Source organism: Perissodus microlepis, chromosome 22, assembly GCF_051167445.1.
Source record: "Perissodus microlepis isolate ML-2025 ecotype Zambia chromosome 22, ASM5116744v1, whole genome shotgun sequence".
NCBI lineage: Eukaryota > Metazoa > Chordata > Actinopteri > Cichliformes > Cichlidae > Perissodus > Perissodus microlepis.
The window spans coordinates 32,396,848-32,539,324 of NC_140481.1; the positions used below are offsets into that span (position 1 = coordinate 32,396,848).

General features: G+C 44.3%; 8 protein-coding genes and 1 long non-coding RNA gene across 9 annotated transcripts in view; 2 read left to right on the forward strand and 7 right to left on the reverse strand.

Moving 5' to 3' along the window:
• Nucleotides 1–221: 221 nt before the first annotated feature.
• On the reverse strand, nt 222–11,693 carry LOC146363585 (zinc fingers and homeoboxes protein 1-like). Its single transcript, XM_084919557.1, has 8 exons — nt 11,355–11,693; nt 7,958–8,449; nt 6,803–7,426; nt 6,331–6,457; nt 4,267–5,499; nt 4,046–4,177; nt 3,373–3,776; nt 222–2,417 (listed from the first exon to the last, which is right to left on the reverse strand). Exons 2-7 carry the CDS (start codon nt 8,323–8,325, stop codon nt 3,381–3,383), a joined length of 2,880 nt encoding a protein of 959 aa, XP_084775683.1. The 5' UTR covers nt 8,326–8,449; nt 11,355–11,693; the 3' UTR covers nt 222–2,417; nt 3,373–3,380.
• Nucleotides 11,694–12,894: 1,201 nt separating this feature from the next.
• Nucleotides 12,895–28,588, reverse strand: LOC146363586 (ATPase family AAA domain-containing protein 2-like). Its single transcript, XM_084920138.1, has 28 exons — nt 28,213–28,588; nt 27,409–27,497; nt 27,144–27,172; nt 26,594–26,678; nt 26,163–26,235; nt 24,285–24,363; nt 24,078–24,203; nt 23,839–23,905; nt 23,263–23,334; nt 23,005–23,113; nt 22,755–22,870; nt 22,083–22,257; nt 20,696–20,784; nt 20,347–20,506; nt 19,989–20,079; nt 19,582–19,896; nt 19,405–19,507; nt 18,898–19,084; nt 18,502–18,687; nt 18,269–18,404; nt 17,989–18,185; nt 17,078–17,237; nt 16,625–16,747; nt 16,463–16,534; nt 15,053–15,511; nt 14,225–14,346; nt 13,436–13,564; nt 12,895–13,281 (listed from the first exon to the last, which is right to left on the reverse strand). Exons 1-28 carry the CDS (start codon nt 28,348–28,350, stop codon nt 13,249–13,251), a joined length of 3,720 nt encoding a protein of 1,239 aa, XP_084776264.1. The 5' UTR covers nt 28,351–28,588; the 3' UTR covers nt 12,895–13,248.
• Nucleotides 28,589–28,635: 47 nt separating this feature from the next.
• On the reverse strand, nt 28,636–42,850 carry LOC146363587 (zinc-alpha-2-glycoprotein-like). The gene is made up of 9 exons (XM_084920139.1): nt 42,693–42,850; nt 40,755–41,000; nt 40,213–40,503; nt 35,922–36,206; nt 34,816–34,947; nt 33,336–33,356; nt 30,906–31,172; nt 30,636–30,722; nt 28,636–29,970 (listed from the first exon to the last, which is right to left on the reverse strand). Exons 1-9 carry the CDS (start codon nt 42,754–42,756, stop codon nt 29,954–29,956), a joined length of 1,410 nt encoding a protein of 469 aa, XP_084776265.1. The 5' UTR covers nt 42,757–42,850; the 3' UTR covers nt 28,636–29,953.
• Nucleotides 42,851–49,730: 6,880 nt separating this feature from the next.
• On the reverse strand, nt 49,731–81,229 carry LOC146363588 (uncharacterized). Its single transcript, XM_084918990.1, has 27 exons — nt 81,040–81,229; nt 75,490–75,765; nt 75,112–75,402; nt 74,251–74,535; nt 73,702–73,830; nt 73,035–73,064; nt 72,501–72,533; nt 72,272–72,307; nt 72,151–72,180; nt 71,477–71,560; nt 71,292–71,349; nt 66,987–67,201; nt 64,773–65,045; nt 64,290–64,580; nt 63,364–63,648; nt 62,773–62,802; nt 62,362–62,397; nt 61,781–61,813; nt 59,422–59,694; nt 58,939–59,229; nt 57,481–57,765; nt 56,932–57,060; nt 55,343–55,366; nt 54,440–54,472; nt 53,692–53,730; nt 53,522–53,567; nt 49,731–50,845 (listed from the first exon to the last, which is right to left on the reverse strand). Exons 1-26 carry the CDS (start codon nt 81,092–81,094, stop codon nt 53,539–53,541), a joined length of 3,573 nt encoding a protein of 1,190 aa, XP_084775116.1. The 5' UTR covers nt 81,095–81,229; the 3' UTR covers nt 49,731–50,845; nt 53,522–53,538.
• Nucleotides 81,230–99,094: 17,865 nt separating this feature from the next.
• Nucleotides 99,095–101,124, forward strand: LOC146363589 (class I histocompatibility antigen, F10 alpha chain-like; the record flags this gene model as incomplete). Its single annotated transcript, XM_084918991.1, has 5 exons — nt 99,095–99,377; nt 99,490–99,780; nt 100,112–100,396; nt 100,744–100,869; nt 101,064–101,124. Coding segments are annotated over 5 exons (1,044 nt in total), but the record flags the coding sequence as incomplete, so codon positions are not given.
• A 5,064-nt stretch (nt 101,125–106,188) lies between these two features.
• Nucleotides 106,189–108,710, reverse strand: qrfp (pyroglutamylated RFamide peptide). Its single transcript, XM_084918992.1, has 2 exons — nt 108,609–108,710; nt 106,189–107,108 (listed from the first exon to the last, which is right to left on the reverse strand). The coding sequence occupies exons 1-2, from the start codon at nt 108,708–108,710 to the stop codon at nt 106,527–106,529; spliced, it is 684 nt and encodes a 227-aa protein (XP_084775118.1). The 3' UTR covers nt 106,189–106,526.
• A 756-nt stretch (nt 108,711–109,466) lies between these two features.
• Nucleotides 109,467–113,883, reverse strand: LOC146363591 (LIM/homeobox protein Awh-like). Its single transcript, XM_084918431.1, has 7 exons — nt 113,783–113,883; nt 113,355–113,473; nt 112,594–112,802; nt 112,409–112,517; nt 112,195–112,327; nt 110,590–110,816; nt 109,467–109,911 (listed from the first exon to the last, which is right to left on the reverse strand). Exons 2-7 carry the CDS (start codon nt 113,469–113,471, stop codon nt 109,531–109,533), a joined length of 1,176 nt encoding a protein of 391 aa, XP_084774557.1. The 5' UTR covers nt 113,472–113,473; nt 113,783–113,883; the 3' UTR covers nt 109,467–109,530.
• Nucleotides 113,884–116,694: 2,811 nt separating this feature from the next.
• On the forward strand, nt 116,695–124,472 carry LOC146363592 (uncharacterized). Its single transcript, XR_014799244.1, has 4 exons — nt 116,695–116,798; nt 122,090–122,248; nt 124,135–124,201; nt 124,386–124,472. It is a non-coding gene; the product is annotated as an uncharacterized LOC146363592 (long non-coding RNA).
• The window catches only part of LOC146363593 (uncharacterized), a 45,474-nt gene continuing 20,606 nt past the window's right edge, over nt 117,610–142,477 (reverse strand). The window contains exons 7-20 of the mRNA XM_084919462.1: nt 132,587–132,740; nt 131,523–131,792; nt 127,106–130,105; nt 125,170–125,292; nt 124,424–124,567; nt 122,112–122,231; nt 121,792–121,941; nt 121,576–121,718; nt 120,513–120,645; nt 120,281–120,432; nt 119,915–120,011; nt 119,505–119,660; nt 118,763–118,926; nt 117,610–118,598 (exon numbers count right to left, since the gene is read on the reverse strand). Of these exons, the coding sequence (XP_084775588.1) occupies nt 118,500–118,598; nt 118,763–118,926; nt 119,505–119,660; nt 119,915–120,011; nt 120,281–120,432; nt 120,513–120,645; nt 121,576–121,718; nt 121,792–121,941; nt 122,112–122,231; nt 124,424–124,567; nt 125,170–125,292; nt 127,106–130,105; nt 131,523–131,792; nt 132,587–132,740 (4,905 nt within the window). The 3' untranslated portion in view covers nt 117,610–118,499. The remainder of the gene's footprint in view (nt 118,599–118,762; nt 118,927–119,504; nt 119,661–119,914; nt 120,012–120,280; nt 120,433–120,512; nt 120,646–121,575; nt 121,719–121,791; nt 121,942–122,111; nt 122,232–124,423; nt 124,568–125,169; nt 125,293–127,105; nt 130,106–131,522; nt 131,793–132,586; nt 132,741–142,477) is intronic.

The window sequence follows — 142,477 nt, forward strand, 5'->3', positions numbered from 1 at the left end:
TTTTTCCTTTTTTATTCCTCGTTTCCGCTAAATTTGCCGGTTTTTTAACCTTCAGTAACACCAACACGCTGTCAGTTTTATTTACTCGAGACATTTTTTTGATCGTTTACATCTTTATAAGTTTGTTCAGAGGCACAAAATCCTGATTTTACAAAGACTCGACTGTATTTGGAACATGAAGATAAAACGCGTTCACACAAACATGAAACAGGAAAACAAACTCGTTTTTTCACTTTTTATTTTTTGCTTGCAGACAAAAAAAGATCCATGAAAGTCCAGATATAATAAATAAATTAACTACTAAAAACCGTCGACTATTAAAGCGATTTAAAGAAGAAGAGGACGAGTGGTTGAAAGGTTACAGAGAAGATTTTACTGCCCACCTCCACCTGCTGATTGTTCCTTGATGGTTGCATATCCTATCAGAGACCTACGAGGTTCCCTCACCACAGGAAGAGCACAGAAAAGCAAAATAAAAGCTTTTTTCCCCCCATATGAAAAGTTAAAAAGCTCCCGTAAGAACTGAGCCTGGTGGTTTATTGTCCCTAAAATATCATCTTTAATTCGAGGAAACCTGAAAGATCTCGTTTAACTAGTTCACCCGTATTTGAGCTAATAAACGCAGTAATAACTATGTCTTCTTCTGCTGTTCCTCTTTGAAGCGACTCGCTGCCTTTGGTGGCGAACGCCGTCTGAAAGACATAATTATTTTCATGCATACAATAAAGGAGAAACCTGTCGTCGAGTGTAAATGTCACAATCTTGCCGAGTTTGTAGCTTAACCGACTGAGGTAAAGTTGCCTGTTTCCTGAAGTAGAGCGCACCTGCCTGTGTGTGTTTGCTTTTTGGACGAGGAGACGAGGAGGAGGCGCTCGGGTTCAAACGTCTCTCAACTTCATCGGTTTTTAAAGTTCAGATTATTTTTTCAAAAAACCCAGAAAAAATAATCCGAGCAGCGAGTCGGTGTCCGCACAGCGTTAAAGGAAAAATCCACTTCCATCTGAACTTTTAGTTTTTGCTCTGTGACACGTCCGGTGATGTCCCTGTTCTGTCCGAGCGCTGAGCTGGATCACAGCTGTTTACCTGTTACCTCTCCAGTGTGTCCTGGCCAGCCCCGGGATCTCCTCCTGGTTGGACACACCTCTGATAGGTGTTCGGGAGTCCGAGCCACCTCGGCTGCCTCCTTTCAGGGCGGTCAGGAGGCGACCGACCTGCGGTCACCACTCGCAGCCCGTCAGCAGGGGTCAGGGAACGCAGAGCATCTGGAAAACTGACAGACAAGCCGTCCCGTTCCTGCAGACAAACTTGGAGCGGCTTCTCACTCCCAGCCCGGAGTGTCAGGAATATTTGAGAACCACAGGAGGACCAGCTGGCGCAGCGCTCTGTAACCAGGATCAAACGGGATCGCTTCTCCAGCATCCTGGGATCTATGAGCGAGACCCACCTGAGGCTGAAACCCTCTGGACCTGCATCCGTCGAACACCATCCGTGGATGCTGGTGGTGTGAGCGGTGCAGTCGCGATGCAGGTAGTTTGATTAGAAGCTTCAAACCAGCGGTTAAACGTTTCCATCGGCACAGACAAGTAAACAACAGCGAGAATCAAAAATCTGTTTATGTCGAGGCGTGCTCGTTACCCTGCAGAGGGTAAAACTGACCACGCTCTGAGTTTTAAAGTGGATTTTCCCGTTAACGGTGCGTCACGTGTTCTCTGGTTGTTTTGGTTCAAACTGAAATGATGTTGAAACTGAACCCGAACGCCTGAAAACAAAAACAGATTCAGCTTCCATTATGTTTTATGTTGTTCAGACTTTAAGAAATCACCTGGAAAAATACAAAAGGTCTGCTGTGGGTCTCTTTCCAGCGCTGCGTTTGTCTTTATTTAAACAATCGTAGAAACAGAATGGCACTGATCCGACTTATCGGAGCGGTTTTAAAAACCTCGTCTTCAGAGGAGCCGAGTGTTTCCGGGCCGGAGGACGATCCCTCCGGAAAAAACGTCCGGCGGTTCCTCCGTTATTCTGAAAAAAGTCCTTTTAATAAAGAGAAAACCATGCGAGGTCTGACCTCTGAGAAATGTCCTGGACTTCTGTCTTTATACAAACGCTGATTTCTTTTTAGTTCTGTATGAAAATCTGAGTAAAAGCCGAGTCGCTGTCAGAGTAAAAGCTTGTCGTTTGTACAGGAGCAGAGTTGAATCGCAGCGCCGTTCAGTCCCCGGCAGACTAAATCCACACGCTCCGTCCTCCATCGCGGCGATTCTCAGCTGCACCGCGACCCAAAGCCTCCGAGGCTCCAACCCACCGCTCGACAAGCGAATGTCCATCTGACCTTACCGCGGCCATCTTTGGGTCCCGAACCACCAACTGAGAAACACCACATCCTCTGTCATCTCTGCGCGGGGGGAGCAACGATAAACCTGAGGAAGGACAGGTGGGGAGAAGAGAGGCAGGTAACTACGGAGAAACACGCCGGTTCATTCAGGATTCAGCTTGTTATCCCAACAGCGTCACATGGAGGTGACTCAGGAAGTCAGCCCCGTGTTTGGTGAGATGGTTAACAGCACCTTCACCCGAGGCCAAGTTTGCAGCATCTGACCAATCAGAATCATGGACGTGCCTACGGCGCACTGACTACAGGGACCCACAGGAGGGTCGGCGCTGTACACACTGACTGTGCACTGACTACAGGGACCCACAGGAGGGTCGGCGCTGTACACACTGACTGTGCACTGACTACAGGGACCCACAGGAGGGTCGGCGCTGTACACACTGACTGTGCACTGACTACAGGGACCCACAGGAGGGTCGGCGCTGTACACACTGACTGTGCACTGACTACAGGGACCCACAGGAGGGTCGGCGCTGTACACACTGACTGTGCACTGGATTCAGTTCAAAGCTCAGAAATCAAACTTCACTAAATCACAGAAACATGGAAATCTCCTGAACAACCACTGCAAAGTGGAGCAAACATCAAATCTGTGGCACAGCTGCAGTGTTAAAGACCGGGCCATGTAGTCTGTCTCCTGTTAACGACTATTATATGAATAAAGTTCAGTCTATTTGAAGTCAGGAGGCAAAGCTGGTAGAAGCAGTACTGCAGCACATGTCCCTGCAGAGAGCAAATTCGACCAATCAGGAGCTGTAATATCAGGCAGCTCCTCCTGTGCTGACAGGCTGTGGTTCTTATCTGTTTCTTATCTGTAGTTGGGTCGACTGAGTGTGAGTGAAGAACAAAAGGTTTCATGAAACAGAAACTGCTTCTACCTGCTCGTCGACTCACGCGTCTGCAAACTGCGGTAATTTTCCTGGTTTTAGTTTCTGCTGAATCTCTGGAAATAAAAAAGGAATAAAACTGAAAACATTGCTCACCTGTCTGCTCACGTCTGCTCTTCTGCCTGAGGCTGTGATTGGCTGACACCTTCAGATCCCTCCTGGATCTCTTCATCCTCCTCCTCCTCTTCTGCGTCCTTCTTGTCTTCCTCCACGCAGTCGTCGTCCGATGCCTCCTCTCCTTGTTCTTTCACCTCCATCTCTCCCTCGCTGTCTGCGTGCTCTGCCGTCGCCTCCTCCTCCTCTTCCTCGTCCTCTTCCTCCCCCTCCTCATCGCTGAAGAGCTCCGTGCCCTCCTCCGCCCTCCTGGCGGTCTTGGAGAACCAGTCTCTGACCTGCTCGTAGCTCATGCTGGACTTTGCCACCAGCTCGTCCAGGTCCTTCTCGCTCAGGGCTCGGTGCTTGAGGTAGTACTCCTTCAGAAAAGCCTTACCGGACTTCACCTGCAGGAGGAACAAAGATCACCTTCAGTCAGTCACTTATAATCCTCACATTTGCTACACAATGAGTCCAGGAGAGGCTGGACTGTGAAATGTGGAGGATCCGGGGATCGAACCAGCGACCTGGTTGGCAGACGACCTGCTAAAATCCAGCTGAATACTCGAGTTCTCCAGCTGCTCTCCAGCAGTTCAGAGACAGGCTGTTGTACCGCCTCTCGCCCAACGATGGCCAGCCGAGTAGGAATTTCTTGCTTTTATTTCTAAAAACGCACCTTGATGGCACCGTCGCCGCCCTGTGGAGAGCGCTTGCAGGGATACGGCCGGCGCGTCCTCCTGGACCAACCACGGAAACGCTTCCTTGACTTCTTCTGGCTCTTTGCGCCGCCGTTCAACGCCTCGTCCACCTGGAACAAGAAAAAAAACGTCAGATGTTACCAGGAGATGAAGCGTGGCGTTTGTGTTACATCACAAAAAAGGTTTCCTGCGTGCGCACCTTCCCGCTCTGGTAGAGGTAGTACCACTTCAGGTTGCTGTTCTTGCAGGCGTAGCGCGTGTCTCCGAACCAGTTTACGATGTACGTCCTCGGCAGCCCGCTCTCCTTCGCCATCTGGTCGTACTCCTCGGGCGTCGGCCACTGCGAGTGGACGAAGGCCTTCTTCAGGATGTGTAGCTGCTCCGGCGTCTTCTTCACCAACTTCCTGCTGATGGGCGGCGTGCCCTGTCGTTCCTGAGCCGAGGGCGAAGGCGCGGTGGCCGGTTTCGCCTTCTCGTCGTCTCCCTCTGCGTCGCTGTCCTTCGACTGACCCGCCGACGGCATTTTCCTCCTCTCCGTGAACCAGGCGTCTACCTCGCGCCTCGTCAGCTTCGTCTCTGCCCGCAGCCGGCTCAGCTCCTCGTCTGAGGGCGTGTCCAACTTCTGGAAGCTGGCCTCCAGCACGAGCAGCTGCTCCGGAGTCTTTTCCTTGAACTTCTGCGGCGTGAAGTCGGGGAAGGCGTGGCGGAATTTAATGCGGAGGTCGCTGGAGGACCCGGCTGAGCCCGGAGCGCCGGCCGAGGTCGGCGAGGAGTCGCTGGCGTCGTCGCTGGAGTCGATGACGATGGTGGAGGTGTTGTCGCTGTTGTTGCTATCGTTGATGCTGATGCTACCGCCGCTGCTCCTTCCTCCTCGGCCGCCGCCGCCGGCCGCGGCTCTGCCAGGCGTGGCCTGCGTCAGCAGCAGGCTGTGGTGGTCCTTGGAGTTCCTCTGGTTGTAGCGCGTGTCGCTGAACCACTTCTTTATCGCTCGCTTGGAGAGTTTGGTGACCTGCATGAGGCGCGAGATCTCCGCCTCGGTGGCGAACTGCCGCCGGCCGTAGCTCGCCTTCAGCTCTGCCAGCTGCTCTTTGGACTTCTTCGGCTTGCTTGTGGTCGAGTCCAGACCGAGCGACACGCCGGCCGACGAAGACGACATCTCGGCGTTCGATTCGGACGTGGACGGCTCGGCGGCTTTGGGCTGGCTGCCGGGGACGCCCGCGACCGTCAGCGTGATGGGAGAGGCGACGGGGACCGCGCCGCTGTTCCCGGCCACCTGAGTGAGGACGAGGCCCGGCTGACCGACGATCTGACACGTCTGGAAGATGTTCTGCAGGCCGTTCGCAGTGGCGGCGATGTTAGCGGGGATGACGGTGATGGTCTGAGGGATGGTCTGCACTGTGCCGTTAAACTTCTTCCTCCGCGCCTCCTCCACCTGCAGAGAGGAGCAGTAGGAGGTCAAAGGTAAGGTGTGACATCACCGACTTTCAAAAGTTATTAAAGTTGTGGGAGTTATTGTTTAGATGCTGCAGTGAAGATGTTTCTCAGAACTGCTCAAGTTCCTGCCTCAGGCTTCCTCAGAGCCACAGACTTATTCTACATCTACGAAACAACCAAAACGACTTCCTGTCAGGAAACTGAACCACAATCATCATCATCAGCCACAACAAAATCTGACCGGGAGTCACGTGATCGGTGAGGCGGTGACGGCCTATAAAAACCTGTTTTATAAAGCGACCTGACGAGTCTGGCAGCAGTTAATAAACACTCATAACTGCAGTTCTTAACTGGACCACGTTTGTGCTCAAGCACTTTTTTTAATGACCCAGGAAGAAGTTTTTCAAAACAAAAGTTAATTAACTAGTTTCTACTCGCACAGTGTGACACTCAACAGCACAATAATGTTTCCTGATGTTTTTCTCTGAGAGTAAATCTGACATAGGAGCAGATTCTTCCTTTTACCAGGAGTCATCTGTAAACTGTGAAGGAAACGTGTCGCTGACGCTGACTGCAGATGGACCCGGAGACGCAGCATCAGCGACACGTTGAAACAAACTGCTGAACAGCCTCTGCTGCAAAATCCACTTTCAGTTTGAAGCTTCTGGTGGCCTTTCAGAGCTGTGGGACCTGCTGCTGCTCACACACAAACTCAGGATATTTGATCAAATTAGACTCTCGCGTGGTAACCGGAACAACATCAGACGTGACGGGAAGTTTAACTGCAGCCGGTCAGTCTGCGTGTGTGAGTGTCTGCTGAAGAACCCACCTCCTCCGGCGTCCAGCTGACTCCGTGTTTGAGCCTCTGAGCAGAAAACCAGACTTTGATCTGCTCCTCGCTGAACTTGGTCTGTGACGAAAGGCCCACGATCTCCGACACCGAGGGATACGGAAACCTGCGACACAAAAAGCACACACACTGAAACGGCAGCGGGATTACACACCGAGAAACACGTCTGTGTGCTCGTGGAGCAAAGCAGTAACCTCCACCCGTCTGTGCTACCACCCAGCCTCCATCCAGCTGTGACTGATGCAGTAAATGCGGGTGCAGGAACCGGGCGGGTCGGCTGCTTTTTCATATCATCAGGTGCACAGAAAAGTGCAGTAAAATAAGATAAAGCATGAGCGACAGCTGGCCTTTCAAAATAAGAGCAAGCCAACTGTCTGACAGTGATTAAATATACCAAAAGCTAAAATCAGTGGGCGGTTACACGTGTGCGGCGCCCCTCAGGTGTGCTTACCTGTTGTAGGCGCTGACCAGCAGGACGTTGTTGTCCATGGCTGCGTTGTAGGTGGGGATGCTGCTGATGGGGATGAGGAGCTGCGTCTGCGTGCTGTTCTGCTGGCTCTGCAGGGCTGACAGAACCTGCGCCAGCGTCCCCGGAGGCAGCACGCCGCCACCAGCGGGGGAGGCCCCGCCTTTGATCTGCAGCACGTTGGGGCTGTTCACCACGATGCTCTGCGGCACGGCCTGGACCTGCAGCGGCGCGGTGACGGGGATGAGGCGAGGGCCGACGGCAGCGGGGGCCGTCGGCGCGGGCGACAGCGCAGGCGGCTCCTTGTCGTCATCCTCGTCGTCGCTTTCCACTTTGATGACATCGTCGACGGCCATCTTGTGCGCGGCGGTGAACTTCTTGGGCTCAGCTCGGCTCTTGTTCCTCATGATGGGCGTCTTGCTGAAGGCGATGCCTCTGCGCGCCGTCTCCTCCGCCTCGTCCTCCTCCACTTTGACGAAGCTGCCGTCGAAGGTCAGGTCGTTCACCGTCTGCTGGAAGATGGTCTCGTTGTTGCGCTTCACCATCGTCCGCGTGAAGTTGTCCTCGCCCGGGTGCAGCCGAGCGTTGTGGGCCAGCAGCGTGTCGTAGCTGGAAGCAGAGGATCATGGGTAAATAACGCAAAAAAAGGAGATTTAGAACTCAAACTATGGTAAAGTCCACAGTGCTGATGCTCAGTTACAGATCATTTTTACATCCTGACACTTGCCGTAAAAGTCACTGAGTAGCAGTTTTCAGCCCTGAAATTAGGGATTAAAACAGTGATTTTTAAAATCGTCTCTTTGTTGAGATTAAAAATCGCTCTTTCTGCTGTGTTTGTGTGTTTTTTTAAGTAAGTGAATGAAAGTTTTGTTTCCTTCTGCTTGCTGGGACAAGGACTGCTGCTGTGCATTTACAGGAGGTTTAAAAATGAAACATTAAAAATGGACGAGTGGAGCCAGAATCGCTCTGTTGGTGTTTTTCTGTCTGAAGATGATGAACTTTGACACGTGTTGGTGTGTTGGGTGTTATCAGTTACTCTAACCTGCCTTCAGGGCCTGGATCTGGACCGTTTTGGCTCTTAATCTTTCATATTTCTTTTTAAATAAACGCACTTCCTGTCAGGTGGTGTGAGCGTGGTACCTCTTGGTGTGGTAGTCACACTCCATGCAGACATAGGAGGTGTTGAGGACGACGTCAGGATGCTCCGTGTCCACGTGCATGGTGAACAGGTTGAGCTCCGACGTTTGGAAGCTGCAGTATTTGCACTCGTAGCCTCCCTCCGCTGCATTCAAGTCCAGGTAGGGGTCCGACACCGCGACGTCACGCCTGCCGTTGGCCTCCTCTCCTCGCTCCTCCAGCAGGCCGGAAGCCTCCGAGGAGACGGTTGCCGCGCCGTTGCTGTCCTCTGGATCCGCCGCGCCTGTTACATCCTCCATCTCCTGGTCCGAGTCCCCAGTTTCTCGGGGAGGAACCATGCAGGGGATGGTGGACTTCCTCCTGCTCGCCATCCTGAGTTTGGGTGAGCGCCGCGTTCAGCCGAGTGTTGGAGCCGACTCAGTTCAAGCCGTCCTGTCGTGGCTCCATAAAGGAGGAGGTCACCAGTCGAAATGTTCCCTTCGCTGTCTTTAAACCCTGTGGCACAGAAATGCATCATTACTCAGAGCACATCCCCACGATCACGCCACCTGTTCTTTAAGATCACACATCAGCAGTTAACCCTTTAAAGCCGGTCGGAGCGGGCACGCTCCGTTTTGCGTAACTATTTTTAAATCCCTGTAGAACCGGAACCACGTAAGCTAGCGCAGTCATTTTTTTTGCATATGAAACCGGAGGAGTTGTACTTTCATCTTATGCCATCAGCTTGTCCGAGGTCACGGTTTCCTTCCACATAAAGCTTTGCAAAAACTGCATAAAAAGCACTATCGCATGTCCGCCATTACTTCCCCGAAACCGGAAGTGACGTCATTTTCGCGGAAAATGTAGTTTTTTTTACTTGTAGGCCTTAAAAACCTGTACTGGTGTTTTTATAAGTCATGTTTGACTTTATGCTTTTCTGAATAGCTGCTGGGATGCTTAGAACTCAAATTGCACTGCTGGAAATAGTTTATTTTGATGCTGTTTTCTTTGCAAATTTGCATCATAGGATTGTTTTTCGTTTTTCCTGCAGTATATAAAAATTGGTGTATCTCAAAAATAAAACTATGAAGACACTCAAAATAAATTTCCTGTTGTTGTAAACTATTTTTTGCAACTTTTTTGTATTTAAAGTTTTGAGGGATAAGCCTCTTAAATTTCTCCAAGTAGAAATATATGTAAAAAAAACAAAAACGATTTCCAATTTTTTTGTAGTTTATTGCACTTTTTTGCAATTTATGTAGTTACTATGGACTTAATGCATACATATTATTAGAATTTGGGCTATAACAGTTGTATTGATGTATAGCAACTTGAAATGCTCCCAAAAATGGCACCACAGCATGTAAAAATATAAAGTAAGCTCTGGCGGACTTGGTTCTATGGTAGGTCTTAAAGGGTTAAATTATCACGTACGGGTCGCTCCACCTTCATCGCTCTTGTCTTTCAGAGGCTTTGTATACAGTGAAGTCACATGTTTTAGATGAACTGTGCAGTTATTATGCTGTAAATGCTGAAACAAGTTCATGCTGATCAAATCACAGTTATTAAACTCTTCCAGCACCATCAGTGAATCCTTCCTATGATTGCTTGATCACGACCACGCTCAGTATCGTAAACTCAACGATCCATTTGTTAACACATCATACAAAAATATGTCCTTTTACAGCAAAGGTGGAGGGCGACAGCTCGTTATTCCGCAGCTCTGACTAGTTAACTAGCCTGTCTCAGAAGAGCAGCTGCTCATGGTAGCCACAGGGCAACGAGGGCAACACAAACAGTGTCACGCCGCAGAAATCAGTCTGATTCTCAGAGGATACAAAAAAAAAAACAGACACACACACAAAAAACAACAACAAATAATCTTTCTGTTGCTCCGAGTTGCAGGTCAGGAAGACGCCACCAGAGGGCAGCACATTGTCCTGTAAGCTATGGTGAAAAGTACGGCCAGCCTATGCTGACATGGTCTGTCCCACTTTGCAAACTGCTGGATTATATAATCCAACGAGGCTTTGGCTTACACTGATGACAGCAATAATTACTTAAACGGATATTTTGGCCATAAACAGCAAATGTATGAGAGTTAAATAGTTTAGTCGCATAAACCTTCATAACTACAGCTACAAACAGCTTTGGTGTATGACAGCAGGATCCCTTAGATGATCAATTTAACTCCTAAAGTCTTTATCATTATTCTGTCATATTACATATCAGGTGTTACTGACCACGTGACTGTGTTTCTATTACCACTTAATTAACCCGCCGTCCCCGTACACAAACAAACTCAGAGGTGTTGAAGCAGTCTTGGTTGGGTCTGTCTCCTCAGCTGCTTTCTACAGTTTTGTTTATTAACTGTTAATAAAATCAGAAGTTGCCAATAGTCCCAGTTTTGGTTTAATTCGTTTTTTACTAACATCGGTGAAAGGGGAGGAGCCTGAGTCAGTGTCAGCTGATGGCTTCTTCTTCTGTTTGTTTATGTCAGGCTCCTAGCTGCCTGACTTTGTTTGGGCAGAAACATGGTGCCCCTAAAGATTTCATTTTCCTTTGAGCCGTGGATTTAGGGGCAATAACGCAGAGTATGCAGAAAACCACACATGATTTTAAATACTGTAAACAAAACAACAACAACATAATTAAAACAGTGCCAGTGTGGGGGATGATCACAGGATCCTTTCCACGAGTAACAACTCTGACCACTAACCCTACAGCTCACTGTGAGACATCAGGGAGATATAAAAGAATGAAAGCAGTTTTCCACCAAAGCCAGTGTAACTTTGCTACTGTGCACCCTGGCAGACCTAAATAAACTTTTACTGCAGTATATCCTAATCTTATACTGCTGCTGTACTGCATTTCTGAGGTAAATATTTGCACTTGTTGCTGCCCTACTTTGACCGTAGCCTCTACTTAATTAAGTCTGTGCTTTATTCCTTTGAAACAGCTGTAAACAGCTGATAGCTTCAGATCGGGATCATTGATTAGTCCAGAGTCCTCCTTTGTTTTCTTATTAATCATCGTATGATCCCTGGTGACCCTTCAGAGGGGCCCAGGCCTTAGTTTGGGGACCGGTTTACAAACCGTTACCAGTACTACTTCAGTCAGAGATACATTTCCTGCAGGGAAGGTACTTCTGATACTTCTGCTCAGCACTGATTGCAGTACTCAGTACCTTGCCTCGGCGGTGTGGGGGCTCGGTTCGTACTCGGTGTACTTCCTGCCCAGCACACACGTAAACATGTTAGAGCTCCACGAATATCTCCCCTGTCCTCACTGAACATCCTCCCGCTAACGTTAGCTAGCCCCGCCGCTCCGCGCTGTGCTAGCCGACGCTCCGCTCCTTGCAGCGGGCAGCAGGCTCCAGCTGACGCCGCTAGCAGCCCGCTAAAAGCCCGGGCGTGTTTACCTGCACTGTCGGTTTCCGTTTTCCTGCATGTCGGAGCGAACAGTTAGCTGTAGCCGTGTCTGTTGATACGCAGTCTTCCGCCTTTTGCTCGATTTCACCGCGGCTCCCATCTGCTTCAGCCGGACACAGAGCCGCTCCAGCGGCCGGGGAACATGCTAACTACCGCCGGCTAGCTCCGGTTTGGGCCGGTCGCCGCTCCGATTCGCATTGCTCGCTGTCGCGCTTTGTTAATGAGACGGACCGTTTAAGTGAAAAGGGTCCGATAGTTCACCGAATCTGACGATGGCCATTTTTCATACCGCCACTACAAGCGAGCAACGGCCGAGAAATGTATCCGGTTTGAGCTTTTCACAATAAGACCACCAACGCAAACACGAGAAACGCCAATAACATGAACTGTGTGGGTAACTGTAACTGTAGTTGAAGTCAACAACCACAGCAACGAAACCCATTTAAATACGTTAAATTACATCTCACAAAACCTACAACCTGCGGTGCTGTTCTTACAAATTACTAATAGTATTAGAAATATTTCATTTAAAAATGATCCTTTGTTATTTTTTATTTTAAATTTCAGTTAGTGTAATAATGTTTAGGATGTGGGTTTGAATCCTCAGGGCTTTTCTGTGTGGAGGTTATCTCCAGGTACTCCGGCTTCCTCTCACAGTCCAAAGCGTTTAGGATACCTGGTGATTCTACGTGGACTGTGTGGGTGAATGGTCGTCTGTGTTAGCCCCCTGACAGCCTGGTTACCCGTCCAGGTGCACCCCGCCTCTCGCCCTGCGGTAGCCGGGACAGGCTCCAGCCCTGGATGGTGTTTTCTTCCAAGTAAAAACAATAAGTTTGTTTTACAGCGTTTCATATTCTGGGATGTGTTCAGTCAAAATAAAAGTACGTGTAAGCGCAATGTAGATGAAAGGAAACTAAGAAAATATATTTAAATGAAAGCTAATGATGATCACTTATCAGCACACTCCGCTCATCGTGGCATCGACAAACCACCACTAACAATGTATAAAAAGACTTTATTTTGAAGAAACCTCCGTAAAGCGGAAGCGTCTGTCAGCGTGCTGAGGTCAGTGTGTGACATTAATTAATTATTTTTTATTTTTTAAATATACACACACATATATGAGCATGGAGGGCACGAGCAGAGCCTTTGTGGTTACGTCGCATGGCTGCGCTCCGACTTTCAGAGTAAAAGTACCATCACACACACAGGAGAGAAAAATCCACCATCATAAACTGAACTCACACACTGAACTCTAGCCTTACTTACAAATCACTAATATCATTTATTTTATTTAATACTAACGGATTCATGTGAGAAACTGAAAGAAGCTCTTTGAGTCTGAAATCCTTGAAACTGTTTCCAGCTCTCTGTAAACACTCAGATACTAACGTTTCCCAGCATCTGCATTTCTGTCAACTCTTCTGTTTCTGGAGCTCGAACCTTCACATCTGACTGACTCTGTGTTCGGGCACAAACACCCCTCGGCCGGCCCGATCGGCGGCTGTTTCAGGGCCGCGGGCCTCGTGTTTGACACCCTGGTCTACAGCTTTGTTTCAGAGTGAAACATGCAGCTGAGGCAGCTGAGGCCTGTGACCCCAGCTGCATGTTTTCACGGTTTTATTCTGTGGTTTCGTGCTGGAGTCACATGTGCAGGCTTTCAGCGGTCAGCTGAACAGGAAACAGAGACGGCGGCTTCATTCACGCTCACAGAGACTTTATTAAAGCGACATCAGATAAACAGCATGGAGATAAACATGGTATTACTGTTTGAAAAGCACTGCGCGATAAAGCACACCTGAGAGGAGAAACTGAACGATTCCTGACGAATGAACGACGCGATTGTTTGAACACTGAGGTTTATTGAAGTCGAGCTGCTGGCGGTCAGGAGAATCGATCGATTTCTGTCTTCATTTCCTGGAAAACAAAAGTGAGAAAACTGAAAATGTGCTGATGGTGTCTGTGCGCTGCAGGCTGGAGGCTCGTACCTGATAAAGTAGCTACTGTAATCAGTTATTTATACTGAGGTCACATGAGCACAGCGCCCTCTGGGTCTCTGTGGGCGTCGTACCTGCAGCAGCTCTGACTTGTTGCAGTTGTCTCTGTGTCGGTAGATGCACTGAGCGAGCCGGGCGTAAAGCTTCTCCAGTGGCTCCACCTCGGCGCCATCCGTCTTTGCCACGGCTCTCCTCAGGAGCTCCTGGAAAACAGAAACCGGTTTGAGGTGGTGCCCGCAGAGGCCCGTGGGGCCCACGGCCACTGCTTTCAGACCTGTGAGCAGCTTTTATTCATTACTGGCTGCTGGGGTGGGGGAGGGGATGCTGTGCGACTTCCTGTTTGTTTCCGGTCTGAAAGCAGCTCTTCAACCGTTGGTGCTGCAGACTGAAGATGTGAGCAGACGGCTTCCTCCAGTCAGACGTGAGCAGATTCCTTCATGTTCAGCTTCCTGACGACTCGCTGAGAGCAGACGGAGACGATGAAGAGCTTCCTCCTCATCGTAAAAGGACAAACTCAAGGCGTCTGACCGGTAAAGCAGGACAGCCGCAGCTTCTTGTTCCTCATGTTTGTCAAGTATACTTCACTCTGTATGTAAACTCAGACGGACCATCCAGGTATGAAGAGTGAAACGAAGCTGGAGATGTAAATCTGCAGTTATATCTGCAGCCAGCAGGGGGCTCCAGCTGTGTCTGTGACCTTGTTAACTCTGCGTTGATGGGTTTACGGTCACACTGAGTACAGTGTGAAGGTTATTCTCTTCACGCTGATCCAGGATGTGCTCACTGATGAACGCTGACTCTAATGAACACAGCGTCACGTTTTATTCACTCTGAGCCCCTTAAAGAGGCGAGCTGAGACTCACCTTCAGTTTGCTGCGATCGACGATCAGCGGTGGAGTTTCTTCCTGCTGCTCCGGCCTGTCCCGACTCAACATCTGCTCCAAAGCCGCCTTGTTGGCCCTCGACTCAGACTGTTTGCTCTTCTCTGAGGAGGAAGACAAGCAGAGGAAGAGGGCATTACCCTGCAGTGCCTCCCACAAACAGCCAACTCTATGCCTTCACAGCTGAAATCAACCAGGTTATGGCAAAAAGAAATGACTGGAGTTTTCAGCTAACGGTAGACATCATTTCCTTTGGGATTAATATTCTGATTTGTTAGAAAGCTGCAACACACACACACACACACACACACACACACACACACACACACAGCAGCCGTGTTATTGGTCAGATAATTTTAAAAACACCACTCAGAGCAGCGAGCAGCTCCGTCACTAACTCTGAAACTCTGCACCATCGATCGACGTCAGAGGAACTGCAGTGTTCTCACACCTGGAGGCGGAAGCTAACAGGTCAGGTCTGATTGGCGTGATGCAGCCATCAGATTTACAGATGCAAAGCTCCGCTGTGTGTGTGTGTGTGTGTGGTATTTACAGTGTGTGCTGAACCACAGAGCCACACTGTGGAAGCTTCGCGTTAGCGCTCCTGCAGCGCGTTTCATTCAGACTAAAGCAGCCGGCTCTGACACCTCAGACGCTCCTCCTGCTCGATGCCCGGAGCGCTGCGGAGCCTCGTAGCGTGAAGCGGCGGCCTGTAGAAGCTCGATCGGCAGCGGCTGCGCTCTGAAGCGGTCCAGTGAGTCGGGTTAGTACAGCGAGGCGCTCGCACTGCTCGTGCTCACGCGCACAGACCTAAGCTGTCCGCGGTCTGCCCGTTCAGCACGGTCTCCGGGCCTGGGGGGGTCTTTGATGAGCGGGTTCGACACACTCCTACAGGTACGCCATCAGCCAGCTGGCGATGAACCGGCTCGGTGTGGCGGTGATACCCGTTCGTGAGGACTCCGTTGTGGGCTCTCGTGATGCGGTTTGGGGTGCGATGGAACCCACTCAGGCCGCCGTCACTGCTCTCTGATGGGCTGGACGAGCCAGCACCAGCAGACCCGTTCACTGCTCGCCGTCCAGCAGCTCTGACCTCCTCCGCACTCGACTCAGAGCTGAACTTACTGGACATGGAGGAGAGGGAGGTGAAGGAGGAAGAGGAGGAGGAGGATGGGACTGGTGGCTCCTCCTTCTTCTTCTTCTTAGGTTTCTTAATGACGCCGGTGCTCCACTTAGACTTTCGGGGCCGTCTGTAACGTTTCTTCTTATGAGCTGGAAAACAGAAGTGGGGGTGGAGTGGGGAGGAGGAAGAGTAAAGGTCATTAGAGAGAAAGGTCACTTCTCGTCCTCTCTGCCGCTTCCTGTCCTCGCCTGCCCTGCGGCTCTCACGTTAGAGCAAACACTGTGGCTTCCTGCTCTCGCTGCTTTCGTTTTCACCGAGACGTTTTCAAAAGCAGCTTTTTGTTGCAGCAGCCGAAAGAAGCGCCAAGCTTTCTGTTCATCAGACGTTTCACAGCGTGAGACGAACCCGGAGCCTCAGTCCTGCTGCGAGTCTGTGAATCCATCGTTAACATGACGACTTGTGTTTTACTCTCATTTGATCTAAAAGCTGCTCTGAGGAGGCGATCCCAAAGAAAAATCACATTTCTGTAGATCCACAGACGAGGAGAATCAGCTCGCTGGCTGACAGACGACTTTAAAACTGATTCATTACTTAAGGTTTTTATAAAGTTTGATGGTTACAATCTTATAAAATCGACTGTTTTTGTGATTTAAATGTCATCTTTTTGGCATTTTGTGAAAGCAGCTGAGTTTTGAGAACTTCTGAAGAATATTTTTGGAGCAGCCTGATGTCCTAATGTTTGGTACGCGAGTCCAGACTCTGAAACAGGAAGTGAAACTGGTGCACTCATCAACTGTCACTTCTCTCACGGACCAATTAAAAGTAGGGGCGGGGCTTATCAGCACTGCTAACAGTGGCAGAGGAGAACCTGACGGGTGGTTGACGGCTCACTGGTGAACACGCTGACCCTGACGGTGATCAGACCTGATGTGATGTCTGCTGGTTTGCTCTCACGTCACTCATATTTCTAACAGTTTTGTCAAGCAGCTGCTGACGTCTGTGACTAACAGTGCGCAGAGAGTCTGAGCCGCCCCCGTGATCCTCTTTAAAAACACCAGATAAAACAAATTTGTGCTGTTTCAGTTCAGGGGTGAACTTACGTTGGAGAGTGTTTCTGGTGAACGCCGAGCTGCAGACGCCATCGGCCTCCTGCGGGTTGGCCGCTATCAGAGCTGTCACCAAAATAAAAGTCTTAATATAAAGTTTGACCGTACACTGTTAGCAGCAGCTGGATGAGGTGTGAACATCTGGCTGAGTTTCACCTCTGTGGATGCGCGACTCTCTGATCTCCTCGCAGACTCTCTCGAAGTCTTCGTCCAGCTCGTCTCTGATGATGGCGCGGACCGTGTCCTTCAGGGCGCACGCTCGGTGACGGATGTTGCGATCTGACACACACACACACACACACACACACACACACACACAGTAAAACAAACAGGTTTTTTTATCACCTCTCCGCAGGTGAGTCCAGCTGAGAAAACTGCTTCTGTTTAGTTCGTCTCTCCTCAAACAGACGCAGACAAACAGAAAAGGATTTTTTTTTTCACCCAACAGCTGAACTTATAGCCCCGCCCATTGTGGAAATGTTTCCACCTGGAGACGCCTGCTCCGTCTGTCTCATACAGACAGCAGAAGAAGAAGAAACTTAAGAAAAGGATGGAGACTGTGGGGCAGAGGACAAACTAAGAGAACGGTCACGGGTGACATCGTCTCACCCATGGGGTCGCTGTCCGGGTTGTACTCCAGAGCGTTCTTCCAGATGAAGTCAGCGTCCGCCATGAACTCGCCGACGGTGACGTACTTGTGCTCGTCGATGTTGGTGAGCAGGGTGGAGAGGTCCATGGGCTTCTTAATCACCATCAGATAGTCGGGGACCTGGAGGAGAGGAAGGAGGAGAGTTTCTGCTGATGGTGTTTGGTTTGGCCACTCGGGGGCAGCAGAGATAAATACTCTGGGCTGATTCACAGATCGAACAGGCGAGAGCGGCAGCGTTGTTTCCGTTTTATAAACCCCTGGTTGGCCTTCCCCTGACACCAATGAGCCAATCAACAGTCAGAACAGGAAACAGGGGAATCATGATGTCATGCACGGTGTCGGCGTGTGGCTGCGGTCTGACCCACTCATGATTGTAGTAAACATTTCTGACGTTTGCTCCGCGTGCTGATGGGAAACTAAAATCTGATTTAGTGAATGCTGAGTGTGTGGATTTGTTCCAGCATTCTATTTAGTTTTATCTATATATCACTAAATCACAACAGCAGTTGCCTCAAGGTGCTTTATCTGGTAAGATACAAACCCTACAATAATATAAAGAAAACAGAACAGCCCACAGTCAGACGACCTCCTATGAACAAGCACTGTGGCGACAGCGGGAAGGAAAAACTCCCTTTTAACAGGAAGAAACCTCCGACAGAACCAGGCTCAGCTAAGATGACTGCTGACCCGTGAGTCTGGTCTTGCCATCTGACCTCATCAACCTGCACTGAATCTGCTGCACGCTTTTTTAATAACATGTATGGCGTGGAGCTGGGAGGAAGGCGTGAACTGATCCGATTCCGTTTGTTTAATTATTCACGACCTTAAACTGAGCGGCAGATGTCGGCGTGTCTTTCTCTCAAACTCTCACCTCCTCGATGTCGACCGGTTTGGTGAAGGCTTTGAAGCGGCGGTCCAGAGACAGGCGCTCGGTGATGTTTCGCAGGAAGAGACGGAGCTCTCGCAGCACGTCCTCCTCCTGCTCCTCCAGGCGGAGGTGCTCTGGCGCCGACATTTTGCGAGGAGGCGGCGGTGGAGCTAGGGGGAGGACCTCCATTGCCTGAGATACTGAGAGAGGAGGAGGAGGAAAGAGTGAGCAATCTATTACACTCTGGGCTTAACAACCGCAGCATGAAGGCGGAGTCACACACATGTTTTTCTCTTAGAGGGAGGGGCCTCAGCCGCCTGGTTCAGAATGAGATCCTGGAAGAAGCTGGTCCTCTCCTGCTGGGTGGGAACTCTGAGGACGTAGACCTCCCCGTAGTCCTCCCGAAACAGGCTCTGAATCTGGGAGCAGCACAGCATCGAAGATAAAAACCTGTAAAACCTCCACGCACAGGGACACAGCTGAGGGACAAAGGAAAGATAAAGCTTCAGTCCTCACCTCTGGGTCCAGCTGCTGAAAGGACACGCTGCAGGTGGCGAGGAGGAGGATGGGAGAGAAGGACGGGATGCTGCCCAGCAGGCTGAGGAAGGATGCCCTCAGTGCCGGCCCCGCAGTGTCCCACCACTGCTGGATGTGCGGTATGTAGAGGATGCTGGGAGACGTCCGCTTGGCCTCACAGAACACCTGATCAGGGGAAAGGTCAAAGTTCACATCCTGAGACTGTCCGGCATAGACAGGCTGCTTTAAATAATTAAAAACATTACAGAGTCAGAAAGCACCACAGAGCCGCCTGTTAACACTTCTACAATTATTAAATGAAGTTTTTATGAAGTGTGTTTATGTTCGTGTGCACATGCGTGTCGACCTGTAGATGCACATGTCTGGAGGAGTCACCTGTGCACAGGCTTCCTCTGGCGAGGTGCTGCTGACACCAAACAGCACCGCTGAGTCCAGGCTGTGGACGGTGAAACGCTCCAAAGCGTGCAGGATGGCGGGGGCCAGGTGGGAGGTTTGACCAGCGCCAGGACGACCTGCCAGCAAGATCCTGGGGCGGTGAGACGTCGGCTGTTTGACGGCACTCCTACAGGAGGTCGGGGGAGAGGATCAGAGAATGCAGCGTGGGGGAGATAATCGATGAGAGCATGCAGTGTTTATAGAGACCATCCCTGCTTTCTACATGACCAGCTGAACACATAAATCACGTACACGTATAAATCATACCTGCGATACTGCAACGCAGTGTTTGCCGCGGCACCTTTACTGCACTTTAACACACAGAATCTAACCTCGGATCACAGGAATCAGTGAAAATGTGGCGCTTTGACACAGCTTTAGACTCGGCTTCTGTTACCATGGTGATTCACTTCATAGTCACGCCCTCAGGTGTGGATAAAGGCTCACCTGAAGAAGTGCAGGAAGGTTTTGTTCTTGGAGGGTTTGGAGATGCTGGGGCCCTCGTCTTCGTCAAACATCAGAGTGTCATCGACGATACCCGAGGTCAGGTCTGACACAGGAAACAGGAAGTTTGTAAACAGGAAGTGATGTGTAGACACAGCAGAACTTTGGCCTCTGGCTCACCTGGCTCCCTCTTCCTCTTCATGCCCTCCTCAGCGTGTGGAAACATCCTCTGCAGGGCATTGAGGATTTCTTGCAGGGCGCCGCCTAGAAGCAGGTGGACCACAGGGGACAGCGGTTTGGCCGGGGAGGCGGCAGAGCGGTGCGAGGCGGGCGACATCTTCTTCAGGGCTGCTGCAAAGTCACAGCTGCTGACGGCGATGGAGGAGACGTCCAGCAGGAGCTTCTGGGACGTGCCGTAGATCTGCGGGTAGCGTCGGCGCAGAGCGCACAATGCCGCCTCGGTGCACACCGCCCTGATATCAGCGCCGCAGTAACCTGAGAGCGACGGAGGCTCAGGAAGTCAGGTTACCAATGAAAAAATAACTACATTTTCCTGAGACAAAAAAAGCTGCTGCCATTTTTCTCACCGACACATTTTTCTGACAGTTCATCGAGAAAGTCTTCAGACGGAGGAGGTTTCCACTGCCGAGTGTGGATCTTCAGAATGTCTTTACGAGCCTGAAACACGCACACACACACACGCACACACACACACCTAAATTAAGGTCCCTGCTGCAGTTCCTCTGATGTCCAGCAGAGGCGGCCTCAGACTCCCACGGTAAAACTTTACAGCAGAAACAAACACGTTTACATCCTGATCCTGAAACAATCACTTCCCTTCATCACAACCGTGCTGTTAGATTTTTTAACACCAGCCCACATTGATGCTGCACAGATTATGGATGCAGCTTAAAATATATATAATCTAATAAAGTAAAGAGTCACCTCTCTGTCGGGAAGGCCGAACAGGAACTCGCGGTCAAAGCGCCCGGGCCGCCGCAGCGCAGGGTCGATGGAGTCGAGCCGGTTTGTGGCTCCGATCACGACGACCTCCCCTCGACTGTCGAGCCCGTCCATCAGAGCGAGGAGCGTCGACACGATGGAGCTGCGAGGATTTCCGTTTATTTAGTCTGGCACACGTTTCCTTTGTGTCAGGAATAATTTTACAAACGTTTACAAACAGATTATTACTAATCTACAGCGGTGTCAGCGGCGTCGGCGCCTCTGACCCGTTACACTGGATCTCAAACTCTGACACCACTGAGGTGACACGTGTGGAGAAGCTGAAACTGACCTGTGGATCTGGTCCTGCCTGCTGGATCGGACCGGAGCCAGACCGTCGATCTCATCGAAGAAGATGATGGACGGACGCATCCGATACGCCTGAGGACCACACACACACACACACACACACACACACACACAGAAACACGCACACACACACACAGAAACACACGCACACACACACACACACACACACACACACACACACACAGAAACACGCGCGCACAGAGAAACACACACACACAGAGAAACACACACGCACACACAGAAACACACCGAAACAGAGAAACACACGCACACACACAGAAACACGCGCACACACACACACACAGAAACAGAGAAACACACGCACACACACAGAAACACGCACACACACAGAAACACGCGCACACACAGAAACACGCGCACACACACACACACAGAAACAGAGAAACACACGCACACACACAGAAACACGCACACACACAGAAACACGCACACACACAGAAACACGCACACACACACACACACAGAAACAGAGAAACACACGCACACACACAGAAACACGCACACACACAGAAACACGCGCACACACACACACACAGAAACAGAGAAACACACGCACACACACAGAAACACGCACACACACAGAAACACGCACACACACAGAAACACGCGCACACACACACACACAGAAACAGAGAAACACGCGCACACACACACACACAGAAACAGAGAAACACACGCACACACACAGAAACACGCACACACACAGAAACACGCGCACACACAGAAACACGCGCACACACAGAAACACGCGCACACACACACACACACAGAAACACGCACGCACACAGAAACACGCACGCACACAAACACACGCGCACACACAGAAACACGCACGCACACAGAAACACGCACGCACACAGAAACACGCACGCACACAAACACACGCGCACACACGCGCACACACACACACACACACACACAGAAACACGCACGCACACAGAAACACGCACGCACACAGAAACACGCACGCACACAGAAACACGCACGCACACACACACGCACGCACACACGCACGCACACAGAAACACGCGCGCGCGCGCACACACACACACACACAGAAACACGCACGCACACAGAAACACGCACGCACTCGTTTTAAACCTGTTCACGATGAATTAAATGAATTTAAATTCACAGGGTTTGTTCAATGAGTTTGATTTCAAAGTTTCTAACACAGCAGACACAATAAGTACTGTCAGAGTATTAAAGTGTTGCTGACACAAACACATGTATGTGCAGATCTAGGTCACAGTGTCTGTGCTCAGAGAAGCAGCTTTCTCTCTGCTCAGACTCATTAAACTCACTCAAATCATATTTCATGCTTCAGTATGACTCAGGTGAACGTTTACCTGCTCAAACAGCAGCCGCAGCTGCCGCTCTGACTCGCCCACCCACTTGCTGAGGACGTCGGCTCCCTTCCTCATGAAGAAGGACACCTTCCTGTTGCCGTGGCTACACTCGTTGGCCAACGCCCGTGCAACCAGCGTCTTCCCCGTCCCGGGAGGGCCGTAAAACAGACACCCTCTGCAGAGAGACGCAGGTGGAGCGTGTTCACTGTGTAATCCTGTGTAATCCGTCTTAAAAACATGAAGTCCAACCTTTGACCTCTGCCCACTCACATCATTCAGTCTCATGTTTCCTCTGAGCTGCAGCCTCAGCAGGACTCAGTAACTACTACAGCACACATTTACCTTTGTGAGAAGGTAAACTCATCATGTCCCTGCATCAACCATCACTCACCTCTGAAGGTTTCTTTATATATTTATAATCTGGGGTACACACGCATGTATTCATATCTTTGTGGGGACCAAATATAGAAAGTTTACTATACCTTTGGTGACCAAAATTCTGGTACCAAAGAGTTTGAAGGCATTTTTGAGACTCAAAATGTGAGTTTAGTCTCAGGGTTACAGTTAGGTTAAGGTTAGGGTAAGAGGCTAGGGAACGCATGACGTCTATTAGATGTCCCCACAAGACATGAATACCTGACGTGTGTGTGCGTGTGTGTGTGTGTGTGTCACCTGGGAGGCTGAATCTTGAAGTTGTCAAAGACCTCAGGGTAGAGAAGGGGGAAGACGACCATCTCCTTCAGAGCTGAGATGTGACCTGACAGACCCCCAATACTGTCAAAACCCACCTGAGGAAGGAAGGAAGGAAGGAAGGATATAACAGGATCAGGTGGAGAACAAAACAACACAATGAGAAGATTTTTCTGTGAATCATGTGTAAAACACGTGGTCACAGGAGAACATATCTAAGGTTTAATCTCACAGATTGGTCGATGGCCATGGGATCGATGTCCGCCAGGCCCGCTCCTGCAGCCATCTTGTCGTTGCGGGTTCCCAAAAGGTTGCCGGTACGCAGGCTGAGTGGGAGACAGCTGAGAGCGGGAGACAAGTCTCAGTAATACAGGCAGCAATCCACATCTAATCTACTCCATACGCCTCGTGCTTCACAGTTAAAAGCATTGATGATGGACGATGTATCAGGAAGTGGTTTGATGATCCAATCAGATTGGCTGTCTCTGACCTGTCAGGGGCCTCCTCCTCTTCATTATCAGAGTCTTCATCAGATTGTTTGGACCAGGCGCTCTTAGTGGGTCTGCAGGAAGAAACAGAGAGTGTGATGTGTGATGGATGAAGGTGAAGCATCCAACAGGTGAAGTTTTGGTGATGATGATAAGATCTCTGTTATTCCTGTAGTGAAGGCGGTGATTTTACATCACCCACCTCGGCACTGTGTTTGTGCTGCTGGAGCATTTTTAATGACATCAGCTGACCAACAGCATGGCTGCTGAGGTTACAGCACTAACAGGGCTGAGCTCCAGTTTGGTGAAATCGTAGGACTTTAAAAGCAAGTTTGTAAAGGTTTTAAAAGCCAGTGATGTCACAGTTTATACATCAGTCTATGGTGGCCCCTCAGGATCAAACGGATACAGGAACATTTGTGAGGGAAAATAAAAACAAGAATGCAGAAAAAGTGTAACCTGAGTTTTTGAGGGTTTAGCCTGTGCAGCTAACCTGCTTCAGACTACATCATACTTCAGCGTTCAGCTGTGTCCTGCTTTATTTGAAGGAGAGAGGAAAGGCGTGTCCACGCTCTGACCTGAAGGCTGCTCTGCGGGTCGTGTTCGCTCCGGAGGCGCTGACCGGGAAGGTTCCTCTCAGGAAGTCTAATCGATACCAGAGAAAACAAAATCATCAGAGCTGGAGCTTCAGTAAGTTTCAAGTGTGTGGTTTTATTTTTCTCCTGAAGAACACGTTGTTCACCGATTTGTAGTCTTTTAGGGTTTTTATTGTATTACTCAGCATGTACAGACGGCGTGTTTGGAGCGGCGTACTGACCGCTGGTCGGGCCTTGGTACAGCGACGAGGCTCGGCTCAGTTTGGCATCAACGTTGTGGCCGACGCTGCAGTTGCTGTCGTCATCTGCTGTTACGGCCTTCCTGCTGTCCTCGTCAAAGCCCGCCCCTGGAGACACCAGAGAAGACGTTTTTACCACCACGTCTCCCTCTCGTCATCATTCCTCTGCTCCTAACCATCTGCACTGACCTCGGCTGTCCTCGCTGTCGCTGAGCTCTCCTCGTAGTGGGACTGGTGTTTTACTCCTCTGGGCTTTAGAGTAGATCTTCTGCAAATGTATCAGTTATTAGGTGTGTAAAGATCAGTTAATCATCCCTGTGTTTATCTAAGTAATGCATTTTTTCATCTGATTAAAGTGACCAACGTGACAACGAGGGATGGGACTGTTTTTGGACATTTCACAGATCAGTTAACTCGTTACTGAGGAACATTTCAGAACCGCTAATATAAACACAAACTCCCACTCTGGACACAGAGCTGTGGGCCTGTGTGATGTCACAGCTCTGACACTTTTCAAAGTCGACCTGTTCTGCTCGTTTCCAGCTCCATGTTTGTGTTGTAACCGTGACCCCTAATGAGGATGCAGGTTATCACTGATTGATATGTGGCAGTGTGGTAAATATGTTAAATGGTCACCTCGGCAACCAGAGCCTGGAATGTCCGCTAGCGGCCAACCACGAGCTACAAAGTGATGATAGGTGGACTGACATTAGACTGGACCACAGTGCCTTAGAATAACACGCAGTTTAAAGTAATCCTTATTATTCTGGGCCTTGCAGCCCCTCAGGTCATCCTCTGTCAAGGTGTTGTAGCTCCTCCCCCTTTAAGGTGCACCTTAGGATTACACAGACATTACACAGATCCATGAGTAGAAGAAAACTTGACCAAACTGAGAGTTTCAAGCAAGCTTTTGGTTCACTGGGATTACTGCACATACAACAAACTCATTATTAGAAACCTGACTGATGTGATCATCCACGGCTGGGACAGGAGATCTGTGAGCCCGCTGTTGTTCTCTGACAGGATGTAAAGCACACGCCACACTTCACACACTCCGATTACAAACGTCTCAACGACTCTCACTGTTTTACTCATTCAGAGCAGGAGAAACTCCGTGTGAGGAGGAAATATGAACATGTGAACACAAAAATAAGGGCTGGTGCTTGTCGGCTGCTTTCCAATATGGTGCCAGCTGATATAGACGTTGCCCCCTCCCCACAAGCCGCGAGCAGAGGGAGGGGGGCTGGGTGCAGCCGGGTCCACCGCCCTCATAAAGACCTGATAAGAGAGGCAGCGCCCACCGAGACGGCGGCCTCAGCTGAGGGTTTACAGCTGACTCGGGATGTAAACAAACTCTCGGTGTTGATTATCAGCGTAAAAACATAAACACAGCTCCTAACAACAAAACACGACACAGCTCCACGGCAACAGTGACGCCACAAAGCGCACACACGCGTGTGCCTTTATAAACACTGCAGCTGCCTTAGATGTTTGTGTTGCAGTGCAGTCTGGGTAATGATGCCAAAAGGTTACGGTGAGGGAAACATGTCCTCTGTTCAGTGTTTTCTATTTGATCCTTAAAGAAAAAAAAAAGACTCAGACTGTTTGTGATTATGGAGACGATCACAGACGATCACACTGACCCCAGAACAGCTGGTGACCAGCGCACAGCTGTCTGCATCTGAGCAGACTGTTTGAGCCGATGTCACTCCTGGTCAACGGGGTCGTGACCTTTGATGACCTCTGACTTGTGGCAGAAAATACCTGACACAGCGTCTGGTTTGAGTCCTCGCTTATACAGATCAGCATCTGTGAGCTCTTTAATTACAGTACTGTGTTGACCCTCCCCTCGTTTCTTTATATTTTCCTTCCAATGAGCCAAAAGTCTGAAAAAGGTTTTCTTTTTCACTCATTTTCAGTCCAGTCCTTCTACCTGAGCGTGTTCAGAGGAATGATTTTGCCTGTAATAACTGAGAACTGAACAGAGAGACATTTCTTTGTGCAAACAGGCAGGATAAATACTTATAAATACTTATAATCACTGATCCACTCTAACGGCTCACTCACTCCTTCCTTGTTGTTACTGAGCCGCCTCTTCTTCTTCATGCTGTCCATCCTGTTCAGGACCGACCTGGCGGCGCTGCAGAGAGAACAGCGTGGACGTCACCACGATTCAATCTACCGTATTATCACAATCGTACAGGTTTGTGGCATAAAGATCAGTGCAAACATGGCGGACGGCCACATGTGGCCTCATTCATCACATCACTCTGAGCTCCTCAGGTTAAACTTCAGACTTTTAATGTATCAAAGATCCGTGAATCCCAGCAGGGACGATAAAACACAGAGCTGTTGTTCTGTGTGCTTCTTTCTTTGGCTGTCTCAGGGTTAACAATCAAAGTGTCATTGATGGCATCATAACCTGAACTCATCTCAGTTTCTATGTCACTGCTTTTACTGCACGTCCATCACCTCACATGTCAGGAGGATTTTCTTACTTGGTGCTGATGCCGTCGAACATGTTGGAGGCCTCGTACCTGCTCGTCACTTTGGTCAGCCTCGCGCTTCTCCTCAGCCGGCCACCTGACACACACACACACACACACACACACACACACGGGGGAGAAACTACAACCTTTAATTCCTGAGCTCGTGTTTCCGACTGATGCTGGACTGTTTTACATTAAGAGGTGTTTCTAATGTTGTGTCCAATGCATCTTCAATATGAAGTCATAATATTAGAGACATGTGCAGGTACACAGCACTGATGAGTAAAACCACCACTGAAGCTCAGCATATTTTAAATACATATTAAAACAATTTCCCCTCATAAACATATAAAATATCAGGACTTCAAATGATGCTCTTACATAAATAAATATTCAGAGAAATGTTTTGTTCTGCAGCTGGAAAAATAATGGACCATTTTGTGGTCTTGCGCTGTTCCTGTGTGAGATGTTTTCCTGTCTTTGTGTGTAAAGTTTAATAAAGCGCACAGTGTAAACTCTGAGACCTTTCACGTCTTCCTGTTAGCGTTGTTTTTCTCACCTGAACGCTTCTGGAGCCGCTGAGATTTCCTGCCAACACAAAACAAACGTCAGTGACAGTAAAATGAACGATTCACATCACACACTGACTCGTGAACCACAGTTAGAGCCGGTTTAAAAGCACCGTTCACATCTGTGTCCTGTGGCCTGCAGTTGGATTGTTTCTGAGCGCAGTTCCTCCTGCACACCGACACAGGTGCCATGATGAATTGTAATCGCCCAGCTAATCATTTTAGCTCTGAGCATGCTTTTGACTTTTGTCTGACCTGATGACGCTTCCTGCTGCTTTCTCATCTTCATCCTCGGGTGTTTCGGAATCGGTGAGGTTCTGCTCCTCATCCTCAGATTTACATACCTGAGGAAGATTTGAGAGGTCGGGTCACTCGCACTCATTTGGAGGCGCATACAGTGATACACGCATCACAGACAGTTTTACACTCAGTGAGCTTCACACGACTGCAGCTATAAGACCAGAGGGGTATTTTACACCTGTCATATGACCAGGAAACCTGCTGCACCATGTGACCTTACAGTGGTTTACATGAGGCTGATTTAAAGTTAAGAAAAACAAAACAAGCGGCTGATCTCAAAATAAACTAGTAAAATATCTGCAGCGTAATTAAAAAACGTTTAGTTTCCGATTTAAACCCCAACACTAATGAAAATATCTGGAAGGTTTTTTTTTTTTTTAAATATTTATAATAATAATGATAAAAATACGGTTACTTTTCTTTGAGATGTAATTTTTTACATTTAATTTGTTTTTTAAACGTATTTCTTTCCATTTCGTTCTCAGAAACTAAACTAAGCTTCGCTCTCACTCGGCGGCCATCTTTAAACACAGGGTTTTTATTTATTACCCGGACTTTTACTAAAGCTCGTTAAAGCAGAGCGAGTGAGACCAGGAGGAAACACTCCACCTGTTTACTGATTTTTACCAAAATAAGTTTAAAAAGCTGCCCCCGGTCCTCTCCCGGTCAGTTTAACGTTTTCCTCCCTCCGGTTAAACTGACGGTCATTTAAACGTCGCCGTGAGTTGAACCTTACACACCGAACACGGACACACTCACATCGGACCGTCCGGACTCTTGAATCCGGGGAGCGTTCTTCCTCCTCCGGGTCTTTATCTCAGATCGTGCCGGGGTCCCGGTGCTCGTGCTCGGCCTGTTTCTCCGGTCCGCGTCCCCTCTGCCTCGGAGCGTCACCATGGTAACGACGCAGGCATAAGCTAACGAGATTAGCCTTAACGACAAAAATAAAGAAGAAACTCCGAAGAAACTCAGACCTCCGAGTGTCCGCCGGCTGTTCGTTCCCGAAGCGTCTCCGACTGTGGAGGCTCAGCTGAAGCTGCAACACACCCAAACACGAGCTCGATAAGCCGACAGACCGCACAGCTACACGGCTGTGGTTCAAACGCGAGCGTTCTGCCGCCACCTGCTGACGTCATGCCGTAATGCGCGTGGTGCGTAAACTGATGATGATGATGATAATAATAGTACAGATGTTTTCAAAGCTCTGTCCTGTCGGCAGCTGTTTAACTGTGTGCTGACTCTCAGAAGGATCGATCTGCGGCTGTTTGCTTTATCAGTGAAGATAATTAATTATTTTAGTGAATAGAAATCCAGTTTCTCTCCCCCCTCTGTTCTCAAACAACCAGTAATAATGGTTAAATTAAGAAATCTACTTGGAACCTGAAGTTTTCAATTAAAATAAATCACATCGAGTACCTCAAAGTACAGAACTGTGCAGCTAAAGTGATGCCACTTTATCAGCCACATAAATGATCCTTTAATTCAAAAGATGGACTCATGTCATTTTTCATGCTTCATACTGTCTTTCATTTTTCTACTTAAACACTCAGTACAGATGCTCACTAAAATCTATTTTCTCTTTGCTTTCCTGAAAACTTCCCTCCAATGGGACTGCAGTGGTGATTCCTTTGTTTGTTCAACCAAACATCCAACAATTTAAAATCTACAAGCCACTGCTGCACTGTGGTAGTATTTTGTATGCAGGCAAAAGAAGTCAAATGTCCAAAACCTGAAAGTTGCGTTTTATGGTTTATCCAGTTTGGCAAACAATAACAAAGATCCATTTCTGATGCTTCTCCTGTTTTGGTAAAAAAAAAAAAAAAAACCCCATAGGCCCTCCCCAGTGCATGCTGGTCCTATACCAGTCTCTTAATTTATAGAAAAAAATGGCCCCACAGTTCTTCCTGACTGACTTAATAAGATAAACAACAAAACAAAAAAATGATGCAAGTATTAACCTACAAATAAAACGTGTAAATAACAAACGATAAGTAAACCAACAACAAACTTTAACAAATTTCAAAATAATAAAAATAAAGAACAAATCGCTCCAACAGGGACTGCATGAAATTCTCCATCCATCCTTTTCTGGACACACGCTGCTCATGTGGTCAGTTTGCAGGGCTCACTTGAAATTATACCAGGAAATACAATAATAATGAAAAAAAGACTTATTAACAAACTGAGATAGTTTTATTAAAATACATAAAATCCTGAATTCACCCCTGACCTCATGTGACGTTCACTGTGACTGAGGTTCAGCTTAAAGAGGAACGTTTTAAAAACTCATTTCAAAGAACCTCATTTTAATGCTGACTCATCAGTTTCTTGATCTGTAAAATGTATTAAAAGGAAAATATTCCACTTTTAAAAAAGCAGAAACAAAACATACTTAATGCTCTGCATTAAGTATGTTTTGGTAAATCTGGTGTGTGTAGATCTGATGGAGACTTCAGGGCTTCACAGGACTCAGCGTCTCCAGCATACAGCTGTCAGCGACTCAGGTGTCAGTATAGTCTGCAGGGACAAACAACTGTTTTATTTCATATTTCTTATGTTCAGCAAAACTAAAAATGTCTCCAATAAAACAAATATTTTGCTAAAATATATGTTGTACAGTTTTTCTTAATTTTCTAACATATCTCTTATTCCCTGTTCTTGCTGACCCCTGTGCTGCAGTAACGTGAATTTCCCCAGTGTGGCTTTAATAAAGTCTGTGTCTAAATAATGAAGCTTTAAAAAAAAAAAAAAATAACTGTTTAGAGTGACGCTGTATAAAACACATTTCATGTGCTCTGTGTTTGTCCTTCGATGTGCGCTGCAATACTGGTCCAGCATGTAACATTTGGCATTTTCCCCATAAGAAAAACAACAAATTGTTTATTTATTTGTATTACATGTGCGTGTGAAACACGTTTAACCTCTAACACATTGGCACCAGCTACATACAGAGGAGTGTTACAAGATGAAGTAAGTTTGGTAAGACATTCATCCGGATCATTTTGGACACAACTGTAAATGTAAATATCTCAATGTTTCGACCACATTAAACTTTAATGCTTCCAAAATGAGATTGCTTGTTTCATTTTCACTTCCTGCCGACTTAGTTTCATTCTCTGCATATCCGACCTGCTCCAGTTTTGTTGATACTTCAGTGTTGCTATAACAGGAGCGTTACAGACCTGGGTCGGTGGTGTAGTACTCCAGATTATGGATCTCTGTCCACCTCCGCTGGACTTCTGATGGTCCTCTCCAGGGCAATGCACAGTCTGAGTAGAACAATATTAGATGAATTTCCAGCTTTATAAATAATAGATAAATTATGCAAAACACCAAAATTTCACAGTGAAACTCAAGCCCTCAATACATTAACTGGCACAGCTCTAAGCAACAACAGGTCTGAAAACACAGAAAACTTTGACAAATGACAAAAACAGTGTAAAATTTCTTACCGAAGTCATGCTTAATGTTCTGGTTCTCATAAATGACTTCATAGCTGTACTTAGACTTGTCATCCTTTGAAATCTCCACATGGGCTCTTATCTCCAAGGTGCCGTCTTTATTTGTCTCAGTGCCTGAGCTCATCAGACCCTTCTCTTCAGTTACAGTCTCCCCGTTACGCTTGATCTCCACGTCGGTGACTCCCTGGCCTCTGGCGATGCATGTCAAGAGGAGTTTTTCACCATCCTTCGAATTCTGTGCATACACCTCAACTTGAGCTGGAAGGAGAAAATGTAAAATGATGTACTCAGGGTGGATCGACACATGAGAACTGTACCTCTGATACCCCCAACTAACTACTGAAAACAGGAACTCTGCTGGAATGAGCAGGAAATGAATCCAGATGAATGTCTTGAGCATCTGAATCAAAAATACTTTCCAACACTCACAATGTGACTGCTCCTTGAAGATGAGCCGAAACGATACAGCTGTGGCACACCTGTCACGTACCAGCTACACTTTGTGCTCCATCAGTTTTTTGCTTATTGCACGTTTCTCCTGTTTCTGCAGCAGCACCTAATCTGACCGCATCACCCACGTGTGACCACAGGCACCGACTCCAGGCCTGCTGTTAGTAGCATGTCCGTCTGTTTGTTAGCTAGCAAGCAGCTTCCTGTGTGAGCGTGTTACATCCTGTTAGGCAGGTCTGAGCTGAACACATCTTATTGTTTTTAAGAGTTGTAGATTAAATTTCACATGTTTGTGTTGCTCATCAAACGCTCAGCACGTTAGTCCAAACAGTGTGATTAAGATGATCGATTATCACCATGATTCTGTTCTGACCAATGAACCGAGTCATGTTTTAGTGTTTTGGGGCTTTTCTGTTCCCCAGACTGTCTCTTTGAGTTCTCACGCTTCACTTCATCATTTTATCCGTTTCCTTTGTGACTCGGCAGAGGTCAGGATCACAGTGAGGAACAGACTGCTGCTAACAGAAATGTTTCAGCGTGTGTCAGAAGCTTCAGCTCCTCAGTGGTGCAAAGGTTATTTCATTATAACTGGAAGGCTTAATGAACATATTCACAGAATTCTAACCTTTTAAACTTCTGTGAGGGGGCTGCAGATGAAAAATTAGGTATACACTGACTCTCACATGGCAACGACTTCAGGATATGATCTATAAATTCATAAACCTGCAGACACATCTGCTGAAACTGCTTTTAATTTTACATCCTTATAGAGTAAAGTTCAAATTTCATTAATTAAATAAAATTTGAGTATTTCTTTGAAATTGAAAGCTTAAATAAGTAATTGTTGATAAACCTAGAGTGCAAAATTAAAAAGTAACAGCTTACAGAGCTCCACATGTGAGGAAACATTTAAAGCTGATGTCTTTCTGTCACTTCTGTTTATTCTTTTATTTATGAACTGCAGGTTAAAATCAGCTTTCAGGTTTTCACCACTGCTGCTGTATAAATACTTTTACTCGGGATGGGCCGATCTGGTATTACGTATCAGTCAGATCCTGACCTAAATTACTGGATCGCATATTGGGAAGAAATAAAACATGTAATCCGATCCATTAAATATCACAAAAGCACCTCACAAATCTTGCGACATGGCGTAACCCAGGCAGTGACCGGAGCACGTCGGAGCATAACGTATGACGTGATGTTGCGTGTGAGACCTGTCGGCGGTCTGGAGTTCACACTGAAAACATCTGGAGCCTCACTATGTGCTGCCAAACCAGGTGTTGTGCCAAGGTCAGCATCCCAGACAAAATTAGTTCCCACCGCGTTAAATATCTCAAGTTATATGTGATAGAAACAGCTTACACTGACGTCCATGTATCACGGCGTGTTTGCATTTATTTGCACCGCTTTCCACTCTGGATATCTGTTTATGTTCAGCTTTAAGCATAAAAGGGTCCATTTTTTAAAAGTTGTTAAATATAAACATTATTTTGTGCTGATGTCGCGCTTCTTTTTTTCAGAACCAAAGAGTTTTTGAAATCTGCATAAAATTGCATTTTAAAATACTTTTTGAATATTACCTGAAATAGTTAGAGTTCAAGTAACGTTAAAAGTTCTGATAAAGTTTAAATATAAAGATCAGTATTGTTGAACTGTGAACTAGTTTGGCTGCAGTGTATTTTTTGCATACAAGCATAATAGAATAGTTTCAGTGTTTTGTTTTTTATTATTAAATTTTAGTATGAACTTAGTACAAAATGCAGGAAGACATAAAAACTGTTTTATTGATTATAAAATAGACTATATTAGCTTCATATCAGTATCGGCAGATATCTAAATTTATGATATCGGTATCGGGCATAAAAAGTGATATTGTGCCATCTCGAATAATAATTACCACATAAACACTTCAAATATCAGAAAAATCAACATTTAACTAAATCCAGAGCAGAGACATAAAGTACTTACCTGACCTGACCTGAGGTCTATCTGTTAACACACAAAAGACAAAACAACATTTTTATTCAGGCAGTGCTTCATGTTTGATTCTTTTACCTGTATTCATATTTAAAAAAGACATTTTAACACAAATGTTAAAGAGCAGTGACTACTTTTGACACTGAAAGTCAAAAGTAGGGCCTTTTTTTGCAGCCCGCTTACACATCACAGCAGACTACTGTCAGGATGATATTTTTTGGGCCAAACAGACTCTGAACAGACTGTCCCGAACTAGATGAATAGAATCAGTATCAGGATAATACTAAATAATCATGACTAGGCAGGGAGGTGTTTTGGAGAAGGAGGAGATACAAGGTCAGACGTGAGCGGAGAAGGGGCCTTGAAGGGAGACAACAAGACTGTCACGTCGGTTCTGGAAGAAGATAGTGATAATAATGACGTGTTATTGTTTGGGCATAAAACTTTACAGCCTGAGTGAGCTTCACACCAACTCTGATATCGTCATCAGACCTCAGTCAGCAGCATGTTCATTAACATGCAGTGTGAATGAATCACATGCTGAAGTGTAATCCTACAGTTTACTGTGATCCAGACTAACTGTTGTTGAAAAGTTTCAGTTCTACATGCAGATGTGTCTGCGTGGAGACGGTGGAGGAAACGAGCTGCACACTGTCAGCAAACATCAATCATTTCTGTTCTGCACAGAAAAACGACATTTATGTCCCAGAGGGGTCAAAGTTATTGGCTCAGAAGCTGCAGACAGGAAAGTCTGACATCATGTCACATGACTGTGACCTTTGACCCCCTCATGGAGTCCTAATAAAATAATAACTGAAGGAAACAGTCTAAATTCCCTCAAATATGATACCTACATATATGTACCTCTGAATATAAATATTATTTATTAATCAGTTACAAATCAATCATCATCAAGTGATCCAAATTTGTTATTCTTGGACTCTAACTTTGCATGATACACACAAAATATTACGTCTTTCTCTTATGCTGAGCCTCAGTGCCCCCAATACACAACATAACTTAATGTGAGGATTTTGTACTGTTACTCAAGCCAAACAAGAAGATCTGCTCATTGTCTGTGGGAGATTCTAACAGATATTCCACTAAAATCACATCTTTGTTTAACAACAGGTTGAGCTACAATCTGCCCCACACCCCCTTTGCTTCTGGGCCCCACCTGCCCTCCACCTTGTCCCTGTTTGTCAGCTGTTCTCAGAGGTATCAGGGGGGATTTGTCAGGCTTGGAACCATTGCCAGTTTTCAGTAAGGCGTTCCCCAGACTGCAACCTGTGGCATAGCTCATTGTTATGTATTTATAATTTGTATTTGCAAGATACTTCCTCTAGAAATTGTTTTTTTATCTTAGAGGAAGAGGACATTTTTAACAAAAACTTCTATGTATTAATTATTGCAGGATTTAAAAAATAATTCAGTCCACCTGTGTTGAGAACAACCAACATATTGTACGTACCAGGATTGACAACTTTAGATAAGAGCAACAGAACAGCTGGAACTGCAAAAATCGCAGCCACCAGTACCGGTAGGACTGTAACTGTGGGTCTCAGAGCTCTGCTCCTAACAGTGTCACTCGGCTGAGTTCTCTCTGAAACACAGCAAACATTCACATTGGAACAATTTAAAGACACAACAACATGAAATAAGTCATTATTGCAGGCGAGAAACATGAAGAGCAATGTGTTGAATATTAAGCAGGAAAGGAAACCAATAAAATATAGGAATGTAGCGATATGCACGAGGCTGAAACTACAAAGTGGCAGGCACAGAGAAGGCATCGACACCTCCAGCCCTCTGCATGTCCTCCTTCACCACATCCATGAACCTCATCTGAGGTCCTCCTCCTGCCTGGCAGCTCCATCATATCCACCCTCCCTCCTCTGCACATGCTCAGACCACCTCAGCCTCTCTGACTCATAGCTGTCCTTCTGATGGACTCGTCTCCATCCTTCTCACTCTCAGTGAACATCTGAACATCTTCAGCTCAGCCTCCACCTTTTCCAAACCACCACAGCAGGTCTCACCACCATCTTTCACTTTTGCTGATTACCTTCTGCCACAAATCACCTGAACATCAGCACCAGTACACAGGCCTCTCTCACTTTCCACAATTCTCTTAAACAGGCTGGTTAAAGAGTCCACCGCCGAGCTCCAGTGCTCCTGGTCTTGCTTCCCTTCCACCTGCTCTCCTGCATGCACCGTCCTTCTCTCCATCACATCAGCAGCTCTCTCCTCCCTAAACGCATCCAAACAGATCAGGGCACAAATTTTATGTCTAAAATTGACAGAGCTCGGTGTCAACCATCACACTTCCAGCGCGTATCACCCGGAGAGTCAGGGTGCATTAGAAAGGTTCCACCAAACTCTGAAAAACATGCTTCGCAAAGTTTGCACTGAGTCGAGCCGTGAGAGGGATGAGGGGTTGCCACTACTGTTGTTGGGGTGTAACACTCATATATGACTAAAATGTCTGTAACGCAGGATCTAGTTGACCAACAGAAAACCTCACTATTTAATCTAAAGAAAGAAAACTGACAAATGAAAAACAACAAAGTTTCTTACTCCAAAGTTTCGTATCACTTATGTTTGTTGCTTCGTGAGTGACGTCACAGATGAACGTTGACAAGTCAGACTTTAGTATCTCCACGTGGTCTCTCCTCTGGAAGGTATCGTCTCCATTGGGAAGACCTCCTGAGCTCATCAGGCCGTCCTCTTTAGCGAGAACACGTCTGTTCCTTTTGATCCTCACAATGATGTCTTTTGTGTAGAAGCCTGTGGCGAGGCAGGTCAGGATGAGGTTTGTCTCCACTCTGGCCTTCTTTGCAAACACGTACACGACAGGCGGAGCTGGAGAGAGAAAAACAATGTGCACGAGGTAACTAAAAGATAACTGTACTTCTGTAATCAATAACTTAATAATAAATGTAATCACTCATTATAGCAGCTACTGCAATTTCAAACAGGCATGCTGCCGATACTAAAATTAGAAACCTGTTCACTTTCACAGATTTTAGATCTTTTTTAGTTATTGTTTCTGCCTTGGCTTAGCTCTCGCCACAGAGAATACATAATATGCAAAAGTGAAAAGGTGAAATAAAACTACATGTTAAAAACAATGAAAACTCATTATGCATGCATTTTTAATCTTTCTCCATCAAAAAAAAAAAAAAAAAAAAGCAGGATGAACTTCAGCTGCTTTCCTGCTCCTCCACATTTCAGCAAATCAGCATTCACATCCTGAACATCACCGCTGCACTACAAACTGCTGTTTTTCTGTTAGCACTGCCAGCATGTTTGCTTAGGCTGCAGCCAAATCTTTCTCTCTGTGCAGCCTGAGGATATAAATGTGATTTCAGTGATTTCACTTGGAAAAGTTCCACAGCTGCTTTGGGGTCTCCACACAGAAACAGCTCACCTGCACTGTAAACACTCAAAGTAATGAAATAAATGGTTAATGTCAACTGAAGTTTTTAAAAACACTCCTACTGTTACGGCTGGGGCAGCAGTCATGTGGTGGAGTGAATGAGGACCCAAGTTGCAGACAGCTGTGGAGGTTTATTTGTAGTGCTCAATAAGAAAAGGCGAGGGCAGAACTAAGCATAACCCTAAACTGGGAAAAACTAATAATAACAAAACACGAAACCATAACTCACAAAGTCACACGCAGGGAAAACAAGAGGAGGTACACAGGGGATGAAGAGCTGGGAATGGCGATCAGAGTGTGGCGCAGAGAGACGTAGAGACGCCCAAAAGATGCAGGATAACACAGATTAACACAGACGAACCAACGAGGAACACAGGCAGGCACACACTATAAATACACACAAGGTAACGACGGAACGACACACAGGAGGGGAACACAGCTGAACCTAAGTAGACACAACGAGACACGAACTTTCAAAGTAAAACAGGAAACAGACTGTTTTACAACACAAACTCGGGGACATGAACAGAACAGAGGAAAGACACAGGTAGGGATGATAAAACACTAGACACCTAAGAACTAATACAAAATCAGAATTAACAACACAAGGTGAAAATGAAACAAAACGCTGGGTCGAACGGACCATGACACCTACTCACTCAAACAGCTTAGGTTCATCTAATATTTTCTTCCATTTGAGCGATTTTGTCACCTGTAATCTAAAAAAATATAATTTATTTAAATTATTTGGCTGACATGTTTGGAAGATTTTGATTCCTGGGGTCAATGTGACCACAAGCATAAAAGATATTAGTCTTTACTGCAGCGGTCGTCAACTTTACACATTAAGATGAAGGTCAGGATCTACCATTTCAAATTCTAAGGCATAAAATTCTACAAATGCTGAAAAATATTGATTCTCCTCTGAACAAATGGTCAGTTTTAACAAGTTTAATTTAGAATAATATATGCTGAACTGAAAAATGACACAACAGTCTCAAATCTGCAGAGAAGGTAGAATATATCAAAAATATATAAAAGAAAAGCTGCGCTGCATTACACTGAGTTCTAGGGGAAAAGGGAGATGTTTAGATTTCACACTGAATAACAGGACAAATAACAAAGTTAAAAAAGAAGCACCAGCATTTCAAACCCAAACTATGCTAAACTGTCACAAAGGCTACATCCACGCTAGCCCAGATAAATTTGAAAACAGCGTTTTCGTCTAAAAACACTCCGCGTCCACACTATCGTTTTCAGTCGTTTTCACAGAGCTGTGCGTCCACATTGAAACGGCCAAAAAACGCTTACGTTCCAGTCCTGCGCATGCGTGAAATGCAAGACGATTCGTCCCGCCTCATTTCTGTCTGCTGTTTATTTACTTTCTGGCTTGTTGAAACATCGCGGCAGAATGTCGAGGAAAAGCACCGAGTCTTTTAAAATGACTAACAATGAGGTGGAGTTGTTGCCGTGAGTAACACAAAAGTACAAAGTTGCAAAAGCGAGTGAGAATTAAAGAATTTGAAGAAAAGCTCTCTGGAGCATCTACAGGCTGATATTAATCTTTAATAGTGCTGTCAAACAAAACAACTGCTGTATAATGTCTGTGAAGGTTCTCAGTCATCCAGGTCATCGTAGTCAAAGGAGCTTGCAAAGAAAAGCGTCTGGACTTCTTTAAGTTACTTGAAGACGTTTCACCTCTCATCCGAGAAGCTTCTTCAGTTCTAAGGTCAAATGGTGGAGAGTCCCAGATATAAACCTAGTGGGAGTTTCCCCCCACAGAGGGACAAAAGGACCCCCTGATGATCCTCTAATCGCTGTATAATTGCTGTATAATGCCCTCCGCCATCTTGGTTTAATTGGTCACATGACTGCATCACATGACTAAAATGTGTCATAGTTTTCAAAAAGTCTCCGTTTTTGCTGTCCACACTGCGACGCGAATGCACCGTTTTAAAATGTATGCTTTTTCTAAAGCGTTTTCAATCAGCGAAAAACGCAGTCTCAGTGTGGACGGGAGGCCAAAACAGAGAGAAAATAATGCGTTTTCAAAGAAAAACGCATTATTGTGGACATAGCCAAAGTCAGTGTGATAGCTTCTCAAGGGGATCAACCACTGTAAGAGGTGTGAGGGAGTGTGAACTCTTTCTTTGGGGAAAACCAAAGGTGTAAACCAGCTGTGTACTGCCTTTTGATTTGTAGAAGGTATTTAAACCCTGGGCTGTGTTGGAGGGAGAGACTCTGCTGGTCAGTGTCCTGATAGCCGCTCTCTCTCTCACCAAGCTTGGGTTTTTACTAAAGGATGTCAGCTCCCACTCACCGTCGTCTGCAGGCTTCATTAAATGAAAACTTCCATAACACCTGTAACCAGATATAATGCACAGTATTTCAGCTAACACTGTATAAAATCTACCAAAAGCTCATGTGATGACCGTGACTGCACAGCGTCAGTTAGTGCTCTGTAGTCGGGCTCATAGTTGGACACACCCAGTCTCAAACAGTCAGGAAGGTGTCTGTCAGTCGTGTCTTTCACTGCACAACAGGAGAGGACATTTTTCTCTGCTCACAAGTTCCCAGACGTTGCTCTCCTTTGCCCTCGACTTCAGTTTGGGCTTTTCTTCATCTACAGGTTGCTTGGGCACAAAGCAGGCAGACTGTTCTGTCATCGACCAAAGTGAATAAAAACTCACGCTCCCATTCTGAATGAAAGGGGTAGGTTTTCGGCTTCTTACGGACGCCATCTGCCATCTTACCCTGCTACACGGTCTGCAGTTTCAGCCAAATGACTCTGCAGCTTTGCACGTGACCCAATCAAACATCATGAGACATTTAGAGAAGTGACTGAACTTCTGATAGGTTAAGGTAATATATTAATAGCCTAAAATGCTTTGCGACCTACTTTCATTGACACAGAGATTGACAGGTTGAACAACTGGTTAGCGAACCCTGCTTTAGTGTGATGTAACAGCTGGGCAGATTTAGATTCTGAGAAAATACAATGGAGTACAAGTAACCCCCCCTCAAAAAAAAAAAGAAAAAAAAGAAATTGTTTTTTGAAACTCTCATTCAGTGAGAAAAGATTTAAGAGAGCTACTGTTTTGGCTGAAATGTAAGACTTTCACAGCAGAACCACAGTTACCATGAAGCTCAAACTGGGATTTTGACTGGCCTCAGAACTGATTACTGTCTGACGCTGATCACCTGTTTTTCCCTACAGTTTGTTCAAAATTCATTTTAGTTGTAACTGAAATGATACCTGCCTTTCAAACAGAACTCCTACACACCAGGTGATACTTAAAGACATAAAGGTATAAGACCAAACTTCTGGGTCACAACTAACTTAAAAGACAAACAAACAGTGTGGTCATGCATTTATTACTAAATCTACTAATGAAGATTATAACAACAGAAAGATTATTAAATACATACGGGCTTCTTGTAGTTGCTTTTTCCCCCTAACCAAGAACATCTTCAGCCATTCGATGCACACATTCTCCAGGTATCCCTTGATGCGCTCTTTCATGGCCTGATCACTGTCCCACTCTCTCATGGTGAGTTGGGCCTCTGGAATCGCGGCGATCCAGGATTTGTGTTTAGAATCGAAGGAAAGGAGGTCGTTTCCATCATAGGCGTACGTGTGCATAGCGCGATGAAACTTGAGCGTGCCATCAGGCTGCATTTTGCCCTCACAGCCACGCATCCCCTGAAGAACGTGGACAACTGAAAGACGGGCGAAATAAATAAAGGCCAGGTTACAGATTAAAAAATAATCACTACGAGGAAACAATGTAATAAAGTGGGTACAACCTGAACACGAATAAAGTAATTAAAACCCTTCTGATTTAAACAAATGAGCAGGAATAACTTTGTCCTGACTTGAAAAACGTAAAAGACATTTTTATAGAGAAACGCTTCAGTTGGAGATCAACTTGGTGCTCTTGTTAATGGTATTGACATTTCGTGGAGCTTACCCAAGTCATTCTGTCTCATTTGATTCATTAGGCTTTCTAACCACTGTTCCTCTGTGCCTTTTCCGCAGTAATCAGCAGATAAACACTCTCTCATCCACTCCTGTTTGGGAACTTTCCTCTCACTCTCACTGTCGTAGTACTCGGTCATCCTGCCGTCCAGCAAACCCATGGCTGTGAACTTGTGGATGCCCGGAGTGCCGTCGGGTTTGGAGAGCGCCGTGTAGATGCAAGTGAGGGAGTGAATCTCTGAAAGTCACAAAGGGAAGAAAAACATAGAAAGATATTTATTTACTCTGCACAGCTGAGAAGCTCCAGCTGACTGCGCTCTCTTCTCCTCTCTTATTCACTGTCTGTTGCTTGTTTAATAAATCTGCCTTCACTACCTCTGCTCCTCACATGTTCACCTTTCCACCTGTCTCCCTCTCGTTCACACACATCTATTCTGTCTTGCATCTACTGACTTTCATTCCTCTTCTGTCCAGAGCATACCTTCACCTCTCCAGGCTCTCCTCCACCTGCTCCCTATTACCTCAACTCCATTTCTCCTCATATCTACACCAGTGTCATAAAAGGTTTTCTGCAAAGAGCTCAGTCTGCCCAGCAGACGGCGCTAACTCTCACAGTGCTTCCAGTACTCTTCAGGTGTGACAGTGATCTGTGTAGGAGTTAGATGACTGCATCATTCACCCCAGTACCAGGACGGTGAGCGAACTGCAGGGGTCCAGCAGTGTGCTCACCAGAGGTGGGAGGTAAATGACCTGATACCATCCAGGCCTGTTGCTTTTCTGGACTTAATCTTCTTTAGCTCCTTCCTCACGTGATCAGCACTCAAGAAGGGAGGGGTTTGTCAGGTGAGGGGGCGAGAGACAAGGAAGTGAAGTGGTGACACACTAAATGTGGGAGTGATATTTGGATTGGAGGGTGGTGGTGGAGGGGTGAGACAGGGGGAGGAAGGATGCATGGGGCAGTCTCAGGTGGTGTGAAGTAGGATAGCAGATGTGGGTGGGGTCTGACAGTGCCATGATGCCTGCCGCGTCGCTGTGTCGTGAGCCAATTTTGTCGGCCGTGCACGTCTCAATTTTGGTAACGTGGTGTGTTGTGCCGCAGCCATCGCAGCTGGGTTGAAGGGAGGAGAGTATGATGGTGTTGGGTTTCCCTGCCACTTTAACGACGTCCCACAGAAGCTCAGAGACATACACAGAGATGCTGGAAGAGGCTGGAAACTTGAGTTAGTGGAAAAATCTTTGCAAAAAGCACTCAACAAAGTCTTGGCTTCTGGTTTTGACTTCTCCTCCTACTCACTGGAGCTGGTGATACTGTCTGAGTGACAACATCTGTTGCTCAAGCCAAGACTTTATGCTAGATTAGGCCGCTTCCTGAGGCAACCCAAGGAGTACTAGGAGTACACTGGCTTGTGCCCCCCTTGGCTTGGTTATGCACATGGACAGGCCTCTGATGATTTAAATTGAATGGTCTTTATTGGCATTAAAGTTATACAGTTACACGTTATACACAGTATTGGCAGTATGCTGAATTGTGTATTTGTTAGTGACTAAAAGCCTGAATGAAAACACGTTGTACGATGTATTTTTTTCATAAGATGCTGAAGATTAATAAAATAGAATCTACCATAATTCTACTAACTAATGAGCAGTTTTATAAACAACACAGGGGGAGGTTTGGGCAGGTCCCTACTAACGAATTACACACACACACACACACACACACACACACACACACACACACACACACACACACAACTTCTGATTTCTAAAAGTTCATAATCATGAGTAAACCGACCTCTGCGTGTCTGCTGTACCCGTGCGCTCATGTTACATCACTGACATGAAGTAAATAAAAACGCATTATATGTTCCGTGAAGTAACGGTCCTTCTTTACTTTCACTTTCATTAAAATATCCTGAAAAAGTAAACTCACCGCTGTTGGCAGCCAGTCCTGCCCCCAGAAGGACGAGAACTGTGACGAAGAACATCTGACACATACAGAAGACCTTCTTCTCATTTCTAAACTCTCTTTTATTTGATTTTTCGACCGTGTTTTTTCTTCATCTTCTGAGATACCTATTTCCTGCCTGCGGCGCGTTCACGGCCTGCTCTGAATTTAGACACTATATAAATGTCGCGTTCAATGCACGTGTATTTTTTCGCGTGTTTTGTGTCTACCAGTGAGTATTAGGACCATATTAAGAAAAAAATTATTATCAATCATGTCATCAGCTATGTGAGCAACATTTCACACACACAGGAAAAGATCTCAGCAGGTACTTAAACGCATGTTAACAAATACTGCAGCAGTAAGTTGCAGTATATGGACAGAAATCAAGTTATTAAAAAAACAACAACTAAGGAGTGACAAGATTCAGATATTCAACAAAAAGGAAAGATAATTTCTATGAGAACATATATTTAAATATACTACAGCTGGAAACAGCTGGAAGAACACAAATGGTCAAAGAATACTGAAAAATAAATAACTGTTTGCCGCCCCGGGCGAACACTCCCTCTGCCCCCCCCCCCCCCCCCCCCCCCCACACACACACACACACACACACACACACAAAACTTATTAAGGATTAAGGATTGTACATTCACATAAAAAACTGTTGTCGGAACCATACTGAATTTCACCAGAGAAACACACACACACATGAAGAGAGAGAGAGAGTATGCATAGTATGCAAACGGCTACCAAACAGCCATCATAATTCGTCATACAACGAGAACAGGACAAATCAACAACTGACACTGACTCATTAATGTTAAAATCTGTAACCTAATGTACTGTTTGGAGTTTAGTCTGTAACTGTTGCTATTTTTACCATTTCTTCTTGGAGCAACTGTGACCCACATAATTTCCTTAGGGATTAATAAAGTATTCTGACTCTGATTGTTTCAGGATGACCTGCCATCATCCAATCACACATCTGCTTACCTGCATCTTTTGCTCGTTTCTCCTCCTCTTCTTTTCTCTTTTTTCTAAACTGAGCACCTGATGGCTTTGAACTTCTCTTGTCCATCTTCCATTGGTTTTAATTTTGCACTCCAGTATGAACACAAATCCCCCACCCCGAGGATCACCACAACATAACCTAACAGACCTGCACCTTAGTTCACAGATTCACTTTGTCTAAGGTTTATTTCTGGGATTTCACACAACCCAGTATTCAAATCATGAATCCATAATGGGCTTGGATTTACAACATTATGAATGAAATGTGCTCTATTTGAAAGCAGCAGCCCCCCCCCTCCCCTTTCGATGGGTTGTGAGACTTTAAATCATCAAACTGTAAATTATAAATTTAAATTGTCATTGATCCCTTTACCCCGAGTCCTAAAGTGTATATTTATTTTCTTACTCTTCTTATATTTATTGTTTTCTTGCACTGCTGTAACTGGAGCCTCGTCGTCTCGTCTCTATATACTGGACTGTATGTAGCGGAGATGACAATAAAGTTTACTTTGACTTCAGCAGCGAGCAGGCGCACCGAGAAAATTATAAGTCTGTATCATGATGTCTGGTGTTTTCGTGTTTGCTGGTTTGTTTTTATTTTGTTTACTTTGCGAGTTGGTTATTAGATGCTGCTCCAGCCGGTCAGAGAATCCCCCGCCGCCCCGCCCTCTCCTCCCTGTGCTGCAGGCGCACCTCGCTAACGGAGGGCGCCCTTACTCCCAGCAAATGGGCGATAGAAAACCGATCGGTGCCTGTACCATTCCCAATATGCGCTGGCTGACGTCGGGGCAGCACGAGTACGAGCATTTTTTTTTTTTTTTTTTTTTTTTTTGCCGATGCCCGTGATGCCGCCCGCCACCACGATGCCGCTCCGGGCAACCGCCCGTGTCGCCCGTATCAAAAACCGCTACTGCTCATGATGAATAAATGCTTAAGTTATTTTCCCATTTATCAGCACTGGTTCCTTGCGGCTTTACATTTCACTGAGGGAGGTTCAATTTAAGGGAAAATCAATGAATTCTCTTAGACTAAACTTAAGAAAGAGAGTAAAAAAAAAGTTGTCCCTCAGTCGTTCTTGTCTCTGCCTGCTGTAAATACACATAAACAGACACAGACGAAATCTGAAGCAGCTGAACTTTAAAGTTCACAGTTTGAGTACAGACTTGTTCTCAGGCAGCCGAGTGTCTTTAAAATGAGTCGTTTTAACACTGATGGTCTAATGCGGTGACACCTGGAGACATTAAAGGGATCAATAAATTTGAATTTCACGCTAATTATAACATCAGAAGGACCAACATGAATTTCTTGTCCTCTGATTCGCTCCAGTCTTGACATGTGGATTCTGATTACCCAATAATTTCAACAGGCAGCCTGTACAGTTATTTTTCTGTCTTTGCTTTAAGGGATTTCTTTTTCTTTATGTGTACAATAAAAATACCCGCTACACTTTCTATCACATAGATAAAAAAAAAAACCTTCAGGTTCTGCAGAGATTTTATTTTGCACAAAGTAAATCTGATGGAAAAGAAACTTTTTATAAAATGTTTGACACAAGTGCCGTGCTCTGTCATCACAGCTCTAAAACCCTTTGGCTGTGGTGTTACCGCTGCTGTGTTTAGCTTTGTGTTCATGTTGACAGATCTGAGCTCATAAACACTGAACAAAAATGACTTTTAATGAAGTTACAGCCACACAAAAGAAGACTTCTGAGTTTAAACAAAGACCGGCACATGTGAGAAGTTCACCGCCCCACAGAGACCCCAACAGTTTTTCCATAGCATGTTCATTTCTGCAGTAAAGTTTGAAATTATTATTATTATTATTATTATTATTATTATTATGGGGACTGACTCTCTGTGGAGCCTCAAGTGGACATTAGCGGAACTGCAGTTTTAAAAAGCGCTTATTTATCTCATAATGTTGCACAAAATGTCACATTTTCAGCTTTTCAGTCAATACTTTTTTCTATTAACTTTTCTAAACATATTTTGGTTGTTAAGAGTGTAAAGGCTGAGAAAGTAAGATGAGGAGAAGCGTGTAAGAACCGATGAAGACGACTTAATGTCCTTAAATATCAGTGGCTGTGATCTAAATCTAAACACGTACATTCCTCTGTAACATTCTTTTAGCCTGAAATGTGACGACTTCTCATAACGTGATCCAACAAACACACACACAAAAATATGCATAACCAGTCAAAAGTACCACCTTTTCATTCAATGTTCTTGAATGAACATTGAGGGGTGTGCGTGACCCCTCACATGGACTCTTCTTCCTCCTCCCATCCAGCAGACGCTATCGCAGCATCGGGGCACGATCCTCCAGCCTGCGAGACAGCTTTTTCCTGCAAGCCATCAGACTCCTGAACTCAGCTCCCCCACTCCCCCTCACCACACAAACCACTAACGAACTCTATTGGACTCCGCACACCGCTGCCTTTGTAAATACAGATGCTGCTCTATGGACAATTCTACTCTCAGCAAACCTGCTCATGTTGATCACTTTATTTCACATTATAAACTGTAAAGCTGCTACGTTGGTCATTTTAAACCACTTCAAAGTCACTTTAAATCTCAATTGTAAATTTTAGATTGTTATTAACTCTTTTACCTCAAAGTGTAAAGTTACTCCCCTTACCTCAGTCTCAAAATGTATATATGTATTTATTCTTCCTATTCTTACTGTTCCTATATTTATTGTTCTTTTGCACTGTGTGTAACTGGAGCCTCGTCGTCTCATCTCTCTATATGCTGAACTGTATATAGCAGAGATGACAATAAAGTTGACTTTGACTTTATTTTTACTACTTTTTACATTGTAGATGCAAACTGAAGACACCAAATATATGAAGCAATATATATGGAATTATGTAGCAAAGAAAAAAATGGATAAATAACTCTAAATATGTTTTAGATTCCTGAAGTAGCCGCCCTTTGCTTTGTTGACAGCGCTGCAAACCCTCGGCCTTCTCTCAGTGAGCTTCATGATGTCGTCACCTGAAATGGTTTCACCTCACAGGTGAGCCTGTCAGCGTTCATTTGTGGAATTTCTTGCCTTCTTTATGGAGTTGGGACCATCAGTTGTGTTGTGCAGAGGTCCGGTTGGTACACAGCTGACAGACCTATTTGACAACTGTTAAAATTCATATTATGGCAACAACCAATCAGCTAAGAGAAACAATAGTCCATCATTACTTTAAGAACTGAAGGTCAGTCAGTACAGAAAACTGCTAAAACTTTAAATTTGTCCCCAAGCACAGTTGCAAAAACCATCAAGCTCTACGATGAAACTGTCTCACATGAGGACGCCCCAGGACAGGAAGACCAGGAGTCCCCTCTGCTGCTGAGGATACAATCATCCGAGTCACCAGCCTCAGAAATCACAAATTAACAGCTCCTCAGATTAGAGCCCAGATAGATGTCACACAGAGCTCCAGTAGCAGACACATCTCTACATGTTCAGAGGAGACTGTGTGAATCAGGCCTTTATGGTCAAATAGCTGCTAAGAAACTGTGACTAAGGAAAAGCAACAAGCAGAGATTTGTTTGAGCCAAGAAACAGACATTAGACCGGTGGACATCTGTGCTTTGGTTTCATGAGTCCAAATTTGAGATATTTGGTTCCACGAATGGTCAATACATGTCTCTGTCCTTCCTATCGTGAAGGACAGAGGAGGAAGTGTAATGGTGTGGGGGGGCTTTGCTGGTGACGCTGTTGGGGATCTACTCCAAAGTGAAGGCACACTGAACCAGCATGGCTACCACAGCATCCTGCAGTGAGATGCATCCCATCATTTATTTTTCAACAAGACAATGACCCCAAACACACCTCCAGGCTGTGCCAGGGTTATTTGACCAAGAAGGAGAGTGATGGAGTGCTGCACCTGATGGCCTGGCCTCCACAGTCACCTGACCTAAACCCAGTGGAGATGGTTTGGCACTAGATGGACTGCAGAGGGAAGGCATAAGGACCAACAAGTGCTCAGCATGAGTCATGAAGCTCAATGAGAGAATGCCAATAGTGTGCAAAGCAGTAATCAGAGCAAAGGGTGGCTACTTTGAAGAATCTAAAATATAAAACATGTTTTGAGATATTTTACACTTTTTTGTTTACTACATGATTCCATATGTGTTCATTCATAGGTTTGATGCCTTCAGTGAGAATCTACAATGTAAATATTCATGAAAATAAAGATCTGATGACTTGGCAGAATAGGATGGCGTTAGATATGTTACTGTCAGAGAAGGACGGTGTCACGTCCGGGTGGCAGACGTGTGGAGTTGTAGAAAGGACCCAAAAGGTGGCAGCTCTGGTGCAGGTGAGTATTTATTTACAGGAGTGGGTACAAACAGCAAAGGTGGGTGAACATGAAACTGGAAAACCTAAACTGGATAAAACTAACAAAACAAACCAGAAACGAAGATGCAGGGAGGTCCGGGAAAATGCATACGGAGAGACGCAGGGAGACCGAGGGGAAACAACGCAGACGAACCAGCAACGACTAAGACAGAAGACGAGACTTAAAAACACTCAGAGAACACAGGGAGATCACACACAGGTGGGGGACACAGCTGGGAGTGATAAACGTGATGAGACTAGGGAGGCAAATTGAAAACACTCACATAAGACGCAGACCTTCAAAATAAAACAGGAAACACATACACGCAATGACACAACACACAAACTTCACACAGACTGGGGAACACATAGGAACATGAAAACAAAACCCAGAATAATAATAACTACTAAAACATAAACACGGAGTCACAAACGGATCATGACAGACGGGCTCATTCAAAGCTTTCATGCAGCAGTGGTTTGGTAGGTGGGGTGTTTTTGTGTCTTCTTTTTTAGTCTCTGTTGCAGTTGCAGTGGTCTTGCTGGCTGTCTGTGGATGCTGCTTCATTCCCTGCTGATCGACACTGCACTAACCATCTACATGCATCACCAGATAGGGCAGAAAGAGAAGACGTAAGAAGACGACCTACAGCTGTATCATGACACTACAGACAGTACAGAGGTGTAAGGCAGTAATGAGAGTTATGTTAAAACTCAGACAGGAGAAAGATGAACCTGAGGTATTAGCAGAAAGTGGTGCGACACAAACAACCTGCTGCTTAACACCGAGAAGACCAAGGAGCTCATCGTGGACTACAGGAGGAGTGCTGACCCACATCCACCCATCCACATTAAGGGGACGGCTGTGGAGCGTGTGAGCAGCTTCAAGTTCCTGGGAGTCCACATCTCCGAGGATCTCACCTGGACGACCAACTGCTCCAAGCTGGTCAAGAAGGCTCACCAGCGCCTCTTCTTCTTGAGGACTCTGAGGAAGAACCACCTGTCCTCAGACATCCTGGTGAACTTCTATCGCTGCACCATCGAGAGCATCCTGACCAACTGTATAACAGTCTGGTTCGGGAACTGCTCTGCCTCGGACCGGAAGGCGTTGCAGAGGGTCGTGAAAACTGCCCAGCGCATCACTGGAGCTCCACTTCCTGCCATAAAGGACATCTACAGGAAGCGGTGTCTGAAAAGGGCTGGGAAAATCATCAGAGACCCCAGTCACCCATCACATGGACTCTTCACCCTCCTGCCCTCTGGGAGGCGCTACAGGAGCCTCCGGACTAAGACCACCAGGTACCGGAACAGCTTCTTCCCCACAGCTGTCAGACTCCTGAACTCTGCCTCCTGACATCTGACCCACTTTAACACATGGACTGGACATACACACACCACAACCACCTACACACACACACAATGGACAACCATACCCTCAAACACACAATAATAACATGGACTGAACCACCACTCACACCACTAGCACTTTATATAGATACTGTAGAAATTATCCACATATCTCACTAATCTTAACTGCACTACTGTATAGCTCTGTGTAAATAATCATTCTGTACATACGATAATTTTTAATCCTACAACTGTTTATAACTTGCATAGTTCCCATTTCTGTATAACTGTATATCTCAGATTTCTGTATAGTTTTTTATTTCATATTTATATCCTGTTCATAGCTTGTACTCACTACAGCCTGTACATACTTATAGTTATAGCACATTCATAACATACTTCATACCGTGTACATTATAACATACCATAATAGACCCATTTCTGTAATATGCTTACATATCTATATTATTGCTAATATATATTGTAATATATCTATATCATGGCTAAAGTACTTCTGGATGGATGCAAACTGCATTTCGTTGCCCTGTACCTGTGCATGTGCAATGACAATAAAGTTGAATTCTATTCTATTCTAAAACCACAGCATTGCATTTGGGTAAATGTTATATAGGAGTAAAGAATGAACTGGAGGGATATGATAGAGCAATTAAATAACGCCTGAAATTAAAGCTATGCAACACTCTTTACAACAAGCAGATTTTTTTCTATAGCTATAAAATCAATTAGGAGATCCTTCGATTGCTTTGTGTAAATCCTGGCTTTTCATTTAAAGTTTAAAAAAATTACATGCTTTTCTTCCTCCTTATCTCTTCATGCCGGTTTGACCGGAGGGCAGAAGGCGGTTGCCATGGTAATCGGATTGTTGCCTGCAAAAGGTTCATCTCTCTATATCAGACGTCCAGAGAGGTGCACAAGAATAAGCTTAACAACAACAACCTTTGATTCTCACCCAGTAACAAATAGACTTGCGACTCCCGCTCCAAAGGTGTGTAGTCTTACCACTACACTATCCAGCTGCGTAAAGTGTTCGGTATAAGGCAGGTTATGATAATACCTTGATCAAATTCAGTGTTAAATCTGTTCTTAACGTAAGGTATATCACTGTGTTTGCCTAAAAAGTTGATTCTGTTCATCTGGATGTTTTCAGTGGGAGAAACGTTTCATCATCATCAGGTGACTTCTTCAGTCTCAGCTGACTGCAGGTTTCCAATCTTATAAACAGGACATTTGCATAATGACTGAAACCAGCCCACTGAAGGAACAATGGGCTGGGAGGTCAGTTCCTTGATCATTAATGCAAATTATTCTGTTGTTCCTGCAAGTCTTTAAGTCCTCTCTGATGGAAGTTCTTGTTGCTGGTCTGTAGAAGAAGAGTCAGGATGGCTCCTGGGCTTGAGCTTGTTTGGCAGAATCAGCTGCAGGGATGAACAACAGCATTATTTTACATGTAACACAGACGCTGATCTGCTCTGGCTTATTCTCATATTTTCTTTGGCAAAGCTGTTTTCTGCCCTCGCTCTAACTGTGGTTCAGATTCTGAAAACATACAGCAGGCCGGAGTCGTCTCTATTTTCTGAGGTGGCTGAGGTTTTTAAACATCTGTAGAACAATGCTCAGGATTTTTTACAAGTCACTTGTGGCCACTGCCATCATCTATCCCATTGCACGTTCTGCATTACTATATACACATGAACAGTATTAACGGAAACATTTTTTTAGTCTGTGGATCTGTTTGCATGGTATGCAAACTGGTGGGGGTCAAATTCTGGGGGGGAGGTAATCCGTGATGTGCTGAAGGACTAGTCTCTCGAAGCATTTCATGATTACCGTCGTGAGGGCCACAGGGCGGTAATCGTCAGGCTGTGATGGGAGACTTCTGCGGCACTGGGATGATTGTGGCTGATTTTAGAAAGGATGGGATGGCTGCCTGATCCAGTGAGAGGCTGAAGAGTCTGGTGAAGATGAGGGTGAACTGGTGGGCACACGCTCTCAGCACCTTGCCAGGTACTCTGTCTGGACCGGCAGCCTTCCTGGGGTTCACTGCTAGGAGCACACATCTGACATCGTGTTACAGTGAATGGAGCAGTGCAGGAACGAGGTGAGGATGAGGATGGGAGCAGGGCTGGAGGAGATGAGGATGGGAGCAGGGCTGGAGGAGATGAGGATGGGAGCAGGGCTGGAGGAGATGAGGATGGGAGCAGGGCTGGAGGAGATGAGGATGGGAGCAGGGCTGGAGGAGATGAGGATGGGAGCAGGGCTGGAGGAGATGAGGGCTGCTGTTGTGGTGTTTCAAAGCGGGCGAAGAAGCTGTTTATCTCCTCTGCCGGCTGCACACTCAGGTTTTCTGCTCTCACAGCCTCTGTGGTTTATGATGTCTTGTGTTCCTGCCACACCGCCCGTGTGCTGTGGCTGGACAGGTGGGACTCGGTGTTTCTTTTGTGGTCTGTCTTGGCTTTTTTAATCCCCCTTTTCAGATCGGTTTGTCCACAGTCACATTTCCAGTATAGAACTTGATACAGTCCAGTACTGATCCTGTGAAAGTTTCCAGGCCCTCGTGTTCAAATATGTCCCAGTCTGTGTGAAGCAGTCCTGTAGTTTGTAGTCCTGTAGTCCTCCAGTTCTATAGAGTCTTGTTAATGACCTACTCCTTTTATTCAGGTGAGCTGCAACAGGGACACGTGTAAAAGTTTCAGGACACTGGCCCTCAAGGCCTCGAGTTTGACACCTGTGCTTCTGTAGGGGGGCAGCAGGTTGAGGATCGCAGATGTCAACAGACTCAATAAACTGATCACAAGCCCAGTAATGCTGTGGGCTCCTTTAGGGTGGTGTCTAAGATATGGGCAATGCTGGACAACACCTCCCACCCACTCCATGATGTGCTGGTCAGTTACAGGAGCACGCTCAGTGAGAGACTGAGACTACCCATAATGCACCACTGAATGGCACAGGAAATCATTCCTGCCTGTGGCCGTCTCCCTGTACAACTCCTTCATCTAACACAGTAAACACTGCAATAGTTTCACCCTTTTTGCACATCATCTACAATGAAAATAATAAAGTTTTACAAGTTAGAGTAAAAATGTCAATAATATATATTTCACCTTTGTAATACAGTGGTCCCTCGCTATAACGCAGCTTACTTTTCACGACCTCGCTGTTTCGCTGATTTGTTTGGGTGGAATTTTGCATGATTTTTTTTTTCAGCACATTGTTTTCTGCATCCAATCTCGTGCCGTGTCTCCTGTACATAAACCTTCGATTGCTAGCAGTGTGACTCTGAAGTTCTGCACTGCATGTTTGTAAAGTGCATTAAGCAAAATGAAACAGTCAGATGAGTAAAACTTTACTCAACTCATTCTTCTTGCTTCCTCTACTTCTGTACCATTGATTCATTAATGATTCATTAGTGTTGAACTCTCTTGCAGCTGCTCTATTTCCATGTTCTGGACCTAAAAACAGGGTTTGATCTTTGGTTTCATCCTATAATACTGGACTTATTTTTCTACGTAGGTTTGAACTTTGAGAGTTTAAACAAGAGAGAAAAGTGTGAAAATGTTCATGTCTGTCTGAGAGAAGTGTGTAGTGAGGGGTTTTACAGCCTTAAAACATCTATAATAATTAAAACATCTATAATAATTAAAACATCTATAATAATTAAAACATCTATAATAATTAAAACATTTAAGCTGGCTACTTCGCGGATTTCACCTATCACAGGTTTTTTTTAGAACATAACTCCTGCAATAAATGATGGACCACTGTATTCTGGATATTTATAATTGAATTTTTATATATCAGAGCTACTTCTTATATTTTGTAAACTTTGTAATATGTTGTATTATTTAATTTAGTTCAGTTAATTTAGTTTAGCTCAAAACCTACAGGTTTGATATTTATTAGTAAAATAAATGAAATCAAATTTAAAAACATGTCATATCAGTCACATTTATTAATGTGTAACAGCTAGCATCGATCGTCTAGGTGTGGGTCCAGCGTTGTGACACCGATCCCACACTGGTGCATCCCCCTCTGTATGTCCACTTTTTACTATCCTATGTTAACAAACTGTGAAGTGCATCAGAGATACTTACAAGAGACGCCAGAGCCGCTAAAATTCTGGTCGTATATCCATGGACTCTGTGAAGGGAAAAAAACAAAGTATTCAGCTGCAACATGAGTTTAAAATCAGTCAAACCAGAGTACAAAATTATGTGACTTATAATTACACATTGATACAACACGTTAGCTGAGACAGACTTACTGTTGCTGCCTCTGAAAAGTTCGTCGTCAGCATCACGTCCTACAAACAGACACAAAATGTTAAAGCTCGTCCTTTGCTGTATGTGCTGCTACACTTCCTGTAAAGACGACAAACATTTTGAGCTGAATGAAGCAAAACAGCAAACTTCAGTCACAAACTCATGTGATGTAGTGATCGTTCTGATGTGAGGTCATTCCTTTCATTGCTTATTGATCTGTTTCCAAATGGTTATGGTGATAAGTGGTGCTGTCATGTAGTTAAGAGTGGAAGAGTATACACTGGGTTATATTTGTAGTCATAAATAGAAACATGGTAATTCCCCAGTGTTCCTGAACATCTCACATCAAAGGGTCCTGGAGAAAACTGGAAAAAGGACCAAAGACTGAAAATGAGTCGATGTTCCTAAAAACATTTTTTGTTCCCCACAAAAAAGGTAATCTCTCTCTCTCTCTCACACACACACACACACACACACACACACACACACACACACACACACACACACACACACACACACACACTCAGGTTATTTAAGGACAAACTGCTCCACATGTGAGGAAACATTTAAAGCTGATCTGTTTCTGTTTCTTTTATTTATGAACTGCAGGTTAAAATCAGCTTTAAGGTTTTCAGCACTGCTGCTGTATAAATATTATTACCACATCAAATAATAAGAGCTTATGTGCTAAAACTTAAATTAAAAAATAACGTTTACCAAAAAACCAGAGCAGAAAAATAAAGTGCTTACGTGGTGTAGTAGTGTAAACAACCCGAGGTAAACCTGTAAACAAACACAAAAGACCAAATGACATATTTATTCAGTCAGTGCTTCATGTTTGATTCTTTTGATCTGTTCATGTAAAAAATTACATTTTAACAGAGTCAAGTTAAAGAGCAGTGACTCCACAGAGAAACACTGAAAGTCAAAAGTACGTCTGAGTTTTTCTTCTGTTTGTTTCATATAGATGTAAAGTTTCAGTGAAACTGAGCAGCTGTCACAGAGAGGAACCTCTGTCCTCTGCACACACCTGACAGCAGCCATGTTTCACCTGTCAGGCTCAGGTGTGAACCACTGCAGGGTGGAGCCAAAGCTCACAGCTGGCTGTGTGGAGCCCAGCTGTTGTGAAGGAAGGAGCTCAGCAGCAGACTGAGCTGCACAAACAGAGGAGAGAGCAGGAACCAAAGATCTGCTGTGCTGCTCATTTAAAGGAGTCGCTCTTAATCAGACCTCACTACACTTTATTTCAAACTTCACCACCAGGTGAAAGTGTTTCACAGGGAGTGTCAGGAGCAGTATGGAAGCAGTAGATGCAGTATTTGGGATGTGAGCAGGTGCTGTGGTGGTTTCACTGAGCAGGAAGGTTGTGGGTTCAAACTCAGCTGGAGCCTCTCTGTGGGTTTGTGTTCTCCCACAGGTTAAACATGTGCTCGTTACATGAACTGCTGATCCTACACTGACCACAGGGACCAACATGAGAGCAGAGCTCTCTGAAGGGACCTGAGTCACAGACTGTCTGTGATCCTGCAGGGACCAAACTGACAGACAGCTACTGTCCTGTTACTGTCAGATTAAAGGTGTTAATGGATGGGCTCAGACTGACTCGAGTCTCTGAGCATCAAACTTTATAAGACAGAAAAATAAAGATGTTACCGTTCATGTCGTTGGCTCCACGTCCTGTAAACAGACGTAACACAGACTGTCAGTGATGATGGATGAACTCAGTGGTTTGTTCTACATGTGTGAAGCAGCTCAGTGAGCTTCAGACCAACTCTGATATCATCATCAGACCTCAGTCAGCAACATGTTCATTAACCCTTTAAGACCTACCAAAGAACCAAGTCCGCCAGAGCTTATATTATATTTTTACATGCTGTGGAGCCATTTTTGGGAGCATTTCAAGTTGCTATACATCAATACAACCATTATAGCCCAGATTTTAATGATATGTATGCATTAAGTGCATAGTAATTACATAAATTGCAAAAAAGTGCAATAAACTACAATTTTTTTTTAAATCATTTCTGTTTTTTTAACATATATTTCTAGTTAGAGAAATTTAAGAGGCTTATCCCTCAAAACTGTAAATACAAAAAAGTTAACAAAATAGTTTCCCACCACAGGAAATTTATTTTGAGTGTCTTCATAGTTTTATTTTTGAAATACACCAATTTTTATATACTGCAGGAAAAACGAAAATAAATATTATAGTGCAAATTTGCAAAAAAACACAGCATGTGCATCAAAATAAACTATTTCCAGCAGTGCAATTTGAGTTCAAAGCATCCCAGAAACGACACAGAAAGTCATAAAGTCAAACATAACTTTTAAAAACACCAGTAAAGGCTCATAAGGCCCTGATGGTAAAAAACTACATTTCCGCAAAATGACGTCACTTCCGGTTTCGGGCGGGTCATGGCGGACATGCGATAGTTCGCGCTGATGGACGTAGGAAGTGTTATGAACAGCTGATCAGATCGGCAAAGCGTGTTTCTGGAATATTATGTTTTTGTTGCTGCAAGTGCTTTTTATGCAGTTTTTGCAAAGCTATATGTGGAAGGAAACCGTGACCGAGGACAAGCTGATGGCATAAGATGTAAGTACAACTCCTCCGGTTTCATATGCAAAACAAATTATTGCGCTAGCTTACGTGGTTGCAGTGCTACCGGGATTTAAAAATAGTTACACAAAACAGAGCGTGCTGCTCTGACCGGCTTTAAAGGGTTAACATGCAGTGTGAATGAATCACATGCTGAAGTGTAATCCTACAGTTTACTGTGATCCAGACTAACTGTTGTTGAAAAGTTTCAGTTCTACATGCAGATGTGTCTGCGTGGAGACGGTGGAGGAAACGAGCTGCACACTGTCAGCAAACATCAATCATTTCTGTTCTGCACAGAAAAACGACATTTATGTCCCAGAGGGCTCAAAGTTATTGGATCAGAAGCTGCAGACAGGAAAGTCTGACATCATGTCACATGACTGTGACCTTTGACCCCCTCATGGAGTCCTAATAAAATACTAAGTGAAGTGTTTGAAAGCTGAAAGACTGGAGCAGCTGATATTCAACATTTCTTACATTCATTTCAATGATTTTCTTCATGTGTTTCAAATGTGATGATCAGTAACAGCTCCATGTCATCACTGTCTGAGACCAGGACGGTTTCATTTTTACAGGATACAAAGACAAACATTTTAGCTCCACTCAACAGTATTTACACACAACAGCACACTGGACTTACCAAGAATTCCCCTTTTATACAAGATCACACAGGCAACTACAGCAACAAGAGCAACCACAGCCAAGACTCCTCCCACTGCACCAGCGATCGGAGGTCCACATCCAGGTTCCGGTGGAAGGTCAGTGATGTCTGAAACACAGACACACGTTTCAGGTTGAGGTCACTGTCAGTTATTTGCTGCCGTTTGTTACTGAGATGTAGATTTGAAGCCACAGTCATGATGGAGTCAGTGATCTGACAGCAGTGATGTGGAGCAGCAACAGGTGAAGCAGAGCAGGAGGTCAGTGAGAGGGGACGGCACTGAAACTGTTCATATCTGGAACTATTCAGTGATGCTCTGGAGGAGATCGCTCCTCTGCTTCTTCAGGGCTGCAGAGCTGGGCTACATGTGACATGCTAGCTTAGTTCTAGATGGACTGACATGGATCTGACCTCAGGACTGTGATCAGGACAGTAATGATGCAGATCTGCTGGACACAGAGGAGCTCCAGGCTCTGACTGAAGAAACAAACTTATGATCAACAACAGAGGCAATAAAACGTTTCTTACTCCAAGTATTTGTAACATCCACACTGGTCGCCTCATGGACGACTTCACAGCTGAACTTTGACAGGTCAGACTTCAAAATCTCCACATGGTCTCGTCTCTGGAAGGTCTCATCGTTATTTGGAAGAACTCCTGAGCTCGTCAGGCCGTCGTCTGCAGTCAGAACACGTCCGTTCCTCTTGATCCTCATGATGATGTCTTTGGGGTAGAAGCCTGTGGCGAGGCAGGTCAGGATGAGCTTTGTCTGCACTCTGACCTTCTTTGCAAACACAAACACCTCAGGTGGAGCTGGAAGCAGGAAATGGAAAACTGTGTCACCACATGTGAAAACTGTAACACTGATTTAATGAATTTATCTCTGACACATTAAAGAATGAATCAGCTGGTACTGAATGTCTTATATGAGCTGTAAGTATTAAAGCTTCGGTCACACAAGAGGAAAAATAGGTTGGTAACCTCCATGAAAACTGGTTGGGAGTTGGTCGCACTGCTTTTCTTCTTTATTCTTTGTGTTGGTCACTGAATGTGAATAATGACGCGTCACCAAAGAAGAAAATATCTAATTGGCTGGGAAAAACTGAAAATGTGACTGGCTGATTTTACCTCATTTTATTCTGAGAAGCTTCGAGGAGCAGCTTCCATAAAAGACAGACTTGTTTGTTTGTTTATGAAAGTGGTTTAATTCTGTACTCTGTGATTCTGGTCTGCAGAGATCTCACAGACTGTGTGGAACGAGCCGCAGATACTTCACCATAGAGCTTTCACAGAGTGAGACCTGATCTGTTAAAGTCTGATTTCTAGTTTAAACCTGCAGAGAGGCTCTGCTTCATTTTACAAAACATGTTCACATGGATCACACAAGCTGCAAACATGCAGACAGTTAAAGTGACACATTTATTGAAGGAATATTTGGTTAAATGTTGTGAGCATTTATTTTGGTTCCACAAAAACTGATATTTCTGCTAAACAAAGGACATTACATACAGCTCATTTATACTTAATTTATAAAACTTTAAAAATAGAATCAGTTATTTTTTAATTGTTCTTTTTCATTCATCCATTTTTTTTTGCTTATCCTCCTCCAAATTCTTTTGGAAAACACCAAGGTGTCCCCAAGCCAGCCGAGATATATAATGTCTCTCCTGTCCTGGGTCTCCTCTGGACACCCACATCTATGCTGATCTCACCTGGACCCACGACACCAACACCTTGGCAAAGAAGGCCCAGCAGTGGCTGCACCTCCACCTCAGGAGGTGCAACACTTAAAAAATAGACTAGACAGAAATTTAAAAAAAAAACCAAAAAACATTATTGATACTTTTTAATGTGAAATGTTGTCACACACTGACCTAAAAATTTAAAAAAAGGTTTCGTGAATTTATAACTTTTATAACTAAAACTACTCTACAGGCTCCACTAATAATGAATTTAAAAACACAATTTTTTTCATATCATACATACATTTCTTTTTGAGCTGCTGTTGTTCATAATCCAAGAACTTGCTCAGCCAATCGATGCACTCGTTCTCCAGGTATCCCATGGTGTACTCTTTCAGCACCTGGACGCCGTCCCACTTCCTCTTGGTGGGTTGTGCCTCCTGAATCTGAGCGACCCAGACTCCGCTTCTATCATCGAAGGACAGGAAGTCGTCTCCATCGTAGGCGTACATGTCCACGCCTCGGACAAACCTGAGCGTGCCGTCAGGCTGCGTCTCACCCTCACAGCCGTGCATCCACTGAAGAACGTGGAGGTCTGGAAGCAGGAGGGTGAAATAAAGGAAGAACAAACAAAGGACAAGGAAATGAAGATTCAGAGGAGACGAGATGAGGAAGCAGGAACATCTTGTTCCTGACCTGAGGAACCTGATCTCGAATGGAAGCATTTTTCAATTAAAATGTTATTTTGTTGATGTCATGCAGGTCCTTCAGCTTTCGAGGGTCTGACCTGAGTCATTCTGTCTCATTCGCTCCATCAGGATGCCGATGTTGACCTTGAACCACTGCTGCTTGCTCTTGCGGGACTGTGTGCCTTTATCCCAGTAATCAGCAGGTAAACGCTCTCTCATCCACTCCTGTCTGGGAACTTTCACCTGATTCTCGCTGTCAAAGTAGTCGATCATCCTGCCGTCCAGCAAACCCATGGCTGTGAACTCGTGGATGCCCGGGAGGCCGACAGGTTTGGAGAGCGCCGTGTAGATGTAGGTGAGGGAGTGAGTCTCTGAAAGTCACACAGAAGGAAATGTTTTTATTCCAGCCAGCTGAGAAAAACCATCTGAATATTTACATCCACTATGAATCAGGAAGCTTTGCTCTTTGGTATTTTAGTCAGTCCCTGATAAACAATGATTACATCCATTCAGTTTTTCTGTCTCTTTAAACCTCTGTGTGCTACATTTGTTAAAGAGCAGCTGCTCTGGAGGACATTAACTTAACTAAGGTCCACCTGTTAAAAACCACAGAGTTAAAACATACAGTTACAAAATGAGCTTAATCAGATCTCTCACACTCCATCGCAATGATTTACAAAGTTATTATCCAAAAATATGGACGATGGTGGACAAGTGAAGGACAGAAGGATCCATCCATCCATCCATCATCCATCCATCATCCATCCATCCATCCATCCATCCATCCATCCATCATCCATCCATCATCCATCCATCCATCCATCCATCCATCCATCATCCATCATCCATCCATCCATCCATCATCCATCCATCATCCATCCATCCATCCATCATCCATCATCCATCCATCCATCCATCATCCATCCATCCATCCATCCATCATCCATCCATCCATCCATCCATCATCCATCATCCATCCATCCATCCATCATCCATCCATCATCCATCCATCCATCCATCATCCATCATCCATCCATCCATCCATCATCCATCCATCCATCCATCCATCATCCATCCATCCATCATCCATCCATCCATCATCCATCCATCCATCCATCATCCATCCATCCATCCATCCATCATCCATCCATCCATCCATCCATCCATCATCCATCCATCATCCATCCATCCATCCATCCATCCATCCATCCATCATCCATCCATCATCCATCCATCCATCATCCATCCATCATCCATCCATCCATAATCCATCCATCATCCATCCATCATCCAGCCGTTCATCATCCATCCATCATCCATCATCCATCCATCATCCATCCATCCATCCATCGATCCATCCATCATCCATCCATCATCCATCCGTCCATCATCATCCATCCATCATCCATCCATCATCCATCCATCATCCATCCATCCATCATCCATCCATCATCCATCCATCATCCATCCATCCATAATCCATCCATCATCCATCCATCATCCAGCCGTTCATCATCCATCCATCATCCATCATCCATCCATCATCCATCCGTCCATCATCCATCCATCCATAATCCATCCATCATCCATCCATCATCCATCCATCCATCGATCCATCCATCATCCATCCATCCATCCGTCCATCATCAATCCATCCATCATCCATCCATCCATCCATCATCCATCCGTCCATCATCCATCCATCATCCATCATCCATCCATCATCCATCCATCCGTCCATCATCCATCCGTCCATCATCAATCCATCCATCCATCCATCCATCCATAATCCATCCATCCATCCATCCATCCATCCATCCATCATCCATCCATCCATCCATCGATCCATCCATCATCCATCATCCATCCGTCCATCATCAATCCATCCATCATCCATCCATCCATCCATCCATCATCCATCCGTCCATCATCCATCCATCATCCATCATCCATCCATCCATCATCCATCCATCCATCATCCATCCGTCCATCATCCATCCATCATCCATCCATCCATCCATCATCCATCCGTCCATCATCAATCCATCCATCATCCATCCATCCATCCATCCATCATCCATCCATCCATCCATCATCCATCATCCATCCATCCATCATCCATCCATCATCCATCATCCATCCATCCATCCATCCATCATCCATCCATCCATCCATCATCCATCATCCATCCATCCATCATCCATCCATCATCCATCATCCATCCATCCATCCATCCATCATCCATCCATCCATCCATCCATCCATCCATCCATCCATCCATCATCCATCATCCATCCATCCATCCATCCATCATCCATCCATCATCCATCATCCATCATCCATCCATCCATCCATCCATCCATCATCCATCCATCATCCATCCATCATCCATCCATCATCCATCATCCATCGGTACAGAGAGAGGAGAGAGATCACATGTAGAGCAGAGAAACGTACTTGCTGGAGGATCAAGACCAACAGAAGGCCGACCTGTTTAAAACCACAGAGTTAAAGAAAGATTTGAAACACACGACTTCATTTTAGCACAAACATGAAAACATGAATCCATCCTGGTTTATATCTGAGCTTCAGGCTGCTGCTGCTTTGATGTTTGGGGATATTTTTGGGCCTCTTAGTCCCAACTCAGCACGGCTGAAACAGCACAGCCTGCTCAGTGTTGTTACTGAGCATGTCCATCCCTTTATCACCACAGTGTTTCACCCTCTGATGGCTGCTTCCAGCAGGATAACACACCATGTCACAAAGCTCAGATCATCTCAAACTGGCTTCTTGAACATGACAATGAGCTCAGCGTACTCTCAGTCACATGTTGTTGTGTTACAGCCTCAATCAAACACAGATTAAACTCATTTTTCACTTCAACGTTCTCCACACAATACCTGATAAAGCACTGTGAACACTGTCCAGATGCTGTGTGTGGAAAGGTTAGATTTAAGCAGGTGGTTGTAATGTTATAGCTGATCAGTGTGTGTGTGCAGAGAGAGCTCAGATCTAGAGAAGAGAAATGAAGCACTTACTTTTACTTGGAGTGGGAACCACAGCAGAAGGTCCACCTGTTAGAAACACAGAGTTCATCTTTCTCAGTTAACTTCAGTGATTACTTCCTCCATTCCTACAAAACTGCTCAAAGAAGTCCTGCCGGTCAGGTTTCAGAGCTCATCACAGCACAGAAACAGCTTTAGTGAAGGTTACAAATGATCTTCTATTAATGCCCTCGTGGTACCGTATCACCCATTAGAGCACTTTGCTGTCAGACTGTGGGCTTCCTTTGGTTCCTCCAGTATTTAAAGTAGGACGGTAGAAACAGCCTTCTCTGTACACAAGCTGTCATCACCAACAAAGGCTTTTGTACAAAGTAATAAAATAGTCTCAGTAAGCGTGTTCAACGGTTATTTTACCTGCTGCATGTCGAGAGCAGAGACACTTACTTGTTGGATGAAGAACAACAGAAGGTCCACCTGTTAGAAACACAGAGTTAAACGACACCGAACAACATCAAATATTTGAATGAATGAAATTAAAATTTATTTTGGAATCCAGTCTGTTTTCTTTGTAAACACATCTTGAAAAACACATCTATTATTTTATATTTGCTCAAACATATCGAGCATAAATACATCAATCGAACCTTCCAGGTCAGACCTCGTCACAGGCAGTGTTGTTTTATCATGTTCACACAAATATTTCCCATTTTAAATATTTCTCTTTTTATCTGAACTGCTCATAATTTAAATATTCTTAATAAACATTTTGAAATAAAAATAAAATGTAATTCATTTGCCAATTTCTAGTTTGTGAGTATGTGTTCATCTCCATCCATATGTTAGCAATGTTAGCTGGGGCTACATGTAAAGTTTCACTCAGAGCCACCAAACTCCTACTTAAGGAAAAATGATGTACAATTCCACACAGTGACTCCTAGGACCTGAATATATTAATAACCACTTCTGAATTCAAACACGGGTCTAAAGAAATGAAAACAGAAAAGTCTGAAAAATGACAAAAATAAAGTTTCTCACCCCAAACTCTGGTAACGCTCACAGCAGATGCCTCATGAACGACTTCACAGCTGAACGCAGACAGGTCAGACCTTAAAACCTCCACACGGTCTCTCCTCTGGAAGGTGTGGTCTTCATTGGGAAGAACTCCTGAGCTGATCAGGCCGTCGTCTGCAGTCAGGACTCTCTCATTCTTTTTCATCCTCAGGACGATGTCTGCTGGGTAGAAGCCTGTGGCGAGGCAGGTCAGCACCACGTCTGCATCCACTCTGGAGGTCTTTGCATACAGGGACACCTCGGGTGGAGCTGGAGGAGGAAATGTAAAGAGGTGTGTATCTCCTCAGCTATCACTGCAAACAGGAACCATTCAGGTTTCTTTGACGATCACCCCTAACGACTGAGCACAGCTGTGGCAGACGTGTCGCACGCTGACGTTTAGTTTGCGGCTTCCACACAAAATGCTTTCACATCTGTAGTCTCACATCTGGAGCTGAACGTCACTGAGCACTTGGAGAGACGCTCGTTTATCTCGTCTCTGTGACTTTTTTATCCACCAGGTGTTTCTGTAGGTGAACACCTGCCGTGTGGGGAGGGCGCAGCGAGGTAGTACAACGACAGTTTGAAGATAAAAAGTGAAGAGGCAGTTTATGACTGATTACTGATGTTGCTGATAGGTAGTCGTGTGTTCTTTCATTTATATTGAGCTGTAAATCTGCATTACTGCTGCCATAATGAGACTGTTGTGTTCAAATAAAGGAGGAAACATTTAACTCACAGGAATCTTTAAGCTTTTTACATTTATTTGACCTGAACTTAGAAAAGTTGGAAGTTTAACTGAAGGTTCTTGGATTTCTGAATGTTATTGAACCATAATCACACACAAAGCCTCCTCTATGAAGTCTAATAAGAATAAATATCAAAATACAGAAACTAGATGTCATACATACAGGTGTTTCGTGGCTGCTGTTGTTCATAATCCAAGAACTTGCTCAGCCAGTCGATGCACTCGTTCTCCAGGTATCCCATGGTGTACTCTTTCAGCACCTGGACGCCGTCCCACTTCCTCTTGGTGGGTTGTGCCTCCTGAATCTGAGCGACCCAGACTCCGCTTCTATCATCGAAGGACAGGAAGTCGTCTCCATCGTAGGCGTACATGTCCACGCCTCGGACAAACCTGAGCGTGCCGTCAGGCTGCGTCTCACCCTCACAGCCGTGCATCCACTGAAGAACGTGGAGGTCTGGAAGCAGGAGGGTGAAATAAAGGAAGAACAAACAAAGGACAAGGAAATGAAGATTCAGAGGAGACGAGATGAGGAAGCAGGAACATCTTGTTCCTGACCTGAGGAACCTGATCTCAAATGGAAGCATTTTTCAATTAAAATGTTATTTTGTTGATGTCATGCAGGTCCTTCAGCTTTCGAGGGTCTGACCTGAGTCATTCTGTCTCATTCGCTCCATCAGGATGCCGATGTTGACCTTGAACCACTGCTGCTTGCTCTTGCGGGACTGTGTGCCTTTATCCCAGTAATCAGCAGGTAAACGCTCTCTCATCCACTCCTGTCTGGGAACTTTCACCTGATTCTCGCTGTCAAAGTAGTCGATCATCTTGTCGTCCAGCAAACCCATGGCTGTGAACTCGTGGATGCCCGGGAGGCCGACAGGTTTGGAGAGCGCCGTGTAGATGTAGGTGAGGGAGTGAGTCTCTGAAAGTCACACAGAAGGAAATGTTTTTATTCCAGCCAGCTGAGAAAAACCATCTGAATATTTACATCCACTATGAATCAGGAAGCTTTGCTCTTTGGTATTTTAGTCAGTCCCTGATAAACAATCAGTTGATGAACTTGTTCTTTTCTTGGAAAAACTAGGATTGTTTAATGTGACAGTTCTGAGACCCGACCCATCGTTCTTCTGTTCTTGCTTCTTTTCTCGTGACTGTTTCCAGAACACAAGCTGCACTCTGAGGTGCACCTGTATCTGTGTCTCAGCTTCATGCTTCAGCTCCAGCTCTTCCCCACCACAGAGAGGATGACCATGACACAAGCACAAATTTCTGACTGTCAAATCCTCCTCCTACGGTCCCCTGCATGGATGGCAGGAGGGCTGGCCCATGACAATCAAGGCCAAAGACCCTCACTGATGAGCCCCTCCCCAAGGCCTGAGCCTCCCAACCCTGTCCTGACGGAGGCATCATGGTCCACTGCTGTGGAAAACATGACTCCTTGAGGTACAAACCCCTCCCCAATGATAAGGTTGTGATTCATACATGAGTAAAGATCTCTGTTTGTATGCTGACCAAAAATGTCATGTTTCTGTTGTGTAAAGATTTTAGTGACATACTTAAAAATGTAGACACAAAGACAAAAGTCTGTGGACAGACTACAGCTAATCTAAAATTCCACCTTAAGAATGTGCCTGGATACTAAAACAGCATCAGCAGAGTTCTGACACCAGGTTGAAGATGACAACAGGTGAGTAAAGAGCATTTTAATCCAGTGGTGCTGACCTGTTGATAAGTGCTAATGCTAACATGAGACCTGGAGAGAAGAACAAACTGAAACTGATCATTTACACACAAGTGGAATTTCAGCAAGTGAACCAAAGGAAACAAGTGCATCAGTGGTCGTGTGCTCAGTACCAGAGTGGGGATGACTAAAGCAGCTGCTGCTGAGCTTTGCAGTTGTAACACAGTTTTGTGTGATCAAGTTGTGCGTTAATGAACCTCGAAGTGTTATTTCTTTTGGTCGGTTAATTGGCATGATACTGATTATACTTAACCAGTGCATGTTAAAATTATGCCTCAGTACTTTGATACCATGTTGTTGGATTATTTAGTACTAAGTTAGTAGCAGTGACCATCCAGCTGTATTAGGAATAAAGGACTTTTCTATTGTTTAGTTGAACTGTTGCTAGTTTGCCACATTTGTGCCTTACTAGTAACAACTTGTAAGACATGTGCGGTTTAGCCAATTTATCTTCTACGGTGACCCCTTGTGGACATTATGAGATATTGCTTGTGTTAATAGATGATGTGTTGTGATTGTTTTCCTAGTTATCTATGACTCTACTCATTGTAGAATTACCTGTTTCTGTTTCCAGAAAACCATGCTCAGAGTCACACATACTGTGTACTATACAACAATAAGTTCAAGTATGGCTGCACTGAATTTGGATTAAGCCTGGCAAGCACTTTGATGTAAACAATCTTAATGAAAGAAAGTTAACCCAACTCCTGGACTGCTGCAGTCCTTCTAACAGAAGACTTAGCCCAGACTTTTATACCCAGTATTCCAGTATATATATTCCACAGTAAGTGTGACAAATAACGCACTAACATCAGTGTTAGTAAAGACTTGTGCAGCTCTGATGTTGCTGACTGTGGAAATTAGAAGCAGCACTCGGTCATCTCAGGATGGACTAACACGGAGTTTTCTCTCGGTCCGTGGGAACAGTCACAGACAGGGAACATCTCGTGAAAACTATTTCCTCCTTTGTTTTTAGATGTCAGGCCTGTGCAGCAGGGTTAAAGTTCTAGAATCGATAAAAATATCTTTTCTATCTATCAAAAATAAAAAGCGAATCGATCATCTGAAATGTGCGTCACTCTTTACTTTCACTTTTAAGCCTCCTGCAGGACGGTCACTCACCGCCGTTCACGCGCAGTCCTGTCCCCGAGAGGACCAGAACCAACACGAGGATCATTCTGTTCTCGTTTAGAACCAGTTTTATCCTCCTGCTGGAGCGGGGTCTCCGTGTCTGCCTGAGACCCACAGCTGCTCGCCTTCCTGCTGATGTTAGTGAGCAACAGCTGGAAGACATCAGCTGGATAACGGTTTCTATTTTTTTTATTCCCAGCTTTATTCTGGAAGATCACACACGGAGGAGCAAACCCTGGAACACCAACACTAAAAATAATAATACAAACACATAAAGGAGAGAACAGAGTGACTTAATCAGAGCATTTAAAATATCTTTATTTATTTTTATCAGTGTAAATATTTCAGCGTCATTTAACTTTTTTACCTCCAGTTTTATTTTGAGGGATCTGATGTGGCGTAATCTAACCTGTGTTATTGTGAAAGGTTTAACAGGAAGTGAACGTCGGTAAACCGGTGTTCTAACAAAACACCCTACTTGTGTTACTGCGCGTGCGCACAACTCAAAACGGCCATGTACGATGGAGGCATAAACCATGTAAGGTAGCACGGATTGATAGACATGACTGTAAATTTACGCTATGGTCGGACGTTTTGTCAGAACACCGGCAGCTTGCTAAAAAGATAAATGGTTTGCTGGGATTTTGAACTAAAGTACGAGTTTGGGCTGCACTACAAAGTGTCGCTTGAATCCTTTTGCCTTAAAAAACTGGTGTCAGACGCATATGGGCTCAAAATGTGGTCATAAATATTTTGTACTTGTAAAAAAGATTTGTATGTGTAAAAAAGATTTGTGTGTGCGTAAAAAAGATTTGTGTGTGGACTTAGCCCAAAAAAACCCCCTGCAAGTTACAAGTACGAATTTTGACCCTATTTTTCTTCCTTTCATCTGATTGGTCGATGTCATGTCAATCACAAATGTAACAATCCAATCAGAGAACAGATGGGTTTGGCTGTCAGAGGGGCGCTTTTTTTGAACTGCAGGTCCTTGAAGGGTAATACAGTTTGAAGCTGGAGGATCTCTATGTAAATATCCGATAGCAGCTAGGTCCCCTAACTTTCAGCAGCTGTTGAAAGGATAAAGTTGTGCTATATCAGTGGTTAGAAACACCATTATTACTTTAGGATTAGTTTAACACAAAGTCAGGGCTGACCCGGGACCATTGCTGTGAGTCACAGTGCGCAGCATAAAAGTCCTTTCACATCGGACGCAGGATGTGCTGCTAATGCTAACTGCTAACTAAAAGCAAAGGATCCAGAATTTGTTGCTGGCTGCTGGGCTCTGTGGGGTTTTGCAGCAGCTCTACCTGTACTAGATGCACCTGCTCCTTGTCTTTTCTATCTCTGACTTTATGTCCTCTACAAGAGTTTGTTTTTTTTGCTGGTTCTTCAAATGTTCAATAAAAACATGTATGCTAATTCATGACGAAGAAAGCTTTGTAATGAAGACTGTCATTTCCAAAGCACTGCCCGCCCCCACCCCGCGGTCCGCAGCGCTGTTGAAAAGGCTGTGGAAGTCCCTGTATTAAACACGTAGACCTGTGACACAAAAATCACCAAACTCGGACGACCACAGACTGTTTTCCTTCCTGGTGATGAAGGAAAACGCTGGGTTGGCATGTAAAAGGGCATTTATTCCCTTCAAAGACCTGCAGTTCAAAAAAAGCTCCCCTCCGACAGCCAAACCCATCTGTTCTCTGATTGGATTGTTACATTTGTGATTGACATGACATTGACCAATCAGATGAAAGGAAGAAAAATAGGGTCAAAATTCGCACTTGTAACTTGCAGGGTTTTTTTTGGGCTAAGTCCACACACAAATCTTTTTTACGCACACACAAATCTTTTTTACACATACAAATCTTTTTTACGCACACACAAATTCTTTTTACACATACAAATCTTTTTTACAAGTACAAAATATTTATGACCACATTTTGAGCCCATAGACGCAGAGCAGCAGAAAGAGCTTAATAATCGGGGAGCGTCAGCGAGCAGTTCTGGGAGAGATAAAGATGCCATGTTGAGGCTGTCATTTTTAGCATCTACATGGATGTTAAAATCACCCACAATAATTATTTTATCTGAGCTGAGAACTAAATCAGATAAAAAGTCTGAGAAATCAGAAAGAAACTCTGTGTAAGGCCCAGGTGGACGATAGATGGTAACAAGTAAGACTGGTTTCTGAGTTTCACAGCTGGGGTGGACGAGGTGAAGCATCAGGCTTTCAAATGAATTAAAAGTCTTACACTTTCTTATTCTTATATTTTTTATTACAGAAAAAATAGAAACAAACAAGTGAAATTTTTATTTTTAAATGGGGAAAAAGAGTAAACAGAATAACTTTTTAAAGAAAGAACAAACTCCAACATCACCTTTTGTCCTGAAAGAATTTTTCTACACAATCTTCAAATATACGATGCTTTACAATCCATTATTATTAGCAGTAAACGCCCACACAATGGAAGACATTTCAGGATTACAAGATGAATTTGAGTCTTACAGCAAATATTTCACTGATTCATCAACAGACAGTTTCATTATGTGGATTGAACCTTTTACTGTAAAGTTCAAACTTAAAATCTAGAATATAATTAAAGCATCTTATCCAATCAATAAAGTAATGCTAGCTCGTGCTGAATAAAAGTAGAAATTACCTTGGAAACAGAACTTTTCAAATTAAGAGCTTACATGTAAATGCAAGAAAATACTGAAACTCTATTTTAAAACAAAGTTTCACTGCAAATGAATATTTAAGGCACAATAAAACAACAAATGTATTTACACAGACAGACTTTAGTTTTTGTAATCATCCAACAGTTCACTCAATTTGGCCAAAAACTCATAAAAGCCATAATAAAAAAAGGAGATTAATCAGTAGATTTTTCCACGCCGCCATTACAATGATCACACCAGAGTATCTAAAATCATGTAACTCTCTCAAGCACCTGAGGTCTCGCTGTTTGTAAAGGTCTGATTCATTAAGCCAACTTATAGTGAAAGGGTTAAAGCACCAACCTTCACATTACATTTATGCTTTGTTTAGTATCCAACCATTTTATTTTATGTATTCACTTCTAAATATGATGATATTTTAATTGTATTTCTTCTACATAAAAACATTATATGCATTAACAGACGTCACACTCTGAAACATTTTCTAAAACATTTTCTTCCACCTGCCTGGAGATGTTTCCTGCAGAGGCAGCAGGTGTGACTGCTGAGCTCCGCCCACTTTATCAGATGCAGACTTTAGCGTCTGCTTTGTGTCCAATCTGTATGAAACTGCAACAGGCTGAAGTTTGTGTCTCTTATTTTATTCTCACAGGTGCATAAACCAGTGACAATGTTTCAAATATTAATCTATACAAACATGTTTTCAGATTTATGATTTACTCTAAAAGTTTTAAACTTAATTTGGTTTCCTGTAGTTTCTTAAACTGGATCAAAACTGACTCATATAAATTTTGCTGTCATGAAGGTTCAGATTGAGGAAGCATGAACACTTTTAAAACCCATTTCATGGAAAGCTAAAGAACCACATTATACCTCAGATTTTTAATCTGTAAAGTGCAAAATAAATTTATATATTTATTATTATTATTATTTTTAATTATTGTAGCCTGTATGCCAATAATCTAGTTCATGCGAGCCTTGAAAGTTGATGTAGCCGAAGATTCAGGATGACTCCTGGGCCTGAGTGAGTTCAGCTGCAGAGAGGAGCAACAGTATTATTTTACATGTAGAGTAACAGCAGGTTCTCAGTGAGGGACGCACCAACTTAAACTCTTATGTGTAATCACACTGAACTTTTTTTAACTTTAAATCAGTTAAATATAACAAAGACTTCAACAATAGAAACCTACTGATATGTATTAGAAAATGTGAAAGTCCAAAAAAATAAATAAATTAAAAAGTCATCACATTCATTTGACCTCATCTCATTTCACTTTAATCGGTCTTTACAGCTCACTGCTCTTATTTACACTCACACTAGTGTCTTCTTTCAAATAAAGTCTCTAAAGTTTGAAAGGGAACAGAGAAACTGAAAGGGGAAGCATCGTCGTCACCTGAGCTTTATACTGACATCAGCTGAGTGTGAACAAAGTTTGCGATACAATAAAAACTAACTGTGGCTACAATGTAGATTCCCATCACCAGTGTGTGAATGGGTGGATGACTGGATGTGTAAAGCGCTTTGGGGTCCTTAGGGACGAGTAAACCGCTTTACAAATACAGACCAGTTACCGTTTATCCTGTGTTAAACTGTAAATCTGTGAAGTGCATCAGAGATACTTACAAGAGACACCAGAGTCAGCGTTGCTGGAGTTAGACGACACTTTGTCAAGGGACTCTGTGAAGGAGGAAAAAAGTAATCAGCTGCAACATGAGCTTAAAATGTATCAGTCAATACCACAGTACAGGATAATGTGACTCATATTATACAACACAGAGCAGCATGTTAGCTGAGGGAGACTTACTGTCACTGCCTGTGAGATGTTCGTTTTCCTCAGCCTTCCCATCTTTAGCATCAGCCTTCTTATCTACATTAACTGCTACACTTCCTGTAAAGACAACATACATTGTGAGCTACATGAAACAAAACAGCAAACTTTAGCAACACACTGATGTGATGCTGGTGATCGTTCTGATGTGACGGTCGTTCCTTTCATTGTTTACTGCAGTTTCTCACAGGCTAAGGTGATAAGTCATGTAGTTAAGAGTGGGAGAGTATAGACCGGGTTATATTTGTAGTCATAATTTAAAGATAAACGTGGGAATTCCCCAGTGTTCTTGAACATCTCACATCAAAGGAACGTGGAGGAAAGACGGCAGGAAAGGAGTCGACGTTCCTAAAAACCTTTTTTGTTCCAATTCAGAAAGTAAAAAACATCCACGTCACACAATTTTTATTCACCATTATCAATAAAAAGTTATCAAAGTTTCATTTTAATGCAACAATGACTCTTCTAGAAATTTGTTTCACTGGTCCTCTACATCCCACTCTGTGCCCCACAGATGGAGAACGACTGATATAAAAGAGGCACTGTTACACATAAAACACACACAGAATATTAAGACCCATCTTCTACAATCTACTGGGCCTTAAAATAAACTGTTATGTGTATCCGAGGAAGGAGAAGGAAACACGTACCACTGCTGGAAGCTGCAGGCACAGGACCAACTACACACACACACACACACACACACATAGAAAATATTAACTTCAACAAACTATTTTGTATAAATCTTTGTAGGGTGGGAGGGGCACCTACCAGTTATCAGAGGTGTGCTTGCAACGCCATTACCAACTACACACACACACACACACACACACACACACACAGGTTAGTTCTGTTGTTTCTTTTATTTATGAACTGCAGGTTAAAATCAGCTTTAAGGTTTTCAGCTGCTGCTGTATAAATATTATTACCACATAAACACTTTAAATATCAGAAAAATTGACATTTAACAAAATCCAGAGCAGAGAAATAAAGAGCTTACCTGACACAGGAGCATAAATAGTCTGTATTCCAGCTGATAAATACAAATGACAGAAAGACAAAATGACACATTTTTATTCAGTCAGTGCTTCATGTTTGATTCTTTTTATCTGTGTTCTCATAAAAAGTCATTTTCACACAAATGTTAAAGAGCAGTGACTCCACAGAGAAACTGAAAGTCAAAAGTACGTCTGACTTTTTCTTCTGTTTGTTTCATAAAGATTTAAAGTGTCAGTGAAACTGAGCAGCTGTCACAGAGAGGAACCTCTGTCCTCTGCACACACCTGACAGCAGCCATGTTTCACCTGTCGGGCTCATCCAGATATTAGGAGCTTTATACTGAACACAGGTAACCATGAGCCTGGCTGCTCTAACCTTTCTCCTCATGCTTCAAGTTTCTGTCTCCTGCACTCTGTTTGCCTGTTCACCTCCTCTGTGCTACACTGAACAAATACTAATCTGTTAAAGGATCGGCTCAGACTGACTCGAGTCTCTGAGCATCAAACTTTATAAGACAGCAAAATAAAGATGTTACCGTTGTTGTCGTTGGCTCGACGTCTGCATCCTGTAAAGAGACGTAACACAGACTGTCAGTGATCATGGATGAACTCAGTGGTTTGTTCTACATGTGTGAAGCAGCTCAACTCTGATATCATCATCAGACCTCAGTCAGCAGCATGTTCATTAACATGCAGTGTGAATGAATCACATGCTGAAGTGTAATCCTACAGTTTACTGTGATCCAGACTAACTGTTGTTGAAAAGTTTCAGTTCTACATGCAGATGTGTCTGCGTGGAGACGGTGGAGGAAACGAGCTGCACACTGTCAGCAAACATCAATCATTTCTGTTCTGCACAGAAAAACGACATTTATGTCCCAGAGGGCTCAAAGTTATTGGCTCAGAAGCTGCAGACAGGAAAGTCTGACATCATGTCACATGACTGTGACCTTTGACCCCCTCATGGAGTCCTAATAAAATACTAAGTGAAGTGTTTGAAGGCTGAAAGACTGGAGCAGCTGATATTCAACATTTCTTACATTCATTTCAATGATTTTCTTCATGTGTTTCAAATGTGATGATCAGTAACAGCTCCATGTCATCACTGTCTGAGACCAGGACGGTTTCATTTTTACAGGATACAAAGACAAACATTTTAGCTCCACTCAACAGTAATTACACACAACAGCACACTGGACTTACCAAGAATTCCCCTTTTATACAAGATCACACAGGCAACTACAGCAACAAGAGCAACCACAGCCAAGACTCCTCCCACTGCAACAGCGATCGGAGGTCCACATCCAGGTTCCGGTGGAAGGTCAGTGATGTCTGAAACACAGACACACGTTTCAGGTTGAGGTCACTGTCAGTTATTTGCTGCCGTTTGTTACTGAGATGTAGATTTGAAGCCACAGTCATGATGGAGTCAGTGATCTGACAGCAGTGATGTGGAGCAGCAACAGGTGAAGCAGAGCAGGAGGTCAGTGAGAGGGGACGGCACTGAAACTGTTCATATCTGGAACTATTCAGTGATGCTCTGGAGGAGATCGCTCCTCTGCTTCTTCAGGGCTGCAGAGCTGGGCTACATGTGACATGCTAGCTTAGTTCTAGATGGACTGACATGGATCTGACCTCAGGACTGTGATCAGGACAGTAATGATGCAGATCTGCTGGACACAGAGGAGCTCCAGGCTCTGACTGAAGAAACAAACTTATGATCAACAACAGAGGCAATAAAAAGTTTCTTACCCCAAGTCTTCACCTCATCCACACGGGTCGCCTCATGAATGACTTCACAGCTGAACTTTGACAGGTCAGACTTCAAAATCTCCACATGGTCTCGTCTCTGGAAGGTCTCATCGTTATTTGGAAGAACTCCTGAGCTCGTCAGGCCGTCGTCTGCAGTCAGAACACGTCCGTTCCTTCTGATCCTCATGATGATGTCTTTGGGGTAGAAGCCTGTGGCGAGGCAGGTCAGGATGAGGTTTGTCTCCACTTTGGCCTTCTTTGCAAACACGTAAACGTCAGGTGGAGCTGGAAGCAGGAAATGGAAAACTGTCACTACATGTGGTAACTGTAACACTGATTAACTCATGGAATCAGCTGGTACCTTCAGTACTTTGTTACAGTAAGACTTTCCACGATGCAGTGAATATCGTGCGTACAAACAGACGGTGGGGCTCACTGCCTTTGTAACAGCAGTTGTTAAACATGTGGTGTTAATAATAATGAAGGCTGTGCTCTATTTAGTCAACACCTGGGTTTGCTGACTGCTTCATGTCCAAATGGCTGCCGTTTGGCTAATCAGGGTCTATTGTCTCAGAACTATACTTTATAATTTATACTTTAATTATACTCAGTTATGATTCGACTGGAACGGCAGAGTCTGGAGTTCCATTTAAGACTTTAAAAGTTTAATCTTTTCCAGACGGTGCTGAATGGATGTGCACATGAGGACGTAAGTGTTTGACACTTTAGTCATTTGGATTTCATTTTTGAATATTATTAAACCGTACCAATATTCAACACTTTCTGTAAGGCTTGGCACATGTGGACTAATAATACTAATACTACAACTATTACTACTATCAGTATTTATGACAAACATACATTTCTTTTTAAGCTGCTGTTGTCCATAATTCACAAACTTGCTCAGCCAATCGATGCACTCGTTCTCCAGGTATCCCTTGGTGTACTCTTTCAGCACCTGGACGCCGTCCCACTTCCTCTTGGTGGGTTCTGCCTCGGGAGTCGGAGCGACCCAGACTCCGTTTTTATCATCGAAGGACAGGAAGTCGTTTCCATCGTAGTTGTACATGTCCACGCCTCGGACAAACCTGAGCGTGCCGTCAGGATTCGTTTCAGCCTCACAGCCGTGCATCCACTGAAGAACGTGAGGGTCTGAAGGAAAGAGAAAGAGGACACCATGATGTGTGGGTCAAGATTAATCAGGCCTTGCTTTGTCACTGAAATAAAGCAAAAACTTACTGGCTGAGTCATTCTGTCTCATTCGCTCCATCAGGATGCCGATGTTGACCTTGAACCACTGCTGCTTGCTCTTGCGGGACTGTGTGCCTTTATCCCAGTAATCAGCAGGTAAACGCTCTCTCATCCACTCCTGTTTGGGAACCTTTGCCTGATGCTCGCTGTCAAAGTAGTCGATCATCCTGTTGTCCAGCAAACCCATGGCTGTGAACTCGTGGATGCCCGGGAGGCTGACAGGTTTGGAGAGCGCCGTGTAGATGTAATGGAGGGAGTGAGTGTCTGAAAGTCACACAGGTGGGAAAACACACTTATTTATGTATGACAGCTGAGAAGCAGCAGCAGACCAGACACGTGCATTGAAGTCGTTTTCCTGACAATTAAAATGAAAGTAAAAACAGCTGCTTACTGACGATCTGTAACATTCAGTCAGAGGCTGTGTCCCAATCCAGCGACCGCACGCTCCGGAGTACACATTTTGAGACCTATTACGTCACAGCGACGCGACGACGGCTGTCCCAATCCGAAGTGTACTCCAAATGTGCAGTTCATTTCCCCAAATATCAAGCGTGGTCCGGTGCACGCTTCGTGGTCCAACATATCCCACAATTCATAGCGCGGCAGTGGGTGTGGATAATTTTGCCAAAAAAAGCGGCCGAAGAGTGAACTGTCAAAAGTAAGTACTGAATATTATGTCACTCATATATGTGCGAATGTTTAATAATGAAGAACATTAAAACATTCCTGTTGGCCACATGGCGGCAAAGTTATGTGACATTAGTGATGTTTGTACTAACTTGGTTTTAAAGCCTTTACTTTATACGCCGTTCAATAGTCGACCTTAATCTTACAGAGAATGTGATGATTTTGTGGATAATTAAAGTCAGTCATATATCCACAAACACAACAAGCTGAAAGTCAGTGATGCTGCTCGGTTTGCAGTCCTGAATATCACGGCACAAGCAGGATTCACTGCACTGTTAATGTTAGCTGTGTTATATTGCTGCCTCTGTTCGGTGGTGTCGAGCCAAACGGACTTTAACGTGTGTTTGAACGAGCTGACGGTTCACTCGTTAAGCTGAAAGAAAGATGCTTTAATCACAGCAGTCACACATGTGTCCACTGGACCATCTGGGAACTCTTCTTGTTTCGTAATAACACAAACACTAAATCCTGCTTCTCTGTGCTGTTGTGTAGCAGTGTGTACACCTGAGACTGTCACCTGTCTGTCTGTCCTGCACTCTCTCTCTGTTTCTTTCTCTCTGATTGTGGAATAAAAGTATGAACATGTGTTTATAAGTTACACTTGTGTTTGAATCCTGCAGCTTATCACACATTTGATTTCCATGTGTGACGACTGCAAGTGTCCAGAGTGAGGACAGACTGAGGGACCCACTGCTGCACATCATCTGTGAGGCTTTGCAGCCCTGATGATCCACCAGGACAAACTCAGCAGTGTGTGAGGGAGAGGAGGAGGAAGAGCCAGCAGCAGCTGACAGATGGAGAGAATAGACAGACTGTTCCCTGTTTGTGAAGGACTGCTAGGAAAGTTTAACATAACTGTCTGTCCTGAATCAGTCTTATTAGGTAATGTTCAAATAATGTGATCATCCAGTGTTTTCAGTGTGGGAGAAAGTACTCAGGGCCTTCAAGTTACACACTATGAAAGGCAGCAACAAGTTTAATGTTCAGAAACCTAAAGTCTGTATCAGCAGCAGAATGGAGCTAAAAATAAATGTTTGTTTCAGTTCTACGAAGCTTTGAGTATTTTGGATCAGTAGCTGCTGTGTTTGTTGCATCATATTGCTGTAATTGTTTATATGCTTTATATATTCTGAGGTAAGTTGATCTATAGTGTTACATCATATTCTATAAGGATGTTATGTGTTTGTAGACTTTCTGCCCAGTTTGACCCATTTAGCAGAAGTCAGCCTGTTTAAGGCTCTGATATCTATTCTGTGTGACTTAAAGCAGTTATGACATGGTCTGATTTTCTCCCCCAATAAAGGAATATTTCATATATCAGTCGACTCTTCATTCTATCAGACACAGTTTTCACAGCTCGTACATTTGCTTTGGCCAAATTAGCCAAATGTAATAATGCCAACATATTAAACGAACAATATTTGTCTCTTCTGTATAACACATCTACATATACACTGTCACAGATGCTTGTCTTTGAGTGAAGATTTAAGGTGACAGGAAATATAAATAACTGCAACTTGAATCTCTGACCCAGAGTTCAAGCTCACTGCTGTAATATATCCTGTAATATATATATATCATAATAATCTGACAATACTATAATATTGGCCATATTATATTTACATTACCACAGTGAGATGACTTTAGTCTCACGAACAACATCAGCTAATTGTTATTTACTAACTAATCTTGAAGCCCAACAATCGTGTTTTACAGTCCTGTGGTCTCAGCCTCAGATACTCAACTAATCAAAGTGATGTCATGACAAAAATGAACTAACAACAAAACATTTTTCTCCTTCATTTCTGTCAAACAAAGCTGTTTGAAACGTGTCTCGCGGTTAGTGTCATGGTTGCTAGGCAACCTGAACAGCGCGACGAAGGCTAGACCGTCCCATTTCACAAGCCTCTCACTTCCTCACTTCTCGTACTTGTAGTACGCACCGTACGTAGTACGCCGAAGCGTGCGGTCGCTGGATTGGGACACAGCCTGAGTTCAAACTACAGCTGAAGCTGTTTTCAGTTTCTGTTCTCGGCTGTGTGTAGACGTCAGTGCTCTGCACCTGATCTACAAACGTGACTGATGTTTAAAGGCGGAGCAAAACACTTCCTCCTCTCGCTCGGCCTTCAGTTAGCTCACGTTTACAAACACTTACGCTTCTTTACGAGTTTCGGTACAAACGTGTTTTAGTTTTTAACATAACTGTGGTCGGCATGAAGCTGGACACTCTGGTGACAGTGGCAGAGAAGAGGAGAAAGAAGCTGCTGGACATTATGGACAATGCTGGACATCCTCTGCATATGGTCATAAACAACCAGAGGAGTCTGTTCAGTAACAGCTTGCTCCTCTCAAAGTCTCGGACCAACAAACTCCTCGCTGGAGGGGAAGCAGGAGGACAAAGGAGGGCGGGAACAACGAAGCTGCAGTGTTTTTTCACTGTGCAATATTTTTTATATTCAACTGTGCAACAAACACTGTGCAATAGACTCACAATAGTTGAAATGTGCAATGGACTGTGGCGGTCTAGTTCTCATCAATGAGATGTGTGACATCTACACTCAGCCCAGAGTTTTAAATAAAATGGTGCCGAGTTATTTAAACGAACTCCTCAACATGTATGACCCCAAAAGAGCGCTGAGATAATCGAGATGCTCTTAGCACAACCAAGGTCTCGATGGAAGCACAGAGGAGATCGGGCCTTTGCAGTAGCAGCACCCAGACTCTGGGATAATCTGCTACAGGAGATTCATACTTCAGAGTCTATTTAATCTTTTCAATCGCATCTTAAAACTCACTTTTTTACTTTGGCTTTTAATTCGAGTTCAGTATGAGCACCATCAGGCCTGTTTTATGTTTTTATTGTTAATTCACTGTCTTCTTATTTATCTATATTTGTTTCTCTATTGTTTTCTCTTGTTTTTAACCGATTGTGAAGCACTTTGGTCGACTGTTGTTTTTTTAAATGTGCTATAGAAATAAATTTTGAATTGAACTGACTATATTTCACTAGTATTCCCCTTTATCCCCATTATATGTTCTGTATTTACATATGTGTATACATGTATATATGCTATATTTATGCTTATTTTCATACTCTCTCACTCCCCTTGTTTTGGTATTCCAACTCTGTAACGTGCAACTTCTGTCGGTGCTACTGGAAACGGAGGAACCCACCCGAGGGATTAATAAAGTTTTATCTAATCTAATAAAGCTAGATAATTCTCTGCTGAACGGAAATTTTCTATATGAAAACACTGTTCATTCAGTTGTTAAAGAAAATAGAGACAGCTCTGACAACAACGATGATTCCACGCAGAACAAGCTCTAGAGTCCAGTCTGGATGTTTAAGTTAACCGGTGACAGTCACAGAACATTATGTCAGGTTACAGTAATGAACTAAACCTGAAGAAAACTGACAGAAAATCTTACAAAACTATTGAAAATATTTAAAAAATTAAAGATATTATTCGTAGTCTCTCTGTTTGGTTACTGCAGAGCCAGCTTTGGTCCACTCACAGCAGAATGTGTGCGCCACCATCAGTCAGCCGCAGGTACTGCAATCTGTTTATATCTTCTTACGTCACACAATCAATGCTCCTATTATTATTATTATTATTCATAACACCCACAATAACATCAAAACCAATAAAAGCTCTAAGAAAATGTGTTTAAACTTTAAAAACTAAACTGAATTTATAACTTATCAAAATAATGAACAAAGGAAACTAGAATAACAGCGAGGCAGACTTGACTGAGAGAAACTATCAGTATTATTGTCACATTTTCTTACTAAATGTAAAAAATAAATGAATGTAATAAAATGAATCATCACTTGTTACAATAATTAAACAGTTTTCCTCAGCATGAGCTGTTCTCCTGGTAAAGAGATCATCGTAACATTCCTGTGTAAACGTCAAAAACGTCACCTCACAGACCTAAAACAACATCAGCACAGCAATAATTAGTTTCATTTAAAAGTTATACCTTTGATTTCAGCTTTGATCAGCAGCTCTGACCTCAAACCGACAGAGAAGTGTAAAGAGACACGAGTGACGTGTTTCTGTCAGCGTGGAAAAAAAAAAACCCTGCAGTGTCTCAGGTGCGTTCACTGAATGTGGGGAAATGTTCTTAATTCAATAAAAGATTTGATTTTCAAATCTCGCACCTGTCTCAGGTAAGCAGGAAAACAAGTTGTTTACAGTAAACTCTGAGATGCTTCTGACTGTTCGTCACGTCACAGACATGATAATAACGCGATCAGTCCGGCTCAGCAGCATCAGCTCACAGCGACACACCTGTTCTTACCTGTTTACTGAGAACTGAGGAGTGACAGGACATGATTCACAACCGCTAACACGAAGTCCACTGCTATAAACACAGAGGACTCTAACCTGTATTATCGCACTGGTTAATACACACACACACACACACACACAGTTTACAGCCGTGATCTTCAGTCAGCTTTGAAGTTTTCAGGTTTTGAACTCAACAGTTTATACAAAACGGTCTGATCTTAAAACACAGCCAAGAATTTAAATGAAAAAATTAAATCCATAAAATGTTCAGTATTTGTGTCTGTAAGTGTTTCTCTTCGGGCCTCGGCAGACCCGCGGCAGCAGCTGAACTTGAGAAACTCCTGGGAGGATTAAAGCGCTTTCTTATTTCCCACTTTCACACACCTGGTGTACAGAGTCACGCCACGGCACAAAAAACACCCCCAAAAAACAGTTTTTGCAGATTAATTCAACTAAAATCGTCGTCTGAACTTTTGTTTTTCAGCGACGTCACAGTCCGTTTTTACTTTCGGTTTGGACCCGCTCCGTTAGCGTCGGTAAAAAAGCGCAAACTCACCGCAGTTTACGGTCAGCGCCGTCCCCAGAAGGACCACCACCGCGAACAGGTTCATCGTGACTCCGAATCAGAGCCTCTGCTCGGTAAAAATCTCAGATTTATCCGCTTTACGGTCGGAGGCGTCCTCCCCGCGTCCTTCCTGAAGTGAACGTCTCTATTTCCTGACTCTGTCTGCTCACTGCTGCATTCATGGCCGCTCGTAAACCACAGACGCCTTCAAGTCACGCCCACCTGCTGGCCTCAATAGCGTTTACGTAACTGACAAAGGTGAGAGAGCAGGTACAACCAACGGAGCTCAAACTGTCCCACAAACTGCATTTATTTATTTTATCACAGAGACAGAAGCTTCCGGTTTGAGTGGTTGAAAAGACCCCAAATTTCACAAACTTAAGAAGTCCAGCTGAGTTTTTTAAAGCAGTCCAGACCACCAGGACCTGAAGGACCGACAACACGGACACCTTCACCTCAGTGCTCACAGATCAGTCTGAAAAACTCAGCTCAGAGAAACAGGATTCAGTTTTTACTCAAAGTCTACCCTGGAAAAAGATAAATTAAAAAAATAATAATCTGTGCGTGTTTCACGTGTTTGTGGTTCTTTAGAAGAACCCTTTTAAACTAAAATAATCACTTTTCAGATTTGACCCTGTGCGGATTAAAGACTTAACCAGCCGTGCCTGATGAAAGTATTTACATGTTTAAGCTTAGATCAGTGAATGTGTCACAGAGCTTCCTGGTTCCTGCTCCGTGTTTTATTTCCTCATTGCAGCAGTTTGCGTCAGCTGATTCTTCTGTTCTCTCGAAAACATTTCATCTGCGCACATTAAACATGTGTCGGACTCACGGAGGGTTCGTGGGGACTTGTTAAACTGTAAGAAATGTTTAAGTAACACAAACAAACTCATCCAAGGAAACGGACACTTCTGATTGGCGGGGTTTGTGACTACATAAAAAATAAATCAGTAGCTATAATCTAATAACATTTAATAATAATTACCTTTAATGACTCATAATTCTGAAACAAATGCGCATTTTATTTTTTTATATTAAAATCATAGGACAGACAGTGTGTACTGATGTAACACAAGAATAAGCAAATTAAATGATGTTCACCCACAACAGCTGGACTCATGTTCACAGCCAGGAAGAACTGAAAGACTTTGAGATAACTTAACTTTTTTTTGTTTCCTTAAATATGTTGGAAAATAGAAACATCTGTGTAAAAAGATCCAGGTCTTTGTGAAATTCATGATTTTGATGCGACAAAAATCTTCAGAAAAACAGAAACCTGCTCAGAACAAGCCCACGGTCCCTGCGGGTTGCTATGATCATAATAATTATTATTATTACTATTATTATTATTGCTGCTGCTGCCGCCTGTAGGGGGCGCTACAGACGACTAGCTGCCTCCATTTACACCCGCCTTTTTCACACCAACAGCAGCCAATCAGATAACTAGTCTGCGGTTGCTGGGTAGATTACATGATACAAGGTTAGAGCCGCCGAAGAGTGCGGTGACGTCACAGCTTGGAGAAATTTGTAGCTGCTGCCAAAGTTTTATTTTTATCCTGTAATATGAATCCTGCTGCTGACCTTCACTTCTGTATGTTTGTCACCCACAAACACTCTAATCACTAAAATCTGTAACGAATAAACAAATAAGGACTTTTTAATAAAGTTTACTTCATGATAAGCACTTAAAACACTGTTAGAGCTCTACAGATGTTTAAATCCAGGTGTTGATGAAAGGTTTTCGACCGTTTTCGATGATTCGAAACGTCGTTTACGTTTGGACGAAACAGCTGCGTTTTCAAAAGTACTAGTGTAGGTGTGGACCTAGCCTAAAAGAGTTAGTAGTTTATTTCCTTACTACCTGTAATGTTTTGCAGATTACTTGTATTTGCTTAATTGTTTAAATGTTAATTTAATTAAAATTAACATTAAATTTAATTTTAAAATCAACTTATTAAATTAAATTAAATTAATTAGGTAAACTAACTTGAATTAATTTAATTTAATTTAATTTCATTAATTAAACTGACTTTAATTAATTTAATTTAATTTAATTTAATTAGTTAAACTAACTTTAATTAATTTAATTTTAAAATTAAAATGTTTGAGGTGTGAAATAAACCGCAATGGAGCAAAATATGGGTGTGTGTGGTTGGAGGATGTGTTTGTGCGTGCGTGTGCGCGAGTGTGCGCGGGGGGGCGAACATTTTTTCTTGTAAAACAAAGGGGGGGGGGGGGGGGGGTAGCAAAAAAAGTTTGGGAACCGCTGTTTTAAATTAAGAACATATGATCATTAACAAAGGTTTACGTCTGGTAAAGCTTCACAGCTGTTCATTCTATTTTAAGATAAAGTCAGTAAATAAAGGATAAACAAAACTACCATAACCAGCGCTGCCCCCACGATGTATACGGTTAAATTCACTTCAACAGTTCCATTTAACACAAACATTTACACTGAAAAAAAGGCCATGTTGGATTTACTTGATTCAATAGTGGACACTGGTTGCACACAAATGTTTTGCTTCGGCAGAAACTTAAACAACTGAGTTAAATCAACACAACTTTTTCATATTCAGTAACCCTGTGCATTTTGTGTTCATAAAACGTGATTGAAACATGTTCAGATGAAGTAAGTTGAGCTCTTGGAATATTTTAATCCTTCACAATTTTGTCATTTTATTTCAACACTATTCAATAACTTTTACCCCAATACTACTTGGTCACTTAAATACTACATGTTGTCTTCATATTACATAATGTTCAACAAAGTCTAGATCCTGGTTACCATAAAAATTGAATAGGTCTTCAACAACTACCATCCTTCTATCTTTATCCTGGTTGCAGGAGGGCTGGGAAATAACCCTGAAGTGATAGGTTACGGTGCAGGGTACACCCTGGACAGCTCACCAGTCTATCACATAGAAACAAACAACCATTTACACTTACATTCACAGGTAATTTAGAATCACCAGTTAACCCTAACTCTAATAACTGCATGACGAAACCAGAATACCCAGAGAGAAACCTGCAAACTAGCCAGAATGTGGATTTGAACACAGGACCTTCTTACTGTGGAGCAACAGCACTAACCAGCATGCCAACAATCTAGGAAATGTAGGAAAGCTATGATTTCCTGTATTTGATGCAGGATGTTTTTGTTTTTGTAAAAATACACATTAAATAGCAATAGCATGCACGTGGTGCGTGTGTAGTTGTCTGCCTCTTATAACTCCAGTGATTTTCCTGCAGTTTGAAATCTTGTGCGATCTTGTGAATTTCATGAGTTCAGCAACTAACCACTCTTACTAGATTGTATCGTGTCGTCTCAGCAAGAACAAATTAAGTTGTTGAATTTCGTACAGATTCTTCATGATTTAATTACGTTCATAGAAACATGAAATTATTGTGTTCAAATTACAAGTTAGACTTTTTTAATGTAACAACCACCCAATTTACTTTTTTTGGTATACTAAAAAAAGTAGAGGTGGCTGCTCGACTTGACTGAGATGGATGCCTTCCTGAAACCACGATCTAAAGAGCGCGAGTCTGAAACCCGTGCAGTGTCGCGGGATTTAACATTGATATATTATTGACTTACTTCACTTGAACATGATATGAACAATTTAATCTAGCCTCTCTGCATATCATGTAGTTTCTACACTATGTAGTTACACTTAACTTTAAAGCATGAGGCAATTGTGTTAAATACACGCAAGATGCTTACGTAAATCCAAGAGCTGGCCAATCCCTTTTTTCAGTGTAGGAGGTGAAATAAAGTAAAATAGAATAAAAATAAGTTAGTAAAATCTGTAGACAAATCAGAAGACAGTAGTACTGATCAGTCCCTGAAGTTCAGGCATGTTAGAAAATTCAAAAAGGGGAGTCCATGTCAGTTCAGACTGTTAATTTCCCCATACTGAAGCATCCAGATCTTAGGATCAGAGTCCAAATGAGATCCACTTCTTGTGTTTTAAAAACACAGCAAGTGAGGCTTTTTATGGAGCCGTGTTTAGTATCTTACAAGAAAGTTTCAAGCATGGTTTCCTGTGGTATATTTGGGAATGTCCCTAACAGTGTTGGGACTAACGCGTTATTAAGTAACGCGTTACAGTAACTACGTTATTATTGTGGTAACGAGCACGGTAACTAGTTATTATCCCAAAACCAGGAACGCGTTACTCGTTACTGGGATTTAGATAGACTCGTTATTCGTTACTTCGTGTGGAGGCATCGCGGAGCTTCCACAGATTCAATAACATTAGCAAGTGGTGGAAGCCAGCAGGTGGATGAGGGAAAGGGGAGGCAAGAGGAGAGACCCGAAGCAGCCGCCGTCCAAGTGTGAACTGAACTTCAGGTAAGAAGTTATGACCTGCAGTCCATCTGGGTCAGATATGAACCAAGTTTAGTTGGAGTTTATTTTCGTTGTGCTGACTTTTTCGTACTGCGTGCTAGCTAGCATGACGGGGTTTCTATACAGCTGGGTGGTGCTATGTTACTGATGTTGAACTTTATTTTGTTCATACGGTTAATTATTAGAGTTTCCAACCGTCCCGTAAAAAACAGAATCGTCTGGTATTCAGAGACAATATTACGCGTTTCGTATTGAGGTGAAAAGGAACAGTTTGTCCCGGACTTCAGCTACAATGAAAAAGACACAAAGCTGGAGTTATTCTGTCTTTATGCTGCACAGCTGCCTCTTCTCCTCTCATTCTCTCCCCTCTCTCTCCTGTTTCTACTTCAATCATGAAACTGATCAGCGATCAGCTGATCGGCTTTTCTCTCTCGTTTGTTTATCTCCCACTTTGCGCCAGAAAGAGGAAACCACCGGATGTCGCGTTAAACAACAGCAGCACGTTTAAGCTTGATCAGCTGTTGTTACAATTTATTTAATATTAGTTTCTAGTATCAGCTGATGTTTGCTGGAGCCACAGCTGTAAAGCTGCTGGTCATGATGTCGGTTTGGATATGTGGTGAGAGGGAAACATGAAGATGAAACCAGGAGATGTCCTTACTGAATCATCAGAGCTGTGATGGAGAAACAGGTTTACCTTTTAGGTGACATGAATGAGTTGAAGTTATGAACTGTTTCTGAGAGACTAATAACACCAGGATCCTTTTCTAAGTAGCTGACAGCTGGTAACTGTGCAGGGGCGGATCTAGCAAAGTGTTGCCAGGGGGGCAGGCAAATCAAATCACTTTTATTGTCACATCACATGTGCAGGTACACTGGTACAGCACATTTGAGTGAAATTCATATGAGTGAACTCTGTGTCAAACACTGAGCTTCAGTAAAGATTCAAGATGTATTTATTTATATTTCCTATCACCTTAAATCTTCACTCAAAGACCAGCATCTTTGAGAGTGCATATATAGATGTGTCATATAAGAGACAAATATTGTTCATTTAATATGTTGGCATTACTAAATTTGGCTCAATGCTTACATATATGTGTAAAAACAAAATGTACGAGCTGTGATAACTGTGTCTGATAGAATGAAGAGTCGACTGATATATGAAATATTCCTTTATTGGTGAGAAAATCAGACCATGTCATAACTGCTTTAAGTCACACAGAATAGATATCAGAGCCTTAAACAGGCTGACTTCTGCTAAATGGGTCAAACTGGGCAGAAAGTCTACAAACACATAACATCCTTCTCCTCCAGCTGTGCCTGAGGTTTATACGTTTGCAAAGACCTCCACAGTGGATGGTGGATGGTTTCCTTTACTAACACACAAAACAGGCACAGGTGTCACAGGCTGGGCACTACCATCCTGTCATCTGATTGGTCAGTTTATGCAGCCTGGCCTGCCTCAGTACCACAGCAGTGTAACACCGTGCACCACCTGACATCCACAGGGGGCGCTGTTTCCCTCAGTGTAGTCATCAGTAAAGAGAGCAGTGCTGTTAGTCTGTTTATAAGCTGCTCTGTTCAGTTTTAAGGTCACATGTTCCTCACCTGCACAGGTGATTTCATGATTTGTGTCATTAAACTGTGTCACAGTAACAAACACAGTGTTGTGTGTTTCAGACGATCGTCTGCTCCCAGACTCTGAAGGAAGCTCAGTTCACATCCCCGTTGCTGCTGTGGTCGTCCCGCTCGTGGTCGTCGGTGTCGCTGTGGTTCTCCTGGTTCTGTATAAAAAACACAACAAATGGTAAGGCTTGGTGTACTGGGTAACAACTGTACCTCGTTGCTAACTGTTCATACTCACACGTCTGTGTTTAACACAGTTTAATTCAGGTTAGTTTTTATATACTGGCAAATCACAGCAGTCGCCTCAAGGTGCTTTATGTTGTAATAAAGACTCTACAATAATTTATGGAGCGTCACTTTGGTGACAGTTGGAAGGAAAAACTCAATGCATCATGGGAATCCCCGGCAGCCTGCGTCTATTGCAGCATAACTAAGGGAGGATTCAGGGTCACCTGGTCCAGCCCTAACTATATGCTTTAGCAAAAAGGAAAGTTTGAAGCCTAATCTTGAAAGTAGAGATAGTTTCTGTCTCCTGAATCCAAACTGGAAGCTGGTTCCACAGAAGAGGGGCCTGATGAGCAACCAGACACTGATGTATTCTGAGTACCTGAGCATATAAACTAATTTTTCTTTCATCCTCACAGCTGTTGGAGCTAACAGCCAGAGTCATGTGACTCCACTGAATCCAACACATGGCTTTTAAAAAGTGTTCCTGCCCCTTTAAGCTGAACCTCCATCACAGGGACATTTAAATGAGCCTGCTCTAAGAAAGTTTAAGACATTTCCTCGGTAAAAAAGTGGGATCATTTTTAAAGGTGCTTTGTAAATACATGTTGTCAGCAGGCTTGACTCAAACCAAACTCTTACAGCAGGTTTGTGCAGCAGCGGGAATAAAATAGATGCTAAATCTGCTCGATCGTCATATAAATGTGACAAAATGCTTTTAAAGAAGGTGGATCGTAACGTCAGAGCCTGAGGAACTGTTCACAGCTCAGAGTTTGAGTCGCAGCCTGATCACTCATCAAGTTTCAGTGTCAAACATGAGGCAGGTGGGAGGAAGTATTTTAAAAATATTTATTATTTTAAATTCATTATTTAGGAATTAATTTTATGTGCCACAGTAGCGTCTGGACTGTTTCCTCATTACAATTGATTTGCCATCAGAAATAAAGAATCGTGTTGTTTCTGTCTGCAAACTGAGTGAAAAGCAGGCGTGGTACTCTGTCAGTACTGGTTTGGGTGTTTGGGGCAGAAACATGATGATAAAACATGGACTCGCGTGTTAGCATTTCAAAAAGTTCTGTTTTCAGACAGTAACGAGCACTTTTATTCTACGACGGTCACAAGAACCAGATTTAAATTCCACCTGGAAACTCAGCAGAACTGTTAGCGGCTAATGCTAGCAGCAGGGTCACAACACGGCTCGTCATAAAGTGTATTCAGTCCGTCCGTGTGCGACATTAACAGGCTGCCAATTAAACACATTTAATTGTGTTAAATTGTTTTTTCTAACGTTCAGACTGAAGCTGACAAACAGCTGAAGAGCAGCAGACGAGTCGTCACAAGGCTGAACACGCTTTCATGGACCAGCAATGCTCATAAACTTTATTTATGCACCTTAATTTAGTCTTTTTTTGTATCATAATTTGATTCTTAACACAATTTATTTGTTAATCTTCATGTAATAAGATTATCTTCTTTATATTTCATGTGTTTCTCTCCTCGTGATGAAACTGATTCAATCTTTTGATCAATCAGTGAAATATCTGCTGTAAGAAATCTGTCATCCTGAAATCTCTTCCTTCATTATTCAAAGTGTTGAAAATGATCCTGGCTGTACAGCTGTGTTTAAAATGTGTTACAGTCTTTTATGTAAAAGCTGCTTGCATGTGTTGTGTACAATCCTGTTGGGTTTATGTTTTACTTCCATGATCCCCGAGAACACAGGAGCCATTAGGATCTGTGTCCAGGGATTTAGACCCACTGCTGTTTTTACTGTATTTATGGCCTCAGGGTTCCTCCTTAGAAGAGCAGAAGGATGGCGTCTCCATAAAACCTCTCTCTGACGTTAAAGCTCGTTTCGCTTTCAACTTTTTAAATTTAAATGAAGACAGAGGTGTTGGTGTTTGGACCCAGTGGTCCCTGTGAGTCCTCCTCTGTAGATTTGGGACTCCTGGAAGTTTATTTTAGACCTCTTGTTGCTGACTTTGGTTTTAAATTGGACAGCCAAATCAGAGCAGTGGTCCAGTTTTTATAATGTAAGGCGACTGGCAGCAGTGAAATCTTTTCTTTCTTGGCAGCACTTGGAAACAGCGATCCATGCTTTTATTTCTTCCCGTGTGGAAGACTGTAACTCACCCAGTGTTTGGGTCAGTCAGTCGCTGCTCTCGCGCCTGCAGCTGAGCGCTAACAGGATCTGGTAAGAGAGCACATAACCCTGTGCTGGCCTCACCGGCTGCCTGTGTCCTTCAGAGTTCATTTTAAAATTCTCATGTTTGTTTTTAAACGCCTTCAGTCTCGCCCCACCTCCCTGAGCGTCTTCATCCTCACACACCCTGCTGGCCTCTCAGGTCAGCTGACCAGCTGCTCCTGGAAGTACCGAGATCAGGAGGAAGCTCAGAGGGGGCGGGGCCTTTTCTATCGTTGCATTTAGGAGCAACGAAAATAATTGATATAAATTAATTATTTAATTAATTATTTTATTCTTTTTATGATTTGGCTTTTATTTATATCGTATGTAACTTTTTTTTTATTTAGTTCCAATGTACAGCACTTTCCATCAGCTGTGGTTGTTTTAAAGTATTTTCTAAATAAAGATTTGTTCTTATGCACCAAACGTCGCAGCTTCCTGTTAAAACCCCGTTTAAACACGTGTAGCTCAGCAGATTTACAAACACTGAGCTCTTTCTGAAGCGTCGGTGTTGGAGCGCCGAGCTTCAGCACAGCGTCACGTGCGCACTGTAGATGTTCTGTCAGTGTTTTTCTTATTTGTTATTTCTTGGTGTTGCACAAAATACACACAGTTAAGAATTACATACAGTCGTATATGATCCACGTGTCCAGGGTCAGAGAGATGTGCTCACATGCTAAGCTACAGCATGACAAAGTGGGCGATCACTGTCAGACTCCACTCTCATTCTCATACGTGTTATTTCTACAAGCGTGTGTTAGCTTTGTAGTGCAGGTTAAAGCAGACGACCAATCAGAGCTCCAGCCTGGGTCTGTGGAAGGTAACAGTTCAAAGTGAAGCTGCCACATGGATGATAAGAACGTGACACAAATGACCTGATACCAGGAAAGCAGGACCAGTGTTATACTGGTTACACTGGGACCTGGGTCCTCTGACACGAGTCTGAGAGCTCCACATCTAAGTTCAGTTTCAGCTGAAACTGGTTAATGAAACATGAAAACAGGAGCGTGCTGCCCACAACCACCAAACAGCTGCTCCTCTGATGACATCACACAGAAAACAGGCAACCAGGCTTCAGAGGATAGAGGCCAAAGTAATAAAGCCCTCTGCACCACGGCCGTCACAGGAAGACGATCCTCCTCACAGGTCGGAGTCGTGTTTCACAGCTGGGAACCAAAGCCAGGACTTCAGAGTCCGGGCGTGCACGACACTGCTCATCCACGGGGGACTTTGCTCCTTCTCAGGCTCCTCAAACCTGGATGTTGTCCTCCCAGCTCTCGCCACGTGGCCCTCCTCAACCTCCTCTCCTGACAGCAGGAAGTGTGACTCCACCTCCACGGCTCCAACCCGGTCTGCCTGGCTCACTCACTCCATCCTGACCCGGGCTTACTGAGTGTGGTTAAAATGATACTTTAGTGATCACATGGCTTTACATCAAATATAATAAACCTTTACCAGAAATCCACAGAAATAGAAACAACATCCTGAGATCAGACCTGGACAGAAGATTTTAAAATGTCATAAACAATAATAAAAAGATATTTCACAAACAGTTTCTTTGAACCACAGTTATTTAAATTTAAATTACGTAAAAAATAATCTTCTGTTGTTTTAAATGTGCGCTATAAATACAAAGGGTTTCACATCAAAGGTTAATTTTACTCAGCAACTTCCACACATAACTCATCTTTCAGTTATAGTTTTGTCATCCGCACACGTGGTGTAGAGGGTGCTTTCCCCCGTGGGCTGTGTGACTCTGAGCGCTGCCTCATTCAGAGCGTCTCTCTGTCGGACACGCAGCGTGAACTCGGATAAACTCGGTGTGATCGGCGAGCTGAGGCTTTAAAAGGATTTAAAATGTTCATCGTGGCTTTTCTGCTGCTGTGGGGTCCAGGGCTAACGGAGAGCGCCGGTGAGTCCCCGTTTCTAACACCGGGCGGGTTAAAGCAGGCTGTGCCGTTAGTCCCGCGTGTACGTGGGTCGCTTTGTTTTATTGAGAAACAAAGAGAGTGAACACGAGCCTGAGTCACGTGCTTATATATAGAATTTTAAAAATATCTGTTTTTCAAGTATCTTTACAACTCTGTGTTATTGTACTGACATAACCAACCAGTCCTTTATCGCCACTTAAAATATTTTTACAGAACTACTGTAATACTTGCTCCCAGTTCTGCTGTCCTGTTGGTCAGCTTACTCTGACAAAAGACATTTTTGATGTTAATGAGATTTTTTTTAACTGCATAAATAAAGGTTATATTAAAGTCGCTGCCAAAAACTGATTGCGGCTTCTAGCGTGTTACACGAATGTTGTTTGTGGCTCAAGATGACTTTATGTCATCAGTTGGGATGCATTTGACATGTTTCACATATTATAGCCCAACAAGTCACACAATCACTTTTTGGCACAATACCGGCACCGGAACCGAGCCGGAGGGCGGCGGACAGAGTCTACACACGTGTGACGGTTACCGTGGAGAAGCAGCGGTTAGTCTTTGTGCGCGTGGTAACACGTGGTTAACGGAAACTCATTCAGCATCAGCTGCACGCGCACAGACACGTCCGTTTGGTTTCGCGCCTTTATTTTATTTACTTTTATCGATCTGTTCATCGATAAAGTTCATATCAGATGAATTTTCATCCTCATCGATACAGAGACGAGGAAGTAACTTCAAACTTTAACGCCAACATCTAGAAATGACGTCACGGTAACGGCGGCCGCGCTCGTGACGTCAGTTCATCTTGAATTTTCACGTTATTTCCCGACTGAGCGTCGTGAACAAAGCGGGGTCCCACTCCCACGCCGTTCCTCTGAGCGGTGAGGTAGAAACAAGTGTCCACGAACCCGGAAATAACCCGTGAATATTTCACAGCGCACAGCCTGCGTGTTTATACTGTGTGTCACGGTAAAGGTGGCAAACTACAAAATACTGAGAAACACATAAAGTCCACATTAAACAGAAACAGATGAAACAGACCGACAGTGAACTCTCACAGTGTTACCGCTGTTCTGACCGCTCCCATTTAAACTGCTATAAATATGTCAGCTGTTTCCCTCGTGATGATATCCGGTCACTTTGAGCCACAAACAACATTCCTGTCACAAAGTCGAAGCTGCAGTCAGCTTTTGGCAAAGTGACTTTCATATATCCTTTAAAATAATCTTGTTGGCATTAAAAATGTATGTTTAAGAGTAATCTGTGCAGCTGACAGTGCAACAAATGTAACAGTAGTTCAGGGTTGGTTATCATGTAGGTGCAATAACGCAGAGTTATGAAGATACTTGAAAAACTATTTTTCAGATTTTATATAACGCCTGTGTAAATCCTGTTCACTGAAGTCTTTTTACCAACATAAGTGAAAACATTACACAAAAAACACAGAAACAGTTTTAGCTCCATATCAGCTCAGTCTGAGTTTGGATTTCAAAATAAGAGCCACTTGAAATTCTGTACAATTTCAAAGTGCAATTATTTTGAAATACAAAGTCAGAGTGACTTGATATTGATACTGATTCAACTTTACCCAAGAAAACATGAAAACTAGCAGCACAAAATAAAAATAACAAAGGAAGTCTTTGAAAAATATCATGTGCACAGATAACTGGAGCCCACGCAGTCAGCTTTCTACACTCTGAAGAACAGCTGTCACTGCTGGATTCAACATCTGTTCTCTACAAGAGGAACACACACACACACACACACACACACAGTCTGAGTAAAATACAGATGAAGGCTGATCAGTATCGGTACCTCGGCTCCGTTCACAGCTGCAGTTTTGTCGCCTCGCTGGCAGGAAACGTGAAAAAGAAAATCACCAACGGTTTAATGAGAAGTGTCGGTTCCTAAAGAGGCTTAAACAAAGAGAGAGAGCAGACTCAGGATCGAAGCAGCACACGGGCTCGTGCACAGGTCAGAGAGGTGTCAGTTTGTGTAGCAGTAACATGACACCCGCTTTGCCTCAGACACCACTCTGTGTGGTGGCACCACCTCACTGCTCCACCTCAAGCAGCTGTCTGAAGGTCTGGTTGACACATCCTGGTTTACAGAAACAGACGTTTAAAGCTTTAAAAGCACCGAGATGACACTCTGCTGTTAGTTTGTCTCTACTTTTATACCTGATCTGTGATCAGTGTGAGGATGTGGTGTGAGCGCTGCTCTATAAAGGTTAATAATCAACCACTGACACTGAGCTCAGTCACAGTTTTCACTAAAGCGCCTCGTTTAGCCTGCTCCGTCACCATGGTAACTAATGCTTGATGATGAGAGTTTGGATTAAAATGAGCAGGAAGATTTTAAATTCAAATTTTATTTGTCACATACACAGTCATACACAGTACGATATGCAGTGAAATGCTTACACAACTGCTCGTGAGCTAAAATAAAAGACTATGATAGGAGAGGAAATAAATATGAAAATTAAAATAAAGGGTAAATTTAACTAGGAAGGAATAAAATAAAATATAAAAATTAAAGTTAAAAATAAAATAACTGTACAAAAAAATACACAATATAGAAATATATAAGAATATATGAAGAAACATAGAACAATAACAGCACAAGTGACTTGTGATGAAGTGATTCGATTAGATGACCACACAGTGTAGTTGTGCAGCGGCCACTGGTGTAAACAAATGTCCAGAATGTCCAGTGTGTGTGTAAGAACCATATGTGTGGGTCAGTACTGTGTGGGGGTGTGATTGAGAGACTGTATCGCCTGCAGGAAGAAGCTCCTCCTCAGTCTCTCTGTGTTGGTCTTCAGGCAGCGGAATTGCTTTCCTGACCTCAGCAGAGAGAACAGTCTGTTGTTGGGATGTCTGAGGTCCTTCACGGTCTTCCTGGCCTTGGTCCAGCACCGCCTGTTGTAGATTGAGTGCAGGTCAGGGAGCTCGGAGCGGACGGTGCGCTCAGCTGATCGCACAACCCTCTGTAGAGCTCGTCTGTCCTGCATGGTGCTGTTCCCGAACCAGGTTGAGATGTTTCCCGTAGGGCTGTGCAATATGACCAAAATCTCATATCCCGATATAAAACATCTATCATCCGATAACGATATAAATCACAAAAATTTAACATTTTCTGTAAATTCTGTGAATCTCGTGTTGCTGAAGTGTTTCCAGCTGGGCGTCGTGTACCTGGAGTGTTTTAACCGATGCACGAAACGATACATTTTTAGACATAAGTTGTAACGGCCGCCGTTTTCTTTGTGAGTATTTGTTACACGGCGTGCTGCGGGGAGAAGCCTGTTCTAACGTTGGAGTCTAAGGTTTATTTTTCAGCACCTGGCGGCTCTTTTTTTGCTTCTCATCCGTAAACTCTGCATACTTTTTCATGTGATTCCGTTTATTTTGACAACACATAAAAACAGGCGCTTGTCCGTCTGTAGTGTGGTTATATTAAATATAAGAGAAAGTAGGTGTGTCACCAGGGTGCCAATTTTAAATACATGTAGACATTGAGGGCTATCAGGAGGGGCTATGCGCTTACCTGCTGCTCTCTGGCAGGTAGCTCCATGCCCTCCTGGGTTTTAAATGCACCTTAGACCACACATGCATCAACACTACATATGAGCGGGCGGAGGGAGGTTTGGAGTCTCTCACCCCCGTTCTCTGCGGCCTGCTGGAGCGGGGGGCCAGGAGGAGGAGTTGGCCGTCCGACTGGGGTCTGGAGTGTGGGGCCTCCCTGCTGCTGCGGAGTCGGGGCGGTCTGCTTCTCCCCACCGCAGGGAAAAGGGTAACACCACCTGGGTCTGGGTGCAGTTTCCCCCTCCAGGGGCAAGGGTACCTAGACCCGGTTCGTAGAGTACGCTTGGGGAGTGTGATTGTGTGTACAGCGTCTCTTTATGTCTGTCTCCACGTTGGTTGAGTGTTGAGTAATTGCATATGAGAGCATGAGGGTGGGAATGGATGTTTGTATCTGTGTGTGCCTGTTTGTCTGTGTCCATATGTCAGGTTGGGTATCAGACGCCACCTCTCTGGGGACATCTCAGGCCCTCCAAGGTTTGGAGGCCTATCTCCCCCACCACTTCCCCTGCCAGTGGCGGACGCCCTCAGACATCGGTGCGTTGGTGGTTCTTTGTGTCCGGGGATGGGCGTCCAGGTACCCACCGGCTCACTCCTTGGTGGCTGCTTATCGGGGCCTGGAGCCTGGGGCTCGCTCGGGCCCCTTCGGGGGTGGGGTGCCCTCAGCCTCTCGGCCTGGGGCTCGGTCTCTCTGGCACAGCTGGCTGCCGGCGGAGCTCACGGGCGCGTCACTGCAACCCCCCCTGGCTTCTGCTCCGCGGCTGCTGAGTGACCCCTCATCTGGGACTCTCCTCAGCTCTTTCTGGGACAGTGGCGCGGCTGCCCCTCTGTTGGTCTTCCTTGGTCTCTTGTGTTCTGAGGGCCTCTGGATGTCTGGAGTCTTGATCTCCTCCATACCTGCTTCATGCCCTGGAGGACGGGGCTGTGGCCCCCCCACACCCTCTAGCAGATCATTACATGAAGGAACCTTTTAAATACAAGCGCGTCCATGCTCACAGGTGTACACACGGGTGCTCACACACACAAACTACACCCTTTTTGGCTCCTACCTCAAAGCACACTGTGCGCTGTCGATCTTACGTGCTGCACAATAATGTTCAATATTTAGTATTTACTGTTATATTCCCATAGATCATCGTGATGTTGTTTATTATGTTGCTCTTTTTTTTTCTTCTGCTTGTTTTCTTTTTTCTTTCTCAACAGGTGATCCAGGTGATTGATATTTGTATTTTTGTCTGCTTATTTTGTTGTTTTTGTTTTTTGCCCTTTATCCCCGTCCCTCTTCCCCGCTGTTTTTCTTTCAAAAGAAAATTAATAAGAGAAAGAGAGAACTTTAAGAAAGTAATATAGCCACTACAGTGACCATCAAAGCGATGAGAAAATATTGCCGTAAACAGTTTATTTTGCGACACCGCGAAACAAACGATAGCGTAAAATGAAACGATAGACATTTTCATATCGTCATCCGATATATATATGGTTATATCGAACAGCCCTAGTTTCCCGTCAGGATGCTCTCTATGGTGCAGGAGTAAAAGTTCCTGAGCACCTTGGAGGGCAGTCGGAAGTCTCTCAAGCGTCTGAGGTGGTAGAGACGCTGTCGGGCCTTTTTCACCACGGTGCTGATGTGACAGGACCATGACAGGTCCTGCGTGATGTGAACTCTGAGGTATTTGAAGCTGTCCACTCTCTCCACTGGGCACTCGTTGATGACGGGGGTCTGGTAGTTCCTCTCCTGCTTAGTGCTGAAGTCCACCATCAGCTCCTTTGTCTTACTGACGTTTAGAAGGAGGTTGTTCCTCTGGCACCAGTTCTCCAGATTCCTAATCTCCTTCAGGTAGGCCGTCTCGTTGTTGTCAGAGATCAGGCCCACCACGACGGTGTCGTCAGCAAACTTGATGATGGTGGTGGAGCTGGTAGTGGCCACACAGTCATATGTGTACAAAGAGTACAGCAGGGGGCTCAGAACACACCCCTGGAGGGCTCCAGTGCTGAGAGTGATGGAGGCTGAGACATGTCCGCCCATCCTTACTGCCTGTGGTCTGCCAGTTAGGAAGTTGGAGATCCACTGACTGTAGCTGCCCACTTGGAATTAGCACTCATAACGCAGAGAGCTTCGACTGATGCGACTTTATTCTCTCCTCTTTAAACCAGTATGTGACAATATGGCACCGTGAAAACTATAAAGACGCACAAACAAATGCCATTCTAACATTTAAGTAAAAGTGCAGAAATGTTCACATTTTACTATATAGAAAATTATTTTGATGAACTCAAATCGTGACATTGACATAAATCAATAGCTTTTAAACAATTTATGTTACAGCATTTAATAAAATGAATTAACGACAAGCTTTCTGTCTCTTAAATACATAAACAATCATTTGCTATCAATAAACCTCTTTCTGCTTCCAAGCGTGCTAATCATGCTGAACCAGCAGCAACTCCATGCACATCTCTTAGCCAGTCTAACCACAAACAATGACATGCATATACAAAAAACGTAAAAGTAAACTTTCAAAGTTATAGCATGTGACAGATAAATAAAATACATAGTTCTGCATGAGTATTTTCAAAAAATAAAGGTTTTTACTCACTCTGAAGCAACGTGTTTGTGTCGTTTCACTGAGAACAGAACAGGAAGTCTGACACAATAAAAGAGGAAGTGCTAAGGTACTCTTCAAAATAAAAGCGCAAAGTAAAGTGGCTTTGCCGGTATTTACACTGACACAGATGAGTTTTCATTGCTTCCTTTATTGTTCAATGCAGATGTTCTGTTGTGTGTGTGCAGCGTGTTCGGCAGCACCTTTGAATGAAGTGTGCGGTGCCTCGTCAGTTCATGCACGAATCTAGTGACGCAGAAATGTTTAAATGTTGTTCTTATGATGCTAATGTGCAGATGAGTCTGTGTTACAGGGCTGGAAACAGAACACACTCAGAGTTCACCTGTCTGATCACCTCGACTCTAGTTCAGGTGTTTTAGGGCTCTGATAGGAATCACCAGATTATTGTCTGTGTTCACTTTAACTCTCATTTCTTTATATAAAGTGTGCAAAGCAACACTTTATATAAAGTGTGCAAAAATTTCTATTTTTCTTATAAAAAAATGTATAAGAAAAATAGAAACAAAAAAAACCTGATAAGACAGGCAAGGCTAAAACAATTGTGTTTCAAACTTTAAGATCCATCTCTGTTGCACTCATCCATAAGGCAGACCCAACTCTTGATCGTGGCTCAAGAGTTGGCAGTTCGCCTTGTAATCGGAAGGTTGCCGGTTCGAGCCCCGGGGCTCGGACAGTCTCGGTCGTTGTATCCTGACACTTCACCCATTGCCTACTGGTGGTGGTCAGAGGGCCCGGTGGCGCCAGTGTCAGTACGCCCCAGGGTGGCTGTGGCTACAATGTAGCTGCCATCACCAATGTGATGTGTGTGAATGGGTGGATGACTGAATGTAGTCCTTGGGACTAGTAAAAGCGCTATACAAATACAGGCCACTTACCATTAACCCTGCATATCACCTGATAGTTAAACCTTTACTCAAAAAGCATCTCTAGACCCAGCAGTCTTAGCTAATTATAGGCCAATCTCCAACCTTCCTTTCATATCAAACATCCTTGAAAGAGTAGTTGTCAAACAGCTAACAGATCATCTGCAGAGGAATGGTTTATTTGAAGAGTTTCAGTCAGGTTTCAGAGCTCATCACAGCACAGAAACAGCTTTAGTGAAGGTTACAAATGATCTTCTTATGGCCTCTGACAGTGGACTCATCTCTGTGCTTGTCCTGCTAGACCTCAGTGCAGCGTTCGATACTGTCGACCATAATATCCTATTAGAGCGATTAGAACATGCTGCAGGTATTACAGGTACTGCACTGCAGTGGTTTGTATCATATCTATCTAATAGACTCCAATTTGTGCATGTAAATGGAGATTCCTCTTCACACACTGAGGTTAATTATGGAGTGTAGCATGTGGGAAAAGTTGTTTTTAACACAGTAAGGCTTCTGTTCCTACTGCTGAGGTGAACGGATAAGTCTTTTATGTTTCATAAAACGCACCCAGTAAATAGAGGCCTATTTCAAAAACATGAGTGAGATCTGCTGATGCATCTCACCTGTGTTTAATTAAATTTCCTTCTGTGACTTTCAGAGACTCACTCCCTCACCTACATCTACACGGCGCTCTCCAAACCTGTCGGCCTCCCGGGCATCCACGAGTTCACAGCCATGGGTTTGCTGGACGGCAGGATGATCGACTACTTTGACAGCGAGCATCAGGCAAAGGTTCCCAAACAGGAGTGGATGAGAGAGCGTTTACCTGCTGATTACTGGGATAAAGGCACACAGTCCCGCAAGAGCAAGCAGCAGTGGTTCAAGGTCAACATCGGCATCCTGATGGAGCGAATGAGACAGAATGACTCAAGCAGTAAGTTGTTTCTCAGTTATAATGATTAATCCTGACCCACACATCATGGTGTCCTCTCTGAATCTCTGTTCTTCTGTTATCTTCTTCATTTCTGTCACTGTTGTTCCTTCAGACCCTCACGTTCTTCAGTGGATGCACGGCTGTGAGGCTGAAACGAATCCTGACGGCACGCTCAGGTTTGTCCGAGGCATGGACATGTACAGCTACGATGGAAACGACTTCCTGTCCTTCGATGATAAAAACGGAGTCTGGGTCGCTCCGACTCCCGAGGCAGAACCCACCAAGAGGAAGTGGGACGGCGTCCAGGTGCTGAAAGAGTACACCAAGGGATACCTGGAGAACGAGTGCATCGATTGGCTGAGCAAGTTTGTGAATTATGGACAACAGCAGCTTAAAAAGAAATGTATGTTTGTCATAAAATAAAAATAATATTATCATTTATTTATTTTTAAACATTGTTAATAGACTTTTTAGAATTAGTTGTGGTAATATGACCTCACATAATTATTGTGTTCTTGGTCAGTTTTATAGAAACGCCTTCACTGATGGATTATTCCACTGTCACCGAGTCTCTTTCACGCACCTTTGAGACAAATTGAACCAAAACACACAAAAACCATCAAACTAAGAGCCTCACCACGTCTGCCTCGTCTCACACAGTGTGCCAGACGCCACATAAACATCGAACCAAGCAGCAACACACGCACTTATCACTTTCCATTTCCTCCATCCAGCTCCACCTGATCTGCACGTGTTTGCAAAGAACTCCAGAGTGCAGACAAACATCGTCCTCACCTGCCTCGCCACGGGCTTCTACCCCAAAGACGTCACAGTGACGATCAGGAGGAACGAACGTGTTCTGACTGCAGACGACGGCCTGAAGAGCTCAGGACTTCTCCCCAATAACGACGACACGTTCCAGAGGAGAGAGTACGTGGAGGTCTTAAAGTCTGACCCGGCTACATACAGCTGTGAGGTCTTTCACAAAGCGACCGGTGTGAGAATGTCTAAGAGCTGGGGTAAGAAACTGTCATGGTTTTAAAAATGTTCTTTTAACTGGAGCTGGAAACACAAACAGAGTCTGCTGTTCACTGTGTCGGTTTCTTCCTGTCCTGTCATCTGATTGGTCAGTTTATGCAGCTTGGCCTGCCTCAGTACCACAGCAGTGTAATGCCGTGTGCTACCTGACATCCACAGGGGGCGCTGTTTCCCTCAGTGTAGTCATCAGCAAAGAGAGCAGTGCTGCTAGTCAGCTGCTCTGTTCAGTTTTAAGGTCACATGTTCCTCACCTGCACAGGTGATTTTCACAGCAGCACAACTGAAAATGAACCAAAGGTAAAGTAATGTTCTTGTTTTGTGTGTTTAGATCTCAGCCTGTTACCTGTTCCTGATGACGATGGATCTGCCGTCACTGGTCTGGTGGCAGCACTCCTGCTCGTGCTCATCGGTGTAGGCATGATTCTGCTGGTCCTACGTAAAAGACGCAATAATGGTAGGTGGAACGAACAGCCCGTGTGTCAGCACCGGGTGATTTTAAGTGTGGCGATGGCACCAAGAATCAGACCATCAAACAAAAGCATCTGACTTACCCACTCTGTGTGTGTGTGTGTGTGTGTGTTTCTCTGCATGCATGCAGAGAAACACAGCAGATGAGTTTTAATACTTGCTGTCTGTCTGTGCTCGCAGGCAGGAGCAGCGCAGATACACCAGAATCGCAGGAGTTGAATGATGTTCGTCAGGAGTAACAGTGAGTTTCTCTCTCATCGTTCTGCACTGAGTCACATTAGGTCGGGCCTCCTTCACTCACAGCCTGTATTAATCTGTAGTGTGCACGCACGCTCAGATGTTTTATTACCTGCATGTGTCGATTCTCTGCCCTCAGATGTGTAACTGCCTCCGAGCGTGCACGAGTCACAGTGAAGGCTCATAAGATGAAGCACACAATGAGGCGGTGTGCATGTTTCACGGATCCAGGGGCAGTTTTGTGTGTGCTTGTTTTCTGCACAGTGTATTTATGTTTCATGTGCACATGTTAGTGAATGAGGCTCAGAGTGAGTTATAGCACGACACCATCGCCGTCTCTGTCGCCTCCTCTGAGCTGAGGACAGCAGCTGTCCTGACTCTGCTTCCTCCTGTTGTTGCTTGCATGATGTTCCAGATGTTCACAGCTGGTCAGAGGTCTGGACTGCAGGTGGACTTTCTCCTAAGAGTAGATGCAGTCTGCAGTTTAGCATCGTCCTGCTGAAACATGAAAACATCGTCTGGGTGGATGCTCTAACTGCTACCTACCTGTCAGCACTGATGGAGCTTTTCCAGATGTGCCAGCTGCCACACCCAGAGGCACTGATGCCCCTGGAGGTGTGGCAGGTCTCACCACCGTCTTTAAACTTCGTGCTGCCATCACCGTGACACTCTTCTCCACCCACTCCACCCTGCTCTTCTTCACCTCTCCTGTAAAGGAGGAGGAGAACGATGGCTCATGTCACTGACCAGTTAACCTGATGAGTTTCAAACTGTTCCTCCAGCTGTTTCTTTTAACTCAAACTTCCTTTTTTTGTTTACCTCAAACCGACTCTGAGACGCATCACTGCTCAAATTGAGCTAAAGTTTTGACCAATGGGGTTTGCTAGTTATGAGTAACTGAACATGTAAAATAACGCTGCTGCGTTCATCCCTGCAGATGGAGATCAGAGCTTCCACAGAAGCACATCGAGACTCGGTGGGACCAGATTTACCGAAACAACACAAACATTTGTTGCAGGGGTTTGTTGCACTTTACAGGTGGATCAGCATTAAATGGGATTCCATTTAATTCAATGGATGGGTTTAAAGAATTGTTAATGCCCCTTGCAGCCAAATCTACGGTGGCCCTGAGAGGTCCAACCTCAACAACAACAACAAAAAAAGCAAACAGAAAACACTGCAGAAACAGACAAAGCAAAACTACAGTGTTTCTGGGGACGCAATAATGTGACGGACCGGCTGAGGAAGTGACAGAAACCAAAAGATGTGAAGAAAGCTTTAAGGGTTAATCTGTGAAAAATAATGTAATAATAATGTGTGTTTTAATCACATGATTCATGTAACACATTGTTCATGTTTGCTGTTGGGGTGTGGGGGGGCAGAGCAGGTCATACAACTCAATTCATTTTTATTTATATAGCACCAAATCACAACAACAGCCTCAATGCGATTTTTCTGCATTTTTCTGCTTTTGTTGTGTTTTGTGTGTCTTTGAAGCTGGCGGCACGGTGGCATTGTGGTTGGCACTGTTGCCTCACAACAAAATGGTCCTGAGTTCAATTCAGGCGGAGTCTTTCTGTGTGAAGTTTGCATGTTCTCCCTGTGTTTGTGTGGGTTCCTCCACTGTCCAAAGACATGCAGTTTGTAAGGACTGATTAACCTAAATTGCCCATAGGTGTGAATGGTTGTGTGTCTCTGTGTGTCAGCGTTGCCACAGACTGGTGACCTGTCCAGGGTTTACCCCGCCTTTCGCTCTATGGCAGCTGAGGCTCCAGCGATCCTGAAAAGGAGAAGCGGGTGGATGGATGTTTTTAAAGCTGCGGTGCGTTTGACGTCTCAGGGCAGTATCAGAGTTTAAGTCGCACGCCAGTGTTGAACGGAGGTCACAGACTGAACCAAACGCTTTTAAAGCAGCTCAGAGCCTGAGAACATGTTTGGTCTGACGTGATGCTACAAAATATATGTGCTTTAAGTTTACACATTTTGACCCACAGCTGTAAAATGGTGATGATGTGGTGTCGTCACACGGTTGGGTGGGCGAGGTGTGCGCACACTTGTGGCTGCGAGAACTCGAGAACGAGGTGATGTAGGATGTTGCCGCCAGTATTTTCTGAACTGGTAACTAAAGACGGCACAGGTACTGAGTTTAATCATCTTCATGTGTCACATCAGATGTTTGTTTCTAACATACAGACCGTCACTGTGTTATCATTAACGCTAACCGTCACGCCATCATAAGGGTGAGCAGTTAGAGTGAGGCAGCTGAGGGCAGCGATGTTAACAGGAAACACAACTATGACACTGATTTCATGTTTTAATAAATCGGTGGAATATCTGCTGTATGACTCTGTGAGTTTGTGTTTTCACTGTGTGATGATGAATAATGACGAGGTCAATAAAAGCAGGACTGACAGGTGTTTAACATTTAAAGCTTTTAATTTGAAAAATGTAATGAACGTTAATATTTCTGTCTTTTGTTGTTGTTTTTTTAAAGAAATGGGACCAACTTTTGTTCTGTGTTCAGGTCACTTGTTATACTGCTGTGGTTGTTTTAAAGTGCTTTATAAATAAAGGTGATGATGAATAAATAAACAAACATAACTTTACTGTTGTGTTTTCTAATTTTTGTTCCATTGTTAAATATTTAAATATATTTTAGGAAGCATAAAACAAATGTTACAGAGTTTTAATGCTTCTGTATTTTTATTTTCTATAACTAATAAAGTGAAATCCATGAGATTCTGCCCTGAACATCTTCTGAGGTATTTTAATGACGCGTTTCTTTAACACTACTTCATTCTAGTCGTTACTTTTTACCCTAGTACAGATATTTTACAGACGGAGTTATTTTGGAAAATATTTTTTAGAATAAAGACTTAAAGTGATTATAAATCTTTTTTTTTAAGTCAGAGCTGGCTGTGTTTGCAGTCATTCAGTGAACTTAATATTTATGGATGCATTTTGCACTTCTCTCTTGCACAACGTCTGTCTTACTTGTGTCTGTTTTTAACTTTAAATTTTGATTTTACTTTCGTTTTTATGTGTGAATATATAAACTCCTGCAGTGTCTCATGGAGTCTTTAATTTTAACTCTGCTGTTTTGTTGTTTCTAACTTTCAGACGTCTCTGATTTCAGACTCGTTTTGTAAAAAGCAAATTAAAAAAAGTCTCAAATGTTACAGTCTGCAGTTTCATCTTTGTTGTTTGAATTATTGTATACCAGACTTGTTATAAAGTAAAAACCAGCACATTGATCCCACATGTGAATGTCGTGGATCAGAGCTTGTGTGATAAGAAATGTAGCCACAGTCTGCAGATGCGTCTCTTTTTATAGGTTTGACATTTTTTTGATGCAAACGTGTGTTATTGCGTTTTTCTGTGTGGTTGTAGTCGTCACGTATGAAAGGGCAGCGTACTGTAAAATCATCGGCCTCATTTACAGTCTGTACTCACAAGCATGTAAGTGAAACTAATATTTTAGAAGAAGCAAAAGTAGAACGTGCAGCTTAAAAATGACCCAGCGACTGACAGCGGTTACATTAAGGAGCCGTTGGCCCTCAAACACAGGGATTGGTGTTTGAGGGCCAACGGCTTCAGTGTTTATGGGCTCTTGTGTTGCTTTTGTTCTTAGTTTTGTTGTTAGTGGCTGATTTTCATTCATACTTTGGTGTTGTGAGTCTTTCGTTCTGTAGTCATATTTGTAGTTATATTCTCTCCTCTAAGTTAATCCTCATTCAGTTTCCCAGTGTTTGTTTGGCACTCTGCGTCTGTTTTACTTCCTTCTCTGTCTGATTGTCCTGATTGCCTACAGCTTTGTCCTGTAACCCTCCTGTTTCCACTTCCCTGATTACCCTTCCCCTCACTATCCTCACAGTCTGCCATCTTTGACACACTGACAGAAAATTGATCAGTACTTTGCCCCGCTGAACTTTCACACCACCTTAATGTGGAGGCTGAACTGGACGCCTGTACTCGGTTACCAGGGTAACATGGTGTTGTGCCCCCATGTTGGGCTCAGTATCCGGTCTTTGAGTCTGACGTCATTAGCTATTCCCAGGTCCTAAAGTCAAGCGAACGCTGCGGCATCACTGAGAGTTAAAAACTGTCTAAATTCTTCCATCTTTGATAAAATGATCAGCATTGCTGCTTTACCAGGTGTAACTATGAAGTTTAACATCCAGGCGTCCATGAAGTTAGCAGGAAGTTAGCTCGCTAGTTTCCACCTAAACATGATATAGCATGTTCTGACTGAGAGATTTCTGAAAAATTTAAACGTACAGCTCTGCTATCACTTCCAACATAAATGAAGACAGAAAACTAAACAGCAGTGATGTTTGTAGGGTTACTGAAGTTGGGCTAGCTGGTATATAATGGTGTGCTACGTGATCGCTAGCGACACAGCTATGTTAGCATAGCATTAGCACAGTGAAGCTGGAGGATGAATGCTAACTTTTTTCCACTCAATAAAAGTTAACGTGAGGGTTCCTGATGGTTAGAGACAAATGCAATCGCATGGCAGGATGCTGTAAACGGACCAAACTTCAGTCAGGAGAACAACTGAGATAATCCATCCACAATACCAGGTTAGTCATTAATATACTGCTGCATGGGCTGTAGTTACATTGTAAGGTTTTAAAAACTGAGCTTTAAAATGAACAGTGATGATAAAAACCGTGAGAGGCCGACAGTGATCACTGACTGTTTTTAGGGGCTTGTTCAGATTAAATAGAACAAGATACAAAACATTAAAACAAGTTAAAAACACAACAGCCTTAATAAACAGAGGGTAGTTTGTACCTGGAGGCAGGATTCAGACGTCATCACTTAAAGATAAAAACGAGTCAATAAGGGACAAACATGCAGTTCTGTCAGAGCAGAGGAGGGAGCTGAAAATGTGACGTGTCGGGAGATGAAGCGCAGGTGATGTCACCTGGAGGGAGTGGCTGGAGCAGGAGGACTCAGGCTGTGGTGCTGTTTCCTTTTTGCTCCCAGGAGGAGCTGGTGCAGTTATTCCTGAGGTAAAGGTGCTTCTGAAGAGTATAGAGTGAAAACAAGACAACGTCCAGCCTTTACAGCTGTGCCGAGAGCTGCACCTCCCAGCTCTTTATTCACGAGTCATGTTCAAGCCAACAAACAAACACACTGACAGAAGCTCCGTGCACATGCTTATATTACACTTTCAGATTAGACACGACGAGCTGCGCGCTTGTTCTGTACATCCAGTAAAATGAGCCTTCATATAGTTTCAGAAGGAAAACAAGAGCATAGGATAAAATCTCGTTTCTCAGGTTACCACGTTTATGTGTTTACTTTTGTGCCATGTTGTTCTGAAAATGAAATTAAAAGGTGTCACATTTACAGAGTTCATGATGTGTGCTATAATCTGGCAGTCCCCTCTGAAGCGTATCAGCCTTTCTTTCTTTCATCGCTCTCGTCTCTTGTCCCTGTTGAGACTCTGTCCTCGTCACTTCCGCTTGTCCTCCTCTGTTCTCCCTCTCTTCCTTCCATCCACTCCCCGTCTGTCCATCTTTTCCTCCCAAAGCGGAAACCAAACCCTCCCTTCTCACGGCTGACAGCTTGGAGTCCTCCCGCAATGGAGGACAGAGCATCGTTCCGCTTCCACCCGTCCTCCCCCTCTCCCCCCTCCTGGTAGTGCATGCTCTCCAGAGAGTGACCCTCAGGGAAGGGCGACAACGGCTGGGCCATCAGGTCTCCTCTCTGGGCCTGCAGCAGAGCTTCTTCTTCCCACGACTCGTCATCCTCCTCACTCTCCTCACCTGGCTGGATGTCTCGAGGCCACTCGGCCCCCGGCTCTTCCAGAGCAGCCTGGAGGTGCAGCAGGGTGGACTCCAGCTCAGATCCACCCACTGTGGGCAGGAGGGCGGTGGGAGGATAAGGGTATGATGTGACGGGGTGTGGGATGGAGGAGAGGAGGGCGAAGGAAAGGAGGGCGAGCTGTGAGGCACCAGGATGAAAAGAAAGTCTCATCTGGAAACAGAAACAGACTTTTATCAGCAGCTTACTGATGTGTTTATTAGCTTTGATCAGCTGATGATAACGGTCGAGTGAGGAACTGAAATATTATTAAACAAATGGTAAAAATACTGCATTTGAAGTAAAAACCAAAAGAAAAAAAATGTGAACATTATTATTGAGTTTGTCTCATCACACACACACAAACCCTGAATCCGCCTCCGCCCAGTAAACAGGAAGTGCTGTCAGTAACCAGATAGAATAATGAATATTTGTACGGAGATAAACAAAGTTTAGAGAAACTTCTTCAATCTGATGAGTTTTATTTTTTTCAGCAGACACATATTCAGTACTTAAGTAGAAGTACAGATACCAGCGTTAAAAATACTGCAGTATAAATACTGCAGTATAAGTCAAAGTACTGATTATACTTCTCTATTCAAGTAAAAAAAACAATATCAGTAGAAATAAACCTTTAATTCAGTTTAAATCTTAATTGTAATGAAAGAACACGAGCAGAGAAAAAGATAAAACAGCAGCTCTGTTTTACATGGTAGGCGCTGACTCCGCCTGTGAACCTCCACCACAGTGCAGCAAACTAACCCTGCAGTTTTACGTGACACAGTTATCCTGCCTCAGTTTGTTCAGCAGCAGCTTTCACACTGTGAAAAACATCATGTCACACAGATTTAACAACATGAGCATCCGTCCTTTAACTCTAAGCTCTCTGTCTTTTCTCCCCCTGAAATAAGCAGCTGGACTTTAGCTGCAGCACACTGTGAGACAAACACACACACAGTTTGTGTGTTTGCTGATGTTTGTTGAGCTCATACAAACGCTGCCTTTCAAATTACCTCACACTTTAAAAACGTCACTCCCTTCATGCTCGCTCCTCTTCTGTAGAGCGAGCTAGATGCTGAAGTACCAGCAGTGGTTAAATATGGATAAATAAAAACTCCGGCCCACTTTAACCCCTCACTGTCGCTCCCAGTTGTTCCTCATTCATCTCATTTTATCTGGTGATTAACAAACAAACAGGATTTCCTCTCATGTGTTTCTGTTTAGGCTCAATTCAGTTTGATATGTAAAACATCAGCAGTAGAAAATACATCTTGTTTAAAAAATGTAGGGAGTAAAAGTAAAAAGTAGCCAGAAAAAAAAAAGTACTCAATTAAAGTTCAGATACCTGAAAATTCTACTTAAGTACAGTAACAAAGTAACTATATTTGCACATGTGAAAAAGGCTTCTTCCTGTTTGTCTTTCACAATAAAAGCCTTCAACATACCATGGTGAGCTCACAGTAGAGAGAGATCTCGCTCACAGCTCAGTTTGTGTCTGAGAGTAAGATAAACTCTTTTTAATCATCAGCCATCTGTAAAGCATTCTGAATTTCAGTAACCTGCATGAAAAGTTCTAAACTGACTGAAACGCTGTTTCTTGAATTAATCTGGAAATAATTCACTGAAAACACCAACGAAGAAGACACACAGCAGAAACCTGCAGCCGTCTCTTACCTTGTTCCGTGTGCGATGACCTGCTCTATCTCCTCGAAGAATCTCCACATCTGACCTTTTTAAAAACTGCCCGCTCTCCTCTGCCGCCCCGCCGTCACCCATTGGTCACTCGGCCCTGTGACGCATGAGAAGGCGAGCGCCGACCACGATAACCTTCATACTTTCTTCTGAGAAACGATGACCCACTTCATCACAGAGGCCCAGCGAGTCATCGCAATTATCGCCGTTTGATTGTTGAGGGTGACTCATTAGGACATTTCTGAGGACGGCGAGGGATTCCTTCCTTTTATCGCCGCTCGTTATGAAGGTCAGCTCGCTGGGGAAACACAGACACACCTTGAAAGAATGTCATGATGAGGAATCATCTCTGTGACGGATCCAGACCTCAGACCAAATGATGCTGCGCTCTGAGTCAAATTACTGCCAATTATGTGACCACAGATCTCCTGAGAATTGATTTCTGAGAAAAATGCTTCACCTCCGGCCTTTTAATGATTGAAAGAAGAAAGTCTGTCACTGTTTCCATCACATGCACTCGTTAAGTAGTTCGAGGAACACGAGGAAGTCGATCGTTCATTAGAAAAACAGTGAATGTGATCAGGATGTGATGCTAACGAATGGTAAAAATAAAATGTGCAGTTTCAGATCATACAGGCGAGGTCACCGTGTTATGATGTTTCATGCTGGTGTCCTGTTCCTACCATGAGCCTCTCGTCAGTGAGAGCAGCTACAAGAACATAGTTCCTGCATGAAACTCAACAAGCTTTTAGGTTCATGATAAACAGACAAACAACTCGACACGTCACAGGAAAAACATGAAAACTGGATTTTAACAATATATTTATTATCAACCTCACAAATCCGACAGCTCGTCACAGTTTGAACTCCGTCTACATGTAAGTATTTACTGTGTTTTCACTGACTAACAGTAATGTGGACCAAAAGCATCAGTGCTAACTTCTCCACCTCCTGCCTCCCCAAAGTCACCGTGGACCTCCAGGGTGGACATGCACCCCGGTGCGCTCTGGGAGTCGTAGTCCGGGAAGAAGTCGGGGCTTTGCAGCAGCTCCTGGGAGGGGTGGCTGATGACCTGCTCGCTGAGCGGGGAGGTGAGCAGGGACAGCTGCAGCTGGTCGATGGTGCTGGTGGGAAAAGGCTGCGATCGGTCCGGCAGGGAGCAGGTCGGGGATGAGGGACTGGTTGCCATGGTGGCAGCTCTCGGAAGAGCAGAGGGCGAGTTGACCTGAGAGTCATCGGAGAGAAGGGAACGGCGGAGTTTGGCCCGAGCGTTCTGAAACCACACCTGAGGGACAACGAGAGGGACAAGAAGACGTTTGTCACTCAGCCCACAATCCACAGTAAACCACACCGTTTCCATTCATCTCAGGACAAAGGGCCCACGTGAGTGGAAGCATCCCACCTCTCCTACACCACAGCTGAGTGTTCTTTCACAGCTCTGTACCTGCACATGATTACAGTCTATCTGCATCTCTGTGGTTGTTTTACATCTCTGCAAACAGAACGGCTGCAGACACACAAAATAACAACAAACAAACAAAAAATTGCATGAAAATATGCAAAAACTCAAAGATGGCACAAATCTATGAAATGTCTCTAAAATGTCTGAAGAACAACCAGAAAGAGATAAATCTGTGTGCAGCAGAAGAAAACCCCACGGCTATGTCAGGGCTGAGAAATGAAACCAGACAGGAAGTGACTAAACCTGCACTTCCTCTAATGACCACTGGAGGCCCGCTCCAGAAGCCTGTGCTCAAACCTACAGCAGAAATAAAGATGGTGCAAAGAAAAGCTTCATCGTTTATCAGAACTGTGTGAGGGGCGCGAATAACAAGAGTCAGTATTCCTCTTCAACCCTGTGCGAGTGAGGATCTTTGACTTTTACACTGCTGAGCCAATAAGAATGCGCCGTTTCATTTTAAATGGAGGCCTTGAAGGAGCCCGTCCTTCCAGACGTTTGTACCTGCAGGACTCTCTTGGGCAGGCCGGTCTTGTGTGCGAGGCAGGTCCAGTCTTTACCGTCGGGGTTGTGTTTCTGGGCAAAGTACGACTCCAACGCTCTGAGCTGCTCGCTGCGGAAGCACGTCCTGATTCGCTTGGTCCTCCTGGGGATCCGCCCACCTGCCGCCCTGTTGTCCGATTGTGGCTCTGGACTGCTGACAGACTCCTCCCCCTCACCTGACACCTGGGCTGAATTCGGCCCCAACCAACAAAGCAGAACAAAACTTTCATTCAAAATGAACTTTAGAGAAGTTTGACTGAGAAAAGGATTTGAACATTTTATTACATAATCACTAAACTGCATTTTAAATCACGTTTGATGGTTTCATGATAATAAGTATTAATAATGGTCTTCACCCTGGTCTCCGTAGTGCTCTGATAGTGACTGTATCAGAACTACGGAGCAGCGAAGCGTAAATGCCGGCTTTTAAAAAGAATCTGTTATTCTGACCTCTGTTTGATCCTCAACTCGTCCAGATCTCGTCGTTAGTACTTTAAGCTGTTTGATGACCGACTTTAATATCCGGAGGGTGTTTAAATGGACGTTAAAGGCTTGTGCGACCTGCAGGTAAGTGGTCAGATTGAAGTTGTCCCAGGTACAAATCTAACCTGTCCTGAAATGTGACTGAATATTTCGTTTAGTTGGAAACATCATCTTAGTTTCGGTGGTCAGAGTGTAAAACTGCAAACATAAAATCAACAGTGAGAGCTGGAAGGTTGCTGACTCTACATCAGGGGTGGGCAATCCCAGTCCACGAGGGCCGGTGTCCTGCAGGTTTTAGATGTGTCCTCGAACCATCACAGCTGATTTAACTGGCTAAATTAGCTCCTCAACATGTCCTGAAGTTCCCCAGAGGCCTGGTAACAAACTAATCATGTGATTCAGGTGCGTTGACCCAGGGTGAGATCTAAAACCTGCAGGGACACCGGCCCTCGTGGACTGAGATTGCCCACCCCTGCTCTACGCCAACATTTTCCTCCATGGACGTGAAACTTGCATCGCCATGTTTTCATGATATTTCTGCTCCAGTTAACTCGGCATCACGAGCAGGTCATCTATCAGGAGGTTGGTAGTTTGATCCCTGGCTGGTTTCCCGCTGATGTGAATGTTAGAAAACACTTAGATGAGGAAAAGCTGCTGGTGTGAGCAGGTGAATGTTGTGTTGCTCTGCACACAGTGTGGGTTGGTGCTCAGGCTGTGACACAAACACTGCATCAATGTGTTTTTTCTTGGTTTTCACTGTTTGGCAGTAAACGTGACGACTCCATGAGTGACAGGATTGTTTCATTAAAGCGGGAGCGTCACTCCCACAGTGGGAGTGGGAGTGACTACAATACTTAAAGCTCCATGAGTGAGAACAGGCTCATCATCATGTGTGAAGTGAGTGGAGGACTTCCCAGCTGGGAGCAACATCTCCAAATGCTGCTAGGAGCTGATTTAAAGTGATTAAAGTCGAGTGGTCTGAACTCCCTGTATTTGACATTTAAATCCAAATAGAGTGGGAGAGCTCGACAAGATAAAACAAATAAGATGCCCATAAAGGCCCCAGAAGTTCTTCACACTCACCATCTAGATGCTGTTTGGGCTGCAGGTCAGGGGGGGGCTGCACGCCCCCGTCACTCTGATAATGAGACTGACAGTAGAGGTTGGCGCCCTGCATGCAGTACAAGTTCCCCGGCATTAATTTCACGTCACACTCCTGCAACACATCGGACAGACCGTCTGCATCTATTCAGAGTTCTTTAACCTGAAAATAATAAGACGAAGCGTCGAGGCTGACCTGGCAGGAGAAGCAGTGAGGATGGAAAGTCAGCTCACCAGACCTCATGACCAAATCAGAAGCTGGGATTGGCTGGAAGCAGCGAGCACACTGACCGCCTCCAAACATCCTGAGCGGGAGGAGAAACCACACCAGAGTCAGAAACGTGAAAAACGGGAAGCAAAGGAAGGCGAGACCTCGCAGACCTGCAGTAGTCCTGCTGGCAGTAGATGTTTCCGTCCCTCCAGTACAGCGACGGGTGCGTCTGCAGCTCGCACTGACACTGGCTGCAGCGCAGACAGGGGTTGTGCCACACCCTCCCCGCAGCCAATAGGAAGAAGCGGTCGAGCAGCTGCTCGCCACATCCGGCACACGTCACTGGCTCCTGGATGGACACAGCTGTTGGAGCCTGAGACTGACAGACGGATTCAATGTCAGTGAATATTTACTGATAACAGTGATAACAGTGATGTCACACATGATTCTGGATCAGAGGAAATGTGATTACACAGTTACTGAGCAGGAGGCCGACAAACACCTGAATATTCTCACAACTATTTTTAACTGTAAGCAGATTATGACTGTTTTTGTATCAGATTCAGCAACAAGGAAATGTTCTTTATTAATGTTGATTAACATTGATTAATGTTATTTTAAATGAACCAGAGCAATACAGATGCTGTGTTTTGGTTTTTATCTATCAGGGAGTGTTTTTATCCAGAAAACAGCTGTTAGATGAGTGAAATCAGACCATGTGTGCAAAAGGAAATCATAACTTTTAACTGATCGGCCGTCAGCAACAACATGAAGAAACACAACAGACAGTCGAATACAAGTAAAATATAAAAACTAATGTTGTATAAAATAAGAATAAAAATATAATAATACAATAATAATACTAATAAATATCACTATCAATAATATTATACTATTTTTATATAATTGAATAATTAAATTTAATATTCACGTTATTTGCAGCAGCGCTCTCCTCTGCGCCGCCGCCCAGCTCCGCCCCCTCCACCTCGTCACCAAGGTCACTGCCGTACAACAGGTCGTCGAGGGCTCGGTCATCTGGCGACATCATGACTGAGAAGCAGAGGAGGCGTCATCAGAGCGATGAAAACAGACTCAGTGAAGGTCGCGACCAACAAGCAGAGTCCCAAACATCGAGTCAGCCGTTTCTATTCGTTTCTATTCGTTTCTATTCGTTTCTACTCATCCTTACGTCTCTTTGAAAAATGTATCACATGTTTTTAAGGCTTCATTTTGTCCTTTGTGTTCTTTATGTCATCATCATTTACAGTTTTTGTTACCAACAGGACAATAGAAGATATGAATTCAATGAGAAAGCATGCAGGTGGATGCAGGTGGATGGAGGAGATGGAGCGAGCTTACCTGTGTTGTTCAGAAGCTTCTGGTTGGTTTTCCACTGAGCGTGCTCTGTGCGAACCCTCTCGAAACCCTTTAAGAAGAAGGACGAGGTTTGTTCTGCTTCATGAAGCCACAAACGCTGCTCTGCTTGAACAAAAACGCTCAGTCTCAGCCTCTTCCTCCAGGCAGTGGACCACCTGAGCGCTCTCAGCCCTCCAGGTGTCTCTGCAGCCACCTGTCTCGTGGTTTTGGGACTGGTTTCCCTTCACATGAGACCTGCCTCCACCTCGTTCTCAGCCAATCGCTTTGCCCGCCTCTGATCACTGGTCTGTCCCCAGTGACGCCCCGGACACACACCTGTAAACAAGCAGGCTCAGAGGACAGGTGAGATCCACTGTGATTGGTTTCCTGGTGAGCAGAAGGGTGGGAGGGTGGGAGCTGCACCCTGGGGACCAATTAAAAAACAAAAGGTTTTTAAAAGCACATCTGGGAGCTGAGGTGAAGAATGAAAAGACACCTTTTCCCTCAATGCTTCAGCTGAACATGGACTCAACTGACAACAAACACGAGACATTTTCTCCACAGTTGAAAGAATCGTTCATGTCCTAAACATGAACTTACCCTTCCTAATTATCTTAGACTGCCCTACAATCATAGGGCTCCATCATGTGAACGGTCTAGGGCTTATGAAAGGGTGATTTTATTGGGTGTACTTTTTGCTAACAAAGAGATTAAGCTTCTAAAGTCACCAAACCTTTCACCAGAATGTGAACAACACACAACATTTATGGGACACAGGTGGTGAGGTGACCCGAGGCCATCATTCATATCATCAAGCTGGTGTTAGCTCAACATTTAGCAACATTTGGACAGAATTCATGTTCACTGTTGGGTATAATGTGGTAATAATAACAGTTACAATGCACAGTTACTGTAATGACATTACATATGTCACTAATGTCACAGTGTTACCTGCTGCTGCCTCAGTTTTCTGAAAAAAAGAACATACTTTTTTCTTTCTGCACACTTGAGCAACAACCAGCTGATATCAGTTTGTGTGGAGTGGTCTACAGTGGAGATAACAGTGCTCATCTCATATATATATATATATATATATATAAAAATTCCCAGCTCGTCCCTGCAGGCGGTCAATCCTTCAAGCTCAGGTCCTCTGAGCTTGAAGGACCCTCAAGCTGGGAGCTTGAGGGTCCTGCAGTATCTTAGCTGTTCCCAGGACTGCGCTCTTCTGGACAGAGATCTCCGATGTTGTTCCCGGGATCAGCTGGAGCCGCTCGCCTAGCTCACCGAGTGCTCTGATTACCACTGGGACCACCGTCACCTCCACCCTCCACATCTTCTCCAGCTCTTCTCTGAGCCCTTGGAGAAATACCAAGAGTGCTCTATGATACATTAGTCAACTCATTGATGCATAATGTTTCCAATTTATACAAATCAAAAACACCTAAAAAAGGTATTTTTTTTTATAATATGATGATAAATTACTGAAGCTCATGTTTTTGCTAATGCCAGCTGTGTTTCCATACAAAGCCAACGCCTGCAGAGAGCGATCAGCAGGACCCCGCTGCCCTCTCTGCAGAGCATCTACCGTCGCAGAGTCCAGAGGAGAGCTGCCTCCATCCTCAAAGACTCCACACACCCCAACACGGACTGTTCACTCTTCTGCCCTCGGGCGGAGGTTCAGAAGTGTGAAATCCAGAACATCCAGACTCAACAACTCCTTCGTCCCCACTGCCATCAGACTCCTGAACAGCTGACTTGTTTTTTGAACAGTAATAATCATTCTGTGCACATCAGGTCATCGCAGCTCTTTTGCACACATCTCTGTTTCACCTTCAACATTTTGTCTTCTTTTCTGTCTTCATTTATTCATTTGTACTAGTTGTATTTGTCTGTTCTATTTCTATTGTACATATTAATCGGCACGTGTGGGTGGACAGCAAAGAAAGAATTTCATTGCACAGAGAAATGCCTTTTTTTCTTGTGACACGTGACAATAAACTGTTTGAAAGACTGTAACTGATCTGAGAACAGTGGAGACGAACCAGGAGCAGCTTGCCTCACATATCTGTTTACAGTCAAAGACCAGAGGTTTCTCCACAATGCTGCAGTCACTGTTAGCAGCAGGTGGACAGAGAGAGCTGCAGTTTCCTGTGAAACTGAAACAAGCAGAGCTTTCATCACAACTGCTGCCACAACATGGCAGTGATGTAAAGAACTGATGCACATATTTACTGAGAAAGGAGGAACTTTGCATCAGCACTGCTTTCCTTGCTTGTTCTGACAGAAAACCACTGTTACGAAGACCATGATGAGCAGTCAGACTTGGTGGCTAGAAGATCACAGATCATGCAGCTTTGTACTGAAAGGACAAACACAGAAACAGCAGATTATAAGTCCTCTTTCATAGTAACAACAGGAAAGATTCCCTTCTGGGATTTTCATAAACGGCTGTGACAAAATGCAGCACAAAGACGGTTATAACAGCTGCTGCTGTTTAGATTTTCCAAAGATTTCACATTTTCAAACATTCATAAATGATTTTAAACAGTTTTTCTTTTAAAGTGTCCTTTCAGCACCACAGGGAGAGAACTGCTGCTTTTTAGATGTATTTCACCTACAAACAGATCGTGGATGCTGGAGTCGAAACAGAGAAAAACACCTGCCGACCTGTCTGTGTACCGTTACGTTCAGATACAGTTTAACACTAAACAGCTACACTGTGTTGTAGTTGTACTGACACTCAGTGTTGGGGAGTAACGGGATACATGTACCAGTGTCACGTATTCAAAATTCAAAATATGAGTAACTTTATTAAGTGTTACAGGCATCTCCCTAAAGCATGCAGCCTGATGGGCAGTGTAGTCCGTGCTGCAGGGAGGATGGACCCGTGATGTGTCTGTGAGCGAGGGAGGGAGGAAAAGGAAAAGTACGAGCTGTCATCGAGCAGAAACGGGAGCTGGAAGCATGTAAATATAATAATAACCACTGCAGCCAAGAAGAGAGCCTGACCAGCCCAGCTGTAAGTAAGCTATTAAGACTCGGCTGTACGCTGTGTTCCTGTTTTCCTCTGAAACAATAAGCTCCGTTGCAGCAGCCTTTCAACGCCTCTCTCTGTCTCTGCTAGCAAAGTCGACCCAGACAACAAAGTAAAGCTAGTTTTCAGCTACGAGCCCGACACGAACTCGACGTATTAGCCAGAGGTCCCTTTACTACGGCTCGGAGCCGCGGACCTGTTTTATATACGCACGGAATAGTTTCTATACGAGATCGCTGCAAAAAGTGCAGCCTTACCTAATGTCCACCTGCTGTTACTCATTTATATTAAGGTTTGAATCTAGCTGGTGTTGGTGTGGAGAGTAACCTTCAGTAATAGTAATAAATCACATTCATGTAGCTGTAAACAGCATGATCATATATTAAGTAATCCAAAGTATTCAGAATAGTTACTCTCACTGAGTAACGTAATGGAATACGTTACAAAATACATTTTGGGGCATGTAATCTGTAATCTGTAATCTGTAGTGGGATACATTTTCATAGTAACCTTCCCAGCACTGCTGATACTCCTCTTCCTCCTCTTCCTCCTGCTGATCCAGGTGCAGTTTCTGTGACATGTACTCAGTGACACCTTGTGTGCATCACAGAGAGAATAACTTTGAGTAAATGACACTGCTCAAACTGCACTGACATGCTCTTTGTTAATATATTCAACATTTACCACAAGATTAAACAAAAGAAAGAATGATTTCATTCATATCCTGCAAACAGAGAGTTTAGTCGAAATTCAACCTTGACTCCAACAGATGAACCCGTGCAGCTGTTTAGTTTCACTTGTTTTATTATTGAAGTCATTGGGAGGCTTCATACAGAACACAGGGAATAAAACAGATTTGTTAACAGAACGAGAAGGCGACAGAGCACAGACACGACTCTCGTTCACTCCCCCGTCTCCATTTACTGCGGGGCCACAGTGCACCTGAGGACCCTCACAGAGAGTGAACACCGGGGGGCGCTGCTGAGCTATAAAGTGGGGCTGCTGCTAAACGAGCTTCTAAGCAGGACCTGTGCCTGATTAACTTTCACTGACTTGAACTTTCAAAAACATTTTAGTGTTTCAGATCAGACTGAAACACTAAAATGTTTTTTGGATCATTTTGTCCTTGAAAATGTTTTTTGTTCTTATTTATTTTTCAAATTTGAGGCACACAGTGATGGAAAAACCAGGGAGTCACGTGTGGGCTGCGTTTCTGGCCTGTGTGTCACTCATTTCCATCAGATCTGACTGAGCCGAGCACTTACTGGTACCGGTAATCTTTCTAAGAGGGTTTTGAGTTATTTTTTTAGCTTGTGTGACTTTTATTTGGTCTGAAAGCCTCACAGTCTGCTTTGGATCAGGAGCCACGAGGTCCTCTAGTTTGAGACTTCTGATCTCTCAGAGTATCTGCATGTGAAACCAGAACTGTCTAACTGGACCCCAGCGGTGATATAATTTGTGTGAACTGAGCCTTTAAATATGGAGGAAGACGCCACGCTTTAAAATACTGGTGAAAAGGAGGAACCTGTACAATCTGCAGTAACATACTGATAACTGACTCTATACAAATCTTCTAACAGGAGCCCGAGCTCCCCGTTTCAATGTGTGTGTTCACACATGTAACACACTGAGCATGTGTGTTTAGCAGTTCATCATCATCATCATCATCATCAGCCTCTCTCTCGCTCATCCTCGGGACGGAGGCCTGAAGGCTGCCGGTCTCAGCTTCATCTCAGTGAACGGGACAGAAAAGTCTTTTCCTTTCCAGGCGGTCCAGATCACACCCTGAACACACACACACACACACACACACACACACACACACACACACACACACACACACACACACACACACACGTTTGTTTTTATACTTCAACCAGCTCCATTTCAAAGTTGTAGCAGCTCCTTGAAAATAAGTAAAATCCGTCCGAGCGACTCGATGACGTTACCTGGTGTTTGGTGTTGACGCCGTAGAGGCCGTTGAGGTTTGCCTCGTGGCAGTTCTTGTACCACCAGCCTCCTCGATAAGACATGGCGCAGCGGGTGATGAAGGGCGCCAGGTCCCGGTCTTTGGTGGAAAAGATCCGGTTGTTGTGGTAACTGAGAGAGTCACCTGAAACGATAGCATGGTAGGAAGTTTCCTTATTAACAAATATAATTTTATTTACTTAAATGATTCATTATCTCAGGATCCTTGAGTTTTATTTAGATGACTTAATTCAACCCTTTGTGAATTTTAGTCTTTGTGGAAATAAAACCTCAAACTCGTTTCCCACAACAGGAGAAAATAAGAAACTGTAACCAGGAAGTGCGATCGAAAAGGTTTGTGTTGGGCACAAGTGCAGCTGGCATGGACGTGCGTGAGAAGCAGCAGCCAGCTATGAGTCAGGCTGACCTCTGATGACCGTCCAGCAGTTTTCAGTCTGAAGTGTCCCAGACCAAGGAGGCCAGGAGTGCAGGCAGGGGCATGCTTTTAGGGGCCTTGTGCTCCCTGAACCCGCCCCCCCACCATCACCACCACCACAGTCTGGACATTACAGTAGGACAGAGGTGACCTTGGTGTGATGGCTTTTTCTGACTGAATGAGACCCAGGCCGATCAGGGTGTTCAGAGCAAACATCTGAACCTGAATCGAGCTCGGCGGTGCTGAAAACCTTTGATCGCGGCTCCTGTTCCAGGTTCCCGTGTTACCTGCGGTGCCGCTGTATCCTCCCACAGTCAGTTTGTAGTTCCTCTTGGCCACCTCGAACGTCGAGTACTGAGCGAACACCGACTTGTCGCCGTCTCGCAGGTCGACCCGCAGGCTCATCCTGCTCATCGCTGTGAGGTTGTGGATACTCGCGAGTCCTGAAGGGGCGAGTTTATCGGGTTTTATTACAGGAAACAAAATAAACAACAGACATATTGAACAGAAAAATTAGAAAAGGCTGGGATGAGAATGTCTTTCATTCCAGTTAAACTGGCGCTGTGCTCAGATCTGCTGCTTTAACTGCACTCTGTGGAAGCTGCATCTGCCATCCGTGTTTCCAAATATGTTTCCTCACCACACGGAGCCTGTTCCTGTGCAGATTTGTACTCAGATATTAAAAAGCATCTCTCACCGAGCCAGAACTCTCCATTCACGTCCCCGAATCCTTCCACGTAGTCGTTCCAGCGTCTGAAGAAATTCTCGGAGCCGTCCTTCCTCCGCTGGAAGACCTGCACACAGGAAGCCAAACACCTGAGACCTGCTCAGTGCAGGCGGCGCTGACACGAGGCTGCCTTTGAAAGCGAGCTGGTCTCCATCGAGTCCCGTAAAAAGTTTCCTTCTTTTATGTTTTACTGTTATTTATTTTTCCCTTCCGTCTTTAAAGATCCTTTTAACGTGCTTTATAAATACTGCTGGACTATATTGGAAGTGTTTTATTAGTAATTAAATTAGGCAAACACACGTAAAGTAAAGATGACTCTGTGGTGTGAGTTTATACCGTCCAGCCGCCACCGTCTGTCTCCATGTCGCAGGAAACTGTCATTGGCGTCCCGTGTCTGCCTTGAGGGAAAATCTCTGCCTCGCCTGAAGTCACGATGCCGTTCAGCAGCTCCTGAGAGCAGTCAGTGGGGAACGGGTACCGCAGGGTTCCTGAGGAGGAGCAAGACGGAGGGTGAGGGTGGGAGGAAATCTCGAACAATAACAGCACTGACGAAGGCTCAAAGAAGTACCGGTGGTGAATTCTGTGGAGATGGCGGACGTGTACTGTCCTCCTCCTTCGGCCTGGAGCTGCAGCGTATACGTGGATCCAGGATGGAGTCTAGTCAGGTTGTACTGCGTTAACGAGCCGTCCACAATGACCTCCTGCCGCCGGTACAAACGGAAATCAGGCCTCACGAATGTCTGAGATACGCACGCTATTATAAACACGTCAGGTCAAAATAAACAGCAACGTCTCATCCACGTTTTCCTTTGACGGTTGGTGAAAAACAACCATCAAATTCAACATCTGCTGATATTCACGAATAAATAAATAATAAAATGAGTCTGAGGTTCTCTTTAAGGTGGTCGCCATGTACACATCTGGACCTCTTTAAGTTTAAACTCTACAAGGAAGCTCTGTGTTCACACATCTGGGAGTTTTCCCAGGTGTTCAGCTGCTACGTCCCTACGAAAAACATCATCGCTCTAGTCCATGCCTTCTTCAAGCTGATCGGCCTCCGCTCTGTTCGTGTCTCATTCTCCTGTGCAGACCCTCCTCATGTCCATCTCCACCCTGCCCAGCACCACTCAGAGCTCCAACCAAGCCACGATCTTGCCTTCACCACCACCAGCGTCTAGACTCCAGGGTCCTGCTCTAATCCCTATCACTGCTGCGATTCCTTCTAATGATTGATCCTTATATGACTCACTGCACACTGAAGATTCAACAGTTCTTTGGCCATCAACACAATCGTCACTCCACACCTGCCCTGACGTTTCAGCATGAATCACACCTGTACAAGTGTAAGCAGTGTGAACGTCCACAGAGTGACCTAAAAGAAGCAGCTGTGCTGGAAACAGTCCAGATGTGCACACGGTGATGACAAGAGGACTCAGCAAATTTAACAAATATGTTATTCGATTTTCTTTGATTCAAAGAGGCGATGCTAACAAGCCGGACGATTGTGTTATCAGAAGTTAAAACAGAAAAATCATAGGAGGAGGCACGAAAAGAACATCAGCCTCGCTTCCTGTCGTGACTTGAACTCGAGTCACTGACTAATCAGGAAATCATTTTTAAAACTTGCTCACCTTCATTTCTTCGTCTTTAGCCTGATAGCTCAGTCTGTAGTTACCAACAGGCTTTGATGGAGGTTTCCATGACAACGTGGCAGTGTGTGGAGTCACGTTGCTCGCCTGGAGGTCTTGCGGGCCTTCCCCAACTTTCCCCGAGCCTGGAGAGGAACACTGATGAGGTTCGTGTTTGTTCAGGTCACAAACCAAACTACAGACAAAGGTGGCGCTGACCGCCGGTGGTGGTGAAGCTGGTGGTGGCCGGCGAGCTCTCCCGGCTGCCCAGCTGGCTGGTTACAGTGACGGTGTAGGTGGTGGATCCCTCCAGACCGCTGAGCTGCTGCTCGGCTGCGTTTCCGGACACGGTGACCTTCACCTCTGAACCTACACAAGCAAACTGCCTCATTCAAAACGATGATCAGACTGGACGCTTTAGTCAAACACGTAGGAGTAGCAGAGAGGAGCCGTGGGTGAATTTAAGACACGCAAGAGAAACTGACATGATGCAGACATGATGTGTTTGCATTAACAGTGAGATGAGACAGCCTGCTCACCTGTGCCCGCGCCGTACACAATGGAATACTTATCAACGGCTGCCAGCGCTGGACGCCACAATAACAAGGCAGTGGAGTCGGTGACGTTTACGGCACGCAGGTGTGTCGGCGGGTCGGGGACTGAGAGACACATAAAGGTAATAATAGTTACGAAAAGAATCATGACCTCCCAAAACAACCTCCCATCATGACCTTTCTTCCATCATGACCTCACATCATGACCTTTCTTCCATCATGACCTCCCAAAACAACCTCCCATCATGACCTTTCTTCCATCATGACCTCCCAAAACAACCTCCCATCATGACCTTTCTTCCATCATGACCTTTCTTCCATCATGACCTTTCTTCCATCTTGACCTTTCTTCCATCATGACCTCCCATCTTGACCTTTCTTCCATCTTGACCTTTCTTCCATCTTGACCTTTCTTCCATCATGACCTCCCATCTTGACCTTTCTTCCATCATGACCTTTCTTCCATCATGACCTCCCATCTTGACCTTTCTTCCATCATGACCTTTCTTCCATCATGACCTCCCATCTTGACCTTTCTTCCATCATGACCTTTCTTCCATCATGACCTCCCATCTTGACCTCCCATCTTGACCTTTCTTCCATCATGACCTCCCATCTTGACCTTTCTTCCATCATGACCTTTCTTCCATCTTGACCTCCCAAAACAACCTCACATCATGACCTTTCTTCCATCATGACCTTTCTTCCATCATGACCTCCCATCTTGACCTTTCTTCCATCATGACCTTTCTTCCATCATGACCTTTCTTCCATCATGACCTCCCATCTTGACCTTTCTTCCATCATGACCTTTCTTCCATCATGACCTTTCTTCCATCTTGACCTCCCATTACGACCTCACATCATGACCTTTCTCCCATCATGACCTTTCTTCCATCTTGACCTCCCATCTTGACCTCCCATTACGACCTCCCATCATGACCTCACATCATGACCTCCCATCACGACCTTTCTCCCATCATGACCTTTCTCCCATCTTGACCTCCCATCTTGACCTTTCTCCCATCTTGACCTCCCATCTTGACCTCCCATTACGACCTCCCATCATGACCTCACATCATGACCTCCCATCACGACCTCACATCATGACCTCACATCATGACCTCCCATCACGACCTCCCATCATGACCTCACATCATGACCTCCCATCACGACCTCCCATCTTGACCTTTCTCCCATCTTGACCTCCCATCTTGACCTCCCATTACGACCTCACATCATGACCTCACATCATGACCTCACATCATGACCTTTCTCCCATCTTGACCTCCCATCTTGACCTCCCATTACGACCTCCCATCATGACCTCACATCATGACCTCCCATTACGACCTCACATCATGACCTTTCTCCCATCATGACCTTTCTTCCATCTTGACCTCCCATCTTGACCTCCCATTACGACCTCCCATCATGACCTCCCATCACGACCTCCCATCACGACCTTTCTCCCATCATGACCTTTCTCCCATCATGACCTTTCTTCCATCTTGACCTCCCATCTTGACCTCCCATTACGACCTCCCATCATGACCTCCCATCACGACCTTTCTCCCATCATGACCTTTCTCCCATCTTGACCTCCCGCTCCACAATTATAACAGCAACATTTCAGCTATATCGGTTTGAAGTTTAGTGCAGTAAACATCACGACCACGGTGAAGAAAGTAAAATGCCAGTTAACCAACTAACAATTAAATACAAGTATAAATCTGTATTGTAATACTGAAGTTTTTACTCTATATTCATGATTTAAAAGCCTAAAAGTTAAAGGGAAATGAATATTTCTATAATTCTCCTGAAGTTTCTCTCTCAGTTTCCACTCCAGAGGACACACGCCCCAGTCTGATAATCACCAAATACATGTAGACTGATCACCAGTGAAATATGCAAAGATTAGTAAAAAGCATCCAGTTTCCCCGTGAGACTCTGTGTTCAGGATGGGAATCATCTGAACTGCCTTCTCTGCTCTTTTGAAATATCACAGATGACTGGAATAAATCCAGCATGAGTCTCCTCAGACGAAGCCTAAAAACTGTGCAGCTCATTTCCAGGTCAGCACCTGCTGCAAACACTACCAAACTACCAGTTCTCATATAGAAGCAAAAACATGTCAAATGAATTCTTTTTAGTTCTTCAGTGTAAAAAAAAAAGCACAAAAAATGGAAAACATGAAACTGTTTAAATAAACCATGTGTGGATTCAATTATGAATTTTTACAACAGTGTGTCATTTCAGGCTGAGATAAACACAGCGAACAACAGCGCGTGACTCACGCGTCACTACAAAGTCTTTCACTGGATCGCTCTCGTCCAGTCCGAGGGTGGAGATGACGGTGACCTCGTAAGAAGAACCAGGTGAGAGCTTGGATAAACCCACGGTGGAGTCCTTTGAGTCCAGAGACACCGACACCGGCTCGCCTGCATGCAGAAACACAGGATTAGTTATTTATTCATGTAATCCTAATAGACGTGAGTTTGCACCGACGTTTTCAAACTCCTTTGCATATAATAAAAAGTCATATATTATTCAATATTTTTTATTTTCCATGAAGTCTTGCACCAAATCATCAGTCGCCTCAAGGTGCTTTATATTACACAGCAAGGATCTAACAATCATACAGAGAAAACAATGTTATTGAACTGAACCAAACCTCTGATGGAACAGACGTCTTTACTCATCAGCTGTGACCTCGCGCCCTGATCTAGAAACTGGACATGACCTTTGCTTACGTCAGGGGTGGGCAATTCCAGGCCTCGAGGGCCGGTGTCCTGCAGGTTTTAGATCTCACCTTGGGTCAACACACCTGAATCACATGATTAGTTCGTTACCAGGCCTCTGGAGAACTTCAGGACATGTTGAGGAGCTAATTTAGCCATTTAAATCAGCTGTGATGGATCAGGGACACATCTAAAACTTGCAGGGACACCGGCCCTCGAGGCCTGGAGTTGCCCACCCCTGGCTTACGTAAATATTCACTAGCCAATAAGAAATGAAGCACAATAGGAATCCAGGCTCTCACCATCCTCTGCATGGGTATATGTGACTTTGAAACCGCTGACGTTACTTTTTGGTTTGGTCCACGACACCGTCACAGAGTTTTCCGTCACCTTACTGAAGACTATGTTAGAGGGAGGCTCGGGTCCTAGAGGGCAGATCGAATATAACGAGAGAGGGGGGGTAAACGAAAGGCAGGAAGGGAAGTGGAGGGAAAAACATCAATAAAAGACAAAAACAAGCAGCAGAAATACAAAAATTCCACAAAGAGAAAGAAAAAATAATAACTGGGTTTGTGAAAAACACTGAAGTAGAGTGAAAAGAGTCAGGAGTGAAAACAGTGTGCACAGTATTATTTATTCATCCACACATTTGCTATTAGTGCTCCAATGGTTTTCTGTGTATATATGTACAATGCAAACATATATACAGTATACAAATCATATACAGACATATAAAGTAACAATTAAATGCAGATGGCTCCTGGGCAAAGGAGGGAGTGACGACATTTTAATACAGTAGTTAGCTGCTCGGTCTCACCTGAAAATAAAAGGCATGGCAGGAATAAAGGACGTTAAAACAAAGGAAGATAAAGAGACCACTTGACAAGATTATTCAGAGTGAATGAACACAAACACATTAAGATATTAATCTAACTGTTTAGAGCTGGAAGTGAGAACCAGGAAACGATCGGGAGAAGTTAAAATCATTTTCCAAAACTCAGAAGGACTCGGTATCACTCAATAAATGATATTTGTTTTATTTTTTGCATGACTTAAACTGTATATTACAAAAGAGAATTAGACTATTCTTTGTAATAAAATCGATGTTGTACTGTATAATACTGACAGTACGCATCAGTACTGTACAGCGCTGATTTAACTGTAAAATGTTCACATTTACAGATTTACTAATTGATTTACTTTTTCGTTTTTAAATGCGAAAGGTTAAAACAGACCGAAAGCAGAGAGACCAGCCGTGGTCTTACCCTGGTTTGGGAGAGAGGTGAAGAGGTGTCAGTGAAGATGGCTGTTAGCTTACCCTGAGTGAGAAAAAACCAGAGTAGCAGTGAATGAAGAGAGTTATGTTGTTACTGATGTCTTTGATGTCAACTTAGTTGATCAACTAGTTTGTATCAACAGTGCATCTGAGTGGAGTTCCCCTAGGCTCAATCCTGGGTCCTCCTCTGTTAATCATGCACAACAGAGTTGGAATGCTGTTTGCTTTCTTGTACATAAAATCTTCCCTAAATGTTTGTACAAAGAAAAAAAACAAAGATTCTCCCTTTTTTGTTTTCGTAAAGAATTGATCAATTTTCTGCATGTGGCAGTCTGGTAAGTTCTGCAGGTTGTTTGTTAACCAAGTTAGGCCAGAACAAACTAAGAGGACTATCTGGCAAACAGCTTTGTAAATCCACATCTGAGGGTTGACATCAAATAACTGGATGTGTCTTTTATGGTGGAGAGGGTGTTGATCTTTATAATGTCATGAATATGAGTATTTGTCATATTCACGAGAGCTGAAGAATGACTGCACAAATATAATATGAACAGAAAACACAAGTTCACGAGAGTTTTTTTCAAAATCAGTATGTATTAATAAGAAACAGCAAAAGTGAGTTATACTGAACCACTGTTTGAATGACAAACACAAAGTGATGAATGTGGAACTGTAAATCACAAGCTTACAGTCTTCAAGAGCGCCACAGCACCCGAGCTCTTGAAACCACAATGGAGGAAGCATTTAGTGGGTAAGCACACGTTTCTAGTCACATTTAAGACGAGTGATTATTAGTTATTAGCATTTGCATGAACAGTCTTCTGAATGATCCAAGACTGACGCGGGTACAAGATCAAAAAGAAAGAATCGAGCCGTCTGAACGAGACTTGACAACACTGACAGTAATTTTGAAGCATTGCACAGTAGAAATTCATCTTTTCTACTGTTACAATAGCTTGTACCTGTACTGATGACAAGCTTGTGCAGTCTGGACAGAACGCCAGGGCCCTTTCCCAGTAAGGTCAAGGTGTACTCAGGCTGTGGGGGCAGATCCTCAAACCGGAAGGACCGAGCTGAACCAGGAAGGACTTTTTTGAAGGTTTTTTCATTTTCTGTTGGTTTTACTATTGTTTTGCTTTGGATTCTTGGGGCATGAGTTGCAAGGCTTTCAGGCACTCTGTTCTCATCTTCACTACCTACATTTTGGGAAATGGTGTCCCTGTTAGGCGTGTGATTCGTCTTCTCTTCTTCCCTGCCTCCCTCTTTGCCAGAATCTTGGTAGTCATGCTCTTTTTCTTTTGGCTCTGTGTCCTCCTCTTTTCCGTCTTTTCTCGTCACAACAAAGTTTTTGTACTTGCCTTCAGGTGAGTCCCATATCAATGTGAATCCATCAGTGGTCTGGTTTATGACTTCCACAAAGTCCAAAGGTTCCCTTAAGACTCCAGACGAAGAACGATCTGATGTAGGATTTGTCTGCTTAGTTTTACTTTCAAATGTTTGTGGGTTCTCACTCTTTTGGCTACCCCCGGTGTAGTGTCTAATGTGGGTGTGATGCTGTGCTGGAACAGTTTTTGCTGCTGGTTGTCTTATTGGAAATGTGACTGAGCTGGAGGATCTTGAACTTGTGAAATGTTGTTTTGTTGGTCTGCCTTGAATTCCAGTCCCATTGCTTTTGCCAGGATTTCCGCTGTTATTTATTTCTTGCAGCTTTGGATCAGTACTGCTAATATCTTCTTCTCTCCCCACAGCTCTGTCTCCAGTTCCTAGATTCTCAGTCTGTGATCGGACATTGGTTTGACCATCTATCTGGTCAGCTGCAGTATCTTGATCTCCTTCTCTAATTGGAATTTGATGCGTAGGGTGTTGGACATTCTGGCGAGTTAATATGCTTCCCAGTTGGCCAGTTTGATTTCCAGTGCTGCCTGCATTTACCTCTTTGTTTGGGAAATACTTGCGAGGAGGATAGTTATACGGACGTTGAGGTATTCTTTGGGTTCCGTTTTTTAAACGTCTTTCATATATTTGGCGAGAGATATAGCCCAGTTTGGTATTTGGGTGATGGGAGGAGGACATTCCTCTTCCTCTGAGTGTCCGATTAAACTCAGTGGCTGAACTTGTGGAGGAGATTCTTGTCCCAAGTCCACCATCATCTGCATCTCTCACAGGCCCTTTGGGAAGAGAAGGGGCTGACGTAGCTGTTAACTCATTGGAAACCACCTGCTCTTTGCGTGGCTGTGTTTCACGGTTCAAAGGTCTAATACGACGAGTTTGATTCTGAAAAGGTCCCCCTTTTAGAAAACGGCAATTCTTGAATGGAGGACAGCGATTTGCTATCCTTTGTCTTTCTATCTGCACATTTTTTTGGTTTTGCTCAACTCCAGATAAGTCAGGTGTAGCTGTCCCATTTTTTAACCCACTTGTATCCTTCACTGGTACACTTGCCTTAACAGTGGATGATTCCTCAGAAGCAGATATAGATGGTAAAGACAACAGTTCGCTCGTCGGCCGATGTTTGTTCTCTGCTGTCATTTCAGGACTAAGGTTTATACGATGGGAGGGGAGACGGAATCTAGAATTTATATGGGTTTTGTTCTGAAAAGGTCCAAACTTTGTGTATGGACGGCGCCTGATTCCATATTTAGGAGTGTTCATTCGAGGTACCCCACCTTCTGGTGGTGGTTTTCTGTCCGTGGGTGGTGCAGGTGCAGAGATACTTCTGCTGCTTTCACTTAGCTCATTGCTTGAATGTGAATCAAATTTATCAGATCTGGAAGGGGATGATGATGTTGTTGGAAGGGACAATAATGTGGATGGAGGTGGTGACAGTAAAGATGAAGGTGATGATGGAATTAAAGACATTTGCGAGGACGATGATCCTGCTGTTGATCCATCTGAACCAGGTGAAGGTGGGGATGGTGAGGATAAAGGTGATGGTGATGCAGCTGGAGAGTGTGATGTCCTTGAGGCTGATGAATGCGATGATGATCGTGACTCTGAGGATGTTGAAGAGGATGAGAGTGATGGCAGTGGCTTCAGTCCTCTTAAAATCTGTTTCCCAATTATGTCTGCATTGACTGAGAGGTTTGATGATTTTGACAGGTGAACAGAAAATGTTGAGATGTTCATACTTTCAAAAGTGTCTTTCAAAAGTTTATGTAAAGGATCTGGTTTATAATCAAGGTCTGGCTCTGCAGAAGGCGGTGAACCCAGGTCTGGACTTTTCTCTACCATGCCAGCATGCTCAGCCCCCCTACACCCATTGCCTCTATCTTTTAAGGGGAGTCTCAAATGTGTCACTTTGATTTTATTTATACATTTCTTCTCTTGGCTTTGAACGGTCCCACTTGGTTCTGGAGAAACGAGACCAGTGTCATTTCCATGGCCTGCAATGCCAACATGCGGTGGCCCTTTTAAGTCAACAGCAGCCGCTGATTCCTCTGAGCTACTTTGGATCTTTGTTTCTGAATCTGTTCCAGGCAGCATAGCTTTATTTTTATCAACTCTGTCAGAGCTGGATGCCTCTATACTTGGGTCTGACACAGACTGTCTGATGATGGGGACACCTGGTTTAAGGTTTTTCTTCTCCAAGACTTTTTTAAAAGGTCTCCTTCTGGGCACAACTCTTGTTGCATTGAAATGCAGTTGCTTCCTTGGCAATATGGCCTTTCCGATGGGTTTGGGGCTGGTGCCATTTATTGAAAACATTTTATTGACCAGAGGTTTGGTTCTGGCAATTATTATAGGAGTTGAGGAGTCTTTGTCCTGGACATCAGGGTTAGCCTTGCTCACATCTTCTGTCTTCTCACGCTGGTCAAATATTTGTCCCTCAGCTGATGGGTTCAAGTCTTGGTGTATGCTGCTAACATCTTGGTTAGGTGCTAGGGAGGCCTGGGTAGTCAAAGTGGGCTCTTTGGAAATATATGGAGGGGAAGCTGCCGTGGGAAATCTTGGTAATATCTTTCCTAAGGATGTAAAGGGAGTGAGTATTTGGATTAAGTGTTAAGATCATCATAATATGCCCTTAATACTGAAGAAGTCACACCTAACAAAGAAAGAAAGCAGGGTTGTTAATCATTATTGTTCCTTTAAGGAAACCTGATTTACAACAGTTTGCCAGCCCGAGCAAACCATAACTCAGGTCAGCAGCATCCATGTTCAACCTGCAAGGAGAACATCATAATGTTATTATTGTTTTCCTCGGACAAACCTGTTCGTATCACTGTTGAGAAAGAAATATAACGACTGAGGTTAGAGGCAGATAAAAGTACGTTTTCTTCTTGAGGGTCGGGGGAGGACATCGACTAACGTGTTTTATATGACGTAATTCATTGAATGATGAGGTGTCGGGACACAAAGGCTCACTTAGCCGAACAAAAGCTGTTATGGCCCGAACATAGCCTGGAAAAGAAATGTTTGGACAACTCCGACCTGGATTTCTTCCTTTTATTTCTCTCTCTTATCAAATTTCTAACTTTTTACTCAGCAGTGAGTCATTTTAGACTAACTTTGGGGTGATAACTAACCAGAGGCTCTTATTAAAGCCAGACGTAACAAAGGTTAGTGAAGTCCTGCTGTGAAGCCTCAAGGTGAGGATTTTATCTTGGGTTTTTGTGAACATACAGCACAACAGAAACGGTGAACACTCGTATGGATGCACAGAGTCAAACATGTGGTCATGCATGTTCTGCTTTAGCTTGTTTTTTGACTGTAAAGTTGCAAACATCAAACATCATACTGCACTTTATTAAATTAATCAATTAGGCCAAAGTATCATTTTCTGAGACTTTAACCTGACTTATTTTTCTTAAACTGTAGGAGAATCCTCCGTTTGTCCTTTAGAAAGCTGTGAGGTAGCTCTGCATTTACTGTTCAGACCAGAAACGTTATATACACTTCATAGTTCTAACTAACATTGTCGACCACAAATTTCCTATAAAATGCTTAACGAGCAGTAACCTTCAGTGGCAGCAAAAGCTGAGTTCCTCTAACATCCATGTGAACTGGACCTCTCGACTGCTGTTGGAGACTCGTGGAGCATTTTTAATGCAATTATCTGATAAATATGTTTGGCTTACTGTGAAACTGTACTAAACATTGGAATTGCTATTAAATGTAGTAGTCGACCAGCCAAGAATTTAATTCCTTTTATGTTATTTTTTAGCTCCTTAGCACTAATTAGCAAGTATCTGACAGTTTATGGATGCAGCTTACAAACAAAGCTAGTGAGCACTAGCTAAATATGATTTAAAAAAGGTCACTTCTGACATCTAAAGTTGAGGCTATCTCCATTATCTACATACAGTCAATGGCGTGAGCTAAGAAAAATGATTTCCAGGACGTTAACCTGAGTGGAAGCAAGCTGTGATTGGTTCTACTCACCAGGGACTACCTGGGTGGTCTCTGGAGCGCTCCTGCTCGTGTCTTTCTCTGCCACGAGCAGGATGTCATACAAACGCCCGGCCTCCAGCTGCTGGATTTGTGCGGAGTTCTGGTCAGCTGGGATGGTCATTTCTTGACTCCTCCCTGCTCCATCATTTGGCGTTATGGTGAGACGGTACCTGTCAATCTCCCCCACTGTCGGCTCCCATTGGACTACCGCAGACGTGGACGACATCTTGACAACTCTGAGGTTGGTGGGACCAGAAATGACTGAAGGTGAAGAAAACAGAGAAGAAAGTCCAGCACACTCCAGGTGAATGTTTTCATCCAGGTAACATGAAGCCGTCTACCTTTTCCTGTTTACCCCCCTGACTTGGATCGATACACTTCCACTCGGTTTTTGCCTTTTCTAAACTCCTGCAGACTGAATCGTCCTCTTCATCGCCAGCCACCGGGCAGCTTCTCTGCAGCTGCCACAGATTACATCTCCCACAGGAAGGGCAGCAAGAGTGAAATGTTTAAGTTCCTGCTGCCAGTTTGGTGATTTGAGCTGCTCTCAAGTGCCAGTATGCTAGTCAGAGGCTCCTTTCTCTAACTTCAGGCTCTTTCATAAAGCAGGACCAGCGTACAGTTAGAGGCATAAGCGTGTGCAGGATTTTCTTTCTGGTTCAGGTATCAGAGTTGAAGAACATGCCTTTTGTCAGGACATCTGCACACAGTGTGTATTTGGGGAATACTTGGTGTTCTCAGAATTGTTACAACACAAAACTTGACGTGATAAAACGTAGCTACACCCATCACACCTCCTAAACACCATCACAGTATAACTCCTGCAAACCAGCCAAAGAACTAACACTATTAAGGAGGATAATTCAGTGCAGAGTGACTACAAAGTATAAAAGTTATTCAAATTCAGTGTAGTCTGTATGACTTTCCTCACTTTTAACAGTTATCTAAGTGTTAAAATCATTTCCATCTGCGGAGGGTGGAAGCGATTGTGGCTTCGATTTAGTAAGAAGAGAAAAGCAGAGGAGTTTCTGACAAAGAAGTAAACAAAACCTCACGTGTCATGAATTCAGCGGTGCTCTCGCCTCCTCTCCTGCCATCGATCTCTCCCACGATGCCGACTCTGTAATCCTGACCGGCCGCCAGGCCCGTCTGGGTGTAGGTGGTCAGGCCGCCTTCCACCTGCGCAGTTATCTGCTGGTCGCTCTCCTTCTGTCGGGTCAGGACAGACAGAGAACAGTCAGAACTTCCACAGACACGCTGTCAGACGCTTTAGGTGTTCATCTGTCATCCCCGTGTTCCTGCAGACACAAAGCTTTGCATCATAAGATGGATTCTGGGCATCTCCATCCTTTGAAATCGTTGTTGTATTTGATCAAATTAGTGTCGTATCACTCGTCACTGCGCACAGAGGTCTGCTGCACATGGAAGTCGGGGAGGTACCCGAAAAGACCCAAATAATGCAAGTGGAAACAATCTTCTTTTGAAAATAGTGGCCTGACTGAAGCAAGGTCAGCATGACAACAAAGGCACAAAAGAACCACGATGCTGTGTTTCAGTTATTGCTGTAGGTGGACAGCCGTACGGCATCTGGCCCACGTAACATTTGGCTGTAACTGAACCCAAAGTGGCTTAAGCTATTGGAGTGATGATGATGATGATGGTGAGAGAGAGCCTGAGTGGAAACACCACTCTGTCTGTGGGGCTTCCACAATCAAACTTTACTGAAGCAAATGAGAAACAATCAGGAAGCAAATCAGTGACATCGCCGCACGTCTGGAATCTGCTGTTTCTGGTTTGTGCAGCATGTCAGGCTCATTCAGGGGAAACTAACCCTGGGGTTAATCCCTAACCCTAAACTAGTGGGAAGGACACAACGTAAAGTCTCTGATGTACGAAAAACACAGAAGGAAACACATCGCTTCACTTTGATCAGCGGCGTCCGTCACCTGTGGACATACCTGCCCCTCCCACTCGTGTGCAACCTTATCATAGTAGGAAAATGAGGTTTATGATTTGGAGTTACAGGAAATGAAGAAATTCAAAGAGATTCATGAATATTTCCTCTCTGAGGGTCGTTTCTCATCCAACCGTCTCTGATTTGATGTGTGCGAGTGCACAGGAGCTGCTTCTCTTCCACTGAATTTATGTCAGTTCTTCAGGTTTGTTGTTGTTTGTTTTGTTTGTATTGCTTTTATGTGTTTGTAACTTTGTCCTGAATGTTGTTGATAAACCCTGTGACAGACCTGCCCCGCCTCTCGCCCTGTGCTGGGCAGTGACTGAATGAACCTGCAGAGTCAGCGTGAGGCCTCGACTTCATTCATGAAAGTCAGACCATAGATCATAACATTAACATCATGTTGTCGTAAATATGAGTTGTAAGTGGGCGCAGATAAAGTTCCTGCTTCTGCTTCACCTTCTTGGCTGAAGCTCGTCTAACAAAGACGCTTCAGTCTCAGCGGGCTGCGGGATTTCAGACGACCCTTTGAAAACCTTTAGGTGACGTCAGCGCAGTGATAAGAAATGCATCAGTCCACAGCTCAGAGGGAAAATACCCCAAATTAAGAAGTCATTCCCATAATTTCCGTCTTTCATCTTTTCTAATTCAGGCTCTTAAGAGAGAATCGAGTCTCTTTGTGTGTCGGAGCCTCAAACTGCCCTCCAATTAAAGGCTGCTGGATTTTTAATGCCTGGATACTGTGTTGTAAAGTAAATGGACCACAGCTGGTTGCCATGCTGGTCTCTATGGTGACTTCCTGGCGACGGAGCTCCAGAGGTCATTCTGGATCTGCGTCCTCGATCCAAACACGACATCATTAAAATGGAGGCTCCAACAAGTTCACGGTACGCCTAAAACCAGGCCGGGGCTGCGTGGCGTCGCCACGGTGACTAAACCAGCCGCACAGCGACTCTGCTTCTTTACGATTTCATGGTTTTCTCCGATATAAAAATACATCTTTGCGCTGTCCTCTTCTCCGCCTGGGTGTGTCGACGAAGCCTGATCTTTGTTGCCATTTAAGTCCCAGAATAAGAAAAACCTCAGCATCGGTCAGGAAGCAGAATCTCAGCAGGTCAAAGCGAGCTCGTGTTAAACCATGTGCGGCTTTTTTAAACTAACCGTCAGAAATATTTTCCTTATATATTAAAACGTTATTCCAGGCAGGAAGTTCAGCCTGGCAGATCAGCTGATTTGAGTGTGAACAGCTTGTTTATGTTTTCTAGTCTAAAAACAATCCTTGTTTCTATTTTTCTAACATGTTTGATAAAGTAAAACTGTTCTCATGAAGTCACACTCATGTCTGCACTGACACACACACACACACACACACACACACACACACACACACACACACACACACACACACACACACACACACACACACACACACACACACACTCTGGAGCTGAGGGCTGGGGAGTTCCTGTGAAACTGAGTGACCTGCTTGAACTGCAGCGACCGCTGATTTATTCTGTTTCAGTTTCTATGATTCATCCACAGAAACCTAAAACACCTAAAACAGCAGAAGCTGCATTTTGGCTCTAATTGAACTTCATGCAGATAAGCAGTCAGAGATCCCAGCTGGGCAGCGCTGCTGGTTGTACTGGTGACTGATTCATACGTCCCTCGGACGTGAGGTCACTTCTTGCCACTTAAACGGTCGTCTTGGACTCACAGACTGTTTTATCCGCACAAACGACATAAAAGACACCATTAAAGCTTCAAGCCCACAGTCAGTAAATATGAGTTTGCTTTATTTACTGAGTCTCATATCTAAACTATAAAAAACACTGCTGCTAACGTTGAGCTGCACCTACGACGAGTTAAAGGGGGAAACTTGAAGCACTACACCCCGGCCTGGATTCGTGTCCGTCTTCAGCACTAACACTGTTTGGTTAGCTCGGTGCGAGCTGCAGGATTTTCCTCGAGGCTGTTCAGATTTGTTTTGCTGCCACAGAGGAAATCAATGACTGAAAATGAGTTTATGAAGTCAGAAATGAAGCAAGGAGAAAATCCAGACTGAGGAGTGACGTCTGTCTCACGCTCTGGAAATGCTGTCAGAGACGATGGTTCAGTCTGAATGTGGTGGCTGCACCGCCTGACGGCGTGCAAGCAGAAACTACACCACGGATGAGTCCTTGGATCCGGAGCGGATCTGGATTAAGCTGCCATGTTTTCGTGAGAACTTTGACAACTTAAATAACATCACATTTTCTTGGAAGGAGCCGCCGCCCGCAGTGCGCAGAGAAAGCGTTTCCTCGTCTCAGGCACGCAGCGACCGACTCGCCTGCTGTCACGAAACAGTCTTCATCAACCTAAAGTTCAGTGAAAGCGAACAGTCGAGTGTGCGGTTAACGCCGCTGCTCGCTGACGTGCAGACGGAGAAAGATGCTCGACTGTTTTTATTCCAGAGGAAACAGCGAGCAGTGAGTTCATAACTCAGCCTAACAGTTTCATTCATGCACAGGTGAATCCATTAACACCAGTCTGTTCCGTTTGATTTCCCAGTTTGGAGGATTTTTTTTTATTAAAGCTGAATTTTTTGTTTGAATTTTTTCAAACAAATTTGAATTTTTGAATTTTTTCTGCATCATAACGGAGTAGCTGAGAATAATGTGAGTCCATCTGTGGGATGGACTCACATTATTCTCAGCTACTCCGTTATGATGCAGAATGAATGACTGTGAGCTGCTCAGCCCCGAGGGCAGGAAGCAAACCCAGACCAGAACCTTCCCCAACACCAGTTTCCAGGTCCTCCTTCGGCCCACCTGCTCTGCTTCAGCGAGGATCAAAGGTTGGCTCGTGCAGATACGCTGAACGTCAGCTCATGTTGGCCGAGGCACCTGAACATCACGGAGCGGTCTGCGGTGAGATCACATACTCTCACTGTCTCAGCTTTTTCTTTGAGGGGAAAACTAAACAACAGATCCCAAACGAAACTTTCAAATCTGGTAAAATTCAGTGACTCTGAATGATCGGAGAGGCAGGATTCAGACGTGGTGTTTGTCCCAAACAAAGGGCCCTCGCTCCGCTCTTTGACCTGCACTTGCACCCGTATGACCGTTTAGTCACTTCTCTGTTTAGAGACGAGCTTGGGAACCACGCTTCCTTGCAAACATCACTCCAGACTTCATGCATCATCAAAACCTCCCACTCAGCAGCGTGCTTTCAGTTTTCATTTCTTCCTACTGCAGAAACGGTTCCAGAGAAAACAGTGCTGAGACGTCCACATCGCTGCTGTTTCTGTGCGTTTAACTGGAAACAATAATGAAACCAGCAGCCGTCAGACTGACACTGACTCTGTGTTTCCTGATGTTCTCGCTGCTGCTGCTGCTGCTTGTTGTGACACGCCGTTATTTACGTGACGTTTATCTCGTGTTTATCCGTCTGGTGAACGGCCGCTGACGGATGTCGTCTCTCTCGCTCTCTTCCCATCTCCCTCGCTCTCTGTGTCACAGCTGTAGGTCCACGGTGATGTCATCTCTCTGGCAGTTGCCATGTTTTTGACAGTGTTTACGTGTTTCCGCAGCAACAAGCATCCCACATCTGCATCTTTTTCTCTGGACCTTCAGGAGTTCACTTCATCCACCTCTGTCAGCCCACTCTGCCCACTCGGCTTGTTGTCTACTTTTCGCTGCTTCTCTGACTTTAACGCTTCAAAGCTGACGGCCGTGACAGGAACAGGAAACCTCCAGAGTCGGAAAGCCGGAGCCAAATTCTCACAGTGCGACTGCCGCAGCGAGCCATCCAAACCTTTTCTTTGCCTTTCCAAAAATGACACATCTGATCATTTTCTGATCGGATTCCCAAACCAGCAAATGACTTAATGGGCCCGACCGTCACAAAAAAGATTCTTGTAATTATTACTGGGAGTTTTACATGTGACTTTCAAGCAGTCAGATATCAGGAAACAGCCCTCTACGACTCCTGACATAAAGAAAACCAGCTAGCCTTGACCTCTGACCCTTTGATGGTTTCTTTGTTGGTGAACATGTTTGTCACAGAGACTGTATATAAAAGATGGAAGTCTGTTTTTCAAAGCTGGAACTATAGTAAATCAGCCACCACCTCGCTGCTGTCACGTTGTTGTTTTGGAGCTATGTTTGGATGAGAGGCTGAAGTGCTAAGTTAGCAGCTAATTCTAGCTAGCTCGATGATCCCTGTTAGGCAGCACATAAGCACATTAACCTAACCCCCCCATCAAACTAGTGAAAGTGGTACTCTCCTGCTGTGCACAACATTTATTTCTTCATACTCAGGAAGCAGAAGAAAGCCTTAAACTGAGTCAAAGTGCTAATATGACCAAGCTTGTTAGCAGGCTGCATCAGCACAGAGGGAGATAGCAGGCTTTATGAACATTATGCTAGCACAATGAGCCGCACAGTAAGCTCTATTATTTTTCAGGGGACTTCTTTAAAATGCTTTACCTTCTTTAACAGGACAGATAGAGTTAGGAGGTCTGGTGACTCGAATTAGCTCAAATGAAGCGCAGCAGGCAAAGAAGCACCGCATCCTTCATTTATTGATTTAAAACAGGTGATTTTTAGGATTCTGGCCATTTTTTTAATCAGTTTCATCGCTAATCGCTAGTTTAATCGCTGTAAAAAGAAGTTCTCTTCCCACGTACAACGGACACTAATGTTTTTGTCACTTTTTGTGGAATCAAACTCAAAGTAAGGTCAGTACTTCCACGCTTTAAACGCTGCACGCTCATACTCTCTCCCGCACTGATATATGATCCATTGTTGATCTGCACACAGCTGTTGTCACGAACGTCGCACTCGCTTACGTCACTGTCATGAGACATTCTCGCAAAAAAATCACGGTTTTAGTAACGCAGCGTTCCTACGGGCAAGTAACGGTAATCTAATTACCGTTTTTGCAATAGTAATCCCTTACTTTACTCGTTACCTGAAAAAAGTAATCAGATTACAGTAACGCGTTACTGCCCATCTCTGCTGAGGACAGCTCTGACTCTGAGCCTAACATTTCACCAACACCATAAAATGATGCAAACTTTGGAGACACGACGAGTGAAATGTGCCAGAAACAGCACATGTAACTGCACATATCATCACCGATTCTTTCTGTTCCACTCCTGTTTTCTCTCCCTTCCCCTTTTCCTCGTCTGTTTGTCTCTCTTTGTTTTCCGTCTGTGTTTGGACTCCTTCAGGATAACGTCTCCCCTCGGTGGGTTCGTAAAGACGAACACATGTCGATCTGAAGTTCAGCTCCAGTTTTGTTCCCTCTTCGGCCAAGTCTCCATCATTTCCTCCGCCTATTAACATCCATCCATCCATCCTTCCTTCCTTTTGTCTCTCTGGTGCTGTTAGTCGTTCCAAACAAAGTCATTACTAAGTCTTAATCCCTCGATGATGTCAGAGCGGGAAGAAAATTACAGTATGAGGCGATCACTGTAACTGTGTGTGTGGGAAAACATGTCTGAGAGGAGGCCAGGACGTGTGTGTGTGCGTGTGTTTAATGTAAAGCAGCGACTTCTTTCATCTCAGTGACAGTTTTGATTTTAAGTGATGTAGAAAGAACGAGTTTAAACGTGTTTTGGTTTTGCCGAGCCCCCCCCCGCTCTCTCCTGCCGCTCCTAAACTCACAAATACCAACGCAATTAGTAATTTTCCCTTCTGTAAAGCCCTCTGCAGCCGATTGATCGCACATGTTTGTGAACAGACTGATGAACATGTGAAGCCCAGGTTACAAAGCATCTCAATACTTCTGTGATTAAAAGGACAATTTAGTGTTTTTACACCATGATCAGACCCCATCATGCATCACGTAGCTAATGACCATACATAGAAGGCCTGGCTGCAGGGCACCACCCACACACTCAGATGGAGGGAAGCTGTTTTCTATCATGTTTGGCACACAGAGTTTGAACTCCTGGTTTCCTGCAAACAGTTTCCATATAATCCCAGAAAAACTGGTAATTTCATCAAAATTATATGATGTTCTCCCGTTTCAATGTTTGGTGCCAGATGGGTGAAATGGAAACAGAGAAACGTTTACACTTATTCCAGCGGTCCCCAACCCCCGGGCCTCGGACCAGTACCGGGCCGTGAGTCGTTTGGTACCGGGCCGCGAGAGTTGAGGCTCAGGTGTGAAATGTATAGTTTTCAGGGTTTTTATCGGTTTTCAGCGTTATTTTGTTATCGTTTTTATCGTTAACTCGGTTTTCCTGGGTCTTTTCACGTGTGTTATGAATAAATCTTCTTTTTTTCGGTACCGGTACTAGTTTTATTTTGTTGTATTTATCCGCGACACCTTAAAGGCCGGTCCATGAAAATATTGTCGGGCATAAACCGGTCCATGGCGCAAAAAAGGTTGGAGGCCGCTGACTTATTAGATAATGAAATCATGTATGAGCCAGAATAAGTCACTATATTTTACATATGTGATTGTTTCAGTTAAAAGCACATGACTGAAGCGTGCTGTAGTCCTGACTCAGGTCATAAAAGGTTTCCAGGAAATTTGCATAGAAATAAACACGTTAAAAAAAGGCCGCATGTCCAACATGGACATGGCCTAAAAGGCTGCTGAATGAAGTTAGTTTTTCACAAACATGATTATCCTCTGCAGTCCTGTGCAAAACTAACTGCACCATAACTCAACACTGCATCAGTCAGCAGCAGGAAATGAAGTGGTGATTTCCTGTGTGACTTCTTTGGTCTCTGACGTCGTCGCTGAGGAACTTTGGCCACTCCACTCACTCATGCACAGCATCTCAGTCAGGTTGACATCTGCACTCTGACAGCAGCTCGATTCTTTCCTTTTCAGCTCTTCTGTCAGAGATCTGCTGCCGTGCTTGGATCGTTGTCCTGTTGATGACCCTGTCCGAGCTTTAGCTGTGGGACGGACGGCCTCACGTTTGACTCCAGAGTACTTTGGTGAACAGAGGTCCGCGCAAATGGCCCAAATGATTGTCCTTCCTCCACCGTGCTGAGCGCTGGTATGAGGTGCTGCTCTGCGTTGTGGACATCATCTCCACTTTGGTCTCGTCTGTCCAAAGGACATTAATCCAATCATGAAAAGCTAAGCTGTGCTGCCAAATAAGCCACACCCACCCGGTGCTTTTCTCACTGTCCCACAGCAGGTCTTTGTGCATGACGTCCTCTCAGAAACAATCATATCCTTATTTCTGGCTCCAAATACACATTCATGGTCAGTTTCTAAACTGCAGCTCGCTTTTACATATTTGCACGTCCTGCTGTTGCTCTGTCCTTCAAACATCACTTTAAACAGTCTAACGCAGCCGATTTGCTTCAAACTGAAACACCTTGAACTCATTTGCACAAACTTGCACGCTTGGCTGTTACAAGCGAGCAAATGATGAACAGCTTCATCAGACAAAGCTACGCTACTGCGCCCCCTACAGGCGGTTACATCAGACGAGTGGACCGAGGACGTTGTTGCTATGTTGCAGTTTATTTTTGTCCACGATGATATGATTGTGTTTGTGTTGCTAACACTGTCGCTAACGACACTCACTGTCAGTGCTTTAAGGTTCCTGTGAGGGAAGCAAATAAAAGTGCTCAAATGTGGTTTGAGGAGAATCAGCAGGAAATGCAGCACATGATTAAAGCAGGAGATGAGGTGTTAGTGTCTTCCACATGGGCTCCGACTGCCAAGCGCATCCGGCTGCGATGGAACCAGTTTGGCTTTAAACAAAAAGCCAAAATGAGCTGAACGGAGGGAAAGCAGACGAAATGAAAAAGGAAATCCATCAGCCGGCCGTCCTCCTGCAGCTGCTCTGCTGCAAACATCAGCCCGACATTAACTGATACATAATTACTATGATTCTTTTTCACAGGAGAGACAGATTCGGTGTTTCTATATTTAGTGAAGGGTTTTTAAACTCTTTGTCAACAGAATGAAGCTTGGTGAAAATCCCTGCCCTGCCTGGAGGGTCGGTGGTGGGCTGAGCAGCCACTCTGGGGCGAGTCCAGGTTTGATTCTGTTACTCCTCCATCTTTCTTTTCTACTGTCAAACTGTCCTGTCATAATTAAAGCCATCAGGATCCATGAGGATATTTTTTTAACCAAATTAATTTTTAGATGACTCATCATACCTCTGCAATGCCCGAGGTTTAAAGAGAAAGTGCAGATGTGTTATTGCTTTGATCTGAAAACACACATCTCTGTGCCGTGTCCCAGCTCAGACTAACTCAGTCTGACGCATTCACAACTGATTTTTGCTGTTTTAGAGAGAAAACCTCCAAAGGTCCTATGAGCAAGAACTTGGTGACGGTGGGAAGGAAGAACTCCAACAGAACCAGTTTTTATTAAAGCCATTCAAAGGCACCTCTAAGAAATATTAGCATCTTATGAAGTTCAAACATGTAAAATTAGTTGCTTAGCAACACTGCTAATGATTTTTTTAAATAATAAAACTTCACAAAACTGAGTATTTGCTTCATGGTGTCGTGTATTAATAACACTGAATACAGTCGTCTTCATCACAGTAAGTCGTTAACAGAGCGTGTTGTAGAGCAGGCTGATGAGTTTATGCATGAAGGTGGATGCTGGGTTTTTAAAGACAGTGAGTGGTTACTAGTGATGTGTCGGTCGCGAACGAAACGGCTCTTAGAGCCGGGTCTTTGACGTGAACGACGTGAGCCGGCTCCTTATCGCGAGCCGTGTTTTTTTTTTTTCTTTCTTTCTCTCTCTCTCTCTCTCTCTCTCTCGCACTTTTTTCCGCTTCACTCCGCACGCAGCCTTGTGCTTTGCGCTGGGCAGAGGGGGGAGGGGCGGTAGTTACACTCAGAGCGGGAGGGAGAGAGAAAGAGAGCCAGGGACAACAACGTCACATTAGAAAGGTATAGTAATCATCCACAACTATTTTCGGTTGCAGATGATAAAGGATTCAGAAAGTTTATAAAGTTTATTCATGCAGGTCCATATGACAGAGAATGTGCATCTTCTTTTTGTTTTCATATTT

Excerpts from the sequence above, each read along its gene's own strand:
- LOC146363588 (XM_084918990.1), bottom strand. The coding sequence starts at position 81,094 with ATGAACCTGTTCGCGGTGGTGGTCCTTCTGGGGACGGCGCTGACCGTA. Across the intron at positions 64,581-64,772 it reads AATGAGACAGAATGACTCAG|ACCTCCACGTTCTTCAGTGG; the intron begins GTCAGACCCTCG and ends TCCTGCTTCCAG. Across the intron at positions 53,568-53,691 it reads ACTTTTCAGAGGCAGCAACA|AGTCCATGGATATACGACCA; the intron begins GTAAGTCTGTCT and ends TTCCCTTCACAG.
- LOC146363587 (XM_084920139.1), bottom strand. The coding sequence starts at position 42,756 with ATGTGTCAGATGTTCTTCGTCACAGTTCTCGTCCTTCTGGGGGCAGGA. Across the intron at positions 34,948-35,921 it reads AAGTGATACGAAACTTTGGA|AGAGAACTCAGCCGAGTGAC; the intron begins GTAAGAAACTTT and ends GCTGTGTTTCAG. Across the intron at positions 31,173-33,335 it reads TAGACCTCAGGTCAGGTCAG|CTCAAGTTGAGGTGTATGCA; the intron begins GTAAGTACTTTA and ends TTCTCCTTCCAG.
- LOC146363586 (XM_084920138.1), bottom strand. The coding sequence starts at position 28,350 with ATGGTGACGCTCCGAGGCAGAGGGGACGCGGACCGGAGAAACAGGCCG. Across the intron at positions 20,080-20,346 it reads TCGGCCTTCCCGACAGAGAG|GCTCGTAAAGACATTCTGAA; the intron begins GTGACTCTTTAC and ends TGCGTGTTTCAG. Across the intron at positions 18,405-18,501 it reads TTCAGCAGCTGGACCCAGAG|ATTCAGAGCCTGTTTCGGGA; the intron begins GTGAGGACTGAA and ends TGCTGCTCCCAG.
- qrfp (XM_084918992.1), bottom strand. The coding sequence starts at position 108,710 with ATGGGTGACGGCGGGGCGGCAGAGGAGAGCGGGCAGTTTTTAAAAAGG. Across the intron at positions 107,109-108,608 it reads GTCATCGCACACGGAACAAG|ATGAGACTTTCTTTTCATCC; the intron begins GTAAGAGACGGC and ends TTCTGTTTCCAG.
- LOC146363585 (XM_084919557.1), bottom strand. The coding sequence starts at position 8,325 with ATGGCGAGCAGGAGGAAGTCCACCATCCCCTGCATGGTTCCTCCCCGA. Across the intron at positions 7,427-7,957 it reads TGTGACTACCACACCAAGAG|CTACGACACGCTGCTGGCCC; the intron begins GTACCACGCTCA and ends CTCTGCTTCCAG. Across the intron at positions 4,178-4,266 it reads ACCTCTACCAGAGCGGGAAG|GTGGACGAGGCGTTGAACGG; the intron begins GTGCGCACGCAG and ends TTCTTGTTCCAG.
- LOC146363591 (XM_084918431.1), bottom strand. The coding sequence starts at position 113,471 with ATGATGTCGCCAGATGACCGAGCCCTCGACGACCTGTTGTACGGCAGT. Across the intron at positions 112,803-113,354 it reads AGAGCGCTGCTGCAAATAAC|TCTCAGGCTCCAACAGCTGT; the intron begins GTGAATATTAAA and ends TCCGTCTGTCAG. Across the intron at positions 112,328-112,408 it reads CTCACTGCTTCTCCTGCCAG|GAGTGTGACGTGAAATTAAT; the intron begins GTCAGCCTCGAC and ends GATGTGTTGCAG.